The following is a 144179-nucleotide window of genomic DNA, read 5'->3' as shown; positions in this document are numbered from 1 at the left end:
TCCAGATCAGTTAACAGTAAAAACTAAGACAGAATAGCAACATGATCTTTAAGAAGCGAATACTTGAACATAATTCATAATTTCACTCCTTTTCATTTGTGCATCTGTCAAATTTAACTGAATTCCTGTGTTGAATTTTTTTACATTTAATTAAAGTTTTTTATCTTATACGTGTTTCACAACATGCTGTCATTTGTTTACAATGTAGAGGAAATTGAAACAGAAATTGTCAGAGCTACAGACAATTCACATCGTTGTGTTCTACTTGGCTAGTTGCTTTTGTCAGTCAGTCTTTAGTATTAAAAATCAGCATCTTTAAGTTTTTCTATAGTAGATCTCTATGACATGAACTAAAATCTTTTGTCGAGAGGAAATCTGCTGTGCGTGTTAACTCACTCGACCACATTTTTATTAGTTGGGAAGATGTCTCAGCAGTTTTTTGTATAATATGTCAGTTCCTATCTAGGTTTTTATGTTAAATTAGTGTTATAAGTAATCTAGGAATCAGTCGGTGTTTCATGGGTCTTTTCCTGAATATCGCGGGTTATGCTGTGTGTGTGCACGCGCAATGTTTTGTTGCATGTAATTTATAAGTGAAAATAGAAATTAACAAAAATACAAAGATAAAGCAAAAGGGATTATCCGACAGTTTGAGACTAACAACAGTACAGCCCTGCTTACAGTATGCAGAAGAACAGACACAGTCGTGAGTGAGCACCAGTAACAACAGAAGCACCAATAGCATCGGTAGCACCCGTAACACCCAGAGCACCAGTAGCACCAGCAGCACCAGTAGAAACTAAAAAAAAGAAGTTTAAATTAAATTTAATAAATTATGAGAAAAAATAAAGCCTAACTGTTAAAGTGTTTAAATGTAAATGTGAAATGATGAGCAAGTAATAGCTAAACAAAGTCTGTTTTGCTATGATAAAAAAGAAAAAATATTTGGTATACATTTATATGGTTTTAATTCACTTCGGTGTTGGCATGGTAAGGCAAAATTATCGTATAGAGTTATATAGAAACCTATAGTTATTATCTAATGCAAACACTTCTTAGTAAAAATCATCAATGTCTTATATAAATACTGTACATATTAAAAATTAGTGACAAAACAATATATTAACCTCACCTCAATAACTATAGTAACCTACAGTAATTTGAGTGTATTTAGTGGATGTGATCTGCAAGAAAATGTACCATTACATTGTACTACACTCAGTATGTACCGTGGAGAGTTCTTACCTTTGAGACAGACGTAACATAAGCATTGAATTTAACTTACATTAATTTCGCTTACTAAACACATACTTGAAGCTAAGTTTTAGTATGTATTTTACTAACCTAAATTTCAACTTTATCATAGGTTAAAATCTTATCATTTACCTGTTTTCAAATTCATTTTCACTGTAACTCATATCGAATAACCTGAACTGAGATAGGAAGCATTGTATATTTCTTTCCGACGATCTGGGACAAATTTCAGTAAATGGCATATTGGTTTCTTCTTTATTTTGCTTTATACAGTACATCAACTGCCAAATTTTAATTTCGAGAGAAGTTTTTTGTTGATATCATATGGCAGAAGAAGGAGCAAAAGATTTGTCTTCAGATAGCGAGGAAAAAAAGCATCGTGTTCCATATAGTGAGGCGGAAAAATCTTCAAAGGGGCATGTTAACTCAAAAGCACTCTTTATTAATTAATACAATGTATTTTATTGTTTGCAATCGCAAAAAGTATATACAGTAAATGATAAAAGCAACTGAAAAGAACAACAAAAAGAAAAAATGACTTAGCCTTTTGGTTACGCGTGCAGTAATAGAGTAATAGTTTGAATGTTGTGAGTTCAAATCCCCTATGAAGGTGATTTTTCGTTGTTAAAATCTTATTGCTATAACCAGACAAAAAAATGACAGACAGACGACAGGCAAACACTAAAATATATATATATATATATGTATATATATATATATATATGTATATATATATATATATATATATATATACATATATACATATGTAAATATATACATATAACTTTATATGGTAGTATAAAGTGCTACCAGCTTACCAGTAGCTACCAATTTATGGGCATTCATCCAGTATATATATAAGTACTAGGTGAATACCCTGTGTTGCACCGGTAATAAAACCAGCTTATAAACATTGCATCACTTACTTTACCTAATTAAAATTGACACTACATCACCTTTAACTGTTTATAAGCTGCTTTTGCTACGCGTGCTATTCAGCAGGCATTCACATAGTGAGGCCAGCTGATGGTCATTATATGTGAAGCAACATGTGGATGTGTGTTTAAACCGATGTAATGAATACCTTCACCATTTTTGGTTATTATGTTCAGTTTTACACATAGTCTAATGGATTAGCCTGATGCCTCCAGAACTGAAGGCTCTGAGCTCAGATCTTCTGCAAAACAGATTTTCCTTCCTAAAACTCTGCTACTAGTACTACTGAAAAAATGAATGTTGAGTTTTATAAAAAGATACTACTGAATGTCCGGTGTTGCACAAGTAATAGAATAATTACTCAATGAGTTTGAGTAACTTACCTAAAAAGCTAAATCTTTACTGACAACTTAATGAGAAAAATACCTTCATTTTGGGCCAGCTTGATAATTGTTACTCAGTGGTCAACAGTCAACAAAATGGTCAACAGTTGTAGTTATTAACCCTAATCCAGCATTTTAAACATGAGTATCCTAACCAATGTAATGACTACTTGCCCAATGAATTCATTATAATCTGTGTAGCTTATTGGTAAAGTTTGCTATCAGAGGTCCCAGGATCAAATACAGTGCTGGGCAGATTTTTATTGCTAAATTTTAACCGCTATCTTGCAGAGTTGTACAAGATCTGTAAACTTGAACAGTGTTGCACATTTTAACATATTTCTAGAGACATTTAACATTTAATAAAAGGTTGTAGCAGTTTAGCTCAATACTTCTACAACAACCAATGTTATTTAATATTAATGATCTTATCAATCTTAGCTTACTTGTACAGACGATGCTAGCAAAATAATAGAGCATATATAATAAGAGCAACAATAATATAGTTGAAATAATAAGGCTTGCTAGTATAGACTACTGTATAGCCTACTGTCTATCATACAAGGTTAATTTTAAACCAGCAGTAGCATTTAGGTTTTCTACTTCAATTCTTAGCCTACCTGCATGTCACCAATCCATAAGAGAGTTCATTGAGCATAACTGTCCATGATGGATGCAAAGCGAAAGCTGGTGAATAAGTTTCCCAACAGGTGGGTGTTTAAGAAGCTGGTCTTTTTTCGTAAACTGAAGAGAGCTCTAAAACTAAATGCTTTTGGCGGCTTAGTGAAAAGCATACAGCATATGCCGGTAAAGTGTAACTAAAATCTACTAAAAAATGCAAAATCATTTGACATCACAACACGCAGCACAGACGCGCAAAAGTGCACAAACACAATACCAAATTCAGATTTATTAATTTAGATTTTCTTAAATTTTTGAATTGACAATAGCAAAAGCTTTACGATAACACCGTAAAAGTGTTAAAAATAGCTATACATGCTTGTGCATGCATTAGTGTGGGCCTTTGTGCACCATATTTAATGATAGCGACTATTGATAGAACTATAACCAATTTTTTCACAACCTTCGAGAATGTTGCACCTTTGTAAGAAAACTATAACTAAAGCATGAGAATGTTGTTGTTACAGCGAAGTAAAAATGCTAGGTTTTTATTTTATAGCCTGTGGCCATTTAAAAGTAGTTTTATGAGCCTGTTCTTAGATTGTTCTTATATTGAATAGCTTTTGAACAAACATAAAGTAAATTTAGAGGTTTCTTTGAGCTAGTAAATAAAAGAGCAAGTGCTGATTAGGTACTTACTTGTTTACTAGGTTGAATCACAGTCAGTTACCTGACACTCTGTTAACAGGACTTAAATGGGTCTTCAACTTCAACGAGTCGTATTCGCAGACTTGATTCTCAAACTTCACAATTTAAACGCTGTATAGAGGAAAGAAGTGAAGCTTCATATTGATTACATAAGTTATTGCCTAAATAGTCTTATGAAGAAGAACATATGACAGCTCATTTTACTCTCACTTTGATACTTGTTTTCTTTCTAGTAAAACAAACAGGTAGGTCAGAACTGCTTTTGAAATATATCATATAAGCATCCTTATCGTATGTCAAAATACCTTTGCAATGAAAACTTTTTGTTTTTTTCAGTACAAGACAGTTTCAGTTTTGTACTGAGACAGAGCAGAGTTACCAAATTGGAGATTTTGCCGCAAATATTAACAAAACCACCTCAGGTTATCCAGATCCATACTCAACATCACAGGAATTTATTATCAATATTAATTTATACTCTGTTCATCCTGTTGGACTTCACCTAAAGCACACTGGCAAGCTATGTGATCATTTTCATTATCTCTTAGCTGTGGATAGAGAGGCAGTTTCATATGGCTATAAAAATTGTAGAGAAATTGATGGCAAAGAGAGAAATTTACTACTGATATTTTGTATAAGATAACTTAACCAGTCAACATGAAAATACAGCACCTCAAGGTTAAGGTGATGGATTCAACTTAAAATTTGCAGGTGTGTTATGAGCCTATGTTAGCCATATCTTACTAAAATAACAGAAGTTCTACATGTAAACTTTTCTCACTATATAGTGTATAGTGAGCAAAGTTTACATGTATGTTTGGAACTTATTATAGCTATTAAAATGATTTAAATTTAAGATGGAAAGTTTAAAAAACAATTTTTTCTAAATTATTCTCTCATCAGTCATAGTGAACTTTCTATAAAATGTAGGGTTTTGAGTTCCACAATGTTTGCGTTTGACTTTCACTAATTAATTCAAACCTTACTTCAATACCCATTCAGTGTGATTAAAAGTTGTTACAATTAATAGTTGCATCAAAAATATACAATAATGTATTTTTGCAGCATTTCAATTGCTATCCATGGGACTTGTGCATTCTACAATAGATCTTACTGCAAAATCGTCTGCTTACATTGCAAGTCATTAAATGTTTCGAGAGACTCCATAATCAAAATCTATTAAATTTATGCTTACTCTGGTAAACATTCCTTCTGGGTATAAGATAACCATTCAGTTTATTGCCATGAACCTTGGTACAGCTAATGATTGCTTGACAGCAGATGCTGCTAGAGATATAATCAGAGTAGTAGATGAACCAATAAAAGTAATCTATGTGGAGATACATCATATGTGTATCCTTTTTGTAACTCATCAATTATTATTATGAGTTCAGTCAACAATTTAACAATCGAGTTCAAACAGATGGAACAAATCAGTTTGATGGATTCTTCTTAAACTATTCAACCGGTTAGTAGCTTGTGACCAAATATTTTCTGCAAAAAAACTTTGAGTCGGGTAATACGCATTACTTTTGATGTTGTGATTAAGGTTGCCTAGTTTATTGCAAAATAAAAATATGGCACCAGACAAATTGGCTGCTTTGTTCACTCTTCGTTTCTGCTAACTTTGAGATAGAGACATCAATAATGTTGCTAAGTTTATGCTGGTCACACAAAAGAGAAAATTCCGGGTTTGCTTTAGCACATAGAAAATAGCAACTTGTTAACAGAAATTACCATTGTTATGTTGGTTATCAAAATTGTTTTAACAGCTAAAGCCCTGACAACAAAAAAGCCTTCTTCAAAAGTCACAAGGAGTACTTTGACTGCAACGACAACATTTTTAATCTACCAGAAGGTGTTAATTATTTCTTTAATTCTTCCTGATCTTGTGAAGACATCTTCCTTTAGCAAACAGTCAGCAACAACTCAATTCCCTGAATATAGTTCTGGTCAGCCATCTCCTGATACTGTTTCAACAACAGCTTCTTCACCATCTGCTATTCAAACAAGCGCATCGAAAGCATGTAAGTCCATTTTATAAATAATTATGTAGTCAAAGGTTTGTTCAAATTGTCAGAGTAAATTTTTTGCATATATTTATGTATCTCTGTATAAATTTGAAACAAATTTACACATTCTCATACCAACTATACATTCTCCGGCAACCAACGTTTTCGCTTATTTAAAAAAATTGTCTTTTTACAGCCTTCTCATAAGCTTATTTTTTAAAAGTTATGTTTCATGGTAATTTATGTTATGTTTTTCTCTTAACATAACAGAAATTAATATGTTATGTTATGTTAAGTGAAAAATGTCTGTAGTGTTTTGTGAATAAGCCGGTGAAAATTGTTTTTATTAAACAACACATTTTAATGAAAATATGTAGGCCTATGATAATTTGGTTATACTATTACGTAATTAAATTTGTGAAATGGTATATTTCAGACATGTACTTGTATGTATCATACTAAAAAGGTTAACCGATCAGCCTTTTGTAATGGTTATCAAAGTTTAGTAGCTTTCTTTAGTGAACTGTTCATAATCTCCAAATTACTGTAGAAACCTTTATTTGAACGACGTGGCATTCTATTTTTAAACCCTTCTCTTAGAATGGCACTTTATTAGATATGACATTCAAATAAAGGGTGGCGTTGTAATTTTTAAACACCTCAGAATGTTGAGAAGATAAATTTAACCCTTTCACAGGTGAATCGAATGTCGGCCATCTTTTGAATTCTTCATCGGGCATTGTGATATTAACTCTTTTAAATGCAATAAATTAGTTAACTTACCATCAATTTGTTGTAGCTTATTAAATATACATGTATATTCAAGAGGAAGCGGGTACATGTCTCGACCAGTTGACACCTATTGCTTGCAACAATAATCTTATAGCATGCGTCGCAATCCGTTGGAGCTTTAAAGTATTTTATTTCATTCTAAATTTAAAGGCATGTTTTCATTTTATAACTATATTTAACAAAGTTGCATAAAAGCTTATTGAAAACATCAAAGTTTTTGCTGTAGTTTGCAGCAAAAACTGGTTTTTCAAGTGCAATAGAACAGGAGTTACTAGCGCCGATCCATTGTAAGCTGAGTTCAGATTACCGCAATCGTGCTATCAAATGACACGCTATAAATCTGCAAATTTATAATCTATAATAGTAATAATAATAAATCAAAAGCTGCAAATATACATTCAAAGACAAGTGACATAAGAAAACCGTAGTTGCATGCAGAAACCAACATTAAAATTTTCAAGTAAAAATTGTTTGCATCATTTACTCAACTGGTTGGGTTCTGATTGTTGCTTTCGTATAGAACCATTTCATCGTCTTTTAGTTGTTCAATACTTTTCAGTGTCTGCTGACCTGAGCTCTTATGCACTGCTGAACTAGTTGATATTAGCGTCCAAACAATTTTTAGCAGAGCAAAACTTTTACATGTTACTATCTGAAAACCTTTTTCAAAAATAATGATAAACTTCTAGCCAGATGCAGGCTTAGCACAAGTCATCCAAAGCATTGTAATCGCTAAAAGGTTTTTCACATACGCCGAAGTATCAAGACCGTATTAAACAAGGAACTACTATTAGCTTGATACAGTTACTACATAATTATTTCTATGTTGTTTCAATCACAGTTTTTAATAAAAAACTTAAATAGTTGTAGTTACAAAATGGACTTCGATAAGAACAGAAACAACAAACAAATTAATTGTTATTGATGTAATTGATTCATTATTAGCACATTTTTTTCTACTGATCACTTTCTATTATGGAGTCGTAAAGATTAAAAATGTCAGATAGTGGCAGTCAAATAGAAGTGGTGTTCAATCAAAGAAAGGCAGTATATTTTTCAATCCTTGCCCTGTAAGGGCGCTCAAATAGAGGTGGTGCTCAAATACAGGTTTTACGGTAATTGTTAAAACCACACAAAAATTGGCATCTAAACCTACTTTTACCAATTCGATATGTTAAAATTTATACTTGCTTGCTTTTGTTCATGAGCAAGCAACAATTCTTAATGCACTGATGCAAGATATTGAGAAGTTTAAAATAAATATTTTGTGATGTTCTGTAATACAACCAGTTACAATTATTTTATCAAACAATTAGTTTTAATAACAAACACATACAATGTAGTTTTGTGATATTGATAATGAAAATGAAATGTCTATTCTATAATAGGTAGTAGATGGAAAGGGAAAATCTGTGGGGTACCAGTGGCAGTTGTTATTGCTGTTCTGACAGCCATTGCAGGATCGCTTACTGGAGCTGGAATTGCTTATGCTTTTCTACAGAAGAGGATTGTGGGAAGGTAAACTACATGTATTAGCTATAACAAATAGGAAGCCTAATTTAAAGAGCTATATGTTACCTACTGCTAGTTGAATTACTGACAAATCATCCGTATTCAAATGTTTACTTCACAGTAGCAATTTTAAGCCAAATAATTTTTGAGGTTAATAAACAATTATTTAGCTTAAAGTAATATTTTAAATATCAACATAAGTGGTTTGTATATTACAGTGATTAGACAATCAGTTGTTCTCTTGCTCTGCGATTTAATGATAAAATCATAACCATTTGTAAATTTAGTATTTTGCGTTGGTTCACTACATCTATATTGTGCACTAGCGAGTTGTACCAGTTTTCTATAATAGGAGATTACAAGGAGTTAAGCTAGCTGTAAATCTATAAATGATATCCAAGATAAACAATAGGCTGTAAAAATGTATACAGTGGTAGTAATATCAATATTTCTAAATGAAATTTTCAAATGTTTGCTTTTTCAGACTGTTACAATTTCTTTAAGACACCAAAGATACATTTTCTGTTAAAATTATCTGTGATCTTTTAAAAACAAATTTAACAACTCGGCAAACAACTTAACATTTGCAAGTATACAAATAGTACTTGTCATCATGCTTTGTTTACAATTCCATTAATTTTAAAATAAACATTTGGTGAACATTTGGATTAGCTTTGACAAGTATACTTTTATTTTGCTAAGTGTATGTATGTCTCTGACTACTTTGTAAGTTTATGTCAGCACATTGCTATAGATATTTATACTAGTAGCAGGCCTATAATATTGTTCTTTTAAAAGGGTAAAGAAAAGAAGGCTCTATCAGAGCTTCATAAAAAGAAAAAATGGTAGAAACATAAAAAAAGGATTGCATGAACTTTTAGTTATAAACAGAGAACAACAGACTCTAGTACATGAGAAATGACATAACTTGATTTATGGGAGCTTTGTGTGCGCAATCTAATTATTTCATAGTATCACTTATGTTTTATTGTAGAAAAAGGATAGATACTTCTTGGATGTCTGGAGCTACTCAGAGTGCTGAGATGTCTGAATCAGCACCAACATATGATTTCTTATTAACCCACCCAAGCGGTAAGATTCTGTCACACTATCAGTATATAGCTGTGTATACTTTTAACTAGCATCTATCTATTAATAGCAAGTCATGTGACAAGCACAACTTTTTTACCTATATAGACTAGGATAGTCAACATCCGTTCACACGTTGAGCTGCTAATAGTTCGTGTATCTATTGAGAATCACCGTTTGGTAATCACTGATCCCATTAAACATACATCGTTTGAAGATTCATAGCTGCTATTGTCTGTTAGTCTTTCACAAGGAATTTTGAACTGAAAAATTCTAAAGAAAGCACTCTGAATATTTAAAAGTTAATTAGAAGTTAACAACTCATTGATTGACTAAATAAACACAATAGAGCAAATTATAACTTAAGGCCAGTAGATTTAATCTCCTCTTTTGTTCACTGCTTATCTTTAGCAGAAGCGCTGAGTGCACAAGAAGGTACTGGCCAAAACTGACAACGACTGAGGAGTGAAGAAACTGGTAAAGAATTGCGAGATATACCAAGCTACAAAACACAATTAAAGGAAGGCTACCAGAAACAGGCAGTGGCTGTATGCTGAGCAAAATTAGCAAAGCATAGCGGTAGAACGGCTAGAGCCTATGCCAATGACATCAAAAGGTAATAAGTGGATATTGGTATTAAGCAGCTACTTCACTTGATGGCAAAATGCCTTGGGCCTAAGTATCTTGCCATCCTCTCAAATGCCACAACCCTGGTGGTGACAAGCGCCTTAGATAAAAGAGTTTTCTATTACATGGGCTCCCCAGAACAAATCTACACAGACAAAGGGGCACAGTTCAAGAATAAATTTACAGCTGAGCGGTACCAGCTCAGGCATATGGAATGGTAGTGCGCAACAATTGACAGCTAGGCAATTCCCTCAGGTTATTGCTGCTAGCTAAAGACCAGGAAAAACAGGACCAGTTTCTACTTCCACTGATGAGACGTATCGGGGTCCACCACACTAAGCAATGAGAGAAACATCAAACATGTTGATGGGGAGACAAAAATTAGACCTGCCTGATCGGTTTGTGTATCACCTGCTAGAGCTACTCCTGAGGCTGAAGGAGTTCACTCTACCCTCAGAGAGGCACAGATCATGAGAAGACAGGAGGACAGGAAATAATCACCCAACCACACCTCAAAAGATTTAGGTATAGCTAGTAAATCAAAGGTGGAAGAAGGGAGATAACCTCAAGTTGCAATTCATATTTCTAAAACCAAACCAAGTCATAAAGGTCTGGCCTAACTATACATATCTTGTAGAGCCACAGCGATAATAGTTCATCTAAAGCAAAGGCTGGCTAAAACCTTACCATGCGTGCCAAGAAAAGTTGAGACGATCGCCAGCCACTATAGAGCCATGCAAAGGGTCCAACAAGAAAGGGGGCCAAACAAAAAAGGAAGGAACAGAAACCTGGATAAAGACAAAAATGGAGTTGGGCTGTCAAAGATCAGACTACAAAAATTGCAGCGGCAACCTGAAAAGCCGAAGCTCTGTTAGAAAAGCTCTGACTAAATAAATAACAAACATATCAGAACTATGGGACTACCAGCATGGCCTCGGATTCCAGAAAAGTGTGCTTTGGAGATCTTTCAACTAAACCATCAGCAGGCTTGAACTATTAGAAAACCAGCTGGGTATGGATAATGAGCGTGTCTGTATCTGATGACAGCCAATCCCACACATTTTTGGTAGCGTGATTCGAAACAAAGAAAAGGTGCAAAGTTCAAAAATTAACCATGAAAAGCTCATTTGCACTTTGGAGTGCTAATGAGCAAGTACTGCACGAAGCTTTATTTATATTAGTCTACCAAGCATTTTAAAACGTTCCTCCAAACATGTCATCATGGCGTCCCAGCAAGGTAAGTCTAATGACTATTTAGAAAAAGTGTTATGCCAGCTGGTGCCCTTAGGGGCAGGAGAAAAAAATTCCTGAAGAACCTCTTAGACTCAGATGAGGAGCCTGTGACCATGCGTCATGGCACGGACAAGGCAGACTCGAACGAAGCAGAGACATTTTCCACCAAAGGAAATAAAAATTGTCTTGGCCAGGCTGCCTCCGTAAGCGACCTTGCTTTCAGTGGCAGAAAGACTTATTTTGAGCAACACTTGATCAACGCTCAGACCTTCACAACTAACTAACCAAAGTCAGCTACGATCGTGCCTGACAAGGATATAGAAAGAGCCTTTAGCCAGTCAAGTGTACACAGATCGGTGCCACTCGAGATACACAACACCTTCAACTGCCTAAAAGAGGTAGAAAAAGCTAAGTTCGCCAATACAGCTCCAGTTTTTTAGATGATGGAAGCCAATTTGCCAAAGGGGCCTGACTTCAACTCTTACTTTGGCTACTGCCAAAACTCCACTGCTCGAGTTAGCGTGTGCAACATCAGCCAAACCAAGAAAACTGTGATGATGACTGAAAAATTCATAAGCCGAGCTATCTGAGATAAAGCCAAGAAACCCTTGCAAATTAAGCCGAACACGTGTGGGCTATGTGGGTTTACCACAAATGTAAGAAAAAGTTGACAGCATCTCTAGCAGATCTTTGCCATTTTTGTATGTATTTGCCAGTGGCAGCAAGTATCAGTGGGTCAAATCATGTTGCACCGGAGGCACATTGATACAGCAAATGCGAGATGTCATCTACCATGCGGTTGAGACCAGATGGTCGATTTTCCATTGAGTGTGAGAGGCTCCAAGGACTCTCTTCAAGCCATTTATTTCAACTCTGAATACAGCTTGTTGGCTTCGAAGGTAGATGAAAATCAACCAGGTCAGGGAGAAGCAGTACGGGTTGGAAACAAGAGAAAGAAATGACCAGCTAAGTCACCAGAGCCAGGGCCGGCTCAGAAATTCAGGGTTGCCTCCCTTCTGCCCAACATTCTAGAGCAGCCAAACCACAAGTGTCCTTTAGTGGAATATTGCCGAAGCCGAGGCCGAGCCGTAGGTTAAACACACAAAAACAACAAAGGTCCACATAGTTATGGGCAAAAAAAACAAAAGTATCCATCCAAATATCTCACTAATCCAATGAGCAGCACACACAAAAACTAAACCAATCGACAGGAACACCCATCATGTCAAAATATTCCAAGTTTCAAGTCATGTCTTGTACAACTCACCTTATGGTTTCTCAAAACTTGTCTCTTAAGTCCGTATTAATTTGAGACTGTTCGATTGTTGTTTTCTAAATAGTCGCTGCTAGCCTAGCATAGCGTCCTGCTTCAACACCTCAGTTACCATCGAGGCATCGCTGAGTGCGCCTGAATTTTTCCCCAAACAGTCTAAAATTAATAGTCAAAAAAATTAAAAATCGAAGTCTAAAATTAATAGAGACTTAGAGACAAGTTTTGAGAAACCATAAGATGAGTTGTACAAGACATGACTTGAAACTTGGAATATTTTGACATGATGGGTGGTCCTGTCGATTGGTTTAGTTTTTGTGTGTGCTGCTCATTGGATTGGTAAGATATTTGGGTAGATACTTTTGTTTTTGCTCATAACTACGAGGACTTTTGCTGTTTTTGTGTGTTTACAGCCTACGGCTCGGCCTCGGCTTTGGCAATGTTCCACTAATGGACACCTGTGAGCCAACCGACTCATTCGGCAAATCAACAGCCCAGCTACTAAGCCAGTGACTCCAACCTCCTTTTCGCCCCGGCCCAAGTGATGAAAGGATTGACTGAATCGGGTCTTGAGGTCTTGAGGATAGTCACCAGTGGTAAGAGTTGGCCTAGCGCATTTCCAGCTGATCTAGAACAGGGAGCCAAAAGATGCAGATTTAGCTTTTGCTGAGCTGAAAATCCATTGCCTCTAGTACAAAGCATGACACCATCATCTTTGGGTCCAGCTGATTTCTCTTTTCGGCTGTGAGGATAAATCCTAGGGCCTCTACTAGAGAAGAGAGTGTGACGGTAGATCTTTGAGCTCAAAGCTGAGAGAAGGAAACCTCTAAAGAGATGCTAAAGGAGCAGCTGAAAAAATTGACACTACTGAGACCAAGTCAAGCCTCAGCTCAGCCGAAGACATAGCCTTCGGCAGGGCTATCAAGTCGACTATCGGTTTGGCTACGAGGTCAGCTTTTTCGATCCTGGTGTATTGCTTTGCAAAACATATAAAATGAGAACAAATGAGCAGAGAAATAAGAGAATGTATCAGTCTCCTAGCATGCATACTCTATGCTAGGAGTGTTCATGGCATACTTGATCAAACATATATAGTGTTAGTTAATTCAAGAGTAGACAGTGATTGTATAGGCTGCCAAGGTGTGTAGTTAGCTCAGTGTAGCATCGCGGTAGTCAGCAATCCTTAGTTGCTTCTTTTATTAATGTTGTGAGTCATTCTCAGTGATTCAGAGTTGCAAATTCAAGCGTGTAAAAAATGTGTATCTATGCTAAATATAATATACATTGGCTAACTTTTCCCTTGATGAAGATATCGCTTTTGCATTTCTTTTCATGGCTTGTTCTCTTTTGCAACCATAAAACTTGCAAATCAGCATTGACTATATGAAAAGATTTTTGGCCACTCGTTGTATATCAATATATGACAAACTCAACTTGTGGTTTTGTTTGTATTTTAGTTAACTCTATTTAGTTTATTTTGTTTTCTATTTTAGTTAAAGGCACTACTATTTAATGATAAGACAGAGCAGCGTTACATAGAGCTACAAACACTCGTGTAATTCTATACTGATAAAATAACTGTGAGCTAACGAGCATCATAAAGAAGATATGGCTCCTCATCATAACTTAGTTTTATTACTTCTTGTCTTTCTCACACATAGATATAATAATATCTATTATTATATTTATATTCTCACTCAACAATCAGGTATTCTAAAAGTTTCATTGTAAAGGGGTGTAATTAAAACCTTAAAGAATGCCAATACTATAAAATTACTTAAAAGTAGAACTTTTGTCTACTTTAGTGAAAAGCATTTTTACTTGAAGCAATACTATTATGAGACTATTCTTTGATCTTTCTCATATGTCTGAGATAGCATAAAAAGTTTTTTGGAGGTTCTTTGTGCTGACAAACAAAAGAGCAAGCGTTGATTATGTAAAAAGGTTGAGTGTGTAATTGGTTGAAGGCAGCTTTGTGAGTCAGTTGCATGACAATCGGTTAGCAGGAAGGGAAATTTTTAGTTAGCCATATTCGCGTCGGTAGTAATTTTGTAAAGTTTAAGTTTGTACAAATTTTAAACTATACCTAAAACAAAAAAGTAAGGCTATATACGCACTGCATCAACTATTGCCTAAATAATTATTTGAAGAAGATATGACAGCTCATCCTGCTCTCACTTTGATACTTGTTTTCCTTCTGGTAAAACAAACAGGTAAGTCAGAGCTGATTTTAAAATAACTTATAGAAGCTTCTTAATCGTATGTTAAGATACCTTTGCTATAAAACCTATTTTCATGTTTATTTCAGTACAAGACAGTCTTCAGTTTTGTGCTGAGACAGAGCAGAGTTACCAACTCAGAAAGTTTGACTCAAAGCTCTATATAACAACTCCAGGTTATCCAGATCCTTACTCAACATCAGAAAACTGTGTTATTGCTATTACCTTAGACTTCTATCAACCTGTTGGACTTTACGTAGAGCACACTGAACAGAGTTGTTATTCTCCTTATCACCTCACAACTGTTGATGGAGATGTACCTTTCTATAGCTATTTAAATTGTAAAGAAATGGATGATATAATGCAAGTTACCACTGATGTTCCTTATAATATCACAGAGCCAATCAGCATACAAATACAACTGAAACAAAGTTCAGACCGTGAATTCAACCTGACTCTTGCAGGTGGGTAATGCATACACTAGTTATGTTTTTAAGGATAGATTTTGGTAATGGGACAAGCACATCGATATGCATAAGTTTACACTAGTTTTACCAATAAGCCAAAAAACGTAAATGCAGCAAGTGGCACCACATGAAAATGTTGTGAATTTTATATCCAAATATATCTGTTTATTTAATAAATTGTTACAACAAAATGAAACCTTTTTATAAAGCTATGGTAGAGACATTAGGCCAAAGCGTCCTTATCTGTACATTGTAATACGGAACTTAGCATCTATTTTGGTTTTACAAATCAGGTTAATGTCAATTTACAACACAGAGGTAATAATTTCAATAGTTCATAATAGTATCATCAATTCAAGCTCGTTATTGTTGCAGTGTATCCCCTAGTGTCTATGACACCTACAGACACTGTGGTGTATCTCAGTAATACGCCCAGTTCTTACGTTACAAGTCATCAGATGTTTCCAAAGGCTCCATATCCAAACTCTATTGACTATAAACTTACTCTGAGAGGTGTTCCTACAGGATATCGTGTTATTCTTAGGTTTATTTACATGAACCTCGGTACAGCTGATGATTGCTTGACAGCAGATGCTGCTAGAGATATAGTCAAAGTAGTAGATGAAGTAGGAAGAGTACTATATGAGTGTGGAGATACAGCATACGTGTATCCTTCTTTTAACCCACCAATTATTACAGCGAATTCTTCTAACAGTGTAGTGATTGAGTTTAAGACAGACCGAGCTGGTCTGTTTCGAGGATTTTTTTTAAGATGCTCAACAGGTTAGTAGAATCTACTCAAATTGTTTTAAGTTAATCAGGAAAAAAATTTATTGTTTAATATTTTGGATGTATTCATAATATGATAAAGGCTAAACGCTATTTTTGCAAATTAAAACATTAATTTGTCGGTTGAAATCTGCCTAATTTTTCTAATAAATTTCTCATAGCTAATATTTAGTTTCTTTTTAATTGTTTGTATTATTGCTAACAAATCTTTTAAAGGCCTAAACACCTAAAAATTAATAAAAAAATTGCAGTTTATAGCAGTTAGCTTTCTATTGTAGGTGAAGATGACTAGTCTCTTGTTGTCTCCGGATGTTTCTGTTTGAGATAGACTTAAGTTTTAAAAAGTTCTATATTAATCTATGTTATAATAGTATATATTAAATTTAAACATGATAACTCTAATAATCTAGCTCAAGACCTTCCAAAAACAGATCTGACACTGTCAACAATTTCTTCTTTGTCTCATCAAAACCTCTTACACTTGTACCAAACCCTGTCCAGATATCTACCTTTTCAGATTCACCAACAACAACTCTTTCACCTAGACAAACTTCTGTTCATCTATTTTCTACTGTTGCAAATAAAGCAACGTCCGCCCCAGTTACCCTATCAAGCGAAACAACACCATGTAAGTTCATATAATCCAATAGTTCAAGAAACTTTATTTGTTGTTTTTATAAATTAAGTCTTAATTAAGATCATTTTTTGTACTAAAACAGCAAGAACCCATTTTGTGAAATTTCTTTGCATTCTTTCATTATTATCTGTTGCTTATTCAGTTTGATTGTAACCAGGCAAACTTGAAAGTGTTCCAATCACTTACATGCGCATTGTCTGCTTACTGAAAGTAAATATTTGATGTTAGAAGATGTTGTAGAATATGAGCTTGGGCGTACAATCTAAAATGTTAGCATACCTACAGCAGGCTAAAAGTCATCAAAAAGAAAAAAAACTTTGAATTATTGGAAATGTCTTGAAGAGGTTTTTGAAAAATATTTTTTAGATATAAAGTAATACTGACGTAACTGTAACGTAACTGAGTAATGTTTATTAATTATAAACTGCTGTGGATTTATTCTTGCAGATTGAGATATTATTCTGCAAGAACAAGTACTTGAAATTTTTAAAAAGTTTAATTGAACTTTGCTAAAAATACAATTGAAGATATTTATTACAAACTCGATCTTATTCAGTTACACAAGCATTCTATTGTTAGTAGATGTCATGGGAAACTATTTCAAGTCGTCTGTGACAGCTGCCATTGCTGCCGGAGCAGCAATGACTGGACTATTATTGGGAGTTGGAATCACTTATGCTGTTTTGAAGAGGTGGAGATATAACAGGTAATTTTAATGTTATATTAAGTAGAAATAGGGAACAGCCTGCCTCTGTCTTGCGCTTTAGCAACTCTATTTTTGAACCTCCAACAAATAATTCAATGACAAAATGTTTAATTTCAAATGGCTTATAGATTATTCATGTGTTAAAATAATTTAACAACAATGACTATTTCACTATAGCATAAAATCCATACAGAATAGGCAATCCCAAAATGCTGCTAAAGTTGGCTATCTAAAATAATTTAAAAACTCCCTAACACTATTTCTTTTTAAATATTTTATTAGTACAAATTTATTGTAATGATACTATAAAGGTTGAACTCAGTTTTTGTTTTTTTTGTTTATTTTGGAGTCTGTACATAATGGTAAGCACTCAACACACCTTTGCAGCACAAACTGTTTGCAGACAGAATTGGAAATTATTAATAATTTCCCATAATAAGACATTCAAACACTTGCTTACCTCCCTATTTTATTTTACAGTTTTTATATTTTTTTAGCAAATAATATATTGTAAAAATAATAATAGTGAGCATGTTTAGCAAGCATGTATTTCGTCTTTTATATATACTTATTATTTTAATAAAATTATATTCATAATCCTCTAGACCTTTAATACTAATACTACTGATCTTTCATCGTTTTTATAATATGTAGGTTTTTAGAGTCTCACCCAAATATGGAACAAAACAGAAACTCAAAAATTGATTATTACCAGACGGTTGGTGTTGAGAGATATTGAGAAACTAGTAAGTTAGATTTAAGATGGTGCAAGTGTTTATTGCTGAACCTTTTTAATATCACAGAGAAAGGGTGGAAACCGTTTCAATGCATGGAGCTACTCAGTGCGCTAAAATGTCTGGTACAGCACCAACCTATGAATGTTTTGTAACACGGGCAAATGGTAAGTATTCATTTACATTAACAACACAGAAGTCTGTAGATATATAAAGGTTTTTAGTGCCACACATTAACCAGTGTGACAACACAAGTGTGTTACTGACATTTTGTTGTAAAATCAAGATCTTTTCCCATATGAAGCTGTTATGACACAGTTAAGTGGTTGCTAAACTGACAACATGTACTTAATTTCATCGTAAACTACAGACAATCGTATATTCAAGTCATGTGACCAGACTTGATAAAATACTAACATCATCAAATATGATAAATATGATCTGCCGTGAACACTTTACTGCTCCACAGTAAACCGATCACTTGTTCGAGTAAAACGGTACATATATTTATATCAATAAATATATATGAATGTACACAGGTTAATGTTAATTTTATATATATATTTATATCAATAAATATATAAAATTAAGGTTAACGTGTGTACATTCAGGGAACTGCAACTGGTGAGGTTTTTTGTGCTCTGTTGGTTAATGATCAGCTGGCCTCATATATACACTTAGTTAAGGCTTAGGCTTGGCCTCTTTCTCTTGAGAATTTGATAACCATCTTTTGCCTGCCTGACATCTGTTCAGTTTCTTTGTTGCCGTCTTGGAGACTGTTCAGATCATTTTCTAATATCTGGCAGCTAGCCAGTTGTATTTCTAGCCATTTCGATTTGTCCTATGCTTGGCTTGGCTTGTTTTTAAGCTCAGTTCGTGCCAACCCAGGTCCTTCTCTGCTTGGCTTGACCAGGCTGTCCTACTGTCAGTCAGCCAGCTGACTGGTCATAAAGTATCTGCTTGGCCATGTGCCCCACCTTCCCTTACATTCTGTTCTCCCCTAAAGGTTGTGAAGGTCTTTAAATTACATGCTGAGTGGGCAATGACCTGGACCCACAGCTGGTGCTATTAAACTTTCTCTCTATTCCAAGTGCTGGAGCTACCTTTTAACCACTTCCAGGTCTGCGGAAGTTAGCTGTTATTGCCGCAGAATATCTGCCGTCGCACTTGCCATCTCAGTTCAATGCTGACTATCAGTTGCCAAGCCCTCCCCTCTCACTAGTGTCATAGTAACCGGCTGGATTGTCCACATCTAAAGATCCGAGTCAAATCGCATATATGGAGCCACATGGAGCCATATGGAGGCATATGGCTCTGATTTCAAGCTGACTGGGGTCCATGGCTTGGCTGCAACTACTTTTGGGTGAGGCTTCACGAGCTGAGTTGGTTTTGTCCAAGTCTGAACTAATTTTTTCGAAGGCTGAGTTAGTTTTTTTGAAAGCTCGGTTAGCTTTTTTTTTGGTAGAGCTTTAGACTTTTACCAAGTCTACTGATTTTTCTTCGGAGGCTCAGTTACCCTCTTCAAAGGGCTGGTCCTCCAAGGTGCTGTCAGGTTTTTCTGTGGTCACCTCTTGGCCCTTCTCTGTGGTCTAAGAAGAGTACACGGTTTCATAGAGAAACCTTGTGGGCAACTGCCCACCTCTAGTAACAGACACCTGTTGGCGTCAAAAAGCGATTCGTAGTCGAAATAAGTTTTCTAAAGATGGTTGTAGAGCTTAGTGCATTTCCTTTGTCCCAATATCACTCTGCCAGAATCAAGCAAATTTAAGACATGCCCTTTAACCATATTGATTGGAGATTTTTGTTGTCTGAACAGGGTGAGGATTGTGCCTAGTGAATACTGGAGCCTGTTTCTCTGTGCCTCATAGTTAGACTAGTTGTCTTAGATGCCGAAATATTTTCCATTTCTCTTTGCTTTTAGTGGTCTTTTCCAGAGGCTTCCATTTAGAGTGCTGGCTCCCATGGTTTCTGAGCATTTTATTTTGGAATGGGCAGCTTTACCATTTTTTTGACCAACATTTAGGTTCTTTTTTGATGAACTATTTTATGTTGTGGCATTTTCGATGCTCCATGATAGCTGGGGTACATCCGAACTCCTCTGGTGTGATAGTGTGTCAGCAAGCTTTTGTTCTAGATGGAGTACTAGTCCCACCACACTACCAACTACGTGTGGTTAGGCCAGACCTTTATATACTGGTACGGCTCAACAAATGTGGCTTCCAGCATAGGGTTGTCTCTTTTCGTCTCCTACCTATTTACTATCCAGTCCCTGTTTTCAAGGGAAAAGAGAGATAGCTTCTTTAGGTCTTCCTGCCAGATTTTTTTCTGTGCCTGGCAAAGAGTCATGTGTACCTCTTCCAGCTTTTTTAATAGCTCTACTGTGCACTCTTGTGTTGGTTGAAACTATTAAGGTGGAAGATGGCACTACTGCTAGTCTGGCCAGTGCTTCTCTTATCCAAGCATTAACATGCCATTGGGCCATCTGGTTAGACAGCTCTTTCTTGTACAGTCAACGCAGTAATGCATGGTCAGTTTGGCGTAGGAACAGTCAGCCATATAAATACAATTGAAAAGGCTTGATGGCCTTGAGCACAGCAAGAAGCTTTTTTCTTGCAATGCAATAGTCTTTTTCGGCAGGCTCTAGAGTCTTACTAAAGTTTGCAAATTCCTATTTTGCTCTGTCCTGTCTTACCCTTGGAACAGTACTGCCTCTACTCCGCATCTGCTTGCATCTATATCTAAGATATACGACTGACTCAGATTGGAGTATTTCACGACAGGTGCAGAGAAAATGCATTCCCTCAGGTCATACAAACACAGTGCTTCTCAATTATATCATGTTCACTGCTTTCATTTTTCTGTCAGCTTGTGCATGTGTTGTGCGCCAGTGGCAAAGTTTGAGATGTGCTGACGGTAGTATCCTACCATGCCACAGAAGCCTTGCATCCTCCTGAGCCCCCATGATAATTGGCCATTCTTAGACTGCCCATGTTTTCTCAAAGTCAGTAGTCATTCCTTTTGTGCTTACCTTGAGGCCCAAGTAATTGTGATTAGAAAAGTCCGCATTTGCCTAGCTTGAAATTGAGTCCTGCACTTTTTAGCTGCTCGAACATCTACTCTAGCCAGTGCAAGTGAGTGTCAAAAGTTGGTACAATATTTATGATTTCATTCAGGAAGAGTAGTAGCATTCGCCAATGAAAACCATGCGGAACTCATTCCATCATCCTGTAGAAGGTAGCTGGAGCGAGAGTAGGCCTAAACAACAGAAATTTCCACTTTCGCAAACCTGAGCAAGGTGCAAATGCTGACTTTTCTTGTATATGGGCTTCTAAAAGCACTTAAAAGTAGCAACTGCCCATATCCAGTAAACTGAAAAACTTGCTGTTTGAGAAGGCAACAAGGTTGCCATCAATCTAGTGAAAGGGCAAGTGTTTTGTTTTATGATCGCATTTAGTTGGCGGTGGTCAACCCAGAACCACTGTTTTCCATCATTTTTCTGAACCAACACTAATGGGGAACTCTAGGCACTTTTGGTGTGCTCAATAAGCCCCCTACTGAGAAGGTCGTGTGCCTGACATTCTGCCTCAGCCTCCTTCTTAAATCGAGACAGTGGGTGGGGTTGATAGGTGGGCTAAGTTGATTCTTTTAGTAGAGTGGAATGTTCCACTTAGAGGGTTTGGCCCACATCGTTTTTTTTTTCAGGTTGTGTTTGGCCTGATAGCGTCTCCGTGCCTTGGCCAATTGTTTAGCTTCTCTCAGCTCTTTGAAGTCTTTCTTCGCTGCTTGAAACAAGTCTTCTTGTTAGGTACCCTGTGTTTTCATGTCCCAAGCTGTTAAGATTAAATGAGAAAATAGTGGTTATTCATCCAGTTTTTGGTCCTGTTCTCACACGCCAGTGCTAACCGTGGTGTCGACTCAGAGTGTCAGAGGTTAGTCATTGAGGTTCAGACAATGTGGGATTAAGCTTTTTTTGGTCCAGGCCAGTTCAAGCTTGTAGCCAGCGAGGGTCTCTTAGGCAAACCTCTATCACCCGCAACTGGCAGTATTTTTGGTGATTACCCAATATTGAACAACTGTTTCCATGTCTTGTACCACCATGTCTCTCACCGCCTGTATCTTGTTCAGTAACAGCCACTTCTTTCTATCGGTATCTGTCAACAATCACTCGTCGACAAAAACCACAAGCTGCTGAAACTTCTTAGCATAATAGGGCGCTACAAAAAAGGGCATTCCTAAGATGGCTTCTTTGCTGATGTGACTTCTCACAATAACTTCCTCAGTTTTTTCATTCATGAGTTGTGGTGGCAATCACACAAATCTGTAGAACCTGAGCTGAGTATTGCAGATCATGAAACCGCGCTGTCACTTACTTTGGGCAGGTCCCATGCACCCTGAGAAAGCCTGTCGAGCAATTGGTTATTCAGCAACTTCATGGTGCACCTGGTGTCAATCAGGAAGTAGATAAATTTGCCCTCTAGCTTCCCTGTTAATAAATAAATAGTTTAATGCGGTTGATTCAGAGCCTGTGCCATGATCGGCTCAGCACCACCCTTCTCCTCAAGAAACCATAGGTTTTGGCTCAAACACCCTTGAGTCTGTTGTCGCGGAGGCAAGCCTTTGGTATGCTTGCCTGGTCTATAGAGAGGGGTGGCTGGAGACAGTTTTGCTGCTTTGAAAGCAGGCTTTCTATCGGCTGCTCTCTGCTGCCAACTGCTGTCTGATTCTCTTGTGGCTGCTGTCTGTCTCCACTCTTGGCAAGCATGCTTGGTGTGGCAACTATTGGCTTTGGCTGCTAGCTCTCCTCAGCTAGAGCGAGATCTAGGATTTTAAACTCCAATTTCTCTAGAACCTCTAGTAGTGCTGGGTGTCTATATGAGAGGATCCCTTCATCTCTCCATTTCTCCATCTTAGGTAGTTATAGCGAGAGACCTTTGTGTCACTTCCCTATTACAGGAATCTATGGCAGAAGGTCACTGCATCACTTCTCTGTTTTTGGTGGCTATAGCAGAGGATCTCTATGACACCTTTTCGTTGCTCCTAAAGACTTTTTCTAGGGTCCATACTGGCTTTGTGAGCCTAGTGTCACAACTATTTGTGCTGGCTGACCTTGACGATGGGTCGGCTGCTTTCATCACATATTCTACACATTTGCTGATTTTTTAGATGGTCAAGACAAGGAAACACACATCTATGAAAAGTTACTCAAAACAGAGGACTAGAGAATTCCATCGGTCTTGCTATGAGTCACACTCCATTTTTAACTTACAGCATGTTATCCACAAGGCATTGTAATGCCTGTATGGTAAATTGTGGAGTAACTTGATTTTACATTTCATTCATAAGAGATTTGACAGTTTTGCTGCTTTTATAATGCATGTATTTGCTTATGAATTTTAGATATTATTTAATTACATGTAATTAACCTTTATTACTAATTCATTTCACCAACAGCGCACATCTCCAATACCTAAAAACAACTGTGAATCCATGTATACACTTTTGATCGATTCAAAGAAATTTTTTGTAGTCTTCTATAGTTATTTTAGATACCACCTGTAGCCTTTTTGCGACTCTGTTTAATGCCGTTGAAGGTCAAACTATCACAAAACCTGTACAGTGAGAAGGAATCATATTTTCTTCAGTAAGGGAAAACTCCAAGCTTATTCTGATCAACTTGGCTGATGGGACAAGCTTTTTCTCTGTATTATCATTTTGTTTAATTATACTATGCTGATTATTTGTGTTAGTATTGAGTCTTTGTTAGATATTTATTATCATAAACTATGACTATAACCTTTCATTTGTGATAAAACATCTGGGACATTAGACAGAGTTTCAGATTTGCATTAGCCATGCTATCATGTTGGTAATGCGGATTGATTCAGTGGCACACAAAATTATATTAGCATATTTGTGAACATCACTGTGCTACCAGTTGAGTGAACTTCAAATAGAAACAGAATTGTCACCACTTTTAACCTCAAGTATGTGGAAAAAGATGACACAGAAAGGTTATTTAAAGTCAAAACAGTGTTATAAATAGTTACTTCATCCACAGTTACTTATAGTGCCTAAAGGAATAACGAAAATATTCAAAGATTTTATCGAAGAATTATATGTTCAAATACATCTATCCCCACAAAGATAATTGCCTAAAATAACTAATGCTTCTGAAATAAATAAAATCTTACATCTGTTGAGGTTGAATTTTTGTTTCATTGAGATACATTTCTGTAAACATATAATCAAAGGCTGTCTGGTGTCCTAATGCACCATGAACCAGCGAGTATACCTTGGGAGAAAATTTGCACATTTTAAGCTATGATGTAGTCTCAGTGAACATGTAATATGACTATAAAGCAACTCTGCGATAAATTCATCTACTGGATTGCTTAGCGTCTGGTATCCTATTGAGAGACCCACCTTAGACTTTTTTGAGCAGGGTCTACAGATATTGGACTGTTTTAGCAAAGGATCAATTGTTAATGGATACCCTTCTTAACACCACCCATGGTCCTCGGGCAACATAAACAGCTGACCTACTGATATTCTATACATGTCTCTACCTTAACCACTGAACAATGGCTATAGAGAAATGTTCTTATAACTCTGTAAAACAACATGCTCTACTGTTCTGTTCCATATTTGTGTTCTTCAGTGTAAGGCTGGTTCATATGGAGCTCTCATATATCAAGCTATATACAGCTTATCTGTGGTAGTGTTAAACCTCGACATAAGGTGTTAATCAGTTAGTGTTTTTGCGCAAAACAAATGCTGGGACAAATATTTTCATAACGATGAATTTTGTTTTGGTAAATTTGTTCCAAAGTTCAAAAACTTAGTGATACATACGGTAGAATTAAAAACATGCATTATGTAAAATTATATAAAAACTTGATGTAGAAAACTCTTTTACCAAAAGAGTTTTCTACATCAAGTTTTTATAGGTACGAAACTAAGTAAATAAACTAGCAATATTAGTTGGCTTTTGTTGTCGCATGACCTTTCCATCACAAAAGGGTAAATAGAGGAGTGAATTTGCTATAAATGAGTTTGCTGGTTTTCATGTAAAGGCCTCAATCCTGATACAGCGCTAGCATAACAGTTGCCTGTATAGACATTAAATTATTATATCTCAACGATATGTATTTGTTATCATTATCTTTAATAGCCTTTTCATTTTTCCAGTAATATTTTTTCTACGCAATGTTCTGATTATTTTCTCTCATAATTACTACCACACAGATTATGGAGATTCTTATAAAATGTGATCCGAACATGTTTAAATCCATATTTATTGTTATTGGTTGCTTTAACACCAAAAGAAGCCTTACCTTAGTTTTACTTTAACCATTATTTGCTCAGTACTCTGTTTAACATCTGTTCAACATTTAACATGTTTAGCATCCAAGATTTTAAAAGGCATAGAACACTGTTTAAAATTGGATAAGCAATGTTGAGATAAACCATATGACTAAGAACTACCTACATATGTGCCAATTTACTTGAACAATGCAGCAATGGGTTGAGAGACTTGGGAGAAAGTTCAATAGGAACAAATATTCGCTCAGTTTGTATATTGTGTTGAAAACTCAACTATTGGTATGACCTCAAGTCAAGGTTTGACAGTATGTGAAAGGTCCATTTAAGCCAACTGGTTCAGATTACCCTCAGGTTCCTGACGCATAGATGACAGCTACTAATGAGTAGTTTGAAGAATTAACATTTAGATAGAAAAAAAACATTTTGCAACGAAATGCATTCTAATGGCAACTAAGAGAACCAAAAAATTGAAAAAAAAAACAAAGTGTTAAACAAACAAGGAAATGTATGTACCATATCATGTAGCTACAATGAGTCCTCACCCTAAGAGATATAAATAGACACAAAATAAACAGAGTGCTCAAGAAGGGTCACTGGATTGTTGAGGACTACCCTCTTGCTCTTCTGGTAGACTATCTCCTACACCAGAGTCTAATTTACCTCCTGTAACCCCTAGTCTCTCAACCACTTCTTTTACAGTAGACACACTTCTAGGCAAACTAGTCACACTTCTAGACAAACTACGAACTACATTAGCATCGTTATATGAATGATGAGGACGCTTGACACTGCTTGTATCCTTGTCAGTATAGAGTGTAGAATACATTGTGGGATGTGTTTGAATGGAAATATTGCGTTTCTGTATGTCAATGCTTGTTTTCATATAATGAAAACGATACTTCTATAGAACAAACATTCAATCTATGAGGTTGTAGACCATACAAAATGATCCTGAGAAATTGGGTGCATAAATAACATTAGGAGCAAGCTTCAAGATTCCATAAACTTTTAGAGATGATAATAATAGATATGTGGACAATGAAATTTATATACATAAATCTCAATGTTTTTCCTTCGTCTGTCGTGCTATAGCAACTAAAACCTAGCAGTGAATAATCTGTATCACAGAAGATTTGATCTTGGAACCTCCCATTCGCGAGGCAATAAGCTAACCTATTAAGCAACACAGGATGCAACAGATTCATTGGGCGATATGAGCCATTATGTGCATAAAAGTATGCGTAGCGACTCTAGCGACATAAGAGCCGTGAGAGCAAGCTTTAGAGAGGTTGCGCATAACAATACATAGCTAAAGCTTGCTCTCATGGCTCTTATTAGTAAATTCAGCAGTACGGATATTAGCATACTCTGATTTGTCGATGGAAATCTTGTTATTTGCCACTGTTTGTAAGCTGTTTTAATACCCATGCAACGCTTGGCATTCACTAGTGAAGAATGAAAATTAAACTGTCTGAGAAATACTTAGGCTATAGAAACAAAAAGGTTGAGAATCACTGCCTTTTTTGTATTGTACACTCATACTAGCACTAAAATAGACATGTTTTAATGAATAATAATATATAAAAAATGAAAATGTGTCACATTAGCTCTATAAGTCACATGAACCATATGAGACACATGCATCATATGAGACACATGAACCATATGATACACATAAACCATATAAAACACATTAGCTATATGAGAAACATTTAATGTTGACTTGCAGCAAAATTCACATTACAGTTATTTGGTACCAAAAGATTCACCATGTCTTACTCTGTTGTGTTGTAGGTGCAAAATATGTGGAAATGTGATTACAAGCTCTTAAAAGCTAAAAACGAACAGTTAATCGCAGCCACACGAGACCGCCGTAGTTCGGATTCTCTTTCCAAAACGGCTCAAACGTGAAGCAGTTGTAGGAGATGGCATTGGGGTCTCCAAACTTGAAAGCTTGGAGATGGCTTCTGTTTACACTTTTAAGCAACCTCATTCATCAAAATATTTTCACAAATATACTTCACGCATTCAATAAAACCATGTCTATTGTTCTTACGCGTCTATTTTATCGTCATTGTAATGCTGTCACTTTCATCACTGGTATCCTATAACCTACTGTAAAAATTTGTTTAATTTTTTAACCTTAGCTCGAAGAAGTACATATCATTGTCTGATAAACATGACGAACCTGTTGGTCACCTGTGATAATTGAAAAATGCTGCAGAAATTAATCACAAAGTATGGGTCACATGATCAGATTACAACTAGACGATTAGACCAAGTCGAAGCAAAACTGTAAAGTAGCGAGTATCTATATTTGATACGGGGTCTTTAGTAAAACCTGAAGTGTTTATCATAAACTAGTGCTACGAGAAGCTATAAATTGAACCTTTTATTGGCCTTTCAATTCATGTGAGAACATCATGTGACAAAACAATAAACAAATGTAATGAATACGTCAGAGAAATAAACTGATTGCAATCTACGGCGGCTTTTTGTTTTTGAGCTTTTAAGAGCTTGTAATCACATTTCCACATATTCTGCACATACAACATAACAGAGTAAGACATGGTGAATCTTTGGATACCAAATAACTGTAGGGTAAATTTTGTTGCAAGCCAACCTTTAACAATTGAATTTAACAGTTAACAATAACAATCCAATACCATTAACAATATATTGAATATCGGTATTAACCAACCACTTCAGTTGATGACAGGTTGCTTTTGCCCTTCCAGAAGCCACGGTGCCGGTGGTGGCTAGCGCCCTGGATAAAAGAAGTTTCTGCTACATGGGTTTCTCAGAAGAAATCCACACAAACTATTGAGCACAGTTCAAGAATCAATTAATGACTGAGCTGATCCCAGCTCAAGCGTATGTAGTGGTGAACCGCCACAACTGACAGCTAGGCAATTCACTTAGAGCATTGCTGTTAGGTGAAGACCAGGAAAAACGGTACCTGTTTTTGCCTCAGCTGATGAAGGTGTACCAGGGTAAACCACAATCAGCAACAGGAAAAACAGCAAACATGTTGATGGTTGGACGAGAATTGTGCTTACCTGATCAGTATGTGTATCTCTTGCTAAAGCTACTCCTGAGGCTGAAGGAAGTTCATGCCACCCGCAATGAGGCACAGATGAAGATAAGACAGGAGGACAGGGAATAACGACAATAATAATATTATCATGTATGTTGTTCGTCTGTCTCGCTATAGCAATTAAAGTCTGGGAGTGAATACTCCTTATCGCAAAGGACTTGATCTCAGAACCTCCTATTCGCAAGACAATAAGCTAACCTATTAGGCTACACAAGATGCAATGGACTTACTGAGCAATATGACTCACTAATTGGCTAGAAGTACACATAGCAACTTTAGCGACATAAGAGCTGTGAAAGCAATAGGGATGTTTTAGGGACAAGTTTTACCCATGAGAACAAAACTCAATAGTTGATAGCCCTGATAGACTTGATAGCCCTTGGTAGGGCTACCAAGTCGGCTTCTAGTTTGACTATCAGGTTAGTTTCTGCAATTGAGGGGTGAGACTTGTTAATTTGCAAAGCATGTAAAAGGAGAGCAGATGAGCAAAGAAAACAGAGAGCCTGGTAGTCTCCTTGCATGCAGTTCGATGGTACGCTAGCACAATTTTACTATACTTCATGTTTATGAAATATATATATATAACTGTGCCGTTGTACTCAAATAATTCAGCTTTTGTGAAGCAGTGCAGAGATGTAGCAGTTTCCTTTAGATCTTGACATATTCATATCTCAACAATTATTCATCAGTTCATTTGAAAAGAATTATTTGAAAGGGTTGTAATGCACTTGTGGCCACATGATAAGCAGACAACCAGAGCTAATGGTACCATATTGATAGAATCTTGACTACATGAGCCATGTTGGAAAAGCTTCAAAATAATAAAAGCTTTGGCCATCTTGCTATAAACAGGACAGACCATCATTGTAAATTTTGCGTCAAACCGTCCAGTCATCGTTTAGAAATAATGTGCAGACAAACATTCTTTATGAGTTATCACCACACATGACCATCTTTAACGGAACACTTGACTGCCAGAGTATTAGTAAAAATTAAAATAATGTAGTAGATTCATGATGCTTGGAAGGTTAAAAGACCAATTAATATAGTGGGTACGTACAAACAAATGCTATATCATATTGTTTGCAACTCAACCTCACCTTTTGTCATCCTAAGTTTTGACTAAAACCATAACCGTATTTCAAGATAACCAACCAGTTATTCCTGTCAGAATATAGAAGTTAAACTTTAACTTCTATAAAGTAAACATCACTATATTGTGTCAAAGTTACTTTGCATCACAGTATTCAAAAGATTTGTCAAGTATTATTTTGGAATTCACGAGCTGTGGAACCCTGTGCTATACATAATGCCATAGCATTGATGCGGACAATGAGAGTACTGAATTAATGCAAACGTTAATGACTTTGTACCCCTTCCACAACAGCCTGTTGTTTATCTCGTTTAGGACTCACCAGTAGAACACAGAGAATGAGATACATCATCTAGCCATGAAGGCAAGTATGAAACTATAAATACTTGGATATATAGTTACATGCATACCTGGTTGACGAATTTCAATATTTAATATCCTAGCAAGAATACACCTAACTTCACTATAGCCAGTTATAGCTGCTAGATGCATACACACTCAAAGGTGTGAGAATATTATTAGCAGAAGAATAGCAAACATGCTAGGCTATTTAATACAGCCTGCTTCTATTAGGCATTTAAATTATGATAATATTGTTCAGCTGTTTGCACTTGACATTCCTTTTACTCAACTTAACAAACACAGTGCTAGTTAAAGCAAGAGTGAACTGTGATTGTATAAGCTGCCAAAATGATTAGTCAGCTCATTGTAGCTCTGCAGTAGTCAGCAAACTTTAGTTGCTTCTTTCGCTAGATCTGTGAGTCATACTCAAGTGATTCTAAGTTTTAAATTCAAGCATTTGAGAAATGTGCAGCTTTATGCATTTGCTAACTTTTTTCTTGATGAATATCACATTTCTTTTTACAGCTTATTTTCTCTTGTAAGTATAATACTTGTATGTCAGAATTGTCCATATAAAACAATTTTGGCCACTCTTTATATATCAATATAGGATAGGCTCAACATTTTGGTTCGGCTTGTATTTTATTTGGTTCTATTTTGTTTATTTTAGTTTTTATTTTAGTACAAGACACTGCGGTTTAGTGGTGAGACAGAGCAGTGTCACATCAGCTATAATAACTCATGTAATTCTATACTGATAAAAAATAACTGTGAGCTAACTAGCATCATAAAAATGACATGACTTTTCATGATAAACTAGTATTATTATTTCTTGTCTTTCTCACACAACAATCAGGTATTCTAAAAGTTTCATTGTAAAGGGATGTAACTAAAACTTTAAAGATATGCCAATATTATAAAAGTATTTTAAAGTAAAACTTTTGTTTGCTTCAATAAAAGGCAGTCTTCACATGAAGCGGTAATATTATAAGACTATTCATTGATCTCTCTCATACGTCTGAACAAACATAAAAAGTTTTTTGAAGGTTGTTTGTGGTGACAAACAAAAAAACAAGCGTTGATTATGTAAGGAGTTTGAGAGTGTAGTTGGTTGAAAGCGGCTTGGTAACAGTCAGTAGCCTGACACTCGGTTACCAAGAAGTGAGATTTTTAGTTAGTCATATTCATAAGGGTAGTAACTTTGTAAAGTTTAAAATTTTACTAATTTTAAAACCAAGCCTATTAGGAATAGGTTAGGCTCTATACGCACTGCATAAACTATTGCCTAAATAATTATTTGAAGAAGATATGACAGCTTATTTTACTTTTGCACTGCTACTTGTTCTCTTTCTGGTAAAGCAGACAGGTATGTCAGAACCGCCTTTGAAATAAATTATATAAGCTTCTTAATCAAAAAGATGCATTAGTGTGGGCCTTTATGCTCTTTTTAATGATGGTGACTAATAAAATGGCTACATTATAATAACTTTTTTAACAACAGCAACTAACGTTCGAGAATGTTGTACCTTTTTAAGCAAACATTAACTAAGGCTTAAGAATGTTGTTATTAGAGCAAAGAAAAAATTCTAGGTACAGTGCAACCTCAGTTCTCGAACACAATCCGTTCCAGAAGGTTGGTCAAAAACCGAGTTGTTTGAGATCCGAAACATGTTTTCCCATTAGAATTAATATATATAAGTTTTAATCCGTTCCAACACCCTGAATGTTTACCTTTTTAGTATTTTATACATTATTTTATGCATGAAATTGCACATTAAAATGCTGACCAACACATAAAAAGCAATGTATATCTCAGAAAATGTGAAGCAAAATGGCAGACACAAATAACATAAACATAAATGTAATCCAGTCTAATAGTACGTTCGCGTTGTCGTAATCTTCCATACGAAAAATTACGCTAACATGAATGTGTAAAAATAAAAAAAAGGACAAAGAAAAGAATTATGAATAGCATTTTTTACTCGGCTACAGAATGTTCTTTTCTCTTAAAATATCTATCCAATGACACTTCTGCCTTCTTTTTAGCACATTTCGGAAGTGGTTCATGATAGTGTCGTTAAAGTCATTGATGACTCTGGTGGCTGCAGCTTTATCGGGGTGGTGGAGTTCGACGAAATTCTGTAACTCGGCCCATTTGCTACTCATTTGTTTAATCTCGGACAATGCGACAACAGTTGGTCACGAAGAGAGCGATCTATACCCATACGCCGCTCAGCATCCCACCCTCACGTACACACTCACGCGTCGTACCGGCGTTCGAACTCCGATTTTTTTCGAACTAAGAAGCAAGAATTTCTTGAATTTTTTGTTCGAACTCCGATTTGTTCGAACTGCGAGTCGTTCGAAAACCGAGGTTCCACTGTACTTATTTTATCAGTGTATCCCGCATCTTAGTACCACTAAATGAGTGGTTTAGATGGCACCACTAATACCACTTATTAGCAGTTATTAGTAGTACCACTCATGATTTGCAGGTGTGTTATGAGCCTATATTAGCCATATCTTACTAAAACAACAGAAAATTGATTTGTAAACTTTGCTCACTATAATACATGTATGGTTGAAACTTATTATGGCTATTAAAATAATTTAAATTTAAAATGAAAGTTTTAAAAGACAATTACATCCAGATGATTTTTCTATTTTTAGTAAACTCGCTATAAATGCTAGTGCTGTGAGTTGCACCATTTTTGCCTTTGACTTTCACTAATTAAATCAAACTTTACCTCAATATCCAATCAGTGTAATTAAAAGTTGTTACAATTAGTAATAGCATGAAAAATACACTGTGTCATATTTTTGCAGTATTTCAATTGCTGTCCATGAAACTTGTGCATTTTAAAGTGAATCTTACAACTGTACTTACCTTAGTGTGTTTACCTTGTAAGTCATCAGATGTTTCGAGAAACTCCATACTCAAATTTTATTAACTGTAAACTTGCTCTGATAAATCTTCTTACTGGCTATAAAATAACCCCTCAGTTTGTCGCCATGAATCTTGGTACAGCTGATGATTGCTTGACAGCAGACATTGCTAGAGATGTAATCAGAGCGGTAGATGAAACAGGGAGAGTAATATGAGTGGGGTGATACAGCATATGAATATTTCTCTAATAACCCATAAATTATTACTATGAGTTCTGTCAACAACTTAAAAATCAAGTTCAAACGGATCGAGTAGATTATTTTGTTAGATTCTTTTTAAAATATTCAACAGGTTTAGTAGCTTGTGGCCAAATATTTTGTGCAAAAAGACTTTGAATCGGTTAATACGTATTACTTTTGATGTTGTGATTAACGTTGCTTAATTTATTTCAAAAGAAAAACATACACCAGATACACTGACTGTTTTGTTCACTCTTCATTTTTGTTAACTTTGAGACGGAGCCATTAACTGCTTCATGCTTGCCATGCTGCAAAGTTCATGCTGGTCAAACAAAAAAGCAAATTCGGTATTTTTTTAGCACATAGGTAATAGCAGCCTATTAACAGAAATTACCAAAATGCATAAAAATAAATTTACACATTCTCGCATTGGGGAAACCAACATTTTTGTTTATTTACAAAACATTATTTTTTTCACAGCTTTTGTATGAGCTTATTTTTACAGAGGGTTTTTGCAGTGTGAAAAATAGTTGTGGTGTTCTGTAAATAAGCCAGTGATAATTTGTTTATCAACCAACCAATTTTAGTAAAAATACATAGGCCTGTGCTAATTTGGTTATACTATTACGTAATTAAGACTGTGAAATTTTTTATTTAGGCATCTACTTGTATGTATCATAGTAAAAAGGTTAACCGATCAGCCTTTTGTAATGGTTATTAAAGTTTATTAAAGTTTTTAATGAACTTTTTAAATCACCCAAATAACCATAAAACCTTTATTTGAATGGCATAGCATTCTATTTAAAAAAAAAAAAAATTTGAAGTGGCGCTTTATTAGAGATGACATTCAAATAAAGGGTGGCATTGTATTTTTAAACACCTCATCAGAATGTTGAGCAGATAAATTTAACCTCTTCACCGGCGAAGCGAATGTCGCCCATCTTTTGCACTCTCATTCGCGCGTTGTGGCAATAACCCTTTGAGATACAAAAAATTTGTTAACTTGCAGTTTTAGAAGATTTTTAAATAAATGTTTACGTGGAAATGTATACATTTCTCTACCAGTTGATGTCTGTAGTTTGCAATTAAGCAACAATGATTTTATAACATGCTTTGCAATTTGTTAAAGCTTTGAAGTTTTTTATTTCATTGTAAATTTGAAAGCATGGTTTTATTTTGTAGCTATACTTAATAAGATAGCATGAAGCCCATTCCACTAGTCAATATGTTTCCTACAGTTTGCAGCAAAAACTGTTTTTCTTAAGCAAAATAGCACAGAAGCTATTAGCGGCAATCCATTGTAAGCTGAGTTCAGATTACTGCAATCATGCTATCAAAAAACGCCCTATATATCCGCAAGTTTATAAGTTTCATAATAATAATAATCAATCAAAAGTTAAAAATATATATTTAAAAACAAACCAAATTATAAAAGCAAAATAGCACAAAATAGGACAAAAGCAAACCATAATTATAACACAAGCAAAAACCAAAATTCAAATTTTTGAGTCAAAAATGTTTGCATCGTTTGCTCGACAGGTTGCATTTTTATTGTTGCTGTCATATAAAGCCATTTCATCGCCTTCTAGCTGTTCAATGCCTTCCAAAGTGTCTGCTTGACCTATGCTTTTTTGCACTGCTAAATTAGTTAATATTAGCATTGTATTAAACTTTTAAAAAATCACTAATGTTATTCTAGCCAGCAAACTATAAAATAGGTGATGGTCTTGCAAAGGGCCATGAGGGAGCAACTCTGTGAGCATTAATTTAAAATGGACTGAAGAAAAGATGACAGACTCCATTTATCAAAATTCATAAAAAATTTGTATGCAATCAACAACCTTAAACAAATATATTCTTTTTATCCGCTTTTTCGAAGAATTTATTTATGTTCATAATTGTTTGTCAGAATAATCTAAGTATTTGTTCCAATCAACTACTAGCTGTTAAAGTCATTTAAGTAATATTTTTCTGTTTTATTTGTTACTTTTTTTCAAGATAGCAATTTGTATTTAGTCACTTTTGTTGTCCAGATGTGACTTACTGTTTACTAAAAATACTGTTATTTAAATAGTGTATGTAAGATTTTATGGAAATTTTGTTAGAGTTTAGATTATTGCATTGCAAATTGATAGTTTTCCTTCAATAATTTTTATTGTTACGACTGGGAAATCTTTACAAAGTCAGCAGTCGGGAAAGCGATGTGATTGGTGACTTTGAACAAGAATGCAATGACGAGGCGTTCTGCTTATGGAAGGGAGAGGACTGTTGCAATTTGCTAGATAAGTCGCTGGTGTTTTGCTCGTGAATTTTTTTTATATTATTACTATAATAAAGTTGTTTATTCGCTAAGGAAATATCATTTTTGATTGTTATTAAAAAACTAGCACCAAGCTCAGACTACATTATAACAAATAATTAAATAACAAGTGAGTTAGTTTCTGCTTCTCCCTGTTGGGTTCAGCAGGCTGCATCATTGACAGTGTTGGGTCCAGCGCAGGTTTGTTAGAAGCAAGGGTTGTCTCCACACGACTCCTTTCTTTAGCATCCAAGCAAATTTCTTTGGCAGAGCAAAGTTTTTCCACATTATTATCCAAAAAACTTTTCCTAAAAATGATGATAAACTTTTAGCCGGACGCAGACTTAGCACAAGTCATCCAATGCATTGTAACCGCTACATGTAAGAAGTTTTTCACATACGTTGAAGTATCAAAACCACGTTAAATAAGAAACTGTTATTAGCCTGAAACAGCTACTATGTGATTATTTCTATAGTATTTCAGTCAGAATTTCTAACACAAAAAGCCTAAAGACTTGAAGTTGAAAAATGGACTTTATTTGGATCAGAAAAAACGAACACTTTAATTTTCATTGATGTAAACAAGTCGTTATTAGTACATTTTTGTGGACAATTTTTTTGTTATTATGGACTCCTCAAGTCTAATTGCCGAACCTTCTTTTGTAGTGGTGCTCAAATAGATAATGTTTTCAAATAAAGGTGGCATTCAATTACAGATTTTACGGGATTTGTAAAATGCAGACAGTTCATTCAATCTACTAATAGTATAAATTGGCATCTAAAACTACTTTTATCAATTCTATAAATCAAAATTTATTCTTGCTTGCTCTTGCTCACAAGCAAGCAACAACTCTTAATATACTGATGCAAGATATTGGAAAGTTCAAAATTCAAATATCATTCAAATAATCTTCAAAATGCTTGCAAGTTTAAAATAAATATTTTGTGGTGTTCTGTAAGTCAATCAGTTACAGCTATTTTATCAAACAACAAGTTTTAATAAGAAGACACATAGGTTTGTAATATTGTTAATAAAAGTGAAATGTCTATTCAATGGTAGTAGATAGAAAAGGAAACTCTGTGAAGTTATCAGTGGCAGGGGTCATTGTGGTTGTGACAGCTATTGCAGGACTGGTTACTGAAGCTGGAATTACATATGATTTTCTGCAGAAGAGGATTATGGGAAGGTAAACTATCAGCTATAACAAATAGGAAGCCTAATTTAAAGAGCTATATGTTACCTACTGCTAGTTGAATTACTGACAAATCATCCGTATTCAAATATTTACTCCATAGTAGCAGGTTAAAACCAAATAATTTTAAGGTTAACCATTAATTATTTAGATTTAAATCATATTTTGAAAAAAAATATAAGTAAATATATTTAATATGTTTGTTTATTATAATTATTAGGTAGTCAGTTGTTTTCGTGCGATTTGATAATAAAAATCATAACTATTTGTAAATTTAGTATTTTGTGTTAGTTTTACCTCAGCATTGTGCACTAGCATAATGTACAAATTTGCTATAATAAATTATATTGTATGATAAATGATATTCAATATTAATAATGCAATAGGCTGTAAAAGACATACAGTGGCGGTAGTAACAATGACTTTGAATTATTTTTTTGAGGGTTTACTTTTTCAGACTGTTAGTATCTCTTCAGCCACCAAAAACAAATTTTACTTAAATAATAACTGTGATACACTTTTAAAAACATTAGTAAACAGCTTAATAACCCCAAATTGTACAAATACATACATTACTGTCATCATGCTTTGTTTAAAAGTCTTATCAATTTCACATTGAGCTATGTGAACATTTGACATAGTTTTGACAAACACGCCTTCTATGCTGCTAAGCATACAAAGGTTTTCGATCAAATTGTAAGTGTATACCAATACACTACTATAGCTATTTATATTAATAGTACAATATTATATTTCCTAAAAAGGAAAAGAAGGCTTTGTCAGAGCCTCATAAAAATAAAAATAGTAGAAACTTAAAAAAGAGGATTGCATGAACTTGTAGTTATAAACAGAGAACAACATACTCTAGTACATGAGAAATGACATAACTTGTTTTATGGGAGCTTTTTGTGTGCAATCTAATTATTTCATAGTATCACTTATGTTTCATTGTAGAAAAGGGCAGATACCTCTCGGATGTCTGAAGCTACTCAGAGTGCTGAGATGTCTGAATCAACACCAACATATGAGTCCCTATTAACACACCCAAGTGGTAAGATGCTGTCACACTACCAATATATAGCTGTGTATACTTTTAACTAGTATCTATCTATTAATAATAAGTCATTTGGTTAGCATACCTTAGCTACCTATGTACACTAGGATAGTCAACATCAGTTTTCAGGTTGAACAAATAATAGTTTGTGTAGCTATTAAACCATACCTGTCACATACAAATTTTATTGTATTTTTTAGGTGAATCAGACACACTGATTCCGATTTTGTAGTCAAAATAAAGATTGATCCACTAACCTTCAGTCATGATGACTTTTTTAAAGTGTTTCAATATCCGTCTCAAAAACAACACGATCCGCACAACAAGCTCCGTCCATAAATATGTGACGTAGCCTAGCTTTTTAGGAACGGAAGTTAGGGATGTTTAGTCCGATTTAGAATAATAGAGATGATTATCTTGAAACCCATTATCTAAATTCAGCCTGTAAAATAATCTCAGTCTTTTATGAAAGGTAAACAAACTATTACATATTACGCCGAGAGAAAAATGAGCTAAAAAACGGGATTTTATCACAAGCTAGCGTTGTTATCACGCTTTTTTGTGCTCATTTTTAAATATGCATTGTTAAATAGCTTATCTACCTTTCAGAAAAGACAGATTATTTTGTAGGCTGAAATTAGATAATGGGTTTTGAGACACCCATCTCTATTATTCTAGATCAGTCTAAACATTTCTAACTTCTGTTCCTAAAAAGTTAGGTTACGTCACATATTTATGGGCAGAGCTTATTGTGCCGATTGTGTTGTTTTCGAGACCGATATTGAAACGTTGTAAAAAAGCCTTCATTACTCTGAAGGTTGGTGGACCAATCTTTATTTTGACCACAAAATTGGAATCAGCATGTCTGACTTACCTACTAAGTACAATAAAATTTTTATGTGACAGTTATGGTTTAAGAATCATTGCTTGTTAATCGCTGATTATGAGAGACAAGCATTGTTTGAGAATTCACAGTCGCTAATGCATGCTAGTCTTTTTACAAGGAATTCAAAACAAACAAACACAAATGAAGCACTCCGAATAATATAAGAGTTAATTAGAAGTTGACAACTTAATGATTGACTAAATAAACACAATAGCGTAAGTTATAACTTGAGGTCAGTAGATCTAATCTTCTGTTGTGTTCACCGTTCATCATTAGCAGAAACATAGACTGCACATTACATAATAAATCGAAGGCATGTTGATGCATGATAGCAAAGGGTTTACACATTTCATTTTATGCTTCCTTGAGCAAAGATTGCAACCAAGTTGTCAATTCATAGCTACAAAGGTAGATCTTTTGAAAAATAAACAAAAGAACATTTATTTATGTGTCAAAGTAAAATGTGTTGTCAATTTAATTCTGACATGAAATTTCAACTTCAAATCAATACTGCTAAACTCACAAAAGAGAGAGGAGATCAAGTACAGAGACTTAAACCTGCCGAGTCAAAGTCTCCTCTCCCCCTTATGATGCTTTGTCATACACGCACGCACGCGCACACGCACGCACGCGCACACGCGCACACGCGCACACGCGCACATGTGCACACGCATGCTCACACCCACCGACAATGGTTCCCTTAGCTAATGCAGGTCAGCATACAAAATTAAATCTGCTTTTTGAATGCTTACTGATATATTCACTAATTGGTATTCAATATGAGTTCTATAATGCTATTATCCAAACTTGTTTTAGATGATCAGGCTAAAAAAACACACATCTATGAAAAGTTACAGAATGCAAAACTCTAGATTAATCTAATGGGCGCGTTATCTATTAAATTTGATTTTTGATTCTTATTACTCAAAAAGGCAAAGACCACACGTACTATGCATATATACGTAGTTAATTATGGAATAGCTTCGCCATATCTACTCTAAAAAACAATTATCAACACTGTTACTTTCATATCTTTTGTATTTAAGAATGTTATAGATTACTCAATTACGCACTATAATTGTTAATGGTGGTTCAACTACACTTAATCAACCGTTATAACTAATTTATGTATATATATATATATATAATATTGTTTCCTCACCCCGGTTAACCCATATGGGTGGTAATTTCAGCTCTAACTCGGGTCTCCTACCAGAGATCTGGGAGTTTGAGCACTCGCCTCAAGATCTTAGCTGTTCCCAATAGCGCACTTTTCTGCAACTCACCTGAGTTGATTGTTGTTGGTATTTGGGCAAGCCACATTTTATGCGCCGTGTTATTGCGCCCAGTGTCCCAATGACTACTGGGATTACAGTTGTTCTTACATTCCAGCATTTTTCAATCTCTTCTCCAAGAGGGAGATATTTCTTTACCTTTTCTTTTTCTTTGCTGGCTATATTGTAGTCATTGGGTACTGCTATATATATTATAGTAGCCCTCTTGTTCTCCTTGTCCACCACCACTATATCTGGTTGGTTTGCTAGGACAAGCTTGTCAGTCCGGATGTAAAAGTCCCAGAGGATCTTAGCGCGGTCATTTTCATTGACCTTACCAGGAGCTTCCCACCAGTGTTGCGGTTTATTAAGGCTATACTCATCACATAGACTTTTATACACAACACCTGCGACATGATTATGCCGCTCAGTGTATGCGTTTCCTGCTAGCTGCTTGCATCCACTGATGATGTGTTGGATGGTCTCAGGTGCATCTTTGCACAGTCTGCATCAAGGATCATCTCTAGTGTGATAGATTTTTGTTTGGAGTTGCCTTGTTGGGAGCACTTGCTCCTGGGCTGCCATGATTAGCGACTCTGTATTGGCCATTAGGTTTCCTTTGTTCGGCCACATATATGTCTGGTGAAGATCGCCAACTTTAGATATTTGTCGGTGGTAAGCACCATGAAGAGGTTTCGTGTGCCAGTCAATTTCCTCATCATCAGGGCGTAGGTCCGTTGTAAGAGCAGCTGATTGAAATTCAGCTAAAAACTTATCTGAAGTGGCCATGGAGGCTGCATATGCTTTGATGCTTTGCTCCTTCTCTTTCAATGTCTGCTGTACACTTTTGAGTCACCTACCGCCATCTTTCCTATTGAGATACAATCTAACAGTATCAGATTTTTGGTGAAGTGCTCCATGCACGGTCAGCAGTTTACGAGTTGCTATATCTGTTTCCTTGATGGCTTCCTCAGTCCACTTTATTATGCTTGCTGGATATTTTATTACTGGCAGTGCATAGGTATTTATTGCCATGACTTGGTTCTTGGCATTGAGCTGGTTCCGTAAGACCTGCCGAAGGCGTTTCTTGTATTCAGTAATGGCTTTGTGACATACCTTGGCTACGTGGTTGATGTTGCTTTGCATAATCCCCAAGTACTTGTACCCTTCTTCTATATCTTTGATAGTACCATTTGGCATTCTTAGGACATCTGTAAGCATAAAATGGTCTTTCTTAAGAATTAGCCTTCCACTTTTCTCAATACCAAAGGTCATTCTGATGTCCTTGCTGTATACCTGAGTGAGGTGTATTAGCGAATCAATGTCCCTTTTTTTGTTAGCGTACAACTTGATGTCATCCATGTAGAAGAGGTGGTCTATCTTGGTGTCACTCTTAAACTGGTGCCCATATTGAGTCTCCTCCAGCATATTGCTTAGAGGGTTTAGGCATATGCAGAAGAGCAGCGGTGATAAGGATTCACCTTGATAGATGCCTCGCTTAATTTTTACACCCGCCAGCTTTTTGCCATTAGCCTCCAGTTCCGTCTTCCATTTGGTCATTGACATCTTGATGAATGCCACAAGAGCAAGGTGAACATTGTACATACTGAGGCACTCAAGTATCCAACCATGGAGAATTCAGTCATAGGCCTTTTTGTAGTCAATCCAGGCTATGGCAAGATTGGTTGCCTTCTCCTGCTGTCTTGACAGACCGTCCGATCCACCAGTAACTGATGTTTGGCTCCTCGGTTGTTGCGCCCAATTCCTTTCTGAGCACTGGTCATATAGTGACTCATGTGCTCTTCCAGTTTGTCTGCAACTATTCCTGAGAGCAGTTTCTAGGTGGTGAGCAAGCACGATATTGGTCGATAGTTTTTTGGGAATTGGCCCCTGCTTTAGATCTTTATCAGAAGTACAGTATATATATAAAGCAGCAAAAAAACAGCATAATGACATATATAAAAATATTTAAAAACTAATCTGTCTTTTGGGTGTAGCAAACTTTTGCCTTATGTCTAATAAGCTATAACATAATAAATGTATAACGTGAGCAGAAATGTAACAGTGTATAGTTTATTAAATTAAACTTGTACTAAGCTATAGACTTGGGAATCATTGTATGATAAATAATCTATTTTGGAAAAAACTTGCACCATGAAAAAGAAATTTAGTAAGAAATGAAGACCTGAAAAACTTCTAACCCAACTCAAATAACCAAGATACTAGGATTAGACAACTGAGAGGATACAGAACAGAAAGTTTTGTCACCAGATATAAATAGACTGCATAAAAAAATGAAACTTCTACCAAATTCAATATACGTATATTGAATTTATATATATACTTCAATATACGTAATTCAGACTCCATACAATATAAATATATATATTTATATATACAATATATATATAAATATATATATATATATATATTGTATAAGTATATACATTGTATAAGGTTTTATAAGTATACAGGTTGATTAAGCTTATAAATGAAGCTCAACATATTTGTAATAATAAACCAAGTTAGTTTAAATTTGGCGTATTTAAGTTAAAGGATGATGTATGGCACATGTAAGTTACACATATCTAGTTTTACTTAAAATACATGAAGCTTACTCTAAATACTTTTAAATTCCAAGCTTGTGCATATTAACTCGATTATATGTTATATTATATTATTATATTATATGATAACTGAACATATTTTTCAGATTTTATTTCTCAATGATAGAGTAGCAATAGATACTTGTTTTTGTTAACTGTTATTACTTTATTAGCTAATATTTTTATATAATCTCCTTTTCCAGATTCAGTATTATATAACACATTTGTTTTACATTAAATGAAGAATTTATTATAAAATTTAGAAATTTGGAAATAGTTAAATAAAAGACCATCTATTGGCTTAGAAATGTTTGCTCAAACGCTGATGAGATAAATCTCACTACAATTGAAATACATAAACTTAAATGTTGAATTTCTGTTAATCCGTGCCGCGACAAATCATTAGGACTAAAGCTTAAAAAGAGGGCCGCCAAAGAGGCGCTGAAGAAGCAGCTTGAAAAAAATCGACACTACCGGGATTGAGCCTAGCCTTGGCTTGACTAATGTCATGGCCTTTGATAAGGTTATTAGGTCGGCCATCGGGTCGGCTACCATGTCGGTCCCTGCAACCAAGGGATGAAGCTCATTGTCTCGCGAAGCATATAAAAAAGGGCAGATGAGCATACAAATCTGAGCATGTGACATTGTCCTTGCATGCAGTTCAATTGTAAGTGAACACATCGACTTGTATTATACTATATATTTGTGAAATATATATCTTTACCATTGTACTCAATTGGTTTGGTCTTTATGGAGCAGTTAAAAACCCAGCAGTTTTCTGTACACCTGTGGCAGTGGTGAAAATGGCAGATCAAAACCATGAATGCACTAAATACTTTTTTTCGTAGTTGCATGCATTACCTAGTTGATGATATTTAATCTTTTATATTAAAGCAAGAATTCAACTAATATCAAAATAGCCAGCTACTGCTGCTAAATTTATATACAACCCAAAGCATGAGAATGTTATCAGCAGAAGAAAAGCAAACATGCTAGGCGATTTAATACAGCCTGCTTCCATTAGGCACCTAAACTATGAGGCTATTGTTTAGCTGTTTGCACTTGACATTCCTTTAATTTAACATACACAGTGTTAGTTAAAGCAAGAGTGAACTGTGATTGTATAAGCTGCTAAGTGAAGGTGTTTAGTCAGCTCAGTGTAGCCCTGCAGTAGTCAGCAAATTTTAGTTGCTTATTTTTCTAATTATGTTAGTCATTCTCCGGTGATTCAGAGTTTTAAATTCAGGCATGATTAAAAGTTATATTTATGCTAACTATATTACCTACTGCTTAATTTATCTCTCAATGAAGATATCAAATTTGTATATGTTTACATTTTATTTTCTTTTAAGACATTACAGTTTAGGAATAAGACAGAGTAGTGTTACATCAACTATAATTTACATTAGCTAGCTCATGTAATTCTTCACAGATGAAAATAACTCTGAGCATCATAAAGAAGATAACTCCTCATGGCTCCTCATCATAACATAGTTTTATTATTTTTTGTCTTTCTCACACAACGATCAGGTATTCTTAAAGTTTAATAGTAAAATTAAACTAAATGGTGTAATTAAAACTTTAAAAATATGCGAAGACTTTAAAATTGTTTTAAAGCAGAACTTTAGTCTACTTCAGTAAAAGGCACTCCTGTCAATCATATAAAATTGTTTTAAAGCAGAACTTCAGTCTACTTCAGTGAAAGGCACTCCTGTCAATCATATAAAATTATTTTAAAGTAGAACTTTTGTCTATTTCAGTGAAAGGCAGTCCTCATGTGAAGCTGTTATATTATAAGACTATTCATTGATCTCTATTATATGTCTGAGCAAACATAAAAGTTTTTCGGAGTTTCTTTGTGCTGACAAACAAAAGAGCAAGTATTGATTATGTGAGGAGTTTGAGTGTGTAGTAGGGTCAAGGCAGGTGACAGTCATTAGCATGACACTTTGTTAGCAGGAAGTAAAATTTTTAATTAGCCATATTTATAAGGGTAGTAATTTTGTAAAGATTATAATTTTACTAATTTTAAAATCGTACCTATAAGAAAACAATAAGTCTTCACACGAGCTGCATGAACTATTGCCTAAATAATTATTTGAAGAAAATATGACAGCTCATTCTACTTTCTCTTTGCTGCTTGTTCTCTTTCTGGTAAAACGAACAGGTATGTCAGAACTGCCTTTGAAGTAAATTATATAAGTATATTTATCGTATGTCAAAATACCTCTGCAATAGAACTTATTTTATGTTTATTTCAGTGCAAGACAGTCTTGAGTTTTGTGCTGCGACAGAGCAGAGTTACCAGCTGGGAGAGTTTGGCTCAAAAATCCACATAACCACCCCGGGTTATCCTGCTCATTACTCAACATTAGAAGACTGTATTTATACCATTACCTTGGATTTCTACCAACCTATTGGACTTTACTTAGAGCACATCGGAGAGAAATGTTACCCTCCTAATGGCTTCACAATTGTTTTCGGAGGTTTACCTTCCGATGGCTACTTAAATTGTATGGAAACTGATGGCAGACTACAAATTACTTCTGATATTCTTTTTAAGATAACGGAACCAATCAGTATACAATTACAACTAAGACAAGGTTCAGATCATGGATTCAACCTAACTTTTGCAAGTGAGTTATGGCATGTGTTAGCTATATTTGTAAGAATGGATTTTGGCAATGGGATAAGCAGGTCAATTATATGCATAAGTTTACACTTGTTCTGGCAGCCAAAAACACAGCCAAAAACACAGCCAAAAACTAAGCAGCCAAAACCGAGCAGCCAAAAAAAACATAAATGCAGCAAATGGCACCGCATGAAAATTTTGTGTTTTCATATCAAAATTGATTTGACTGTTTACAAAATTGTTACATAAAAATAAGAGCTTTTTAAAGCTATAGTAGAGACATTAGGCAAAAAAATCATCATCTGTATCCTGTAATACATAATGTAGCCTCTATTTTGGTTTTGCAAATTATCTTAGTGTCAGTTTACAAAAGAAGGATAATTATTTCAATAGTCAATAATAGCATCAATTCAAAATCATTATTGTTGCAGTGTATCCCCTACTGTCTATGACATCTACAGACCCTGTGGTGTATCTCATTAATACTCCAAGTGCTTATATTACAAGTCATCAGATGTTTCCAGAAGATCCATATCCAAACTCTATTGACTATAAACTTACTCTGGAAGGTATTCCGTCAGGATTTGGTATTATGCTTGAGTTTATCACCATGAATCTTGGTACAGCTGATGATTGTCTGACAGCAGATGCTGCTAAAGATGTAGTCATAGTGGTAGATGAAACAGGAAGTATAATATATGAGTGTGGAGACACAGCATATGTGTATCCTTCTCGTAACCCACCAGTTATTATGGTCAATTCCATCAACAATTTAACAATCAAGTTCAAGACAGACAAAGCCGACCAGATTAAAGGATTTCTTTTGAAATATTCAACAGGTTAGTAACTCCTTGTCAAATCAAATACAGCTAAAATTTTAATTGTCTAATATTTTGGATGCATTCATAGTATGAAAAAACTAAATGCTATTTTTGCAAATTGAAAATTATTTTGTCGGTCAAGTCTGCTTACTTTTCTGAATAAATTTATATAGTTAATACTTAATTTTTTTTTAATTCTTTGTATTATTGCTAACAAAGCTTTTAAAGAGTAAACTCCTAAAAATTAATATAAAATTGCAGTTTATAGCAGTTAGCTGTCTATTGTATGTGACGATGACTCGTTTCATTGTTGTCTCCACATGTTCCAGTTTGAGATAGATTCTTAAATTCTATAAATGAACTGGAAACTAACGAACAGCAGCATGTTTTTTGCAAATTAAAACATTATTTGGTCGGTTAAATCTGCTTACTTTTCCTAATAATTTCTCATAGCTAATATTTAGTTTCTTTCTTAATTGGTTGTATTATTGCTAAAAATCTTTTAAAGAGAAAACACCTAAAAATTAATAAAAAAATTGCGGTTTATAGCAATTAGAAAGTAGCAGTTAGCTTACTATTGTTGTTGAAGATGACTAGTTTCATTGTTGTCTCTAAATGTTTCTGTTTGAGATAGACTCAAGTTTTATAAAGTTTTATATCAAATCTATATTAAAATAGTATATCCAACAAATTTAAATGTTATAACTCTATTCATCTAGTTGAAGACCTCCCACAAACAGATCTGCCACCATCAACAATTTCTTTTCTGTCATCAATACCTTTTACACTTGTACCAAACTCTGTCCAGACATCTACCGTTTCCAATTCATCAACAGCAACTCCTTCATCTAGACAAAGTTCTGCTGATCTATTTTCTTCTGTTGCAAAAAGAGCAACTTCCTCTTCGGTTACCTTATCAAGAGAAACAACACCATGTAAGTTTGAATAATTCAATAACTCAACATCTTTAAAAAACTATACTTGTTGTTCACATGAATTAAGTTTTAATTGAAATCATTTCTTGTACTAAAACAGCAAGAACCCATTTTGTGAAATTTAATTGCATTGCATCATTACTATCTGTTGCTTATTAAGTTTGGTTGTAGCTAACAAACTTGAAAGTATCTCAGTTACTTACATGCACATTGTCTGTTTACTGAAAGTACAAGTCATATTTGGTGTTAGAAGATGTTATAAAGCATGAACTTGAGTGTACAATTAGAAATGTTAGCAAATACAGCAGGCTGAAAATCACCAAAAAAAGAGTTTTGAATAATTGGAAGACTCTTGAAGCGGTTTTTGAAAAAATATTTTTTTAGATAAAAAGTAACACTGACACTGAGTCCATCAATTATAAACTACTGTTTACTTATTCTAGTAGAATGAGATATCATTCTGCTAGATTAATTACTTGGAAATGTTAAAAAAAGTTCAATGGAACTTCGGCAAAGATACAGCTGAATATATTTATTGCAAAATCAGTCTGATTTAGTAACGCAGGTATTTTATTGTTAGTAGATGTCATGGGAAGCTATTTCAAATCATCCGTGACAGCTGCCATTGCTGTTGGAGTAGCAATAACTGTACTAATATTGGGAGTTGGAATTACTTACGCTGTTTTGAAGAGGTGGAGATATAACAGGTAATTTTAATGTTATCTTGAGCAGAAATAGGAAATAGCCTGCTTCTGTGTTGCGTTTTGACAATTCTATTTTTGAAACCCAAACAAATAATTTAATGACAAAATGAATTTTAATTTAGGGTGGCTTAAAGATTATTGATGTGTTAGAATAATTTAACAACAATGACTATTTCACCCACATAGCTTGAAATCCATGTAGAATAAGCTACCGCAAAATGTTGATAAAGTTCTTTATCTATGATAATTTAAATAACTCTCAAACACTGTTTACTTTTAGATATTTTGTTAGTACAAATTTAGTGTAATGATACTATTAAAGTTTAACCAAGTTTTTGGTTTATTTGTTTAATTTGGAGTCTGTGCATAATGGCACTCAATACAACTTTGCAGTACAAATTGTTCACAGACAGCATTGAAAATTACTAATAATTTCCCATAATAAAACATTTAAACATTTGTTTATCACCCTATTTCATTTTACAGCTTTTATATACTTTTACCACATTATATATTGTAAAGATAGTAAATAGCAAGTCTGTGTAGAAAGCATGCCAAGGTATACTGGTATACTTAATATTCTATTATAATATGATTTATAATTCTCTATACCTCTGCAACTAATACTACTGATCTTTCATTTTCTTCATAAAATATCGTTTTTCATAGTCTCACCAAAAGATGGAAAAAACATAAATTCAAAATTAGATTATTACTAGCCAGTTGGTGGTGAGAGGGGATATTGAAAAACTAGTGGGTTAGATTTAAAATGATGTCTGCATTTATTGCTGAACTTTTTCAATATCACAGAGAAAGCGCTGAAACCTTCCCAATGCCCGGAGCTACCCAATGTGTTGAAATGTCTGGTATAGCACCGACCTATTAAGGTCTTGTAGCACAAACAAATGGTAAGCATTAATTTACACTAACAATACAGAAGTCTGTAGAAATATAATGGTTTCTAATACCATATATTAGCTAGTGTGACAAGCACAAGTGTGTTACTGACATGCTATAAAATCAAGATGCTTGCTCATGTGAAACTGTTATAACACAGTTAAGTGGTTAGCAATACTGACAACATGTACTTAAATTAATCTTATACTACAAACAATCTTAAATTCAAGTCATGCGACTAGATTTGATAAAATACTGACATGGTGAATATGATAACTAGCAAACACATATGTTTACTTGCGTAAATGATCTGCCGCGAAAGTCTTATCGCTCAACAATGAATCAATCATTTGTTCAAATAAAACGGTATACATGTATTTATATCAATAAATATATCCAAATAATACCGTTAATGTGTGTGTATACAGAGAATTGCATGTAAAGAGACTTTCCCGTGCCTTGCTGGTTCATAATCAGCTGGCTTCATAAAAACACTTCAGGAAAGCTTAGGCTCCTCTTCTATCTCTTGAGACAAAATAGTCACCATCTGCCGGCCCGACATCTGGTTGGCCTCTTTGTTGCCATCTCATAGGCTGCCTAGATAATTTCCTACTATCTGGCAGTTGTTTGATTGTATTTTTAACCAGCTCAGTCTTTTCGGGGGCAACTAGGATTGGTCCTACTGTTTTGAAAGCAGGCTTTCTGTCAGCTGCTCTCTGTTGCCAGCTGCTGTTTGCTACCAGCTGATGTCAAGTCGTCTGTGGCTGCAGTCCGAGACCATTCTTGGCTATCCTGCCTGGTGTGGCAGGTCTTGGCTCTAGCTGCTGTTTTTCCTCAGCTGAGGCAGGGTTCAGAGATTTCAATTTCAGCCTCTCTAGGAGCTTTAAGTTTTTATGGGAAAATATCTTTATGTCATCTCCATGTCTAAGGTGGCTATGGTGGGAGACCCTTGTGTCACTTCTCCATATCAGGGAGTTATGGCAGATAGTTGCTGCGTCATCTCCCTCTTTCAGATTTCTATAATAGAGGATCTCCATGCCACCTTCCCGTTGCTTCTAAAGACCTTCTCTGGGGTTCATACTGGCTCTGTGGCTCTGCCTGTGGCCCAGGACGTCATCTGCCGATGTTACATCTATTGGGACCCTTTGTGTAACCAGTAGTCAGCATCACTGTTGTAACTCATGGCTGTTTCCCCAGCTCCGGTCTTTCTTGTTAGGTTGTAAAGTGATCATAGCAAGGATATGCTACATACATTTGCATAAAAATATAATACAGCACAAATGTAGGACGTTTTTACATTTCTACTTTCATTGTTCGTGTTTAAAACTTGCCTTTTATATAAATATGCTTGCGCTAAACTCCTCCCCTTTTCTCTGCTCGGCTGGACGGCATCCAACTGGAGGCATACTCGCTAGAGTGTTCCATTGCGCTGGCTGACCTTGATGGTGGCTCTGCTGCTTCTATCACATATTCTACACATTTGCTGATCTTTTAGATGGTCCAGACAAAGAAACACACATCTATGAGAAGCTGCACAACCCAGAGGTCTAGAAAACTCCATCAGTCCTGCTATGTGTCGCATTCTATTCTTAACTTACAGCGTGTTATCCATGAGGCATCGTATTGCCTGCATGGTAAATTATACAATAACTTCATTTCATATTTCGTTCGTAAGATATTTCAGTTTTGTGGCTTTTATAATGCATGAATTTGTTTCTGAATTTCAAATATTAATTAATTACATGTAATTTACGATTATTGCTGATCCACTGCATCATCAGCACACATTTCTGATTTCTAAAATGAACTGTGAATCTTTGTATGCACCTTTGATTGAGTCAAAGAAATTTTTTGCAGTTATCCATAGTTAATGTATTTACTAACAGTGGAGTTTTTGCGACTCTGATGCCATTGGAGGTCTATCCATCACAAAACCTGTGCAGTTAGGAGCAATCACATTCTTTTTGATGGTGAAGAACTCAAAGTTTATTCTGATCGACTTGGCTGATGGAGCAAGCTTTTTCTCTGTATTCTCTTCTTTTTTAATCACACAGTTCTGACTATTTGTGTTAGTACTGAGTCTTTGTATGATATTTTTCATCATAAACTATGTCTATAACCCTTCACGTATGATAAAATATTTGGGACATGGGAAAGAGTTTCAGATTGGCATTAGCCATAGCGTCATGTTGGTAATGCGGAATGATTAAGCTGATTAAGAAATGATCAGCAAATTTGTGAATACCGCTGTACTATCTGTTGAGTGAACTTCGAGTAGAAACAGAATTGGCACTACTTTTAACCTTAAGTATACGGATAAAGATGACTCAGAAAGATTACCTAAAGTCAAAGCAGTGTTATAAAAGGTTACTTCATCAACAGTTACTTATGTTGCTTAGAAGTATAACCAGCACGTTCCAAGGTTGTATTTAAGAATTATATCTTCAAATACATCTACTAGCACAAAGATAATTGCTTAAAATAACTAATGCTTCTAAAATGAATAAAATCTTACATCGGTTGAGGCTACACGCAGCTGCTAACCAATTTATATGCTCCATTCTCAAAATTTTTGTTTCAACGAGCTACATATCTGTAAAGATATAACTAAAAGCTATCTGGTATCCTGATGCGCCAACCAACTAACGTAGTATACCCTGGGAAGAGTTGCGCACATTTTAGGCTATGATGTAGTCTTAGTTAACATATGACATGACTATAGAGCAACACCGTAATAAAATCAATGATGAACAAAATGAATCAAACAAAATGAATTGCTTATAGTCTGGGTATCCCAGTGAGAGACCCACCTTAGACTTTTTAGAGCAGGATCTACAGATTTTGAACTAATTTAATAATGGAACAGTTGGTGATGGATACCTTTCTTAACACCACCAATGGTTCTCGGGCAACATAAACAGCTGACCTATTGGTATTCTATGCACGTCTCTACCTTAACCACTGAACAATGGTTATAGAGCAACGTTCTTATAACTCTGTAAAACAATATGTTTAACTGTTCAACTCCATAGTGTAGTTCTTCAGTGGAAGGCTTGTCCATATAGAGCTCTCATATACCAGGCTGTATACAGCTCGTCTTTGTTAGGGTTAAACCTCGACGTTTATCACTTTGTGTATTTGTTTTGTACGTTGCAACGGTCTGCTGGGATGAATGTTGGAACGGTAATGCTGGGACAAATAGTTTCTAAAGTATGCATTTTGTTTTGGTAAATTTGTTCTGAAACTCAAAAACTTAGTGATGAATACTTCATATAATTGCATAAACATTGTAGATATGAAAACATCCATTATATTAAACTGTATAAAAACTATATGGAAAAGATTTTTCATATGTAAAAAATAGGTAAATAAACTATCAATATTAAATGGTTTTAATTGTCATGTGACCTTCACATCAGAAACAAGCGGATAAAGGTGTAAATTTGCTATTAAGGAGTTTGCTTGTGTCCATGTAGAGGCCTCGAGGCCGATACGATGCTAGCATAACTAATGCAGCAGTTGCCTGTTCAGGCATTAAATTATCCTAACTCATAGATATGTGTTTGATATTTTAAAGATATTTATGTCTTTCAATTTTTTTCCAGCCATATTATTTCTATGCATTGATGATTACTTCTCTCATAATTAGTACTACACAGCTTATGGCGACTCTTATAAAAGGTGATCCAAACATGTTTGAAACCATATTTTTGTTATTGGTTGCTTTAACATCAAGAAAACCCTTAAGCTCAATGGAACCAAATATTTGCCCAGATTTTACATTGTGTTGAAAACATGACTATTGGCTTGGCTACAAGGAGAGGTTGAATAGTATGTGAAAGTCTTTTTAAGCCAACTGGTTCGAATTACAATCAGGTTCCTGATGCATAGATGACAGCTACTACAGAGTAGTTTGAAGAAATAACATGTAGACAGAAATAAAAACATTTCACACAAAATATGCATTCTGATGACAACTGAGAGAACCAAAAGATTGAAAAAGGAGACCCAAAGTATTAAATGAACAAGGAAATATGTGCCACATCATGTAGCTGCAATGAGTCCACACCCTAATGGATAAAAATAAACACAATATAAAATGAGGACTCAAGAAGGGTCACTGAATTGTTGAGGACTATCCTCTTGCTGTTCTGGCCGACTATCTCCTTTACCGGAGTCTATTTCACCCACTATAACCCCTTGGCTCTCACCGACTTCTTTTACAGAAGACAAATTTTTAGGCGAACTCGTGACTACGTCAGCATTGTTATATGATTTATGAGAACGCTTGCCGCTGCTTGTATCCTTGTCAGTGTAGAGTGTAGAATACACCGTGGTATGTGTTGGCATAGAGCTATTGCGTGTGTGTATGTCAGCGCTTGTTGTTGTATAATGGAAGAAATACATCTGTAAAACAAACATTACCCCGATGAGGTTGTACATCATACAAAAATAAACATGAGGAATTAGTTGTACGAAATGACATCAGAAACAAGCTTCAGTTATTCCAAGAACTTTGATGATAATGTGAAAACACACTAGGCAATATTTAGCGTGATATCGCACTGCGTGGCGTCAATATGCGCTAGAACTCACTCAACGAGCTCATGCAGACCGCTAACGCTAGACATTCTCATCACAACTTTATCGCTAGCGAGATGGATGTCGATTGGCTGGTTTTCCTCTGAATGCAATTTTATGGCGAGTAATTACTTCTTATCGATGCTCACCAATGTAGAGCAGCAACATTTTGCTATTTTGTTACGATTGAAACATCATCAGAACGAATACTGAATTGTTCATAATTTTAATAAAAGCACTCCCAATGCTGTATGACATAACACAAAAATTACGAAAAATCCTAATTGGAAATCAACATTTGGAGTTAATCGTTGCGCAGGTTGACCATCTTGAGAATGGAAAATATTTAATATATTAAATATAAAAAACTACCATAAAACACACTATATATAAAAATCGTAAAATATTGCTGTTAAAAATACAAGAATTTTTTTTTGTCTTCTTGTAGGGTACAATCCGTGAAAGTGAGATAGGCATATTAACAAAAATGAAAGTTGTTTACATCGTTGCCTAGATGGCGCCATATTGACTTACCTTAATTTGTTAACCAATCCGAAGAAAATAATGTTATGGAATATTATTGGCAGTTTGTGAGCGTGCCCACTATATCATATGCTGGTGAATCGCTCCAGTGTGTTTAGGCACACGCCAGCAATATCTCCGCCCTCCTCATGACGCACGCAATAAAATCGCCTAGTGTGTTTAGACCTTTAGATAAGTTGACAATGAAATAAGGAATAAAAATTAAACAGCCTGTGAGGAGCTTAACAACAAGCTGACACAAAACTATGGCAGCAAATAGATTAGGAATCACTGCCTTTTGCATTGTGCCATCAGATTAGCATTCAAATAGACATTTTTTAACGAATAATACTAGATAAATGAAGAAAACATGCCAGGTAAACCGTATGGGTCACACAAGTTTTATGAGACACATGAACCATATGACACACGTGAACCATATGAGACACGTGAACCACATGAGACACGTGAACCACATGAGACACGTGAACCACATGAGACACGTGAACCACATGAGACACGTGAACCACATGAGACACGTGAACCGCATGAGACACGTGAACCGCATGAGACACGTGAACCGCATGAGACACGTGAACCGCATGAGACACGTGAACCGCATGAGACACGTGAACCGCATGAGACACGTGAACCGCATGAGACACGTGAACCGCATGAGACACGTGAACCGCATGAGACACGTGAACCGCATGAGACACGTGAACCGCATGAGACACGTGAACCGCATGAGACACGTGAACCGCATGAGACACGTGAACCGCATGAGACACGTGAACCGCATGAGACACGTGAACCGCATGAGACACGTGAACCGCATGAGACACGTGAACCGCATGAGACACGTGAACCGCATGAGACACGTGAACCGCATGAGACACGTGAACCGCATGAGACACGTGAACCGCATGAGACACGTGAACCGCATGAGACACGTGAACCGCATGAGACACGTGAACCGCATGAGACACGTGAACCGCATGAGACACGTGAACCGCATGAGACACGTGAACCGCATGAGACACGTGAACCGCATGAGACACGTGAACCGCATGAGACACGTGAACCGCATGAGACACGTGAACCGCATGAGACACGTGAACCGCATGAGACACGTGAACCGCATGAGACACGTGAACCGCATGAGACACGTGAACCGCATGAGACACGTGAACCGCATGAGACACGTGAACCGCATGAGACACGTGAACCGCATGAGACACGTGAACCGCATGAGACACGTGAACCGCATGAGACACGTGAACCGCATGAGACACGTGAACCGCATGAGACACGTGAACCGCATGAGACACGTGAACCGCATGAGACACGTGAACCGCATGAGACACGTGAACCGCATGAGACACGTGAACCGCATGAGACACGTGAACCGCATGAGACACGTGAACCGCATGAGACACGTGAACCGCATGAGACACGTGAACCGCATGAGACACGTGAACCGCATGAGACACGTGAACCGCATGAGACACGTGAACCGCATGAGACACGTGAACCGCATGAGACACGTGAACCGCATGAGACACGTGAACCGCATGAGACACGTGAACCACATGAGACACGTGAACCACATGAGACACGTGAACCACATGAGACACGTGAACCACATGAGACACGTGAACCACATGAGACACGTGAACCACATGAGACACGTGAACCACATGAGACACGTGAACCACATGAGACACGTGAACCACATGAGACACGTGAACCATATGAGACACGTGAACCATATGAGACACGTGAACCATATGAGACACGTGAACCATATGAGACACGTGAACCATATGAGACACGTGAACCATATGAGACACGTGAACCATATGAGACACGTGAACCACATGAGACACGTGAACCACATGAGACACGTGAACCACATGAGACACGTGAACCATATGAGACACGTGAACCATATGAGACACGTGAACCATATGAGACACGTGAACCATATGAGACACGTGAACCATATGAGACACGTGAACCATATGAGACACGTGAACCATATGAAACACGTGAACCATATGAGACACGTGAACCATATGAGACACGTGAACCATATGAGACACGTGAACCATATGAGACACGTGAACCATATGAGACACGTGAACCATATGAGACACGTGAACCATATGAGACACGTGAACCATATGAGACACGTGAACCATATGAGACACGTGAACCATATGAGACACGTGAACCATATGAGACACGTGAACCATATGAGACACGTGAACCATATGAGACACGTGAACCATATGAGACACGTGAACCATATGAGACACGTGAACCATATGAGACACGTGAACCATATGAGACACGTGAACCATATGAGACACATGAACCATATGAGACACATGAACCATATGAGACACATGAACCATACAAGTCAGAGGTGATAAACCTGCCTGCTACAAAAATCTGAATTGAACAGTTTAAACTTATGAAATCTACAATAACAAGGTAATTAGTCCGTTTGTTATTTTCTCCATACTTTGCATTTGTTTACAGATTGACCTAATTGCACAAGTATCTCACTCAAGCATTCCAGCAATCAATGTGAGTAGCATATGGGCAGATAAAACTGTAGTGTAGTCTGCATTTTCAGTGGGGTGTAACACTGTTGGACGTTTAACCACAGAGCAACCGGAAATTTTTACTGTATAAATAACTGGCCTATGCACAGGCCTTTTTATAAAAAAAACCTAAAAACATTTTTAAATCGATGAAAAAACATTGTAGCCTCATGAAAAAAGGCAGGTAAGGAATGCAAGTAAATATTAGTACAGAGTAATACTCACAACAAAACCAGTAGCGAGCAGCGCATGTAGAGCCACAATGAGAAGCATGAACACAGCCATAACCTGCAAGTACATACAGTCAGTAAAACTAACAATCTAGACTAACCTGTAACAAGTACTGACCAACACACACATGCACGCACAAAACTAAATTTAAGGTCTGATGGAATCCATCCTCAAAGATATGATATATTAATATTAGTCTCCCAACAACGTCTAAGGCCTTGAACTTCAGGCACATTCACTAAAGACATTACAACAAACAAATCAGGATTAGCTATGTAACCACTCGTCTAACTGTTTAACAGTTGTCATATACTTAGTTACAGCCAAAGCGGCTTCATGCCATTTTACTAGCAACATTACTAAAACTCTGGTGATCTTCAGCTTACACAAACCCTGTTGGCTAGGCAATATGACTATTAACGTAACAAACAAGAGCTAAGAACATATTTGACAGCCATTACACGCTAAGGGCACTAATAAATCCAATCAAAATGCAACTGTCACCTTCTACCTGCTTCAAGCATCCAATATCAAATAACCTCTTGTATTACTTTTATTCTCATTATCAATAAAAAATTGCACCAATTTCTTAAAAGAATTTTCAAAATTGTGTAAAAGATTTTTTCAAGAGGAAAACAGCATCGCATTCAATTGCTTATACATTATGTTACTGTTTTGGTCTAAAACCTTATGCGATCCTTAGCTGCCACTTTATGACAAATTATTCCTGTAGCAGTAAAGAGAAACATGCATGTAAAAATTTTTAGAGAAACAAAAAACTTTTTATCTAATGAAATATACTAGCCATGAGAACACAACTCCAGTGTAACACATTGAGTGACATTAAGAAACGTCTGCCCCAACCCACCTGTTTGCTGTCATTTTTAACAGCAGGATAGAGAGTGATGACGATGGTGGCACCCGAGAGCAGGCTGCAGACAGCTACTAGCAAGTACTGTACAGGCTGAGAAGGAATCAACCAGAGAATCTGTAAACAGAAACCATGTATGACTGCATGTGTAATCACTCGTTCAAATCCCTTAATAATTCAAGAACAGAATGGTAAAAAGATTAAGGACTACAGTAGGGGCTCCTACAATATATACCTCATGAAACCTAAACTCCAAATAATGTAAAGAATTTATGTGAAGTTTTTGCTTCGCACTAGGTAAAGAAACCCTGTATAACAAAATGTGTCAAATCGTGTGTGTTCTCGAATTTTATTTGAATGTTAATCCAACTCGCCACACTTGCGAGGCAAACAACGACGTACGTATAACGTTGTATCTATTAAATACACAACTTTCATGACATTTTAGTTCGTCGTGATGGATCATCAGATGTGTCGAAAAAACAAAGAGGTAAATATGCAATTGTTCATAAATACTTGAAGGCGATCGATTCGTGCAGGTGTTACAGCATCGGTCCACCAATCTGAACGTCACGAGTTGGAGTATAGTCGAAAGTTCTCTTTTATCCTAACCTTGACCACTGGATAGTGAGAGACGACGAACCGTTAGTAACACTCTTTGACTATAAAAAATACTTTGTTGTTTTGCTTTATTGTAGACGTATAAATTATTTGTCATTAGTTTTACTTTGCAGAATAGACTTTGGTCTTTAGAAAAAATAAGCAAACCGTTGTAAATGATCGTCGAAGATGTGCGCCCCCCATTAACTTATTGTAAAATTACCGCAATCATGGTCTATAAAACCAGTGAGATTTATCAGAAAAAGGAGAAAAGTTGTCGATGCAAACCAATAGTACTACAGTTACAGTGTAGCCTACAAATTAAAAAGGTGAAGTCAAGTTTTTCGATTTTGTATGGACAAAGGAGTGAGTTTGGAAAGATCTTGGACCAAATTAAGAAATTCATATGCACTGCACTGTTCTTAGAACATAAATTCCCCGGAACGTAAACGTTCCTGGAATGGATTATTTACATTGTAAGAGCACCTAACTGTACTGTCAATGTTTGGTGCACTATTTTCTGAGTAAATATGTTAACTGTGTATTTTTGCGCGGATCTTGGTAACTTTCGAAGCCGACTGATTATCCCACAATCAAGTAAAACCGAACATCATAAATAATTGCACAGGCTTAATATTTGTGTGGAATATAGAAGCCATTCATTCTTCGTCAGCCCGGATAATCAAGTACCTCTGCCTGTACAATAGCTCCTATCAATGTACACAACACATAATTGCAACAATCGCTTTGTTATCATATTAAACTTCGCTAAAATACACACAGCATTTTTTATTTTGGTAAATAGAAAAGACCTGATCAGTCAAAGGGTAACTGACTTGTAGAAGCTGCAATAACAATATAGCATTGTTAGCATTCACGGCTCCAATATGCGGCTAAATCAATTTAGCTCATGTAAGCTAAGAAAAGCCAATAGCACATGAGTATTAAGAAGTGCTGCCTTCTACATTGTACAATCAGATTGATACTAAACATACACATAGTATCAAATACATATTATACAGGCAAGTCATACATTGTAGATGAAGCCAACTGTAGCTACATGTAGATAGGGCTAGCCTGGCTGAAGACCGAGACAAGGAATGAGGATTGGCCAGGCCGGCATGTCAAAGGCGGCCCACAAAGAGTTAGACTTTGCAGCTATATAAAAACAGCCTGTGCCTCCATCCAAAGCACAGAAGGAGAGGAACAACAACAGGAAAGAGACATACGCATCCATGTTATTGTTTATTAATTGCCGATTGTCATGTACTTTATTCCAAGGACAAATAATTATATTGTTGCTATTGACAAACTTCAGTTTTATCTGGATATGATTAAGTGAAGGGTTTGCCTGAAATCCTTTGCAACATGTCTCGTGAATAATATGAGTTATTCAAACCATCAACTACCAACGCCTAGATTCTAGTGATAACTAACAACTCATGATGTGCAATAATTATACATACAGACGGTTCCCTACTTACGAACATTCGAGTTACGAACAACCCGTACATACGAACAGGTCTGCGCGTATGTCCGCCGCTAATACCGACGGTATTACCGACGTATTAGCGGCGGAAATAGGCACTACTCAGAAGCCCAATCCAGCATCCACCTTTCTCTGCCCAGTTCGTTGCAGCGCCTAAGTGCGTGAACGTATCTCCAGTGCGCAAAGAACTTTTTTATTTTTACTGTACGTATTGTAAAGGAATTTGCCGGCCTTTACTTTATTGGTTACCCTACTAATATAGCACTGAAGCAACTTACGAACAAATTCACCTTACGAACAATCGTTCGGAACGTAACTCGTTCGTAGGTTGGGAACCGTCTGTACTTTTACATGAAAAAACGGATTAGTACATGAAGTTAATAATAAAGTATTCCAAGAAGGCCTTACTCTAAACTACAACAGGGTTGTCTTTTACAATCGTAATAAATACAGAGTGTTGTTGTCACACTAACAACAGGAGGAGTTTAGTCAGCCATGACCTAGTAAGGTGACTACAATCCTGGATTCTCCTGATATAACTGAGATCCATTGCTTACAAATTTACTCTTCACAGCATCTACACACAAGTAGGTCATTTATAACGAGGAAACTTATTACTTTTTCACAAATGCTCAAAATGAACCATCATTCAAATAATTGTTTGCTTCAACAGGTAAGCTAACGAATGTAAGCAGGCCTTAAGGTGCAAACACACCAGGCGAGATTTAGTGCTACATCGTTCTTAGTGGCGCTAATCTGCGTTAGAACTAACTCGTCGAGCTTATGCAGAGCGATAACGCTAGACATTCTCTATCACAACTTTACTTCACTTTACTACTTTACGAGATGCATTTCGATCGGTTGGTTTTTCCCAGAATGAAATTCTACGGCTGCTAATTATTCCGCATCGATATTCAGCAACATCCAGCAACAACATTTTGCTATTTTGTTTTGATTGAAACATCAAAATAAACACTGAATTGTTCATAGATTTAAGAAGAGCGCACCCAGTCCTGTACGAAAACACTAAAAGTAGAAAAAAACCCGGTTAAAAACCAACATTTGGGAGTCAATCGTTGGGCAAGTGGACCATCTTGAGAATGGTAAATATTTATTATATTGAAAATTAAAAAACTACAATGAAGTAAACTATATATATGAAAATCGAAAAATATACTGTTAAAATACAAGAGTGGTTTATTTCTTATGTTTTTTTGCAGTGTACAATCTGTGAAAGTGAGACAGGCCTACAAACAGAAGCGGAAGTTGTTTACGTCATTGTCTAGAAGGCGCCATATTGACTAAAATTTATAACAACTCTGAAGAAACTGATAATACGGAATTTTATTGGCAGTTTGTGAGCATGCTCGCGTTATCGTTTGCTGGTGAATTGCTCATGAGTCTAGGCACACAACAGCAATATCTCCCCGTTCCTCATGACACTCGTGATAAAATCGCCTGAAGTGTTTGTAAAAGTTATGAGTTGTCAGCCTCTTTTTCTAATGAAGTTCGTATAGATATAAAATATATACAATCATTAACTAAATATTCATTTATATACCATGACTGATGGATACAAACAGCTAAACAGTTCCTCAGATTACTGCCTAAACAAACACATAGAAGGTTAATAACATACAAAATACCAAGAAATGCAGAGATGACTCACTGAACAAGGAATAAAGATGGCCAAGGAGTAGCCGTATACACAGACGATCTCTGTGAGGATGTATCCTGCTAGGCTGCCTCGCCACCTCAGAACTCCCCATATGATCAATGGTATGACCAGCCAGTAACCAAATATAACAGTGGCTGCGAGAGATACTACAACAAAGAGTCATTGCAAGCAAGTCATAGAAGGATAACTAGCAAAGCGAAGGTTCAAAACCCACTTATGGTTTTAAATTTACTAGATTTCATAATTATTAATCAAGTACAACCACGATAAATAAAAAATAACTATGATTACCATAATATATAATTTTACGTTATATATATATATATATATATACTATAATACCAGCCGCGATGCTAGCTTAATGACGTTACGCGTAATGGCGTTACACGTAATGACGTTACGTGGCAAGCTGGCCAATAGTACTTTCGCGAGCAATGCATAAGTATATGCCCTATTAATCTATGGTATGGCAAAAACAGCATAGTGTTTTGGGTTAGCTTGCAGACCTGGAAGTTCCGAGTTCAAATTCAGTGCAAAGTGGATTTTTCGTTGGGAAAACTTTGTCAGTATAGCCAAACAGACGAACGACAAACAAGCTCTGAGATTTATATATAGATAAATAATATGCATTTATGCATCAATATACATTAATATTCATATATCCTAAAAGATTAATTAACAATATGAGGAGAATGCAATGTAATAATTATTAAAATTACAAAAACATATTAAATTAATAGTTGTTAGCTTAATGTAATTCGCTAGATGGGCTGAAACAAAATATACACCTTTACTACTATAAAATATTTTATAACGTAGCAATCAGAAAAAAGACTTACATGTTAATAACTTTCCAATATTATTTGTGGTGCTGCCTCTATTTTGCAAGCCATCTAGTTATTTAAAAAAACTTTGATCAAATGCGAAGTACGAGGAGAGAGAGCAAGGTAAATCCAAAAGAATGAAAATATTCACCTACCTAAGCCAAAGTCGTATTTCCATATAAAATTCTGTCCAGAAGTTGCAAAGAAATCAGCCATATTTCCAGTGATAGCTATAGAGAAGGTGAGAGTTGCGCATACCCAAAATGGCCCTGTAAACATGCGCAATCATTAACAATGTGAGTATGTTGACAGAGCCAGCAATTGAACATAGATATTAGTTTCTATGACCAAACGGTATTCTGTAATAGTCCTCGAGGACTGTGATAAAGTGGGTGCACACTCTATCATAGAGTTGTACTGTGTTTTGTGTAACCACGCTTGATAACTATAAGTAAGAATATGTACCACGGTATTCATGATAATCCCTTTCTGTCTATCACTGCCTTCTATTCCATCTGCATGTTGTTCACTCACTACTCTGGACCCCAGGGTAGGATCATAAGATGCTCGGCTTTCAATACTTTCTCAATCAAGGTGGTATTTGCTATTTGATTTGTTTTTGGCAATCATTAGTTTGATCTATCGCTATAGATTTTTTACATATTCAATATTTGATGACTGTGTAGGCCATCTGAAAACTACCATGTTACATGTTAATGCACCCTTTACACGGCTTGCTAGCAAATTTTTAGCCAACAAATTTGACTCATCCTTAAACAAGTCTCTGACAGACTTCAAAAGCTTGTCTTTATCATTTTGAGTATTTATATTTTTCACGAATGTATACTCTGTCTTCGAGACAAGCTGAAAAACATCATCTTAGATCTACACTGATCATCACTGTAGGCAACCCATACTGTGTCTAGTGCGTCTCCCCAACACACTGTAATATTCTAGCGACAGTTTGAAGGCCAAAGTCAGACTCCCAGTTCTGTTCTGTTGTTCTGTTTAGGACATTCTAAACAATGCTTGTGTGGACATTATCAAGCATTGGTTTCCTCCATAGATTACTACTTCTGTGAATTATTTAATCTGTTTTAACTCAGCGGGTGAACTGATTGGCTAGGTGGGTCTTTGAGTCTCCGCCTCCTTTACACTAGTCCAGATTGCTCTGCCTAATCTGAATGCGGTCATGTGATGTGGTAGCCAGTAGTCCGTGTGACCGGTTGTGATATTGTAAAGTGCAAACACAGTAGGCGATATTTGGTGCGATATTGCACTGCGCGGCGATAACCTGTGCTAGAACTCAATCAGCGAGCTCATGCAGAGCGATAATGCTAGACATTCTCTATCACAACTTTATCGCACGCGAGATGCATTTCGATTGGTTGGTTTTTCCCAGAATGCAATTCTATGGCTGCTAATTTTTTAGTACCAATGTTCACCAATGTATAGCAACAACATTTCACTATTTTGTTACGATTGAAACATCATCAAAATGAACGCTGAATTGTTCATAGATTTAATGAAAGCACACCCAGTCCTGTACGATACAACACACAAAAATTACAAAGAAATCCAGTTAAAAATTAACATTTGGAGTAAATCGTTGCGCAGGTTGACCATGGTAAATATTTATTATATTAAAAATAAAAAACTACTATAAAGTAAACTAAATATGAAAATCGTAAAATAGTACTGTTAAAAATACAATAGTATTTTTCTTATGTCTTTTTGTAGTGAACAATCTGTGAAAGTGAGATAAGCCTGACAACAAAAGCGGAAGTTGTTTACGTCGTTGTCTAAAAGATGCCATATTGACTTAAATTTATTAACAGCTACAAAGAAACTGATGATACGGAAGGTTATTGGCAGTTTTGAGCGTGCCCGCATTATCGTTTGCTGGTGAATAACTCAAGTGTGTTTAGACACACGCCAGCGATATCTCCGCCCTCTTCATGACCACGCGATAAAATCATCTACTGTGTTTGAACCTTTAATGTTCCACTTGTACCGATTTTTGGTCGACCAAACAGCCTGTCATCAAATGGTTTAATAGCCTTGACCTCGCTGATAGAGGTGTACGATCACAGTTCATTCAACCTCCAGAAGGCTTTCAGAAAAATTAACATGAAAAAAATCTTAAAGGTACATAAACTTGTGTACAGGCTTTTAAGAAATCAACTCAAAAATTTCACCACGAAGAGTTATGTTGTGGTGAAGTTTGTTGTGACGAATACCTTTTGTTATTCATAATTTTCTTAATTGCACCCTGCATACCTTGTCTTATAGTTTGTGTTATTCATGACCCACCACCTCAGGTGCCCATGTGATTCCGAAGCTGTTGAGCACATCCAACATTTGACTGAAACACTGTATTTCTCTTCTCTAACATATAGTTCATAAGGAGTCATTACTCCTTCGAAAAACAAATTGAGATCCAAACAATCAGAGATGATTGTAGGTAGCCAAATTGGATAAGTACTGGTTGATTATGAGTCAAAACCAGAGCTGCTTAAACAAATAACGAGCATATGAGGAATACAGTTTGAATATTTGAAAAAACTATTTGCTGTTTGAATATTCTGGTTGCTTATATACATGTTTATGCTTTCTAGCGCCAACAATTATGGTTTTTTATAGCTTTTTGAATCAGACCATTTCCATTCGTTAAAGATTCCTCATGAGGTCTAGATTTTGAAGAATGAATGCCATAAAAACCTAGATAAAGAATCAAATTTTAATGGTTTCGTGCCCATCTGTGAATCAACACACGGTACAAAAACCCAATCTATGATGCGTTGAAATGGTGTGAATCAGGTGAAACCTGTCTTAAATAGACTGGCACAAAGTGAAGCAACTTTTTATTATAGTTATGTTAATCCCATTTTTGATGTGAGAATTTCTATAAAAAATGTCTGGAGTACATAACCTGCACACTGACTTACCATAAAGGTCAGGTTTTGGCCTGATAACATACTCCAAATAGTTGCGTTTTGGGTTGGGTACCATAGAGCCCAGTAGCCTGCGACCTACGTCCCCTGTATCGACATCAAAGAACTGCTGATAGTAGGCCAAGCTGAATATGGAAGGAGCAGGCTTGTTAGAGGCTCCCTGATCCTGCAACAGCCGCATACAAAGAACTAGATAACTTCTTCTCGAGGCAGAATGGAAAGTGGCAATGAAATGCAAATGCGTAGTCAGTGAGTTTAACATGACATCATTAAAGATCTCTAAATAAATTTAACAAACTGGTGTCCAGCATGTATGTTAAGATTGAGCAAGGTGTGCTAGAGTCATTTGTTCTGTTGTTGCCCTACTGGCCGTCTGTGGTTTGAATTCGAGTCTGAGGTCACCGCACTTCCTGAGAGTTAGGTGTGCTGCACTGATTGCCTGACGCCTGCCGGCCAATCACGATGGGTTTGGGTAACAAGCAACTTGGGTGGTATTTTTTTTGATGGGAAACAGTTGAACTTAGCAAGCCAAACAAACAGATAGCATACAAGTTACTGATACACGGAATCAAATCTAAATGGGATTATCAGAGAACAGGTTAGCTTCTCTTTTATACATTATTATTGTTTTGCTGTTTGTTCATTAATATTACGCTACTGCTAATTAGTAATTTGATATATAATTTCAAGTTTATTATGCCATATTATATCTTGTACTATCCTGTATTTTTAACCTTACAGGTTTCACGGTTTTATAAAATAAAGAACAAAATCAGTGAAATCAATCCTCACACGTAATCCCACTAACAGAAGTTTTTGAGTTTGACGAAAACTCTACAATGTAGCATTAACTTCAAATGAAAAACTGTGCTGTAAATAAATGAGAAACATTTTTAAAATGCCACATTTAGCGCTCTTCACTAAAATGTATAAATCATCACAAAAGTTACAACATAAACCAATATTTCGTAGCTGAAGTCACCAAAGGATGCATATGACAGCCATAGTGTTAAACCTCAGCTGGGGTCAGCAAAGCAGGCATATGACAGCCATAGTGTTAAACCTCAGCTGGGGTCAGCAAAGAAGGCATATGGCAGTCATACTGGTATATAATCATACTGTTATTTGTTCCAACATATACTTAATGCATGTCACTATCAATAATACAGGACTGACATCGTGCAAAGCACAATGTCTTTTGTCATAATAAATAATTGTCTATACGAAAGCAACAAGGTTTCATCATTGTCTTTTGCTGCAGCAAAAGACAAAAACTAAAAAGGAAAGCGAATACAAATACATGAAAATCAGCTAGTATTTGTAGATCTATAGCAAATTTGGGTCTAGAGCAGAATAATGAACGCTGTTTGGGTCAAGTGACTGCATACAAAAGAGACTCCCAATAGCTAACAACCATAACATAGTTAACCGATAATAGTATGAACTGAATAATAAAAAATCAAAAGTAGGTAAAAAAGTCAAAACTTGATAAGTATTGCTGTGACAGCAATGTTTAGGCCTAATTGGTATACAAGTAGTTTAAATTAAAGTGGAAGGTCTATTCATGATGATGAATGTACATCCATGCATCTACAGTTACCTTGTAACTAACTGATACATATATATTGGTGTTAGTGGGCTAACGATGATTATAATGAAACCAGAGCAAATACTTAGTAATTTGAATGCAAGAATAAAATAAAAAAAGCTAGGATACCTGATGAGTTGGCTCATCCTGTTCCTCCGTAGCATCAGGTGGAAAATCAGAGAATTCAACCGTGTGCTCCTGAGGAGGGGCAGATGGTTTCCCTTTACTGGTGTCTTCATAGGGTAAGTCTGCATCGAGAGGACAATTACCACTTTACTGGAGAAAAATATTATGTTAGAATTGCTGAGAAGTGTTATGACAGGTATATAACCACCAATGCTACTTGAAATCTGCAGTGAGAAGATATAATAATACATTGCAGGGCTAAAGCAGTGTGAGGGACCTGCATCAGGGTTGGAAAAACCCACTGTTTATATGAAAAACCCGAAAAAATCAGGTTTATTTGGTTTAAACCAGTTTTTATGGTTTTTATAATTTTACCAAGGTTTTTGCAATTTTAAGTCTAATTAACATCACTTACTATAGCTGCATGATAGAGTATTGAACATACGTACATATGTGGAATCATCTGTTAAAGACGGTACTGTGGGAGTTATTATGGGAAAAGAGAAAACATGGAAATTTTGTAATGAGTCTTTAATCAAACATGATTGATGAAATACAGAGCAGAAATCTTATCACATAAAGTGAATATTTTACATACTGTTCTATGTATAAGTAGAAACTTTAATCCCAGTGATTAGTCGTGTGGTAGTGAAGAGCAGAGCATAATGCAGATGCATTGCTAGTGTTTGGAGCAGTAGCAGATGACTCAACTTCTATCACCTGAATATTAGCATCACTGTCTAAATTGATGTTTTCAGATTGACATTTTGCTACGTGAGCTTTAAGCCTATCTGGGTGACCTTGCGTTACGACAGCACACCTATTACATCTTGCCTTGAAACCTTTGCCTTTTGCAGTTCGAGTGAAAAACTGCCCAACAGGATCCTGTTTGCGACGCATGTTAGAATTTTGAGGCACAACTTAAACTTTTCAAAACCCAAAAACCATAATAAACTGAATTCTAACAATCCAACTACTTTGGCTTGTGCCCAATAAATGAAATATTAGTTTGCAAACTTAAAGCTTTTGTCCAAAAGAATTTTGTTGTTTTAATTTCTAATTATAAGTAATCCTTTCTCACTGGCTAGACTTGAGAAAGTATTCATTCATTATTAGAGACGATGATTGAATTAGTATATTTCACATGGTTTTTATATTTCATCATTAATGAGATCATTATATCACTTGATAAAAGCAATCGAAAATGAAATTCACTAATTCATTGTGGTGCTAGGATTTCATGTAGTTTCAACTTGAGCTCTGCCATCAATTTACTGCTGTGTCCTAAAGGAACATCCAAAGCTGATAATTACATGTACATATAATTGCATTTCTACCGCACATGAACCTCTAGGAGCTTGAAATATTATGTTTTTTACAAAAAATAATGAAAAAACCATAAAAACTGGTTTTTTCGATTGGTTTAAACCCTGACCTGCGTACAAAGAACTCCAAAAATATTAACTCCCGAGCAAGAGAAGGATATGACAGCTTTATAGCTAGCATATGTTTACATAACAAAAATAATATGACAGATCTGAGACGAAATAGATTAACCAATCTGCAGTAGTGTTGGGAGTCTGGGACGATATCAAAAATTTGTCTCGGTACGATATGATGGCGTATTCAACCGATATATCGAAATATCGTATATATTATTCGGAGTTGTCTTGCCTGTCAGAAAAAGCTGCCATGGAAGAACAACTCCTTAATGAATCCATGTATCATGTATAATTCTTTGAAGAATCGGGTATCAAATCGAGTAGAATAGCTTTCGTTTTTTCGTGACGTCATTCTATCGTTGTCTGTCATCTTTATGGACAACTTTTATCGTTAAAACACGAATCTTGACACAATCAATACTCATAGAAGATCTATTCTTCAGACCTGAACTCTTGTACATAGTATCAATCAATTTATTTTTGTATAAGTTATCCTGCATTACTTATTTGAAGTCATCCTCTCATGTAAATTATCTTTCCATTTTTACACAAATAATCTCAAACTAAACATGAATTGTTCACTACTATCTTGCACTTAGGATACTTTTACAGTTTCCATTTTATTTGATAATATGCCTGCAAATAGAGGCTTTTCGTTATTTTGTTGTCAGCAAAATTAAATATTACTAACTAACTAACATACTCTTAATCAAGAGAATGACGATCGTTTTCTACAAAGATGGTGGCTTTTTCGTGGACGAGCGCATGTGCAAACAGGGTGATGACGTCAAAAAAAAACGATGTATATCTATTATCGTCGATATCGTCAAATATCGACGATATCCGATATGGGCAGAAAGCACTCGGTACCAGAAAGTGGTATCGACGCTATACCGAAATATCGTAATATCGTCCCAGCACTAATCTGCAGTAATATAATACAATGAAGAAAAGCCTCGGTGATATTACTATCAAACAAAAGTTAAGGCATAATTTACATGCTGGACAAGCACTTGGAGTGTTTTTGCGGAACTGTCGAAAAAGAATCTTAGACAGATAGGACAACAATAATATGACAGGTTTGTATTGATAGCACTACAGATTAGCTCAAGAGCCAGGGAATTGGGTTACCAAATAGATTATATTGTTTACTACGAAAAGTGCTGATGTGAACAGATAGGTTTTATTAGATGCCTTGCGAAAGGCCTACAAAAAGAACCATGTAGTTCGACTCGCACTGTTTGGCTCAAACAATTTAAAAATAGGCAAAAACATAAAATATACATAGAAAAATCATGAAAAGTACCCTGTAAAGATGAGGCTTAAAAAACTCGCAATTAACCAGTTTTGTAAAACTGTCATTTTACCTAGCGTTTTAACAGCAATCATGTTTTATCGATTTCAATTTTGAAACATCCTGGCAGTCAGATCACCTCAAACATCATCAATGATTTTAAATAATAGAAAAATACCAATACTTTTTAATAAAATCTTTTTTAAATAAAAATACTTTTTTAATAAAAAATTATTGTCGACCTATTGACAAATATACACCAATATTACCTTGAAAGTCTAAATTCTCCATTGGGGGTTATAAGCGGTTGGTCTACAAACAGAAATAACAAAAACCACGTAGAGATGAACTGCATTGCAGCAAAATTCAGCACTACCACTTTCTGGCCTCAGTTCTTTGGAATTACTGCAACAATGATCTAGATTTCAAGTAAGAACCTAAGCTATTTTAGTTTGCAGGTAAAAAAATCATTATTGAAACCATCTAAAAACATAGAAACCAATCAATGTAAATTCCTTCATAAAGTTACAAGAAGAGAGCCAACACCAGCAATGTTACATCCAATCTGTCTGTGAGACCTGATTTAAGCTAACATACTGTATATTGTCCAATACATTGACTTATATATATATACTACACCAAGTCATTATCAATTATATCATATATACAAATGAAAGAATTAAGAGAATCAATCAGCCAGTCTTGCGATGCTCAAACATTAAAATATCAAATTAAAAAAAATAACAGATCAAAGCGGCTGATCATGATGGTATCATATGACAACATATTATCTGGTCAAAAGATCAGTAAAACCCGTGGCTTTAACGATGATCAAAAAATGTCACCTTATTTGCATTTCCTAGCAGTAAAAAAAGCTTTAGGTAACTTCATCTGTGACTACAGTTAAAAATATAACAAAGAGGAAAAATCAAATGCTTAAAGGTTCTATCATAGTTGAGGTAGTTTTTAAAATGCAGTGATACGGAAGGTTGCATCTTTATTTGAACATAATATTATAAAATAATTTATGCAGCATGTATTTAACGAGTCAGTAGCCAATTTGCTCTTGGCTATCAATAGTGAAAAATTACAGGCTGTTTCAAGTAGACTAGATGGTGACACTAGAGCAACTATAGATGAAATTTCAATTGGAGAGGGCAGACCTAATTGAAGGTAGTTTAGTAAACATGCACTTGAGATTAAGGCATGCCCTGCGCGCCAGTTTTGTATTAATTGCTCTGATTTTAAATTTTATGTAGGGCTTTTAGAGTATAGGAACGCTTCCTATGCATCAACAGCCCCTAATATTGATTCGACAGAAAGCCCTTTTCACAAAGGGTAATTTTTGCAACACATATCACTGTTATTATTAATATAATTTTAATAATTTTAAAGTCAATGACTAAGTTGTTCAGAACTATAAACACTATCAAGCACATAATGTCTAAATAGTTGCAAAAGATCATGATGAAATCTAAGAGTATCTCAGCGTAATTGCACTGGCAGAGATCTTATCAGTTTTGATCCTGCAGCAAAACAATTCAAAATTTGTCTCTTATGAACTAACAACGACAAAAAATGCAAAATAAATGCATGTGCAGTCGCTATCAGCTAGATCCATAACATGCTCGTTGAGCATCTTCCATCGTACCATTAAAACAGAAAGTTATTGAATACAAAGTTATTGATAAACAGAAAGTTGTTGAAATTCGCCTGATACGCCTGTAACTAAATAGAAAAACTTACAAATGAAACATTTCAATTTCTTAAAAACGAACCTTATATTTTAACTAAAATAGCTCACCCAACGGCAATATGCTTACATATATGTTGATAGTTACTGATTAACGCGGTGATTCTAGCTTAGCTTTCCCATTTTTATAAGCATAAAATGTTTACGCTGTCCAAGTCAGTGTATCCGTAGTGTAGAATCTAAGCCAATCAACATTAGAAGGGGGAGTTCATTTGGCGAATCGTAAATGCAATGTCATTTAAAAAATCTGGCTATCTTCTGCGGGCTATTGCTGCTACAAGATGGCTGCCCCCATGAAGAGCATTTTCAAATCAAGTAGATCAATGTTTAGCAGGAGAATGTGTACCGCTAGTGAAGCTGTTACAGAGTCTAGCGGCAAGCCACCAAAGGAATCTATTAAAACGAAAATAGGTAAACTGAAATCGTAAATGCTGCGCAGGCTTTTAGTGATTGGCCTGTTACTTCTGTGCGAGTTTTGGTAAGAGGTTGTCACAACATACGAACGCTAGTTTTTGTAATAAGTTTGTACGAATTACAATAATTTTGACTAATATTAGTTATTAGGTTTTTTTTAATTTAAAAAACATGGGTTGGGTTGTTCAAAAGGCATAAGATGCGCTCTACCAAGCAAATAAGCGCCATGGGAGCAAAATGTAAAAGGCAAAAGCTCCAATAAGTTAGATGTTACCGCGATAAAAAGACAAACCTGTAAAGTTGATTTGTATATGATAGTTTGAATATGGCTTTTGTGCGTAAAACACATGGTCGATAACATATCCGAGTGCAAGTGTAGCTTCTCCTGATCAGGAAACGATTATTTGAGTGATTGCGGTCTCTTCAAGTCGTGAAGATTAAAAACAAACCATGTCACGTCATGTAATCTTTCTATGTTGTGTTTATTCTAATTTTATTCTTATACCTGTTAGTTTGAGCTCAATGCAATTGACATAAACGCCGGATTGTTTGTAAATTACTAGTCAAAACTTCTAGTTTTGTCACAAATTTTGTAACCAGCCTTGTTCAATGATGTAGGCCTATGTTTAACAAACTAATGTATCCTAGCTTGCTGTTGACTCAGCTGTTACGTATTTACACTATCAAAATAAGGCTGTTGTTTTAAGAACTCCCGATTGCCTAGATTACGTAGTCTAAGCTCAATTAGGGCCTACTCAATTATGACTTGAGTTTTCCATATAACTAACACTTTGTAAGATATGTAATATAGAGCTTGTAGACTAACTCCTATTCAAAAACAGACCTATTTCTATTGATAGGCAATTAACAGTTATCACCATTGGTTAAACCCTACTTTTCTACTTAAACTCCGAAGCCAGGGTAGAGGTCAAGACAAAACATCACCTTCAATGAGACTCTAACTCATGACATTCAGTTTGGTAGACTGACACTTTAATACCTCTGCTGCTAAACCACCTTTTTCTTATTGAATAATTGTGCAGCTACTTCTTATCTGCGCATTGTTGACACATGACGATTTCTGATGGCACACTAGACACCCAGAGAGTAGTAGTAGGGCCTATATATAATAGAGATACCTGTATACATTGGTTTTCGTTCCTAAGCAAAGTAAAAGAGGAAATAATATTTTACGGCCAACGGCAAGATTCTCGTTATTCAGATCGAACTTGAGAGCTTGCACGGACTTGGTGCTTTATGTCATAGGGAATTTTTTTCCATAATATGATCAAAAAACTTTTTATAAATCATTTAAATTTTAAGTAGAATTATAGCTCTACATTTATAATATTGATATCTAATATACTGTATTAATATACAGTGCACTTTCGGGATACGATTTTGATGGTGAACAAATCGTATGTAGGGGTATAAAAACCATAGTCATTGTATATTGCAAACATCCCTTGGTAAAAATCATCAAAATCTTATATAACTGCTGTACATATTAAAAATTAGTAACAAAATAGAATGTTAACTTTAAGCTTGGTTCCCATATACCCCACAAGCACTGGCAACAACACCGCAGGGCTATCAGCGGTGAAATGTGAACCTACGCACGGAGTATCGCTGTTAGTTGCCGGCGGTCAACACAAGAGTTCAGCGCTGTTCTGCTTTCGCAAAGAGCCACATGCAAAATCTTCCCGAAATGCATTGTACTGGTGAAGGTCAGCATTTGTGAAACGGCATAGTGAGCGAAGATTTTTTATGCAATTTTTAGCGATGTAGCTTTATGTGAACAGAAGCCGCCTAGCGTCGCAAGTGGTTTGCTGCAAAAGATTACCGCCGGACTCTCGCCGCCGATATCGGAACCAGGCTTTAGTAACTATAGTTTCTTACAGTAACTTTATTGTATTTAGTAGTTATGATCTGCAGTACAATGTAGCATTATAATGTACCAGAACGTACCATAGGTTACGTACTGGTACAATATAATAGACTTGCCTTACCTTTAAATAGACATGCGTACCTTACCATTATAATAGACTTACCATTACACTTACCTTTAAATAGACGTGAGTATAACATAAACTTTGAATTCATCTCAAATAAGTTTAGCTTACCAAACACGCACACTTAAACTTAAGTTTTAATATATATTTTTCATCTATTTTACTGAATTTCAACTTTTGATCACTAAAATTTTATCGTTTTCTGTCTTCGCTTTTACCATAATTTCTAGGGGACTTTTTTAAAATCTTTTTTAACCTAATTCGGCAAGAAAGCCCAAAACGAAGATGTCTTCAAAATTAAATGATTTTTTGTTAGCCACTTAAGGGAAGTTGTCTGACCACTGTTTGAAGGACTCGCAACTCCAACTTCGGTACTGGTTATTAAGGAAACCTTACCGTTTTACAAGCGATAATTGCTGTTCCTGAGTGAAATCGGTCGCTGTGTCTTTTTCAGGCGTTTTGAAATTACTTTCGGCAAACAGCATTTTAGTGTCTTTGTTATTTTGACGTACGTAATAAGCATATCGGCTGCCAAATTTGAACTCGGGCAGAAATTTGATTGAATTCTTATGGTGAAATAAGATTCGTATGGTGAGGAGGAAAAATCATCATGTTGCACTCATTAGGTGAAAAAATTGTTTATCAGGGTGATCGTATCCTGAGGGTGCACTGTATACGTATTTTCTTAGCAAAATATTTCTCCCAATTCGTGCGAAATCTGTCCCAGCTAACTTTCAGTTGTTTTTGCGCCATACCTTAAGTCAAGCTGTGAAATTTCAAATATTAGTGAATACGTTGATTATGTATGAAAATTCCACGACAAATCTGCTGTTATTATTTGAAAACATTTAATGAATCCACCCTAAAACGGCTCCAAATAACTATAATCATATTCTAGCAGTAGTTGGTACACCACAATTTGGTTGAAGCTTTCTGGTTGCTAGCTAGAGTCGACTTAAGTTTTGTCAGCCTAATTTTTTTTGCAATTTTTTTAAAAGTACTAAATTTAGTTTCAATATTCTGTAACGATTATTCCAGTTATTAACAGTTTAAACTTCAGTTACAAAATAATTTTCTATTTTTTAATTGAAAATCTTCTAAAAGGAAGTTTTAAGTAATCCTTCATGAGATTGTTGTCAAATTTATACGAATGACTATTACAGAGCAATAACTAAATTGAAATCATATTGTTTCTCAGACCTATTGTTCAGTTAAAGATTTGTAACAATGCATCTGTTTTTTATCAGTCCATGAATAGAAGTTGAAAGCGATTTTTGTGGTACTTACAGTTAATAAACGCTTCTTACTGTATTAATTTTAAACATCGTTTGATAAATAGAATATTATTATTCAAGTAATTATTGAACATTAATCCACCGGAGTAGACACGTTTCCCAATTTGTGCCCATGCATTCCTACACATTCAACCAAATTACAGGAAGATTGATGCTTGGTTATGCCATCTGTGTAAGACTCGCACAAAATGGTGTTAACAGAATGATTCATATGATAATACTTTAATAATCAGTACCTTCAAGTTGGTCTATTGCTAGTAAATGCTACAGTGTGGTTGTATTACTTCAAGCCTTTATCACCAACGCTTAATTATATCTTTCTCACTAAACTCCAGCTAGTGTCAGAAAGGTCTGATGCCTTCTCGGGATTTAGCTCCAACCCATCTGTTCACAAATGAGCCACTCGAGAACACTAGACCACGGCTGTGCTGCACTTTTCTATTCAATCCAAACCTAATAATTGTTTTTCCATGATTTTTAAACAAAATAGTCAATGAATAAATTTGGATGACAACGGAAGAGTTAAGATTTTCGGTAATTTTATATCAATGGGAGTGGTTGGTTATAATCATATCAACTTTAGTTTAAAATTAATGCAACTGATATTGGCTTGTGGTTTTTCACAATTTCTCACTTCAATTTAGAACGCTACTACCACTGTCAATAATCTACTTATGACATTTGAGTGTACAATAAAAAGAAATTGATACAACTATATTTAAGACACATGTTTTACTTCCGTGGAACTCGGCTACTTAGAAATCACTGACTCATATATGTTACAAAACTGTAATGTGTTAAAATTCGTTAGATGCTAGAAAATTCTTCGAACCCGAACTCAAATGTTTGTTAGTTTTTACATCATATATTAATAAATTTGTATATAAAGATAAATCAGTTGCATTAGTTTTTCAAGTTTCAAGGCCTCTTGCAAAAATAGTCTCGTACTGCGCTCATCAATTCAAATAATAAAATAAAGATGTTACCAGTTGCCAAATGTTTAGTCGCGGTCTGGTTGTTTGTGACTTAGATTGTATATTACTTCATTGGCAATTATTTCATTTCAAATAGAAATTTTTGTTAGATGAAAGGCTTTTTAGAACAATAAGCGAAGGAAAGTATCATTACCTGTTTGTCCACCAGGCTCTTACTTCAAACGGATGTACGCGGACTATAAGTTCTCTGCAACGGAAACAGTCAACCTGTTCAAAGAGAAACCTATTCGAATGTCGTTTTACACAACAGTAGCAGCCGTCACAGGATATTTCTTTGCTCACAACCCCTCCATGCAGGACTATGAAGCGCATTTAGCGACAATGACTTGCGATTTAGCTGAAGTTAGTAGCACCCTTCGAAATGAAGAAAAGTCAGCGCAGATTCAAACACTGATCAACTATAGCAGTCATGGGAGGCTGAGACGCTTTACCTTAGGTGTTTGTTGTTTCATCTGGGTTAGTGATTATCCTAAGTACGTAGACTTGTACGAAGCACATTGTAAGGAAGTTCAAATGACTTGGAGAGAATTTCCAAACTATATCGTTGACATTGGCTTTCTCAATCGATGGCTTTGGTCTGAGCAATATATTACTGACTTTGATATTAACCCCAAGGAATGGCCTTCCGAGGAATCCCAAGCAGTCGCGTCATGATGATTATTATGCAGACATCATCGTATTTTTACTGTTTATCTGGGAGTTCCCTACTGATCTTGTCTGATATTTGTAAGGTATTCTGTAAAGCTCACCTAATATTGTTCAAGGGAGGTTTGCTTCGCTTCTAGTGAAACAATATATAGTGCAGATTGAATACATTCAATGCCTTTTCATTGTGTCTCTATGAGTGTTTTCATACCTATGGTTGCGGACATGACTGATTGATAGTAACTTACCAGAAGTTAAATTATAAGAGCTGGATAGCTGTTCCCTAGTAAATGCAACAGTGATTAAGGGTTTTATTTGGCTGTAGGTCAAAGGTTGATGGACAGCATTTTTAATCAGCATTCATGCTTCACAACATGGATTATGGATGATGCATGGAGCTTATTACTACAAATACTTGTCTACCCCTTGTAAATTAGGTATTATGTAGGATCCATACTGCAGCTATAGTTTTTAACACCACTGAGAGTCCACCCAACAAGTATTCAAATAAGGTGCACATTCCTAATGTCGGCGGCAATAAACCAGTCTACATGAATTTTACAAAGTTCATTGATTTGCTAAAACAGTATATTTGATAGCATTCTATGTACAGATTATTCGAAAGCTGTATAAAATCAAAAATAAATGCACAATATGGTGTCTAAACAAATATATGCAAATAGAACATTTGTGGCAAAGTGGCCCCCGTGTCTGAAAAGTACATGTGCGCATGAAAAGTAGCAGGAGTGGTCATAGAAACAATATAATGAAAGATATAGCAGGCACAACATTAGCTACTGTAGTTATATCAGTAAAATTGATTGCTAACAATATTACTGTAAATTAAAATAGAACAATACTATATATGTAAATACAACATATTCAGATTGAAGCAACTAGCTAAAAAGAGATCTGTAGTTGAATTTTTTGTAAAAGACACCCCTTTGTCAAGGCCGTGTAATTAAACAAATCTAATAGAATGTGAGCTAAAGGGTGCAGCGAGTACCTAAACAGGATGTGACTAGAACACATTGTGTAGTGTATAATTTACCCCCATTCACTAACATATGAATTGACAGACCAATCATGGGAGAGATTGGCAAAATCACATACAAGTGCATAATGGACATGTGAAACTTCATTCACACCCTTGCTAACACGTGACTGTCTCATCAATTATCGATACTAAATAAATAAGTCCTAACCGACCCATAGCTATCTTCTTACTGTCATCCAGTTCAATCACGCGATTGGTAAGAAAGATATTTCTAATTACATAATAATGAAATAAAGTATTCTCCAATCACGCGCTATGAGTAGATTTCATTCTTATCACAATGCATGTGTTTCGCCATTTTCTTTGCCATCTTCCTCCTCAATGGCTACCTTGCGGTACATTGGATTACGATAGGTGGAGGTGGCTGGCTTGTACAAAGGGTTCTCAGTCTAAAACATTTGTGACATCACAGCTGGTATGTCACAATATGACTTACTTCAAGTCATCATGCTACATGTAAGATCGGAAAGACTCAAATTTGGGGGCAGGTTGAAGCAGCAGATAAGACCTTGTGTTGCTTCTTAATTTAAGATGTCGAACTTCAGCTGATAAAGTTGGAAGGTGTAATGCTTACAATCCATAAAAAATCTTAAACAAAATGGAGGAATAAATATTTTTACTAGGCTTGTTTAAACAGAATATATGTTTAATCCTAGTCAAACCTTTTAGTAATGGCTTCATTCTGATTGGCTAACAGTCAACTATGAGCATTGTAATTGGTTCCTAGTGAGGTATCGTTCATATATTTTTATCATAAGCATGTTTCTGAGAACTTATTTCCAAGTTAAATTCTTGATTAAAGGGGATGTATCATCTGAAATGAGGTAAATTATCAGCCAAATTACACAAACAAACTTTCTTTGTTTGTTATTCTCTCAACTTATAAAAAATTCTTCTGTCAGAACATGGAAAATCTTATCTTACCAAGCACACCTACACATAAAGTTGGTATCTTGTGTTGTCTTCAAAAAATTTCTCCTGGTGTTTTGGCAGCCATTCAGTGCAAACTTGTTAAAGTCTCTGTGCACAAAATGTCAATGACACTGGGCCATTATTTAATGATACTATTATGATATTAGTTTAGTTACATAATTGGACAGCAGATGCTAACTTTTGCTGCCCACTGTCATTTTATCGATGTGGAAAAGTGACTGATTCATACAATTGATTCAGACATAAATTCTTGAAAGGCATTTTGCCATGCACAGACTTTGCAGCGATGAGGTGTCAATTTTATTTGCATTTGTTTGGGGCAATGTCACAGTTCTACCATAGTTGGGTAAAAAACAATGACAATGTCAATTTGGGCTGTCGATTCAACCTCAGGATCCTAAATAAGGTTCGAAGATTCTATATTCCCAAAAATAGCTTTATGCAAGTGATTTCTGAGCAGATTTGTACGTACCGATTTGAGTCGTGCCTGTTGAGCCTCCTTCTCAAACTTCCTCAGCTCTTCTCTGTCATGGAGAGTGACAACCCACTTCCATATGATGAGTGCGAGAATGCCGAGCAACAAGACACCAACACACACGCCTATAATCACCTCTAGCCAGTAGTCCTTCTGGCACACTAAAATCGAGAAAGTGAGATATTATTGAAGATATCATATTATAGTAGGTTGTAGAGACAATGATACATCGATGTCTTCAAGACTGCTATCTATGCCAGCTAGCTCTATTTGGCATTTCGTGATTTTGTTTGATATTTTATCATTATTTTTCATACAATTTCTATGAGAATTAAAAAAATACTTAAACTATTCCATGATCTAACTAATTGAGCTATTTTGGTAAAATTCTGATGAAAAATTGTTCTCGCAGAGCACAATCGGTTATATGCATGAAAGACAACACACAACGTGCCAAATGTTGGGTAAATGCGCTGTTTCAGCAGAACCTGTACCGATTAGCACACTATCCACAATGACTGAGAGAGTTCTATATATTTAATTTATGGCAGGTGATTTTTTAATAATAAAAATTGTTCCAAATAGTGAAAATTTGCAGCATAGATGTTCACATACAATATCTTTACTAGTACAGACAAAAAACTAATACATCTTTAATGTTATATTCGGAAATATCTTTTAATACATTTTGTGAGAAGCACAGAAACATCCGTCCGTATAATAGCTTAGATGTACATGTAGTCAACACATAATGACGGGCTTGCTTACTGATGACTCCGAGGTACGACATCATGTTAGAAATTGTGAAATTTGTCAAAAATATGCTTGAAGAAGCTAAATAGGAATACAAAATATATTTCATAGCTCCTTCGCCGGAAAAATGACCTAAGTGTCTTGTTATCAGTTCTGTGGGAAACAAAGTCGGCGTCGTTTTCAGTAGAAGTTTATCAAGTTGTCGCTTAGTAACAATAAACAAAGGATATGAATGTTATTAAGTCCTAAATACTGTCACCAAGAAATTCATCTATGAATTACGATATGAAACAAATATATGAGGGGCATTGCTTTATGTTACAAGCTAAAGAAATAAGAAAACTATATTTCTCTTATTCTCTAAACTTATATTTAAAAATGGACGATGGAAAAACCTGTCAGCATGTGTTCAAAATGAAAAATAAAACTTTATTTGATCCAGCGGTGGTCAGTGATCTTTTGATAGATCAGTAATATAATAATTCAGATGATGGTGGTGACAAACTCTAAAGGGCAACTGCTAAAAGAATAGAGAAATGTCAAAAAAGTAAACATAAATATATGTACTAGAAATTCCCTTTTCATACAGCCCACGACCAAAGTGATAATGGAAAAAGGAAAGGGTACTGCTGGTTGTTGAAAAAGTAGTTACAACAGGTCAGAATTCTACAAAAGTAGAATTCTGACCTGTAGAATTCTGACCTGTAGAATTCTGACCTGAACATTCTTTAGTAGATGTTGTAGGCGAAGCCTACAACATCTACTAAAGAATTCTCTGAATCAGATGAGTTGTTGTTACTATTTTGAGTAGCGTGTTTTTGAACATTAGCATTTGATGTTGATGGTTGCTGTGAGAACCACAGGTGTCCTTTAGCGGGGATATTGCCGAAGCCGAGACCAGGCCATAGTCTACACACAAAAAACCAACAAAGGTCCACGTAGTTATGAGCAAAAACAAAAGTATCCACCCAAATATCTCACCAATCCGATGAGCAGCACACGCAAAAACTAAACCGATCGACTGAGCCACCCATCATGTCAAAATATTTCAAGTTTCAAGTCATGTCTTGCACAACTCACCTTATGGTTTGTCAAAACCTGTCCCAAAGTCCCTATTAATTTGAGACTGTCCGTCCAACATTTGTTTTAGAAATGGTCGCCGCTAGCCTAGTCTAATGTCCTGATTCAACATTTTAGTAACTATCGGGGCATTGCTGAGTGCTCCCGATCTTTTTGAGTCTTTTTTAAGCATGCAAGAACCAATCAAAATCGGGTTAACACTATTGTAAACAAAACTTTAGAAGGACTCAAAAGGATCGGGAGCACTCAGCAATGCCCCGATACTTACTAAGCTGTTGAATCAGGACGCTAGGCTAGCGGCGACCATTTCTAAAACCGATATTGGACAGTCTCAAATTAATAGGGACTTTGGGACAGGTTTTGACAAACCATAAGGTGAGTTGTGCAAGACATGACTTGAAACTTGGAATATTTTGACATGATGGGTGGCTCAGTCGATTGGTTTAGTTTTTGCGTGTGCTGCTCATCGGATTGGTGAGATATTTGGGTGGATACTTTTGTTTTTGCTCATAACTACGTGAACCTTTGTTGTTTTTTTGTGTGTGTAGACTACGGCCCGGTCTCGGCTTCGGCAACATCCCCGCTAAAGGACACCCGTGGTGAGAACCTTCTATTTCTCCCCCTCTGTAATAATTGGGAGACACGTGGACGGCCACTGTGACGACGTGGTGTTCTGGGAGGTTGTATGTCCATGGTAGTTTTCAAGTTGTTTTGAAATGAAATTCAAAAGGTCAATTATGCAAAACAAAAGGTTGTATAAAAATCAAACCTAATCTACTACTATCTCAAACTTATGTTTTACAACAATAAAATAAATATTAATTCAAGCTGTAGACCTAACCTACTGTACGTAATTTAACTAACAACAGCAATAATGAAATATGTTTATTATATCTCTGAAATGCAATATTAAAAGTAAAACGGCAAGCTGCCGTGTAATATACAGTTTGAAAGTTGGTTGTGTTGTGAATGTAGAATGGTTTTGACAGCGATATGTAACAGAAAGCAAGAATTAGCATTCACGCGCCTGGAAGTTTTCTGCAAACTGGAGTGAAATAAAGAAATATTCTTGTCACAAAGGGGCATTGTAGTTTGGCCCTAGCTTGTAGATAAGATGTAAAGAAATCTGGTTAATGTTCTAGATAATTTAAATAACCTTCGGTAATTGGACAAAAAACATAGGCTGATAAACTGTGCACCACATTTTCATACCTGTAAATCGGTCTACGCCTCAAACAGTCTACGTTAATTACAGAAACCTTTGGCAATTAATCAATGCTATAGACTGGTGAAATGTCCACGTTTTTCTCGTGAAATGCTGGCGACTTAATATTTCTACTCTCTGTCGCACGGCTTTATCGGCGTTTCATATGCCGGTCTTAATTTTGATTAAAATAGGCTTGTAAAGTTTTTTATTTCGATTTAAGGCCTAATTAATCTGTCTATTTATGTATTATCCGATCAAATGGGTTAGTTTTAAGATGGTGCGGTAACCTTTCAAAGACTTGGTAACATATTTAAATAGGTTTATATGTGTTTTGTATCATTATTATACTTAAATGACTCAAAACAAAAATGGCTAAATTTTTGGACGACATTTCGGTACAAGGATTTGGTCACGCCGTTAACGGATAATTTTTCGGGAGTTGTGTGCACATATGCATTTATCATGAATCTCCCAGACAATCGCTATGCTCGTGTTTGGTCGTGGGATTATCTATTGCAATGTATTCTATGATAGCCTAACTTTTGTTTACATGCTTGTGCAGACACAGAGGCTACGTAAAAAGAAAATGTTAAAATTTAATATATTTGCTAAAAGTTTATACTTATTAAAAAAAAGTGAAAAGTTGAGTAATAGAGAATGTGAAGAAATGCGGTACAGTGTACATAGCCTATACATGTGCAACGGATGCTTAAAGGGGGTTTGTTTAAAGAAGAGATTGCTTAACGACAAGGTCTTTAGAATGTAACCCTATCGTTAACCCTTTGGCTGGGGAAACGACCAAAATGTTGTTTACCGGTTGCGTGGGGAAACGACATTTATGTCCTTTTCGGTAGACGTTTATAAAGCTGTCGCCTAGTAACGTTAAACAAATGATATGAACAGTAGTAAGTTTTAAATATCAACAAGATATCGGTCAATGATTTACAATATGAAACGATTATCTGAGAGGCGTTGCTTTGTGCTAAAAGCTAAACAAATTGCGCCTCCTTGGAAAAAAATAAAAGTTAGAAAAACCAGTCAACATCGGCTCGACTTTCAAAACGGTAAAATAAAAGATTATTTGATCCTGCGATTGTTAGTGATTTTTTGTCTGATCAGAATAAAAATAATTCAAATGATAGAAGTGATGTAAACTTTTTGGACTTTTAATATACTTAGAATATACAGAAAAAATGATCGTTATGGTAGCTCGCATGGCTACGTTATAGCGTTTGACTACCGAAAAAAATGCTTCCAAGCATTTCATACAGGGACAATTGCACAGGGTTGTATTTTTTAAGTAGTAGATATATAAATGAATGTTTATGTACAAAAATTTTTGTTCATAGAAATAAATTTAAGATTTGAGCTATGCATGTTCATAAAATATCGATTTTATTGAATTTTCGAAAATAAATTACACGAGTTTCGGTTGTTTTTGGGGGGCTTATACCCGGTCAAAGGGTGAAAGGTTGACTTGCAACAAAATTCAAACTACAGTTATTTGGAATCAAAAGATTCACCATGTATTACTCTGCTGTGTTGTAGGTGCAAAATATGTGGAAATGTGATTAAAAGCTCCTAAAAGCTCAAAAACGAACAGTTAATCGCCGCCATCACGAATCCGCCATAAATCGGAATCAGTTTATTTTTCCAACGTATTCAATCCATTTGGTTACTGTTTTGTCACGTATGTTCTCACCTGAATTGAAAGGCCAATAAAAGGCTCAATATAAAACTTCTCATAGCAATAGTTTATGACGAACACTTCGGGATTTACCGAAGAGCCATTACCAAATATAGATGCCCGCTAGTTTACAGTTTTGTTTCGGTTTGGTCTAATCGTCTAGTCCTAATCTGATCGTGTGACCCATACTTCCTGCCAAACCAGCGCGAATAATTTTTGCAGCATTTTTCTACTATCACAAGTGACCAACAGGCTCGTCATGTTTATCAGAAGATGATATGCACTACTTCGAGCTAAGGCTAAAAAATTAAACAAATTTTTACGGTAGGTTTTGAGATATCAGTGCTCCAAATGACAGCATTACAATGATGATGAAATAGACGCGCAAGAACAGTAGACATGGTTTTATTGAATGCGTGAAGTATATTTGTGAAAATATTTCGAAGAATGAGGTTGCGTTAAAGTGTAAACAGAAGCCATCTTGTTCAATTATGTCCCATTTGAGCCGTTTTGGAAAGAGATTCTAATCTACGGCAGTTGCTGAATGGCAGCGATTAACTTTTCGTTGTTGAACTTTTAAAAGCTTGTAATCACATTTCCACATATTTTGCACCTCCAACACAGCAGAGTAAGATATGGTAAATCTTTTGATAACAAATAACTGTAATGTGAATTTTGTTGCAAGTCAACCTTTAAGTGAGGGCTACCTGTATTCCAATGTTTTAGATCATTTCTGCAAAGATCCAGGACTATGTTTTTCTTGGAAAGTGGGTTAGTGTTCCAGCAATAATCGTCATAATCATTTCATATTTTAGTTCATTTCTAAGCAAACTGAAACTGCATGCAATCGTCAGACAAGTTCGACTTGGTCAAGAGCGTTGCAGTTAGTAGAGTCAACGAACCTGGTTGGTTGAGAATAGAGACAGTCCAGAGGGAAGTAGTGTGATCGAACTCATATCTATAGTGCTGCAAACATCCTTCTTCGTTCTCATAAGAACAGCTTCCTTCAGCTATAATCAGTTGCGACATCAACCATCAATAATGTGTATAATGCAATGCATTAGTACATATGACCACGCCCAATGTCAAATGATATTGCAGGTGTGCTGGCCAGTTGCCAGGGCCCTGAACAACGTTTTTTCCTTAGAGAGTTCCTCACTGTAGTTGTGCTTTGATCACTGGTTCAAAAAGATACAAACATTCACAATCATCTGTACAATGACCCTCAGCATATGATTTTAATTCGTTCCAGTGTTGGCATCGTAAAGTGAGCATTACATATAGAAGGGTATAGAAACACATAGTACTTATCTAATGAAAACACCCCCTGGTAAAAACATCAAAAAGTTTTATATATACTGTACATATTAAAATTTAGTAGCAAAATAGTATGTTATCCTTAGTAACCATTGTTACCTACAATAACTTTAGTGTATTTACTGGTTATGATCTGCAGTAAAATGTAGCATTACTATGTGCAGTACGTACCGTAGGAAGTTCTTGACTTCGAGACAAACGTGTAGCATATATTTGAATTTAACTTAAATGAATTTATCATAGTAAACATGCACTTAAAGCTAAGTTTTAGTATGCATATTACTAAACTAAACATTGTCATAATTTAAAATTTTATCACCTACCCGTTTCCAGTTTCATTTTTACTATAACTTAAAACGAATAACACTAAACTGAGAGAGAGCATCAATAAGAGTTCGAGGATTTTGGCATGTAGAATATCAGCACCTTTGTTATTCCAAAGTACTCAGCAAACCGACCGCCATATTTTAATTTTGAGAAAATTTTTGTTGATATCGTATGGTGAATAGAATGTTGTATGGCGGGGACAAAAAACCATTTTGTTCCACATCCTATAAGAGGGACATCGTAGCCCGGAGGTGCACTGTATGAGGGTTTGAAGCATTGCTAGTAGAACTGATATTGGAAAACTGTTTTTGAGGAACTATTAGGCATGTAGTTATCCGTTTTTTATTTTAGCATACGTGCATAAAAATACATTAGAATTTACATTGTCTAATTAATTGTCCCAATTAGGATCATGTTTGTGGTTTTCTTTAATATTTAGTTAGTTTTATCTAGTTTAGCATATATTTAGTCCACTCTACAACGTTTTCATGATGGCTGGGATTAACTGTTCGTTTTTTAGCTTTTAAGAGCTTGTAATCACATTTCCACATATTTTGCACCTACAACACAACAGAGTAAGACATGGTGAATCTTTTGATATGAAATAACTGTAAAGTGCATTTTGTTGTGAGTCAATTTTTAACACAAAGAGCTTAGAACGATTATGGTATCGTTGAACTAAATAAATCAGTGAAGATCAATGCCAAAAGGATCCGGTTAGCTATATTATGTACATAATGTTTAGCAATTAACATAAATGAGTCCATCGCTAACACATGCATGTCTACCACACAGCTAAAGTTATGGGCCAGACCTGGGATTTATTTTAGACTGTGGTAGGACAAAAGCTAGTGATGTCTGTATGAGGGGATTGTTGGTAATTATCATCTCTCTAAGATGATGGCATAGTGTTAGATCGTAGAGATGATAATCATAGATTAATGCAGAGGTAACCAGCCTGCTAAGCTGAGGCAATCTCCATATTTTCATATATCTCCATATTTGCAAATTGCTTTATAGAAGCTATTATTCTTTGAAGAAATACTTTCCGGTAAATTTATGTACAAAGATAGATGAAATGTGAGCAAAATTTAATAGATTCATAGACTTGACATGTTTAAGGTTTTATAGCGTCGTCGACCGGAAGTTTTAATGACGCTGTCCTAGGTTATTCATACATAAGGGTTTGATAGTAATAAAGTTTTATGACGCGATTTCAAAGTAAAATTATATTTTACTCAATCTGAATATTATTAGCGCCAGCTGAATTCTTCAAATGTTAATGACCATTCAAATATTGATTTGGACAAGCAATTACAATCAAATTGAAGCAATATAATAGTAGTTGTCTGCTCTTTTCCTTATGAATAGAGTGAAACAGAAGACAAATCCTAATTGAATGTCTCCTAACTAGAAATGTAGTAATTGTTGTTCAATATATGCAAGTGCTAATAATTCCTTAAGAAATACAGAAATCTTTGCTCTTCAATTTTTTTATATTAAAAAAGAGCCGATGACTCATAATTTCATATTTGGCAATGGTTTGTTAAACTTCTGTGTGCCCTTGTCTGAACCGATTGGCACAGATTGCCTGTCACGAAATATTGAAGGGTTGCTATCATATTTGTTGTGTTAAAACTTGACCAGGTGGAAATGATAGCGCTATGTGCCTAAATACTAATATGTTATAATCTTTATCTTTACCCAATATACATACATCTATGACTATAAATATCTTTAAAATTAAATTATCAATTACCAAATATTACTTTTACAAAAATAAAAGTTTTTTATACTAAGCCACTAACAAATAAGAACTATTTTTTATTATTCATGTGAATCTAAGGCTACAAAACAAGGAATTGTATTACTTACTCTCCAGCTCTGGCACAAGGACTATGTTGTAGCCAGCACAGGCACTGTTGCCGGTACAGACAGACGCTGACTCCAATGGGTTCACCTTACACACCACACATTCCTTGAAGCTCACGCAAGCACGGCTGCATTCCTATAATAAAAGATGTTCAGTGGATAAAAAGTATGCAGCACATTTTATACATTTGAAGCATCTTGAAATTGTTCATTGTCTCCTCTTTGCTAGAGGAAAAATGACTTCCATAACATAATCATGTTCATCAAATTAATTCATAGAGTTATGCCGAGAGAGTGACGCTGGTTTGTTCATTTTTTAAACAAAGTATGTTCACCTTTTTTCGCATTGAAAATAGATATTTAAAGCATAGAATCGGTTGCAAAGATATATACAAATGCATATACATGGAGTTGCTTTCCCACACACTAATGTGAGAACAGCTGAAGGTTACAGCATAACAAATTCATAGTCGCCAAAACTCGATAATTGGTTGTGAAGCTTTGCTACAAGCTAAAAAATATTTTGCAATCATACAAATGCCACGCATAGTTATGTCCAGAGCTTGAGCTAACAATTTGTGTATCTTAAAGCTAAAGGTATACAAGTTGTTAGCTATATGAATATTTTAAAAATATAATCGGTTGGACAAATACACACACATATCAAATTGTTTTTCCATGTAAAAACAATACAGTAAGCAGCAAATTAGGCATCGCTTTGGTGTAAACAGAAGGCCATGTCTTTGAATACTGCCTCGTCATAGACTACCAATTCTACCCTTAGGAAAACTGTATGCAGCTCTTTTATCACCTTAAACAAGGTGAACATAAAAATACTAACAGTGTCAGGCTACTGGGCATACAAATCTTTATTATCTCAAAAACTAGACCATCAATCAGTACTCTACTTCATTTCAGAAAGAGAGGTAGCAACAGAACATCCTAGTTTAAAGGATTCATATATTGAGTATTTTCAGGTTAATAATATCTCATTTGCTTTTGTCTGATTCGGCCACATGAACAGTTAGTGAATTTAGTTGAATTTTTATACTGGTTTTAGGTAACTTTTAGAAGAACAATTGTTGTGCTGATGTTACATTTTCTTCGTTCAACATGAGATTGACCTTAGTGCCCGGCAGCAGCCTCTTGCTGAACAGCAATCTGAATGTCAGGAGAAAAGTAACGACAACATATACATATCCCTTCTGGCTGATTTCACCTACGCTCTTTCTCTTATAACAACAAATATAGTCATTTTATATAGTTTATTTTTTAACTCGGGGAAAATTTATAACGTAGTTTACTATAGTTGGTAAGCATGGTTCACACTATATCGCCGTATGTTGGCGCTGTCCTTTCGGCGTTCATCGTCAACTATGTGCACCAGAGTTCGATAGCATCGACGAAGTAAAGATACATCAGGAAAGTTTGCAGCTGTGAAACTCTCCCGATATTTTGTAGAGCTTCGACAACAGCCTGTAGAATGTAACCATTTTGGCAATAGTAATTCGCAGACACGCATAGTATGAATTACTTATTTCCGTTTATGATATTTACTGCAGATCTAGTATTTGCTTCGAGCACGCGGACATAAAAAGGTTTCTTTGTAAAAAATAAAATAGAAAAATGAGAACGCTATTTCACAGAGTATTAGATAATGTGAACGCGGGTAAGTTTGTGATAGTGTGAACACTGTTATCACAGACGATCACAAAAGTATTGTGTTGTTAAACCCGCCAAGCGGCGATATAGTGTGAACCAGCATTTAGCATAAGTAAAGAAAAACTTATACTGAATGAATAATCTTGGCCAAAAACTTTATAGAAGGAGGCATGAAAGGAAATATCACTATGAGTATAACTAGAGAGTTTAAATGTTCATGAACCTCAAAAGTCACACAATGTATAGATAATGCACTTAGTGGTACCACATGATAGTCTGTGATCAGTTTGTGAAGTGTTAACAATGAGATGTGGCTGGTCATACGATTGATAGGAGGGTGCATGAAACTCAGGTTAGAGCGAGAATTGGCACCCTCAACAACAAATTTCTACTCAGTAACTGTGTATGATACTTATGGCTTTGATGATAAAGCTTTCTAAACATGGTTGGTGGTCGGCAAGCACTACTTTAAATGCACATTTCAACTGTGTAAAACTTACATGAAATATTTAATAAACGAAAATAGCCCAAAACCCTTAAAGGTTGACCTGCAACAAAATTCACATTACAGTTATTTGATATCAAAAGATTCACCATGTCTTACTCTGTTGTGTTTTAGGTGCAAAATATGCGGAAAGGTGATTACAAGCTCTTAAAAGCTCAAAAACGAACAGAAAATCGCAGCCACACGAGACCGCCGTAGTTTGGATTATCTTTCCAAAATGGCTCAAATGTGACGAGTTGTGAGAGATGGTTTCTGTTTACACTTTCATGCAGCCTTATTCGTCAAAATATTTTCACAAATATACTTCACACATTCGATAAAACCATGTCTATTGTTTTTACGCGCCTGTTTTATCGTCATCGTAATGCTGTCACTTTTAGCAGTGATATCATATAACTTACCGTAAAATTTCGTTTAATTTTTTAGCCTTAGTTTGAAGGAGTACATATCATTGTCTGATAATCGTGACGAGCCTGTTGGTCACTTGTGATAATCGAAAAGTGCTGCAAAAACTATTTGCGAAGTATTGGGCCACATGATCAGATTACGACTTGCCGATTAGACCAAACCGAAACAAAACTGTAAAGTAGCGAGCATCTATTTTTGATACGGGGTCTTCGGTAAAACCTGAAGTGTTTGTCATAAACTAGTGCTACGATAGGTTTTATATTGAGCTTTTTATTGGCCTTTCAATTCACATGAGAACATCACGTGACAAGACAATAACCAAATTTCATGGCTACGTCATCGAAATAAACAGATTCCAATCTACGGCGGCTTTTCCTTTATGAGCTTTTAAGAGCTTTTAATCACATTTCCACATATTTGGCACTCACAACACAACAGAGTAAGACATGGTGAATCTTTTGATATCAAATGGCTGTAATGTGAATTTTGTTGCAAGTCAACCTTTAAACTTCAAGGGACGGCCTATTAACGTACCGATATATAAATATGAAGCTAATAGAAAATAATATAACAAAGATATTCCATACTGGTTTAAGAATGGAGCATGTGAGTCCACTATAACAAGCATCTGAGCATGAACATTTTCCGCAGAGACAATCCCCTTTGTCGTTGCAGATTTCCTGTAACAGATGCAATACGTAATTTCATTAGAGTCAAACATGCTACCTACATAAAGTCTAACAGGCTATTCACATAGAATCAAATATGCTACTTTCATAGAATCAAACAGGCTACTTTCATAGAATCAATCAGGCTACTTTCATAGACTCAAACAGGCTACTTTCATAGAATCAAACAGGCTACTTTCATAGAATCAAACAGGCTACTTTCATAGAATCGAACAGGCTACTTTCATAGAATCAAACAGGCTACTTTCATAGAATCAAACAGGCTACTTTCATAGAATCAAACAGGCTGCTTACATAGAATCAAACAGGCTACTTTCATAGAATCAAACAGGCTACTCACATAGAATCAAACAGGCTACTTTCTTAGAATCAAACAGGCTACTTTCATAGAATCAAACAGGCTACTTACATAGAATCAAACAGGCTACTTTCATAGAATCAAACAGGCTACTTTCATAGAATCAAACAGGCTACTCACATAGAGTCAAACAGGCTACTTTCATAGAATCAAACAGGTTACTTTCATAGGATCAAACAGGCTACGTTCATAGAATCAAACAGGCTACTCACATAGAATCAAACAGGCTACTTTCATAGAGTGAAACAGGCTACTTTCATAGAGTCAAATACTGTAGGCTACTTACACAGTGTATCTCAAACTGACATACTCACTTCACATGAAACCAGTGAACCTGCTCATTTTGGATCTAAAATTAATGGCTTATTATATACAATAGAATTAGATTTTTACTCAGTTTACCAAAGAAAACATCGGGGACAGTATATTTAGCTATCTCTCCGCCCCTACCCAATGTAGTGACCAAGTTGGGTGTGTGACACGGGACAACCCTGTTTTACCTCACCTTAGTGATAGTTCCTGTTGCGTGAAACATTGAAAATTTCACTATTGGCTAGCGTTTACATATGTATAATTTTTTAATATTGAAAGGTTGAGTTATATATGCTACTGATGAAAATTTATGCAACTTGTCAAAACCCATAGTCTCTGAAAACAATCAGACAGGCGCAGCCTTATTCTACTAACCAATTATGACAACTGCAGATTTTAATCAACGGTAGCGACCTCAACGTTTAAATCTTTCACTACTGTAAGCCGATGAATAGGCTAATCAATAGGGTTGCACTTTTCTTTTCATTACGAAGCCTACACATCAGCTAGACTCATCAAATTTTGTCTCCAATGAAACAACCTTGTTGTCAATCACGTGCAACCAATTGAAAAGCTTTTTGATAAGCAATTCCATTTCTACTTATTTTTCAAAACGGGAATACCAGATCGCTATCGTCATAGCAATAAGAAATTCACTGCGTTGATTCAATGCAAAGGAAGCGTCAGAGGTTTTGCGAGAGTGGGATGCACTGAAGATTTTGCACTTATTTTGTAGAGAATTTTGTTATGAATAAGATGCAATTTGCAATAAAACAATATCTGCATTGATTCTCAAGATATTTCATAAGTACTATGGAGATATCAAATTTTCGAAAATACGTTTGAATTAATTTGGTCAGAATAGCGAATTTGGTGCAGTAGCAAAAGAGTTGAGAACCGATTTAGAAGAGCTATAGTTATAGCTATAGCTATACCTTACTGATAGTTAATACTATCAATAAGGTTATACAACCTGAAGTAAAATAGCAATTAAAAAAACTGATGTTTATAGTTGCTTTTTACTTTAAATTCTAATATGCAAAGAACTAGCCAATGATAATTCATAAACTAAAGATTTGGTTTTAGAAATAAAAAGACATTAACACCCAGAATAACGTGTTTCACATGCTGGTAGTTTTTACCCCAGTGCCATTGTTGGACCGACAGGCTGAGTCTGAGACGGGACAGGAACAGTCCTGGCCAAGGAAGCCTGAGAAACACTGGCAATAGCTGGTTGAACTGTATTCATCGCACACACACTCACCATTGCCTGTAAAAGCCATACATGTATGTTGAAGGGGCTGGTGTCACTCTGTCGTGCTAGGCAAGAAGTAGAACTAGTCATCATATCTCAATTTCCATATGCAAAGTGTGTGCATGTTCAAAGCTATACCATAACAGCGATATCTCTAAATAGACTGGAATTATATTTATTTGAAAAAAATCCAAAAATTTACTGATTTTGGATCATAGGTTAAGGTAATGTGTTAAGCTTGGTTCCCATATACGTCTCAAGCCCGGCGACAGCACCACAGGCTATCAGCGGTTAAATGTGAACTTACGCGCAGAGTACCGCTGGTAGTTGCCGGGGGCATGAGTTCAGCGCTGTTCAACTATCGCAAAGAGCCGCAATCAAAGCCTTCCCGAAATGCACTGTAAAGGTGAAGGTCAGCATTTTCGAAACGCCTGGCAAGCGAATATTTTTATGCGATAATTTGTGATGCAGCTTTATGTGAAGCCGCCGAGCCTAGCGTCGCAAGTGTTTTGCTGCGCAAGATTACCGCAGGGGTCTCGCAGCCGATATGGGAACCAGGCTTTAGCATCGCATAGCACGTTACTGAGGACTCAGTAACTAATTTACTAAGGACAGCTCGCCTCGGCATAATCTTGTGAGATTTGTATGGACTGTTTAACAACTTATCTAGTCAAAGTTAGTATAACAAAATAGAAGCCTCAAAAGCGACGTTTCACAAGCTGTAATGCGATGTTTCACAAGCTGTAATGCGGCTAAATGATTGCTTTGTGACTTCATCAGTTGGAAGTAGAACATCATATCAAATTATATATATATATATACATGTATATATAAATCTCAAAGTCTGTTGTTCGGTGTGTCCCGCTTTAGCTATTAAAATTTTATAAGAAATATTCCTTGGAACCTTGCATCCACCAGACGATATGCTAAACTATTGAGCTATACGAGATTTATGAATTCCTTCGGCGACATATGTTGCCATGTGGGTGAAAATATGCTACCGCTCTCTGTTATGGCGCAATGAAATTTTATGCTTGTTCTTATTAGTAAGCTTACTCAATTTAGCCTTTGGCAATGTGCCAGGCTAATGGCAAGTGGCAGGCAACTACATCACCTCTCACTGTTTGGAATAAGTTAAAATAAAACTTTTCAATCAGTTTGAGAACGTCTTAGTACAGTAACTCACAGCACGGCTTCACCATTTCCTAATCATCAACACATCTGTGAAGCCAAACAACCAAATTTGTATTGTGAGCTTGTAGTACAAATTTAGTGTAAAATCAACTTTTTTTCACTTTTGATGTTTTATCACCAGAAACAGAAATTCTCAGAGTATCAAAATGTAGTTTAGATGTTTACAAGAGACTTTTTAACTAATTAAAAAACCATTGAACTTGGAAATAGTGGCGCATTTTGTTTAAATTGAGCATCGTTGTTTAAAGCACATAAATTACATAATTTTTGTTATCATATTTTTACATTTCTTTTCAATATATCAATACAGAGTCAATACATCAATACAGAGTCAATACATCAATACAGAGTCAATACATCAATACAGAGTCAATACATCAATATTTCAATACATCAATACAGAGTCAATACATCAATACAGAGTCAATACATCAATACAGAGTCAATACATCAATACAGAGTCAATACATCAATACAGAGTCAATACATCAATACAGAGTCAATACATCAATACAGAGTCAATACATCAATACAGAGTCAATACATCAATACAGAGTCAATACATCAATACAGAGTCAATACATCAATACAGAGTCAATACATCAATACAGAGTCAATACATCAATACAGAGTCAATACATCAATACAGAGTCAATACATCAATATTTCAATACATCAGAGTCTTGGCTTTCGAATGAGCCATTGTTTGACATGATGAGACAGACGTTGGTTGGTGTTTATAGGATTTCCCAAGAGCTCTACCGCAGAAATGTTCAATGGTATAGACTCGAAAATTGTGACGTCACAATTTGTATATATGTATTGGGACGTCGAAAATTGTGACGTCACAATTTTCATATGCGGTGTTGTGTGCTCTTACCGCTTATTTTATTGTTTACCGCTTATATTCATCAACTAAGATAATGACGCTAGTTTCAGGCGAAGGTAGGACAACTCCAGAGAACCAATGTCGATAACAAAGGAATTAATGTCATTAGTTCTCTTGTACAGATTATTTCTACGATAAATAACTCAGATTCCAAGCACCATACTATGTTTTCCCGATGATATTATGCACTAGCCCTCTCATTTTATTGTGATGTTGAGGGTCGCGACTGAGACTAATTAATTTCAAGCATTGCGTGGTCTCGCGAAAGTGCGATTGAAATTTAGTCCAAGGGCCACGCAACCCGCAGGTCATAATTTAATCGATGTGATTTCATTACCTTTAGCAAAGACAGTATATTTATTGAAGCATAATTAATTAACCCAGAACATGTGTTTGTATTGGTCTGGCGTTAGCACGATCCCCAGGCATTGTTGATTATCTAGAATCCTAGTTTATTATTAGCGCTCTCTGAGTTTAACAGCACCGATTGTCACAAAAAAGTGCAGCCTCAATGACAGTGAAAGGGATCGACTACCTAAGGCTAAATAATAATTGTGACATCACATTGTGGGAACCGCAACCAAGTGTTTTTTTATTGCAGGACATACTTTTGACATCCTGTTTTTCATAGTTCTATTATTCTTTGTGTGTTGAATATAGGCTCATTCAAAAGCCAAGACTCTGATGTATTGAACTATATAATAAAAAATTATGTAATTTATGTGCTTCAGCAGTAGAGCAACAGCCACATATAGCCACTATCCATGAGCAAAACTTCATTTAACTACGTATAATGCGAAGTTGCAATATATCGGGCAAATATTGCAACTCTACAAACCGATCTTGCACTTGGTATGTGACACTGCAAGACCTTTCTTGGCACAATTTATGATGCCTCAATCTGTGAGCTGATTATCGTCAAAGCAATAACCGTTATAATCAAGCAAACATTGAATCAAGGTCAATAGCAACGATATATAATTCAGCTTCGTGTGTTTGCAAATAGTCAACCATAAATAGCTATTTAGAAATTTCAAAGATCGACCTTCTTCTATGAACAACATTTTCTTGATAGAAGCAATCATTCAAAGTGTAGTGATCCAACTACATCCATACAATTTATGTGTTTCTTTCTTAGCCAATGGCAGTCCACGGCTATATTTTTATCGATTTTCCAATTTATCGATCGCTTTGTTAATCCAATTTGTGTCAAGGACAGTGGTCATAGAACAACACTTATAAAGCTCTGTTAAATGCAAGGTTAGAGCTATTATTAGACCTGAACAAATGAATCCGTTTTTCCAGAGACATGACTTGGTGTTACATTCGCAGTACTCTCCAGAGTACCTGTCACACGATGGCTCTAGCTCTCCTGGCAAACAATCACATTGACACTTGCCGCAGGTGTTACACTCTCCATGCAAGGAGCAATCAGTTCTAGTGAGTGGACTATAACACAAAGGTAAAGTTGGATGGAGAACCATCATCAGCAACAAGTTATCTGCTCAAACTGGTCATCCCAGCTTGAGCAGATAACTCCCAGTAAATAGGACCGTATATAAATCATGAATAACAACTCTATACAAAATGCACATTGTTTGATTCCCCAAATGACTGAAACACTCTGAATGGGCTTCAGGAGATGGTACATTACTGGAGGTTTGCCAACTGGCTGCAATTAAATTTTGGAGTTGTCAACACATCAAACAAAGTCTGTTTATTTCAAAAGAAAACCAGTTACTCGATTCTGATTACGAACAAAAGGTGAAATTCAGGCATCAACAAAACTATATCATATCCTAAAAAGCAAAGCATTTGTCTTTATCGCCTAGACTAGTCACTTCTGGTTCATCTGGCCAGGCAACAACCAGATGCTGGCCTGCACCAGGAGCATTGTAAAATGTTTTTTCACATTACATGACCACTGGCAGTTTGCTATCTGACAAGCCATAGAGAGTTTAATTAACTACAGTTGATGTTGCCTACTTTTAAGCTAGCTGTACGTAAATATTAACTATTTACAGTAAGTTAGGCAACAGACAACCTGTTTCATATTCCAAAACTAATGGCCTAGTAATTACGAAAGGACAAGCATTCCATTCTTTGTTTGGTCAAAAGTGAATCCAATAGAAAAAGCAACAACACCCTCTCCTCCTATTGGCTAGCACTTACTTGAGGCAGGCATCCGCTGAACTCTGATCAGAGCTACTACACTGACAGCTTTCACCGCTGAAGCCCTCATCACAAGAGCATATCCCACACTGGTAGGTGCCATACCCAGAGCACCGCTCAGAGTGCAGCACCTGTAAGGAAGATTAGATTATAGTTCAATAACCTAATAATCTCATTTATAATAACTGTGAGATAAAATAGGAGATAAAATCAGAATTCTTAACACACTATATTACAAATTACCAATTGGATCAACATAAAACAACTGCTGCCAGTTTTAGAAACAGCACTATGGCATCACTAGCTTCAATAATTGGTATTTAAATTTCTAAATTTGGTTTTCTAAATAAACAAAACATATAATATAATAAAATAAATATAATATATATAAATAATAAATAAATAAATAAATAAACATATGCAGCATGATTCTAGACTTGTTGCTAATATCAGCTTTTATCATAACTTAGCATGCAGGAATAAATACCTTGACGTATGAGAACCCATAAATATTGTTTGGAGTTATCCGCTTTGATAGGATAATTCTCAAGGAGTTTTAATGATTTGAGGTAACAGATTTATTATAAACTTGGTAATTTCATTAATAATGAATTGTGAGCTGTAAATTGCTGAATTCTAATGAAAAATGTACTGTTATTTTTTAATTAAAAAGTCTTCATTAGCTGTAGATATGTGCAGAGTTGTAAACTGTCCTGGACACGCAAACAGTGTTGTCACCAAAGAACTAGGAAGATTTTATGAATTAAAATATTGGCTCAACCAACAGGTCAATGCTAGAGAAAGCATCTACCTATTATAAAAGCATTGCTGTTGGGTGGTTTTTGTGTCGTGTATCAGTTTTGAAGTCCTAACAAAATTAAAATACATTGAAAACTGCTTCCATAGTGCATGTCTTCGCAAATCTCAATAGGACAGCTAAATCAAACCTGAAAAGAATTGTGTAGAATCTTTTATGATTCTCCGACAATCGGCTTGCTTGAAATTAATCCTCCGATAGATGAAAATAAAAGAAACAGCATCACTAGCAAACTATTGGTAGTCAATGTGTAGATGTGTCAAGAATAAATTTAAATTTTTCAATTTTAATGTTACTTTTGTTTACAATAATAATACATAAAAAGGTATTGCTTTACCTTGTCCCCACAGTCACATTCACAACTGAGTTCCAACTCAACAGTGACGCGCTCGCTGAGGTCCAAGGGCTTGATGCCGAATGTATACGTGGCACTCTTTGAACAGCTCTCCAGTATCACCTCTGCCTCAAAATGGACATACTGTCCGATACCTGACTCACATGTATCGCTCTCCTCCATCTTCCCATCAGCGCTGCTGCAGTTCGTTCTCATGACCAACTTGACATTGTCAGGGAGGCCAGTGGACCCAAGTGTCACAGTCTTTATGAGGCTCTCATACTGGTCCCTCACCAATGACACGATATTGCTAGAGTCATTGGCTAGGCGTCCAACTACAGAATCTGCAGGGAAATTTTGATAGGCTAAATAGTTGATTATACAATGTATATGTTATATGTATTTAGATATATATAGATATATATAGATATTATTTATACAGTAGAGCGATTTTTGTATCAAATAACTACAAAAAATTAGAAAACAACTTGATAGACGTAAATAAATTTTCATTTAATGTAGAGAAAGTTTAAAACCAAAAAACAGAAGATTTATAACAGAATAATTTTTAAATATAAAAAACCTCAAAAAAGTTCCTGACTGCGAATCGGCAGCAATAAACAACTGAACAGGATAGCTCATGAAATTACTTCAGCTTTAGCACAGCAACTAGACTCTAGGGAATTTTGTTCACATAATTTACAATCTTCTTTGGCTGTTTGGAAACCAGAATAACATAACGTCTTCAAATGAGTCTCTCCCACGAAGAATTGCTTTCAGGAATGCAAATATAATGTTTCAAACATTTTAATATAACTCATAAACAATAGCAGGCCTTCATCTAGATTCTAGAGTATAGTTAAGATAGTAAATTGAAAAGCTAAAAGTGTAAAAAAATTGACTTTATTACATAATGTCTGTATTATTGCTTTTGCAAAATGGTGTAGTGGCGATATTTTACTTGGTTAACTCTACACTATCTAGCCAGAACAACTAAGATAAGGAGCAGGTTAACTATGACAAACAAAATTTTATATCATTCCATGCAGTTATCAAAGCAAAACCAGTGTAACTTTTGACCTTTAAAAATCTTTGCTAGTGGAAAGCAATTGAATTTTCACAAATGATTTTTCATACATGCAAATGGTCATTGCTAACACAAACATCTTTGATTAGTAAAATACTTGTATAATTCTGAATTTGAGTTACAGTGCGGCAGCTGAAGTGCGGCAGCTAAAGTGCATTTGTAGCCTTTGCACCAGAAAAGATAAAAACATGACTAAGATACAGCGAATTTGTAAACAGATCAAATAACAACTAAAATAAACAATGCTATAAATATTTACTTGTCATTGTTTGGGTCGTGTATACCCCGAGACTTCAATCATACTGTAATGGAATAATTTAAAGAGCTGACTGTAATCCAGTCAGCACATGTTCACTTACTTGGTATATGTTGAGAAATTAGCCTGTAGTCCGACTCATAATCCGCTACAGCGAAGATAATACTCGTGCTTGTTTCACTGGCTATGCTCGCTATTTGACTGATAGATGGGTAGTCCTGTGTCGTAGACTTGGAGTACTCATTTCTCTCCAAGTGACAATGCCCGTCATTTGGCTCAAGAACTCCAGCAATCTACACATGACCAGTTGAAAGACACTTTTTACAACGCTCGTTCACTTCGCTTAGCGGAATGTCCTTCGTATGAGCCGAGTCTAAGCTTGCATTTCAAATAAATTGGTGATAATGCAATGATTTTACCAAGTTCTTAAAATATATATTAAAATTATATTAATATTTTTAAGTTTTTATTTTATTTTTAGTTTGCTTGCACATAATGGGAAACATCCCAGAAATGATAGTCTGCCAAATCAAGTCTAAATATATCTATATAATATATAAATAATATATAATATATATGCATAGTAGTACATTAAAATAATATATATCAAAGACATAATATTTCAATAAACTAGAAGAGAATGAATATAGAAAAAAGTTCATTTGCAAAAAAATTCAAGATGGCACAAGTCTTAAGGGGTTGTCACACAGCAACAGAAACAATTATTTTGACTTCAGAAGTCTCAGTTGAATGAAGCAGCTTAAGTTGCTGAAACAAATAAGCTTTAAACCGAGCGGTTTCAGTCATGCTTGATTTTGTTCCGCTAGGGGTAATGGTAACTATGTTTGATTGGACAATGGGTAACGGTAACTCGTGTTTGATTGGACAATGGGTAAAGGTAACTCGTGTTTGATTGGACAATGAATTTTCTACTTCATTGCCTCAGCGTCGCATGTTCTACTGTCATCCATGATCAAGCTTATGAATTGGGTAAAAAATAAGACATGATTGGAATTGCGTGATATTAACACAGGAAATAGTTGGAATGACGTTAATTTTCTAAATTCGGTTCAGAATAGTGAGAGCTGAAAGATTTGTGCACGTCGGAAGTTTCGTTTTCATTGCCATGTGGTCGCGCCTGTGGTGCGCACAAGTTAAATAAAATGAAAGGTTAACAGTATACATTCGCAAACCTCAAGTCAATATAGAACATCACAATCAAAGTTATATTAGAAGATAAATTTTAAAAGAAGATATTAATGCATAGGATATGGAACAGAGCTGTAGGATAGAAGCCTTCACTTAACCAACAACATTACAAAACGCATGAGTTGAAATCTAGTGCAGAATCGAAAAAAAAAACGTTAAACGAGGTGATTTCTGAAACTTCCCTAAATTTTTTTCAGTTTTACTTTGTAATTTCTTTTAAGGCTAACATTATTGTCTACGGTAAATAAAAATTACACTGCGCTTTTGTGTTTAACAATTTATCCTGATAAAAAAATTATCGAAACTTCTGGTTTTATCAAGAAAAAGTTCATAAAATAATATTGTAAATCAACAATAATCATACATAAGAATGCACAGTGAATTGTTGATACATATCTTTATAGAAGATATTTATTAGAGCCTAAAGAGAGAAAAAGAACAATTGGAACTGAAAATTAATGTCGAACAGTTTTACACCTTTAAGACCCTGACCTTCACATTAAAAACAAAAAAATTAGGATACCTGCCAAAGCAAAGCACAAGTAACTTGTCTACATTCAATAGACAGGTAGTCTACAAGTAAACAAGCTTGGAATACTATACGCTAGTGACACTGCCTTATATTTTAACCTAATTAAAAAATTCATCATAACATGTCAGCATTGGTGTCTAAAAGTCTGGTCTCTTTTAAACCTTCTTTGCTATAAAACTAATCACAGCCTTACAGTTACCGAATTATGCACAATATAGGTTACTCACTCTACCATCTGCTGCAATGTGACTCTGCGCATCAGTGGAAAAAAGAATTATCTTTCTCGAGTCCTCCCTCCAACCAATCTTTTTCTACAACAGAGATGAGTTAACACATAGGTGAGGACACAGCCAGTAGAACCAACCTTCAATAGAACCATATAACTTAAAGCCTGGTTCCCATATACGTCGCGAAGCACCGGCGACAGCCCCGCAAGCTATTAGCGTGGAATGGGAACCTACGCGCCGGGTATCGCTGTAGACAGCCGGTAGTTGCCGGCGGCAATGCAATAGTTTAGCGCTATTCAAATTTCGCAAAAGGACGCAGGCAAAACCTTCCCGAAATGCACTGTACAGGTGAAGGTCACCATTATAGAAATGGCATAGCGAGCAAACATTTTATTTGATTACGCGATTATGTTTAGCGATACAGCTTTATATGTGAACAGATACCGCCGAGCCTATCGTCACAAGCGTTTTGCTGCGCAAGTTACCGCAGAAGTCTCGCAATCGATATGGGAACCAGGCTTTAGGCAGGAAAATTCCAACTTCTTGGCCAGACTCTGTATGAAAAAAATTGGTAAGACTACACATTTAGCTTTAGCAAATTTTATTCCGACTATCCACTGCTCAACATCAATTTAAAAATGTCTTAGATCTCAAACTAATTTGAGAAAAAAAATTTGAGGTACTTTGCTTCAGATGGTAAAAAAAATTTAGAACACCCCACCATAACCAGAAAACCAAAATCTTTAAATTTGGTTTTCTGAATAAACATATGCAGCATGATTCTAGACTTGTTGCAAACACCCAGCTTTTATCATAACGTAGCATGCAGGAATAAATACCTTGACGTATGAGAACTCATGGAACATGTTTGGAGTTATCCGCTTTGAGAGGATAATTCTCGAAGAGTTCTAATGATTTGAGATAATAGATTTATTATACAATTTGTAAGTTTTTCAATAATGAATTAAACCTTATGACCCAGTTCAGCTTTCAACTAATATTCTCGTTTCTTACCTTTAGTATGCTATGGTTGTGGTTTACAAAATACTGACCACATTTTCATAATTTATTAGTGTGTAGTTTATTCTGTTACTTGTTCACTTGTCAGTCCCGTCCCCGTGACAGATCATCATGAGAAATCAGTATATATTGAGAAATATCTGATGAAGTAGAAAGGCCCCTAAGTGATGAAATGGTAGCACTCTTGTTTTTGAATCTACCGCCTTGATTTTTATTCTTGTGTGGGGCAATCTTTTTTCCTATCGCTCTTAGCGTGACTTCGGATGGACTGACAGCTCTTATTATATCAAAGACTAGAGATGAGTCCAAATCCAGTTTACAGCGGATTTTCATTCTTAAAACCTTACCCCAATAGCTTGACAGACGAAAGTACAGATGGACAAACATTGATATTTATATATAGGTTAGAATAGAACACTCAAGCTATTTCTACACTTTTATATTTTCCACAAAAAGTCTGAGATACTGAGGATTGGGTACAAGTTGTTACGGGTATAGAAATACATTTCCTAACCCAGACTTTTCTAGTTATCATGAATTCATAGGAAATTCAGTGCACTTTATTTACTTCTGACTCTCTCAATATATATGTAGTTAATGGTGTAAAAATGTTCAATTCATAGCTTGAACTTACCGTACTTTTCAGACTATAAACCGCACCACTATATAAACCGCATCTGCGTTATTTTCCAAAAACGATAAGAAAACAATATATAAGCCGCACCTTTGTATAGGCCGCAGAACTCAGGACGGTGATTTTTAACGCGACAGCAACTTTGCTGTTTAAAACGGAACAGTGCCTAACGGCACTGTTCCGTATTAACCGACACTTTTTAACCTAATCCCCAACAGAACAGTACCGTTAGGCATTGTTTTGTATTTTTTTTCACCGCTAGAGGCGCACTAACCAGAGATTCTGGTTAATGCGCCCTAGCGATGAAAGAAAAAGCCACAGAATAGCCACACCCTTATATAAGCCGCATGACTGAAACCGTCAGAAAAAAGTAGTGGCTAATAGTCCGAAAAGTACGGCATTCACACTAGAATTTAATGGAAAAAATTGAGTCAGTATTTCAACCCCCTTCCAAAAACCTTCTAGGATGAATGATAGTCGAAAACAAATGTTGAACTCAACACTTGTTTTTTTGCAATATTTTCATCATCCTGTGCCATTAGTTAACCATTTGATGATGCACGCTACTCTAAAATGAAAACCCAAGCTATTCTATTTGTAGCTTAGACATTTCAGCACATGTGAGATACACGCAACTCACGCAGAGCATTGCAAGATTAGTACATTATGCATCAGCATGCAACAATTTCCTGTTGAGTGAGTCTGGTCAGCAACAAACAGTTGGTAAACCAACATAAAAGCTGTCAGAAAAAAGATCCAAAATGACTGCGCATTCCAACATCCAGACAGCTCCGTCTCCAATGTACCAACTAGCGTTGTTGTATGAGAGACAGCGGAGACTTACTGTGCAGGCCATTGCCTGTATGAGAGCGTCAAATCCACCTTCTGGTCCATCTTGATTAGCAGATATTTCGGTTTCTCGAACTTGGTCCCCAAATATGGAAGTGTTGTTGGTAAGAGATAGTTGGTGAATGTACCCATATGGTGGTGCGCAAATGCCAGATGGTATACACGGGTTCTGCAGTAAAGCAGGTCTGGTGCTGATGAATGGCATCAGCGGTTTTTCATTAAATGCACCAAAACCTAGCCTCACATCTTTGGAAATATCTGTCAGTTCTTTAGCTACAGGAAATGTGAAAACAATACACTATATTCATGAAAGCATTTTGTTGGCAATGTATAAATTATTCCAAGGCATTTACCGTTGTCCGTTTAAGATCATATGCAGGAGTCATCTTTTTAACCCTTTCACTGCTAACCATGTACAAATTCGGCTATCCGCCTAGTGCCAGCCATTTTACCGAATATTGCCGATATTGCTTCATGATATGTATGCAATATTTTTTCCATTTCAAACTCTATCTAGAACATTTTTGTGACATATTTTGTTTTGCCAATATTTTAACTAACACTGCTATGCCAGAAATTCAATGTACAGACGGTTCCCAACCTACGAACGCGTTACGTTCCGAACGATTGTTCGTAAGGTGAATTTGTTCGTAAGTTGCTTCAGTGCTATATTTTGTATTATAATTTATGTTTAAGGCCTATATAAGTATATTGAAGGTTTATATAAGTATGTTTAAGGCTTGTATAATTAACCTGTATTGGTTTGTACTGAAAAAAATATTTAATAAAATGGAAATAATACTTTGGTGGACGCCGGGCCATGACACTGCATTTCTTATTTATTGTCATTTCTATTATAATGTTGTTTTAATCGTTATGCTATCACTTATCGTTGTTGTCTTATTTTTTGTATGTGTTGTCCTTTTATCATATCGTTGTTTCACTCGTTATGCTATTGTTATATCTGATATACCGTAATAACACCATCACTTATCGTCACTTAGATTGTTGTCATACCAACGGCTAGCGGTCCTATTTATTCACCTTGTTAGCCGGTGTTCTTACCGTTTGCCGGAGCGGTTGATATTATTGTATATAAATGAGTGCGCTCATTTAGTTGAGCAGAACAGATAGCCGTACGCTCTTTGGCTAGTGAAATTTCCTTCGCTAATTAAAAGCTGAATGAAATTACATGCACTCTCTTATCTTTATTTATTAGTAGAGATCTTGCCAAGTAAAGGCCGGCAAATCTCTTTACAATACGTATGTAAAGTTCAAACAAAGTTCAAACAAATAATTCGAAAGTTAATCGAGTTACGAACAACGTACATGCATTCGTATGTACCGTTGTTCGTAACTCGAATGTTCATAAGTAGGGAACCGTCTGTATCTATACTTTGTGCGATGATAAAGCTATGTCAGGTGATCGCTACGATGCTAAGACGATCCTCCACAATATTCCCTTACTCTTAAAAAACTATTACTTTCACCACTATCAGAGTCACTGCTGCTACTTTAATTGTCTGTATAATCACGAAAATCTAAATCTGAATTAGCTATAACGTCATCGACATAAGTAATTACCTGTTTTCTGGCTCGCGCGATACCTCAGCAAAACTTACATAAAATTGTTCGTCTTTAGGTTAGTAGTTCTCAAACAAAAGTTTAAAATTGCTTCGTTATTTTAGGCTAATTTTATAGAGATATTTTCGGACAACATTGTTAATATTATAAAAGTCCTAAAGACCGTGGGTTATGTTGTAAAGGAATAATAAAATGAAGTTACTACACAATTGCTGGGAAATTCGCAAAAATGTGTCTGTGGCACTCGACCCTAGAAAACACATAAATGTGTCTCTGGCAGCGAAAGGGTTAATTATAACTGTGAATGTAAGAGAAGACAACTCATATATTTGTCAACATTGCAACCAATTTGTCAACATAGCAACCACCAACATGATGAAGTGGACCCTAGCATTGTGATTACTACATGGGTGGCAAAATTTTCAGCAATTTATAATCGATCAGGCAATTTTTTTTCCAAAACTTGGCATACGAAAAATGTATTTAATGGAGAGATTGCGCTAAAGCACACAAGTGCCAGAAACAGTACAACACAATGACCTTTAGAGTCACCTCTGAAAGATGGTGTGACACAAAGTTTTCCCAATTTTATAAGGTAATAAACTTTTCGTGCTCGGATTTATGCCCCAAACAATTATAAATTTTCCTCACTGGGCTGCACTCTCTCCAATGTAATGAGGAAATGTTGATGCCGGCATGTTTTAGTCACCATGTAAGCAATACTTCACTTATGAGTATACAGCAAAAACTTTGAATGTGTCTATATTTTAGTGCTGGTAAAAAATGGAAATTTTTTATACTTAGAGTCATACCTAAACATACGAATGCCCAAACACCCAGTGCCCCAAGATACAAGAAAATCGAGATAGGAGCAGCATTTTGAGCAAGTTGCTTTTTTGAGATACGAGCATACGAGCTGGTTCTCGGTGGCCAAGTATGCGATAGGCCACATTCATGAGCAGCATCGCTCGATCTTTCTCCGCAAATCAGGTTCAAAAAAGTTTTTAAAAAGTTGACTAAGAGTTATAGTGAACGCAAAATGTGCCAAACCGAATACAGATTTATCATAAAAAATTAGGACGACAAAATTAAAAAAAGTTTCGTAAAATATTAAAACTTAAGTGTGAGTTTAGTAAGCTAAATTTATTTAAGTTAAATTCAAAGTTTGTGTTACATAGCATCACAAAGGTTTATCTGTTTAGTTTAGAGAGCTTGAGGAGTGAAAGAGATTGGCAGAAAGCAAGAGCTTTTTGATAAATACGAGGAGAAAATAACGTAGAGAGTTGAGAATACAATTTTAATATCAGAAAAAAGTTCAAGTGATTACACGCAAGTCTTCACTGTTATAGATCTTGACTGAATCAAGAGACCAGAAACCTTAAAAAATAATTAATGATAACCATGAAGCTACGTCTCCGGTAAGCAGCACGCGGTAGGAGAGATAACTTCAGTCAGATAGCCAACTGTATATAAGCAACGAGCTGTAATTAATCAAAACAAGATTACTCAATGCATGACTTATCAGGCACGCTGCCACTGTCGCTGCCTCCTATCCAGATGACACTTGTTAGTTAAACAATGATGTGAATACAATGTGTCTGTTACTCAAACAATTACAGGCTTATCATCTGCTCTTCCTAATGTAAACTTTGTAGGAGCCTGATGAGTGAAAGGTGGGATTGAATTCCCCGCCTCCACATCCTCCTCACACATCTAAATTTGCTGACAACCCTAAACTCGTAGACACTCTTGTAAGCTTGTGACAGCGTCATCTAATGATTATGTATTGTTTTATTTATGCAATGATACATGGAGATGTAATTGCCACTATGTTTCCCTGATGCAATTAATCCGCAAGATAGAAACGGAAGAAACCTAGAAGTGAAGCAAAGTTTTTTACTGGCAAAATGTTATAGAATGTTTCATGCTTGCAAAAGATAGACACAGCAGTTCCATTTTAAACACTTTCCTCATTTTAGTAGCTCCTGTTTCGAAGCGTGCTGTTAAGCGAGACAGGAGTGCGCTGCGATGACCTTCTGACCTCTGGCGTAGAATTCCTTATATTTTTTACCAAAGCGCCTGCATTAATTTGACGCATGCGAATGTTCATTGAACGACTTACTACACGATAACTCAATGTCCATACAATTCCATATCCGCTTCATACGCACAAAGAAAACAGTGTATAGCTTCACAATTCTACGTAAACGGTATGTCGCTTTTGGGTTCAGCACACTTCAGGGTTCCCTATGCTTTTAGGTTCCTTAAGCAAACTATTGATGGGTACATGTGATAAAACGTCCAAAAAATATTTTAAAATGGGATATGTGATAACCATTTATTGAATCCTTTGTTTTCTCAATGATTAGAGACCCGAAAAACGAGTATAGGAAAAAACTAGCACATTCCACTGATTACAAAACAATCATTTGGCTATTGATGCCTAAAAGCACTGAAAACACTTGTAATGACCTTGGGGTCAGTGTTTTAATGACGCATTGCTAAGCATGTGTTTATTCTCATACGCTTATCCACTGTCCCTCTAAAAACCTAACATGTTAGTGTGTTAGTTGTATGTGGTTAGAATCTAGATGCCTTAAGCGTACCCGACCAATAAGGACTTATAAGAAATCCGAAAACGACCAAAACAAGCAGTTTGACTGTTCGCCAATCATAAGACATAAAAAAATTATTACAATTTTACCGTTTACCTACAGTAGGAGCTTCTACAATGTAAATAATCCGTTCCAAGAACGTTGTAGGGAATAAAAATTACGTTATCGGGAATTTACGTTCGACGAACAGTAAAATACATGTTAATTTCTAACCTTCCAAACTCACCCCGTTGGCCAAACAAAAAGGAAAAACTATATTTAAATTTTTGGTTTGTAGGCTATAGGCCTATCGTAATTGTTGTGTTAGTGGTCTGCATCGAAAGTTTTCCTTCTTTTAATGATCAATCCCACTGATTTTATCGGCGATCATTGCGGTAATTTTACAAGTTGATAAGGATTGCAAATTTTCGACGTTCCTTTACACCGATTAGTTTTTTTCAACACAGCAATGTCTATTTTGTAAAGGAAAATTAATAAGAAATATTTTATCAGTCTACAATAAAGCAAAACAAAAATATATTATTACTATAAAACGAACAGTGTCTACCTAGAAATTCCACTGTCATACAGCCCATGACCAAACTATTAAAAAGTAGTTCTCAGCAGGAATTGACAGAGTATAGTGTAAATGAGACTTGTTTGAGATGATATAAAATAAATTTGAGGGAGCACGACTCTAAAAAAGTGCAACTAACAATTTATTTTGGAGGTAAGGTTGGGTTGAAACCAGGTATACGAGTAATTGGTTAATTGTTGATATTGCAATATCTATTATAAGTATAGAGTATCTGTTAAAGGTCGCGCAGTCTAGAAATATTCGAAATCGCTTGTGTTTGGTCATGGGATCAGTGCATTTTACTTCTAGACCAAAGTGATAATGGAAAAAAGAAAGGGTACTGATGGTTGAGAAATGCAATATTAGCAGTCAAATGGCACTGCAGTGCAATAGGATAACAGGATAACTGCAATGGTAGTTGTAATGTACTGGGTGCGGGTGTTATTATATACAACAAATAGCAATAATGAAAGGAAAAGATTATATGTTTATATCTCTCCCCCTGCAACAGGAGAAATGCAATATTGGCCAATACTAGAAGTAAAACGCACTGATATTATTAGAATAACCAATATTATTGATATAGTAATAATATAAAACCAATGCACAATTTTGTTTACATTTACAAACATCATAGCTAGCAATATCAAGAAGTTGTGATATTTATATAGATTTTTAGAAAATCTGTACTACGTAGTCATTGTTCTGTAGTCATCCAAACTTATAATTAAATATTGTACTAACCTCATGAGGATCGTTAAAAAAAATCATCGTCATTTCCTTTACTTACACTGCGTTGGACATCAGTTAGAATACCAAAGTACTCAGATTTCAGTTCTCCTACGTTAATTTACAGAAACCTTCGGCAATTCGACAATGCTATAGACTGGTGAAATGTGCACGTTATTTTTCCGTGAAATGCGCACGACTTAATCGTTCTATTCTCTGTTGCTCGGCGTTTCAATTTCCGGTCTTAACTTTTATTAAACCAAGCTTGTCAAGCGTCTTGTGAAGAATTTCAGCCAAATTAATTTGTCTATTTGTGTATAACCCGTTCAGATGGGTAAGTTTTAAGAGAATATCGACAATTTACAAAGACTTGGTAACATATTTAAATAGGCTTATATGTGTTTTGTATCGTTATTATACTTTAACGACATTACAAACCGATGGTTAAATTTGTTGATGAGATTTCGAGACAAGGGTTCGTCTCATTTTTGATGAATAATTTTCATAAGTTGTGTGCACATGCATTTATCATAAAAACTCACAAACTTCGCTCCGCTCGTTTGGTCGTGGGACTATAAACGAACAGTGTCTACCTGTTCATGGTCTACTTGTTTCCAGGGGTCAAGGTTACGATAAAAGATAACTTTCAGCGATACTCCCAATCCGGACATTCAGATCGGTAAACCAACACTGTAGCACCTGTACCAATCTATCGCCTTCAAGTATTAACGAACAAACGCAAAGCTAACTATTCTCTGTTTTGTCGACACATCTGACAATCTATCACAACAGATTATAATGTCATAAAAGGTCTATAGGCTATATAATATATAGCGCTATGCGTACGTCATTTTTTCACAAGGGCAGCAAGATAAATTACCATTCGAACCAAATTTGAGAACTTCGTTTTCGCCCCGACTTGACATGTTACTTTTTATGGAATTTTTACATCGTACGAAGCAAAAACTTCACATAAATTATTTACGTTATTCGAAATGTGTGTTACAGGAGCGTTTACTGTATGTTGTAAAGTATTATTCAATGAAAAATGTTTATGTAATTTTTATTATTATAGTTTGTGTCTCTGACAGCAACAGATTGATGAGTTAGCCAATGAGCGAAGCATAAACCATGAATATAAAAGTGACCTATATAGGTGACCTATAAAAGTGACCTATGAAGGTGCCCTATAAAAGTGACCTATATAGGTGACCTACCTAAAAGTTCGCCAAGGTCAATGATCTTGCTCTTATCATCCAGCATTGAGTAAGACATGTCCATAATATAGTAGAGATCCACAGGGTAGTCTTCTGCGATACGGAATGTTATTGGTATCTTTACCGACCTGCCTGCAAGGAAAAACATCAGTGAGAATATCATATATCTATTATTAGGTCCATATACAAACTCAAAAGGAATGTTTACTATAATAAGAGCAGTGTCCGTGTATCCAAGGCAATGGTTGGCTGTTGAAAAAAATTGTATCATGAGGAATTCGAACTTGAGACAATTCAGCTTGGTAGACCAACACTTGAACACCTGCACTAATCGTTCCCCTTCCACTACATCGGAATAATTGTGTAGGATGTTATGACGCCTGACGATCTCTCACAGAAGTCTAGACTAAAATGGTACTAGCGTACTATAAAACTATATTAGTTCTCTCGCAGTTTGTGACAGATGGTCAGGTGTAATAACTATACGTCCTAATATTCCAAAATACAGTAGATGCCCCTACAATGTAAATAATTCATTCAGGAAGGGGTTACGTTATAGGGATTTTACGTTATAATAACAGTAAAATACATGTAAATTGCCTAGTTCATCAAAAAAAAGTAGATTTAACATTTTAATTTGTGGGCTATACCATAACTGCAGTGTTATCGGTTTGTATCAACAACTTTTCTCCTTTTTCCCGTCAATCTCACTGGTTTTACAGACTATGATTGCTGTAATTTTACAATAGGTTAATGGGGAGCGCGCATCTTCGAAGTTTATTTACAACGATTTGCTTATTTTTTAACAGCAAAGTCTATTCTGCAAAATAAATCTAATAACAAATATTTTATATGTCTACAATAAGCGAAACAACAAAATATTTTTACAATAAAAAAGCAGTACTAACAGTTCGTCATGTATCTGTACCCGAGGGTCAAGGTTAAAATAAAAGAGAATTTTTAGCGATACTCCAACTCGTGACATATAGATCGGTAAATCGACGCTGTAACACCTGGACCATCCAATTGCCTTTGTATTTACAAAAAAATGCGCAGCTATCCTATTCTCTTTTTTGTCAACACATCTGACAATCTATCGCAATGAGCTAGAATGTCATGGACGCTGTATATATAATAGAAATAATGCTATACGCAGATCATTTTTTCTCTCCAGAGTGCGGCAAGATAGATTAACGTTTAAATCGAATTTGAAAACTCGCCCTGACTTGAAACTATCTTATATGGAATTTTTTACGTAGCACGAAGATAAAATTTCACATAAATTCTTTACGCTATGTGGAATTAATGTTATAGGAGAGCCTACTGTACTGGTAGGCAGTCCATTGATGTAGGTGCTATAGTATCGGTCCATCAAACAAAATATTGCGAGTTGTGAATCCTAGATGACACAATCTTTTTGCTCAACTTCAAACTGAGGCTTCCGAACACAGCTTCTATTAATTATGGTAACAAAGTCCGCCCATGGCAGCAGGCAGGAGAGCGAGTGACTCATCGAGTGACTCATCGTGGCAGCTGAATGTTTGTATTCAGCCTTCAATATATAGTCTGATAAAGTTAAACAAGCACTCAAACATGGTAAATTCTAGAGCTGATTCACTCATGTGGCTTAGTGAGGGGACAAAATGGTGAGTAATCGTCTCCTCATGTTTGGTGTGTTAACATTGAGGATATCTTGATATAATCTGATTTTCCATCATCCCCTATCCTTCATTTTTTTGTGACGTAATATTATCGTTGTCGCCCATCTTTATAGACAATTTGATCATTAAAAACATGAAGCTTTTGCAATGTTTGAAAACGATGCTTTTGTTTGCAATTTTTTTAATATAGTATCAAAACGACGCCAAAAAGTACTATTAAATAAAACAAAAAACGGTCGTTTTCTACAAATATGGCGGCTTTTTCATGAATGAGCGTATGTGCAAAAGGCTTGATGATGCCAAAATAAACGATGGATTGGATGAAATTAGATTTATACTATTGGTCGATCTTTTGCATGAAAGCAATAATGTTAAGGTTCACTCAGAATGCAGCTAGCCTTCCATTGGCTGATCAGGGAGTCGGATGAAATAGCCAGCAAAATTTGGGTAAGATGTGATCGACCAGTTCAAACTAATTTGTTTCATTGTGAGCTATGTTTGAGATTTGTCCTCACATGAATTAGATCAAAGACTTCCACTAAACTGTACTGGCCAGCCGTAAGCTGTTGCCAAAAACAACACTGGATATCAATATCACTGAATCATAGCGGTGCTCCACCGCAGTGATTTTTATCTCAGAACAAAGCTCATTTCACTATGCTAGTTGTTTATGATATTTGCTAGCTTTGTCAATCAAATTCTATATGAGTAGAGGATCAGCCCAGCGCTGCTTGGAGGCCAGTGTAACTAGAGTTGAGGTTTCTAAATACCTGCCCCTCACCTGGTGTTAATTTTAATTGGAGGTTCTGCGGGCTTATCTGAATTGCAGGAAGACCCAAGGACAAATTAGCATTTCTAACGGATGCATTCTACAATACAATTCAGCTATAAGCAACAACATGGAGAATAATTCTCAGCACAAACGTCCACGGAAATGCAGAGTACATGCAGAACAGGCAAACAGAGCATTTGAACAGATTTAGACAAATTTTCACGGTATTTATCAGGCTTGACCTGAAGATTTGGAGTTGTCTTCTTGCTCATAGGAGATTTTAACCAACGTGTTAGCTGACTCTGGTGCAAACCTAAATTTATTTTCAATTTTATTTGGCATCATGTGTACCCTGTCATTGTAATGCCGTACAACAGTGGGAAACCAAACGAGCCCTTAATTATGATTTAGGGTCAAACATGATATAGGGTCTACAACTTCGAATAATCTCTGACCTTCAAACGGCCTTGAAAACAATTCATCGTTTTCAGCCAATGTTTTAAATACCAAATTGTTTGCGAATTGATATTCTGGTGACACTTTTGGTCCTATGAATTGACCATCTAGGCATTTGCTGCGGTGGATAACTTACATAGATACTGTTGGTAAATAAAATGCCTTCACCAAAGAGTGTGTGTGAAAACACAGTTTTATGGCTATCGGGTGAACTATAAAAAATTTTTGTATTAATATTAAAGAAATCAAATAGGTTCGCTACTATTAATGCTGTGCTCTGATAGGCTGTCACAAAAGATTTCGAAGGTTCATATCAACACTACTAATTCACATTATAAAGCAGTCTCTCTTTTATCTACATCTCTCCATCTGTCGATCTATCTGTCGATCTATCTGTCGATCTATCTGTCAATCTATCTGTCTATCTATCTGTCTATCTATCTGTCTGTCTATATATCTGTCAATCTATCTGTCTGTCTATCTATCTGTCAATCTAACTGTCTATCTATCTGTCTATATATCTATCTGTCTATCTATTTGTCAATCTATCTGTCAATCTATCTGTCTGTATATCTATATATCTGCTGCTGATGACTAGTGATGTAAACGTTTCAGGGCTATAAAATATTTCCAGTGCGCTGTGTTACAAGCACGGTCAACATCAGAGGAAGGTTAGCTAAGCATTTATAGCAGCTGGTGCGGTAGTTATGGATAAATGATATTACTTATTTAGAACACAACCTTTCTACTGATATATATTGCTCACAAATGTGTTAGCAGCATGATGTCGCAACAGCAAACTTGGTGTCACTGCTAGCCACAGCGCTGGTATTTTATCGCTTGTGTCATGACCTAGACGGCTGTGTCATATATTACACAATCACATTCCGACAAATTACTACCATAAAAGTGATCACACCTGTTTATATGAAGTCCGTGAGGTAGGGTTTATAATTGCAAGGACATCACAACCTCTGGAGTAGTGCGCCTCTCTTGTGTCACACCTCTCAACCAATGCGTATGCCTGTAAAATGTGATATATGTATATATGCCTGTAAATGTGGATAGTTGACTCCAGAGCTTTCAGAGCTCGCAGCTTTCAACCAGTTTCCAGTCGGCACACGGCCAAGTTGTCAGAAGGAGATGAACAAAGCTTTCACACTGGTTCCACCGTATCCATTTACACTGACAAGCTTAACAAGTTGTAGGCCTATAACAGGCTTCTGCATTCAGATTAGTGTCATTTTAAAATTTAAAATATGTAGGTTTTAGCTTCTTGATAATGAAATTTTTTCTAGTCACTAAACTTAGAATAGCGTTTTGGGGATTAAAAAAATTTGACCGGCATATCAAAATGATTAGTTAGCGAGAACTGAATCTGAACTGACGAGCTGCCGGGTGTTTTGAATTACATAAATTGCATCCAGCAAATTGAATGTGATCATTCGCAGCTATTAAGTGCGAGGCTTTAATTTCCAGAAAAACAAGCTATGAGCGTTGCCTAAATAATTAATCATTTTAACACAGTTCGGAAAATAAAACTAAATCTACTCGCTACTTATCTGGCTACACACAGATTTGATATTTCAGCCACTCAGAGCTATGATTTTCCAGATTCTTAGTGAAGCTAATGATTGTCTAGCATCTTAATATTGACCCTAAATAACCTCTCCAAAATGGTCATATTTCTTCTCAAAAAGTCAGCTCAGTTTAAATAAGCTCGTCGTCAACTGCTGCGAAGAATGTATAGCTATATGTAAATATGTTTTAGAAAACCTGAACTGGCAGTCCTACGCAGTCTGTACTAGCAGATGCAATAGAATGGACAAGGATTGAAAAGACAAATTTATATCCCACAAAGAGTAATGGTTATATAAATAAAACTCAAAAAGTAGTCTTCTACACAACAATGTTATAGCAATGTTTTTATGTTCCCAAAAGAAAAGTTTAAAGCCTCAGATCCAGCTGTACATAGCCTAGGGTTGGTAGTGTACCAAATTGTTAAGATTCACATGATTCCAGTAACAACCTGCCATAGCCAGCATAAACACTACTCATTTACTATACGGTCAAACCTCGGCTTACGATCATCTGGAATATTTCAACGAGTGACCTAAAATTCAAGCAACTGATTAACCTAACATATGACCAAAACGAAAAATTACATTTTCGTAAGTAACATAAAAACTAAGACCTGTTTTAGGTGATAATTCCTTAATAAATTTAGTTTTCACATCTATTTAGTTTTGTATTTCAAGTTTTTTGCATAGTTTTATATAATTCAGTCATTTTGATGCAATATGTAATTATGCAGAATAGTTATTAGTTTTTGGAATCAATTAAACAAAACCATGTGTATTATGATATGAATATTTGTTTCAACATACAATGGTCTTGACATACAAAACGAATGTCAGAACAAACCAATTTCGTATGTTGAGGTTAGACTGTATGTTGTGATACGATCCTTAAATTACTATGTGATAATGATTCTTGTATTTATAATAACCAGCCTTTAGGGTTCAGTTATCAGTTTTGCATTCTTGTGAGAACTATAACATTCATGATGTCCAAATGTAGAGTTGTCTTCCCTACCTCACAATATATTTTACCATTTACTTCATTTATAATGAAGTCAATTGAAGCCAATGAATGTCAATCTGAGATCTTCATGTAATATATAGCTTAGCTTTTCGCACTTGATTTGTGAGTATAGTAAAATTTGAACATAACGTCATTTTATACCAAATTTTCTTCATAGCCTACAATATACGCAATTGTGTTAAATAGTTGGAGAAGAAATGTGTATTTTTCAGACTTGTAGCCACAGGGAACCTTCAGTAGCTACATGGTTTCTTATTAGTGTCAGAACAGATGAACTTGCTTATGAGTGTCAGAACAGATGAACCTGCTTATGAGTGTCAGAACAGATAAACCTGCTTATGAGTGTCAGAACAGATCAACTACTAGTGCCTGATCCAAGTGGAAAAAGAAAAATGTTGGTTTACAAGACAGGTTTGCCGACAATCATACATTAGTTTTCAATTGCAATCACAAGATCTATTTTCCTGTAGCCGAAATAAATATTGAAAATAATGATAATGTATCAATGCGGCTGAAAGAAAACCATTATGTATCAGACTGCAATATAAAACTTTTGCGAAAAAACAACTCTTCGATACTGACAGGTCTGGCTTATAAATTGATAATGGGCTGAGCCACTAAGATTTTGTAAATTAGTGTAATGCTAATGGTTGGCAGCGGCAAAAGGTTCTTGTAGTGATTGAAAAATCTAACTCATCCGTCTCATTTACTAGTGCCACACACCTACAGAAGGAAAAAATCACAATGACTGTCTTTTACCAGTGTAAAAACATACAGCAGGCAAAAATTAAATGAATAAAAATTCAGTAATCTTTAATACTTAACAGTTGACCGTTTGCGAATTTTGTGCTTTGCTGGAGAAAAACATTCATGAACAATCAATAAAAATGAGAAACAAAGAGAATAAGAAATGCTTTCTTATACTCTGGCGGAGTGAGAATCACTCATGAGTACCAATATGATATCAGTGGTAGCAGTTCGCTGTTTTCCTCCTGCTACGTTTTGTGAAATGTGAAAGTGCAGAGTGGTTGTGACATCCTTCATCTTGTCTCTTAAATGCCTTCAACCCTCAAAATCGTCTTTTGGACCCCAAAAAGAATAAAACGCTTACAATTAATGAAAATAAAGCCTTTACTGGAAATTAGTCTCTCAGTTTTTATTTCTCAGATTTTCACTTATAGCGGGGAGCGCTGGTAGTCATGCATCTGATGATGATGTCTGAAAAGTGACGGATTCCTGTAATTTTACTTAGAATGTGCCTTATTATTGAATGGCAGGTCCAATAGGCTTCAGAGTGTATTTAAACCATAACTGCCACGAACAACTTTTATCGTATTTACTAGGTAAATCAGACATGCTGATTCCGATTTTGTAATCAAAATAAAGATTAGGCCACTAACCTTCAGAGTAATAAAGGATTTTTTATAGCGTTTTAATATCGGTCTCGAAAACAACACGATCGGCATAACAAGCTCCGCCCATAAATACTTGACGTAACCTAGCTTTTTAGGAACAGAAGTTACGTAGAGATGTTTAGACCGATTTAGAATAATAGAGATGGGTGTTTTAAAATCTATTAATATCTGAATCCAGCTTTAAAAATAATATCAGTCTTTTCTGAAAGGTAGATAAGCTATTTAGCATTGCATATTTAAAAAGCGCGATAACAACGCTAGCTCGTGATAAAACCGCGCTTTTTGAGCTCATTTTTCTCGGCGTCCAGCCCATTTAAACGTCATGTAACAAGCTGCGAGCAATTTTAAATAGTTTATATCCCTTTCATAAAAAACTGAAACTATTTTACAGGCTGGATTTAGATAATAATGGGTTTTAAGACACCCATCTCTATTATTTTAAATCGGACTAAACTTTCCTAACTTCCGTTTCTGAAAAAGCTAGGTTTCGTCACATATTTATGGGCGGAGCTTGTAATGCCGATTGTGTTGTTTTCGAAACGGATATTGAAACGCTTTAAAAAAGCCTAAATGACTTTGAAGGTTAGTGGACTAATCTTTATTTTGAGTACAAAATCGGAATCAGCGTGTCTGATTTACCTAGAAAATACAATAAAAGTTGTTCGTGACAGTTATGGTTTAAGGTTAGTCACTGTTTATCACATCATATGAAACAGATGGTGCTTGACAGAGCCAAGTAAGTGTTCTCATCTCTTCATAACAAAGATCTTTAATACGAAAATAACTTAAACGCTTAAAAACTCAACAGCAGATTAGAAACTGACAAATACAGTGTCTCATTTCATTGCTTACCAAAATATTCAGATTTTAGTGTAACAGCCTTCCTGCAACTACTAGTGTATGGCAATTGCAGCATAACCCAGTGGAAGCAACAACACTAACTCTGTAATCAATAGTATATAGTGCAGTTAGTAAACCGAAGGTATTCACAATACTGCCACATTTTATGTGTTTCATTCCTATTTATGATATTGATCCAATTTTTGCTGAATGCGGCTTAGGTCATATATCATAAGGAATCATGATGTAGACCAGCATGTTATATAAAGGGAAGACTCGGTTGGTAGGAAAAGAAGTAGCGCTGAATTGCAGAATTATTTGCTTTGCTAATTACATCTGCTCATAGTTAAATTACTATTTGCACATAGACAATTTGTTCTAAACAAGGTTGCAATTTTAGGGAGGATATTAACACCGTTGGTGAGACTCTAGCATAGCACTTCCTTATACCTTTTCATCGCTGAACCCCCTTTGACCGAAAAGGGAAATCTCATAACCCTTGTTTTGACAGAAACAAAAAGGCTCATAACAACAAAAAATGGACATATTCAAAATATATGAAAACAGTATGCTATTAGAAGGTCATTCTGAGAAGATTCTAATGTTTTCACACAGCAGCAAGTTATAAAAAAAACAACCTAGTTTAGGATTTTTGACTTTTTGCAGCTTCCATCCCGGTTTTTATCGGGATTAAAATGTGGTTCCTTGAGGGTAAGTGGAATTCGCAGGTCATTTTCAGGATTGATGACGCTAAAAAATTCACTTTTGACGAATAGACGAGATGAAAATTAATTCCTGCAACTGCGAACAACAGCACTCCTAGTTGGTATGCACTGCTTTAGGAACCAACGAGGCCTACACTGAATCTGGACAGTTTTAGTGCAACAGTTGTATTAAAAACGATCAGTTTAGGGAGACTACTGTACCAAAATCGCCAGATTCAGAGAGACTACTGTACAAAAAGTCGCCAGATTCAGAAAGACTACTGTACCAAAAGTGGGCAGTTTTAGGAAGCCTACTGCAACAAAAGTGGGCAGTTTTAGGGATACTACTGTACCAAAGTGGGCAGTTTTAGGGAGACTGTTGTACCAAAAGGGGCAGTTTTAGGGAAACAACTGTACCAAAAGTAGGCAGTTTGAGGGAGACTACTATACCAAAAGTGGTCAGTTTTAGGGGACTACTGTAACAAGAAATAAAACAGTGAATGTATACAAGAACAGCCATTGATGAAAATGTGAGGTGTGTTGGAGGTATACTAGCTATCAGATCTCTGACTCAGCTACTAATTAGGATGCTCTGACAATGTAGAAATGGTTATTAAATGCTAGTAAGGCTGCATGAATGCCAAAGAGCTAGACTCACCACAGACATCAGTTATGCTTTAGATATGATATGACAAGACATGCTTTAGCTGTTTGCTAGAGTAGGGTCAGTTGTTTTGTTGTCTCGTTCAGAGAGCAGAACTTTTTGATGATGCAGAAGACGCTTGAATGTATCTATCATAGCCTTACTTCAGCTCAAACTGCAAATGACTGTCATTTTCCTTTTCACACATGGAATATATACTTGGTTAGCCCTGTCTAGGGTGAATTACATGGATCAAGTACACTAATAGAGTATGTTCACTAGACAATGATGCAGATTTTGCCAAAATGTTTGTAAAAGTGAATATAGAATTTTGTTTATCATATTCAATCTATAAAACATGCAAAAACAGGCTACTTTTCATTGTGATAAAATATTCTTTTATCAGGAAAATAGCAATCTATGAAGGCATGCCAAATCGATGGCATAAATTGCATACTTGCACATTTATTTGTGTAATATTTTAGGTTATTAAAACAGTTTTTTATTTTATAACTGGAACTATATTCCTACGCACTCACAAATAGCCTGTCATATTTATTGTTTTGTGATGCTAGATCTACTTTTGCACACAACTTGATTGATCTTTTAGGCCTGACTCTCTTCCAAAATGGACAGAATCGACACTTTAAATAGTATCGATTCACATGCATCGTTCAAATTGGTGTCGATCTTTGCTGATGCTATGCCAGCCTATTACAGTAGCCCAGTATTACTAACCCTGTCACGACACAACCTTTTTGTCGATCAAATTTCATGAACTTATGTGTTCATAAGTCGATGTCTTAGGGCACTCTGGGGTCAATTATCAGAGGGTACGCAGGGTGAACATGCATGCTGAAACTCTGTTTAGGTTTCACCGTGTTTACTAGATCCAACCTTGATTCTACTTTGACCGACAAAGTTCCTAGCTGAGGGTTACACTCCATCATCCTCAGTTTTATCAATTCTTAAAAAATGGTTGTAATGACTTCCTTAGGCTATTATGTTAGGCAACTCTCAAACATGCAAAAATCCACTAGTCACCAACACATTAGCTCATGGGTGCACAAAGCTTTCTTGACAATATCGAAATGCAGAGAAGCCATAGACGGCATGCACTATGCCGCTGAAGCTGACATCAGCTCAAAATATTGACAGGTGCAGCCCTCTAGTGCTTCGATAGTCTTAAATAAAGTTCGTTCTGCTAATTGTACTTAACAAGCTATAAAACTTTCAAGCACTAAGTGGAAGATATGCACCTTTCTCATCGGATCACAGCCTATAAAAATTCAATACTTGAAACTAATGCTATTTCCAGGGTTCTGAAAGGTTTCTGATGACATAACCTTTATTACGTGTCTTCATTAGAATTTCCTACATGAGAACTTTTGAAATAAACATTTGTCCATATGTGGCTCTTTGCTCAATTTGATGAAAGAAATGTGGCAGCTGACAGTAGCGAATGATCTCATTCATTGGGCTAGAGAATAGAGATACTGTAATACCAGCTATTGTGAATAGCCTACAAGCCATAGGCTTGAAAAAATGTGAGCCATTCTCTCTAGGCTTTGTCAATGCTACACTGAAGGACCACAGAACGGGTTGAAAGAATTTAATCAAATAAATGCTACACTGACTGACAAAGACATGTTTGTGAGTTTGCTTGTCAATGAGAAAATTGATTTTAGGCATAAGTGGGCATACACACTAGAGAATATCAAGTTACAATGAGTCAGGGTAGAATCTCAGATAAAATCTGAAACGGAAGGAGAAATATCAAGTGAATTTGGAAAGTGATGCAACTCAAAAATTAAGGTGAGGCATTGGTGCCAAACACTAGTCTGTATGGTGTCAGCATGACAGCCTATTACAGTTGGCCTGTGGTTTAGCTGATTTTTCTGTTTAACAGATATGCGTATATATACTGTAAAACCTCTATTTGAACTCCACGACGCTCATTCTACAACCCTTTCTCTATAGTGGCGCTTTATTAAAGGTGACATTCAAATAGAGGGTAGAGTTGTATTTTTTAAATAGCTCGTCTAAATTTTGGGAAGATAAATTTAACCCTTTCATAGGCGAAGCAAATGTCGCCTAGCCTATATTTTTCACTCTCCTTTGGGCAGAGCAATATTAACCTTTTGCATGTAAGAAATCTGGTAGTTTAACCCCGCATTGTGGTAGATCTCTATATGTGCCATGTTGCCACCAGGTTACACCCCTGGCGGTGACACCTATAATAGTAGTGAAAATGGTACTGGTATAGATTAGAACTTGATCGCCAACCCATTTTGTGCTGTGATTGGCCAGCAGATTGTCACTGGAATTTATTAAAGTAAAAATCAAATACAGGAAAGAAGTAGTTTTATCACTACTATTTATAATAAAACTGAATCATCATAAAATAATATAACACGATCTAGTAGTATGTAAATACCGTTTTAAAAATAAAATTAATAAAAGCAAATGTTAAAAAATATACTATTTATATCGAGAAGTCACATAACAAAGAGTGATTCCAGAATAGAAGGTTGCATTAGTGTTTGTAAGTTTCAAGGCACTTTCAAGAGAGTTCATTCAAATATTTGCCCAATATGGTGCTGTGAAACCTTCAGAATTCGCCTCTAGTGCCCTACGGCCTTTAGGCTTTCGCTAGGCAGTCTAAAATCTCCACCCACCAAACTTATTCCAAAAGGCTCCAGCTTCAGGCCTATCTCATCACAATGATAAGAAGAGTCTTATATAACCACAGTTATACCCACAACATGCTTCCTTGAAAACTCAGCATGTCGAATACAGGTTTAAATCCTGGTGATTTCCATAATAAATAAAAGGCAAGGCATATTGAGAGCAACTGGTGGACTTAGTTGGAGGTCCAAGGGAGTCTAGACACTAAAGAGTGTTTTTATCAAATGTCATGCCATTATGAGTGCCTCAATCGCTAATGTAAAGTAACTTCTATACTACTAACAACATGATGTTGCCATGGAAACCGCATAATCATTAGCGTTGCGTTGTGCATGGATAATAAGGGAGTTCATTTGGGACAAAGCTTCCAACAGGAAATAGTGAAGTAGTTCACTTCAGCAAACAATGGTTTCAACAAGTTGGAGCGACTCATTAAGAGTGGCAGCTGTTCACTTGAGATGCTTTTGGATTATTTATTTGTAGAGGGTGTGTGATTGGGTACATGCGATCGGATTCCAATTACATCTCACTGCCAGATTTACAAAAAGTGCAGTGGTTTTGGCATTAATACCGATAACTGAGTCAGTTAGCAAGCAATGACAGTAGCTAAACGATGCATGATAAGGCGTCTGTAAAGGCTGGTTCACACTATATCGCCATATCTCGGTGTTGATGTCACAATACTTGGGTGATTGTCGATGATAACGATGTTCACACTATCACAAACCCATCCGTGTTTGCATCAGTGGATACTCCGTGACGTAGAGTTCTCATTTTTTCTTTAAGTTTTCAGGAAGAAACATCTTTGTTTTCGCATGACTGAAATCAAATACTAGTCCAGCAGCAATGGTCATAAATGGAAATAAATAAATCACGCTATCAGCGACCGCGAGCTACTATCGCGGAAATTGTTCACATTTGAAAGGCGGTCGTTGATGCTCGGCGAAATATTGAGAAAGTTTGACAGCTGCAAACTTTTCCGACGGTTTACTGTCCACATAATCGACGATGAACGCCGCGAAAAAAACGCGGACCTACGGCGATATAGTGTGAACTAGGCTTAAAGCCTAATCTCGCGCAGTAAAACACTTGCGTCGCTCGGCGGCTTATGTTAACATAAACCTGTGTCGCCGATTATCACATAAAATGACCACTCGCCATGCTGTTACGAAAGCGCTGACCTTCACCTGTACAGTGCATTTTTGGAGGGTTTTGCCTGCAGCTCTTTGAGAAAGTTGAACAGCATGAACTCTTACGTTAACCGCTGGCAACCATCAGCCCTACTCAGCGCATAGGTTCCCAATTCACCGCATATAGCCCTGTGATTCTGGCACCGCTACTTGCGGCGTATATGGAAACCAGGCTTAAAAGCAGTAGTCTGCAGTCTATAAATACTAGCACCCTAGCAGCCCAGTGTACTGTGTTTTATCGTCACGTGTGACGATAAAACACAGAGAATAACTATCTGCGCAATTACTGTACAATACCGGAAGACAGTCAATTCGCATAAGTGCTAAAATGTCGGTCTACCAATCTAAATTTTATGAGTTCAAAACTCATGCGATGTAATCTTTTTCCCAAACTTCAACTATGACTTCTGACGGACAGTTACGGCTCTTATTATAAAAAGTGTTAATTTTTCTGACTTTCATAACCAAACATTTGCTTTATAGCAAACGTGCCCGGGATACACATACAAGTTGTTGCACATTTGTGATATATCAATCCCACATACCACAGGAAAGTGATATACATGTAGAAAATGACCCAAAGCTGATAGAAAACTAAACAAATGCTTATCACGGACCCTATGTTACAAAACAACATTTTTCTGTTATTTTGTCTACATATATACCTCACAAGTATGCGGGTAGGAATCCAAAAGCAATTTTATTTTTTAGGAAATTAAAAAAACTTCTGTGAACTTGTCCATGGATATTATTATCAACATTACAAAATGTTCTGCGCTGGCAGCTCTATCTCTCAGTAAGAACTATCCTTTGTGTTCTTACAGTTCTGGGCAACTCATCTCATATGAGACAGTTAAATTACTCATGGCTATAATCAACCCTTTTGCAAATCAGTTAACCTTTGTTTTGCCCCTTTCGGTGCTCTGCAAGCTCCTATAACGCGCTCTGCAAGCTCATATAACGTGGAGTCATCCCAGCTGTAAGATGACTATCTAACTGCCATTAGTAAGTGTCATTGCCCCTGATTAAATGCCTCGCTACATAGGCGCATAGTTTAGGGCACCGATAATGGACAAGGGGAATCATATCCCGTTTATGATACAAATACTCCCGGGCAGTTATATTTTGACGATCAAGGTTATGGTTTGTGGAATTCTGACAACCCTTATCCGCTTTGAGTTAGTCGCAAATGGAGTATCATATAGCCGAGCTCATTGATTCTTGTATCATTTAGGATACAAAAAACTATACTAGATGATAGAGGAATTAGACACATGAGTAATGCAAAAATGTTCTAAACAAATAGACTAAGTATAAAGGTGAAACATCAGTGTCAGATTTCAGTCAATGAAGTGCCAGAGCCTACAACAGTCAACCCTCGTTAAACCAACCAATATGGGTAGTGAATGGTCTGGTTCAACCGATTGTCCAGTTTCACCTGATATGCATATATATTTCTCAAAGTATGTGTGTGGATGTGTGTGTCGCTCCGGCTATAGCGCACGCTGATTATTTTACCAATGCGGCCACGCGTTACGATGCCCTTGTTAAGAAATATTTTTTGTAAGGTTCAATGACTTTATCTGGAGTCAAGGCCAATTCTTCTCACATGGACAATTATACTGTCTGCATGGGAAGAGCCTCGACATTATCTCTCCGTTCGGTCAGACAGAGACAGTTTGATATCTCATTTTTAAATTTGTACCGGTATCGATACATTTGTACCAGTAATTTTAAAAATAGCAACAAAGGTTAGACGACTCCTGTAACAGCAAATCATTAGGAGAAATGTTTATTCGCACAATGCGTTGAAAACATTACGATTTACTGAATATTTATAATCTTCTCTTAAAATAATGCAACGGTTTAACATATTTGTAAACCATATGAAAGTATATTTCACCATCATTAAAGTCGAATAGCGCACAAACGATATCATCTACCATCACTAAGCTATTTGAACTGACCCATTGTCATGTTTAAATGTAGAGCGAGAAAACGCCTATATCAGTCATAAGTGACACTGCAGGCTGTTAATGATATGCTAGCAGCAACTTTCTAGAAGATGCTGGGTGTTGCAAATTTTACCAGCACTCCTCATTAAACTAAAACAAGTTGGTTAAAAAATAGAGTACCAGTATATACCGTACAGGATGAAAATATCCGATGGATATAAAAATTCGCGATTTCGCGAGCAGTCAACTCCGCGAATTATTAAAGTCCGTGAATAATTAGTTCTATTTTTTATCACAAGGGAGAATAACTACTGCATCAAATTGAAAACTAGTCGCTAGGCTAGTTTTTAATATAACTACTAAACATAGGTGAGTTCCAAAACATTTTTAAAATCATTGCCTAGGCTTTGAGCTAACACCATTGCCAATGCATCACGTTTATTTACAAAATTATTCAAGGTTGTCACAAGATAGGCAGAATGGCGCCATAGCAAAAATAGCCACTAGGCAGAAGTACTAAACGTAGCCGAGTTCCAAAACTTCTTTAAAATCATTGCCGGGGTTCCGAGTTTTATTGCCATTGCAGCAAACTTTACAAAATTATTCAAGGTTTTTACAAGTAGTTCGGCATGGCTTCATCATCGCAAAACAGCTCTCCTAGTCTTTATACATTGAAATCAACTCCATCAATCTCGAATACCGAAGTTGAGGACGATCATGATTCTGATCTGGACATTATGGTATGTATTTGATGTGCTGTGCAGATACGTTTTTCCATTATTAACTGCATTAGTTAATTCTTTTGTTTAAAAACTGATCGCTTTCATTAAATACTTCAGCTATTGTTTTTGTACTTCCTTGACACTTGTTAAGATTTTTTTCTTTTTTGTGTTTACTGCAGATTGAGAATAAAACAACCTACTCCGATTACGAAAACTAGAGACAAGTAGTAATATTCATCAAGGCAGGAATATTGGCAGAGAAGCAACCAGTCAACCTAGACCCCTTCATTGACAACAACTCTTTGATATCGCTGCAGCAAACATGATTAAATTATATATTTTATTTCATGTATAGCTATATTATAATTTATTACAAACTTGAGTGTACAAATAAAATTTTACAAACGATGAATGGAGTAAATATAAACAGTTTAGTCTATATTGCGGTTGTCTAGAGCAAAAAAATTAAACTGATACTCTTGATAAGTGAATACTAGCGTGTAATGGCGCTCTCTGACTAGTTATTTTGGTAATAGCAGCTCTACATCGCTGTTACTGTCTTGGGTAGATGTTAAAGACGATTCTCTTGCTACTACATGGCTGGTAAGGAAGTTATCATCAGAACTCTCTTCGTAGCTTACTATTGCAAAGTTCTGCCGGCTGGCCAAAGATTTGTGCTCGTAAAGGCGTTTTTGCTCTTTTTTTTTAAATCAGATATATTCTCCTCGTAAGTAGCTGCGGTCACTTCTATCTGAATTTCCAGATTTCCCTGAATGATTCGTGATCTTCTAAAAATGACATACACCACCCTTGCAATCATTGTTCTTCCGTGTATGATGAAAAATCTCTCTCTCACACTAAAACAAATAATGAATTGGTAGGGATGGAAAACATGAATATTGCGTTTTACCGAAGAACCAAAGTAAGATTCAACTAATTTAGTAAATGTGAAAAACTCATTACTTACCACAAATTGTTGGTTCATCAAAGGCCTCCAAATCTGTGAATATTCGTGAAAACTTCTGAACGCAACAAAGAATTTATAGCTTAGTACGATCCACCCATAGTTGTAAGCTAAATAGAAAACGGAACGCGCAATGCGCGCAGCCGCGCATGCGTAATGTTAACTCTATTGCTAGACATAATAGAGTTAACTTTTCCTAGAGAGTGGCAGTTTTCAGCCGCGAATAAATTCGTCCGCGAATATGCATGAAAAGACAATTTTCGCGAAATATAACTCCGCGAATAAATTCATCTTGTACGGTAGTCAAAGCTGACACATTTGGTACCACAATTTACTTATTTCCTACTCGCAGTAAGCCTGAAATCTCTTTCATTTTTAATTAGATAGTCCACAGGTGGGTGTTCAAGAGGCTAGTTCTCAAGAACCAGATGGAGTTTTGAAACCAAATATTTTAACAATCTGGTAAAAGGCACGGAGCAGATGTGTGTGAAGATTGGATCAAATCGGTCAAAAAAAATGGAAACGTATAACATTTATGTGAACTAACGGCCGCACACACACGATGACATAGCAGAATTTAATAATTCCTAATATATTTTACCTTTTGTAAAAAAAAGATTATGATTCATGCATGATTAAAATTGGTTCTTGTCGCTAACCACATTACTTATTTACATCGGTGTTAGCGGACAGGGTCTGACATCAGGACCACCTGGTTATAAGTAGCTCTGGGTGATTGACTGATTGTTGAAAGGGTATAGCAATGAGCAAATTCACAAGCCTTGACCATCAGATGCTAGCTTTGACCATCAGATGCTAGCTTTGATCATCAGATGCTAGCTTTGACCATCAGATGCTAGCTTTGACCATCAGATGCTAGCGTATTCACATGTATAAGTGGTTGTGATTGGCCAGTAGATAATCACAGAGTAGGGTTTAAAAGTACGCCAGAAGCGTGCCAAAAAAGTGGTTCGCTTTATAAGACAGACTTGGTCACTCAGAAAAAATATTAAATAACTCATAATGAAACAATACTTAAACAAAATCAATAACAATAATTCCAAAAAAGCTGCAAATTATAATAAAAATATCCTAGTAAGAACTCATGTGCATAAAAGTCACTGATTGGGATATAGAGAGCAGGTTGAAGCGAACTCGTTGCTTGGCAGACACTAGCGCTATAACCTTTCAGCAGCCTCCAATATGCTTAGGACTTCTATATGTTTTATAATTAATATTGAAATAATTATCACACTTGATGGCGATAGAGTTACTTGTTTCATATCTTATGGCAATATTATAATGCAAGGGTGTCGCACCACAATATCTTTAAAAATGCTAGGAAAAAGGCGAAATGTTGGAGTATAGTGAAAAAAACAGTTTAAATCTAACATTCTAAACATGGCTCATTGTTATGATAAAAAGCATGCTATTGCATTGTGAGCTGATAGTTAATGATACAGACTTAATTATAAGTCTGATTAGTTTGCAATAAAATCATATGGGTATCACTAGCTATTCTGTAATTATCAAATTCATGTTGTTTCTACGAGACAAAAATTGCCATTTCTAGAATATAATCTGTGAACTTTATCGATGTGTTTTACATAGCTACCAAAGTCAGTGAAGTAATACGGTAAAACCACCATTATTAACTTCACAAAATACATGATTCTAAGACAACATAAAATGTGTTCCTACTTTAGTGCTTTATAGAATCAACTGTCTAAAAGTTTTGGATAAAAACTACGAATGTTTCAGTGCAAATTATAAGACAAAGTATTTTAACTTCAAATTATTGTATGATGATAGCAGCGTCTGTAGAGCAGCGGGTAAAGTCCAGTACACATGTAACCTTAGACTAACATGGGCTATATTTACAAACAGAAAGGCACTGAAGCCACTGATATATTGAATTGCTGGTAAATTCTAAACATTTTGTAGTTGAACGGCTCGCATGCGATGGGAAGCAGAGTCTGTACCCTAAATGTTTATAAAAATACCAGATGCTGTCATGTAAATATTTATATCAAATAATTATCCAACAGGGAAACACAAGGCTACTGTTTCGATGATGTCACTTAGTATGATATAGACACAATAATTTGCATGACTCCTTAGTCTAACAAGCAACTAAAGGAAATAGTCTGTGATGCTATATGGGCATGCGGGCAAGGATATAGTATGAAGTATTTGTTTTCAGTGCTGAGGCAAAACTACGGACAAAATCTAAGAGATAATTGCTGCATTTCCTTGGGTTGGAAGTACTCATTCTTACTGACATATAGTAAGTTTTCATACGGCGACATCATAGCGAAACCTGGATGCACCATGGCAGAAGCGTTACGCTGCGCCGACAAGGAGACCATGTTTCCATATGACCCTATAGTAGAGTGATGGTTGTGTGACGCCTATGTCAGGGCATAGGTCTGTATATGCAGCAACAGGAAAGCAAGAATGATGATGCGCATGTACAAGTTCGAAGCTGTTGGTCACTAAGACTGCTGCCATGGCACAAAGATGACGCATGGCAGGGTTGTTTTGCTTCTAAACAGCAACACTGTAACGGGACATGATGAGTGTTTCCTTGAGGGCATTCCGTTGTGGAGTGTGTCACTGTGCCATTACTGCACGGAAACTTAGTAAATGATGCTTGTAAATAGGAGCAACAGAAGTAATAATATTGTTCCGAAAAGGAAGTGGTGAAGCTTACCTAATGACCTATATATGATTGCATATAGGCCTTCTTAACCTAGTAACCAGTATTGAAGTTGAAGGCCTGCAGCCAGAGCATTGGTCGAACTGCTACAGGAAGATGAGTCAGGGTGACGCAATGACATTAAGCTTGATGATTAGTTTAAAAACGTTTTTTTTTAATTTTGCTTCATAACAATTAATTTTATTTTTAAATAGATTTCTTATGTAAGAAAGGCTTGAACAGCAAACAGCTGAAATGCGACACTGAGATGTTTCTGACAATCCTAACTGTGTTGTATTCACAAATCATTGTATTGATTTACTCGATTATACTTCTCCGGCATTATTCAGAATAAAAACATTCTGATTATGATTTGAAAATAGTTTCTTACTTTTCAAATGTGCTTATTTACTAAATGGATATTTATTGTAGTTTTATATTTTTTATCAAGTAGCTTATACCCATTTTAATTATTACTAAATGCTGGTGCACACTATACAGGGGTATGTCAGCAGCAGGCCAAATCCCACAGTCGGTGATCATCTGTGATACCGATGTTCACGCTATCACAAACCTATCCGTGTTTACACCAATAAAAAAATCTGAAGCCATGATAGAGAATGGAAAAAAGATTACAACGTACAAGATTCTAACTCATAACATCAAGACTACCAGCTCAGCATGCTACTACCTGCACTAATCCATCGCCATACAATGTATTAGAATAGTTGTACATGTAGCTATTACACCTGGTGATATCTTACGCTACACTAGACAGCCCAGAGTACTAGTCATAAAACCATGTGGAATAGTTGGTGGTGAATGCCATTGATTAACCATTAATCTTTGCTAATATATTTTTAACAAAAAAATGAACTAAAAGTCAGCGGCATGATTTTGTCAGATTAGACATGCATTAACTAGTAATTTGGCCTATATTACTAGCTGTGACACACGACTAGCGGTGATTTCATATTTTTAATGAGTTTTGTTTTGGAGGAAGCATTTCCTTAATGACTCATTGAATGACTATAAGATGAATATAGTGCAGATTCCTATCCAATCACCATCGCATACTCTCTAGCACCCAACTCTCTAGAAGGTTAGTCTAGAAGTTCTACTAAACAATAAACATTATTGTTTGCTACAGCAATATGGTAATTGAGTGAATCGTGTCTGTCCATCACGCCTCATCACCTGACAGTTGGCCTAGTAATGGATGGAAGATTGAAGATGATAGATTCTATCTGCCTTTCTGCACTAATTGATAATACCACGAATGAGTGATAGGTTATATTGTTGTTTGGTGTAGGCATACAGATGGGAGCAGCCTACCTTCTGACTGCACCAGGTGCATTGCGGGCCTTGTAAGAGACATTCTGTGCAATTGGCTGCAGGTGAGCATGGTGAGGAATGGCTGTCTTGAGCTAAAGGATAGATTGGAACAATTAATTTAGATGTCATATAAAGCTACCATTCTTTCCTCTACTACATTTTGATTAAACACCATTACCAAGCGCAAATAATTACCCAACTGAATGCAACAAACTCAGTTGCAATTACAACAAAGCCCAATCAGAGCAAAACAGCATCAGTAGAACACTGAGTGTAGTAGCTTTCTTATCAACGATAACAATAATTGTCATATGTATGATTCAATCGCCAGATAACAGTTGCGTGGTAACGAAAATAAAGCCTTCAAGAAAGCAGAGCTATGTAAAATAAGTAGCAGGTGGAAGAGAATGAAGTCTGTTTTTACCATATATATTAAATCTATTAAGTTCGTCCACGTTAGCCACGTTAAATACGAGAGACAATAATTATATGTTTATCACTTACCTATAGTGTAGAATGTGTATGCCATAAACCATAGCAAGTAGAATCTATGAACAATTGAAAACATGATAGCCACTAAAGGTAATCACGTTGCTTGAGTCCTCCAACCTTTTATATCCGTCTTAGTGAGGCGGCCTGACATAAGCTACCGAGTGCTATCGGTGAATTCTATTGTCAAGATACAATAATTATTTTTGTTCATGAGCGATTTAACATACTACAGCTGACTAACAATGTATAACTCTAATGAAAACCACTAGTACTGTTAATTTGAACGTCTTTAGTAGGAAGAATTCGCAGAGACTAACTAGGAGCTAAAACTTACGAAGCACGCGATATTGCTACAATTGCTCCACAAAAATATTGACGATACCGCGATAGTGCGTTTCCTACTAGAGGAAATATTGGTGTAAACTTATTTGTACTACATTTTGGCATGTACGTACATGTAGACTTGGCTGTTTGTAGTGTAGAGGTGAAAGGAAAAGTCAATTTTGTCACGTCAATTGTTGCATTTTTTAAAATTAATATTAGTATTAAATTACTTGCCTTTGTTCAACCCGATACATTAAATTAAAATATGGATTTTGCACAAAACTTTAGCAGGCTTGTCAAAACTTAGTTTAAAAAACATAATCAAGCTTAATTTTAATTTAACATTGTAGGAAAATATATTTATGTTGTAGCACATTTGGTAAACGTTTAAACAAAGTTAATCTGGTTAAAACAATGTACTTTTTAAAAATAAACTACTCTAGGTAATTGTGTAGTATGTATAATGCTAAATAAATGCTAAATTAAATGTAGCATATTATTTTGTAAATCAAAAATATTTTAAAAACCAATCAAAACTCATTGAAACCGTGGTTCTGGTTACAACTAATTTCTCACCGTTAAAAACTTCTTTCTGTAGTAATTTAGCTCTGTCTTTTGATACGGTGCCAGTATCAGGACGCGGTTAGAAATATTCATCACTGGAAAAGGCCTTTTACAGTATGAATAGGAATGGAGTGCTGCTGTTGATACAGAGGCAGTGAAAAGAACTGAGAGGGGTAAAAAGGCTTTTCACCCTAGACCTTTCATTTTTCATTATTAAACTTTGAGAACAAACTTTCTTGAAACAGTGTGTGATAAAAAAAATTTTTTTAATATGGTGCGACTTTTTTGAGTATTCGAGTAGGCCTACATATTGTCAAGCAGTATACATGTATTTTTATAGGTGCTTTATAGTCAATCATCATGGAACGCGCTTATTATTTAGCTTAGTTCTTCACTAAAAACCCAAATAAACAAGTAGTACCGAATTAAGATAAAATCAATTTAATAAATTAAAATTGAAATTGGTTTTTTCATGAACAAAAAAGCCCAGTCCAAGCTCATCTCCAAACTATTAGCATTCATTATAGCCCTAGAGTCAATATCTAAATACGAGTGATTAAGAAGCAACTCAATGCCCCCCTTTACTGTAAGGCAGCTCCAAAAATAAGACTGAGGGTGTTTCTAGATTTCCTCCACCTATGAGGGACACCAGTAATGCACTCATTAGTGGCTCAAAATCTAACCTTGCACCCTTTACAATTGTCGGAGAGTTCTGAGAGGCCTTCGCTTTCATTGTAGAACAAGACAATATGGGATAATTAAGCCATAAAGAGCTCCTTGGTAATTGATCAGAGTTTGTGCGTCGGTGTACCATTGAAAGGAATGACTTTAAAACTTTTAACATGCTAGACAACGATAACCAAACTTCTGTCTTACAACAAAAGTGTTAGGTGTGCTCTAAAATGTATAATTAAATTTGCTTGTTAGTATTTGATGTATATACCCTACAGGATGAAAATATTCGTTGGTAATAAAAATTCACGATTTTGCGAACAGTCAATTCCTCGAATTATTAAACTCCGTGAATAATTAGTGCTATTTTTAATCATAAGAAAGAATAACTACTGCATCAAATTGAAAACTAGCCGCTAGGCATAAATACTAAACGTAGTTGAGTTCCAAAACATTTTTAAAAACATTGCCTGGGCTTTGAGCTAACACCATTGCCAATGCATCACATTTCTTTACAAAATTATTCAAGGTTGTCACAAGATATGCAGAATGGCGTCATTGCAAAAATAGCCGCCAGGCAGATGTACTAAACATAGCCGAGTTCCAACACTTATTTAAAATCATCGCTGGGGCTTTGAGTTTTATTGCTATTGCATCGAACTTCTTTACAAAATTATTCAAGGTTTTCACAAGTTATTCGGCATGGCTTCGTCATCGCAAAAAATCTTTCCTAGTTTTTTTACATTGAAATCAACTCCATCAATCTCTAATTCCGTAGTTGAGGGCGATAATGATTCTGATCTGGACATTATGGTATGCATTTTATTTGCAGTGCAGATACGTTTTTCCATAATTAACTGCATTAGTTAAATTTTTTGTTTAAAAACTGATCGCTTGTATTAAATACTTCAGCTATTGTTTTTGTACTTCCTTAACACTTATTAATATTTTTTCGTTATTTTGTTGACTGCAGATTGAGAATGAAACAGCCTACTCCGATTACGACAACTAGAGACAAGTAGTAATATTCATCAAGGCAGGAATATTGGCAGAGAAGCAACCAGTCAACCTAGACCCCTTCATCGACAACAACTCCTTGATATCGCTGCAGCAAACATGATTATATTATATATTTTATTTCTTGTATAGATATATTATAATTTATTACAAACTTGAGTATACAAATAAAATATTTCAAATGAAAATAAAATTTTACAAACGATGAATGGAGTAAATCTAAACAGTTTAGTCTATATGGCGGTTGTCTAGCAATAAAATCAAACTGGTACTCTTGATAAGTGAATACCACCATGTAATGGTGCTCTCTGACTAGTTATTTTGGTAATAGCAGCTCTGTCGCTGTCACTGTCTTGGGTAGATGTTAAAGGCAATTCTCTCGCTACTACATGACTGGTAAGAAAGTTATCATCAGAACTCTCCTCGTGGCTTACTATTGCAAAGTTCTGCGGGTTGGCCAACAATTTTTGCTCGTGAAGGCATTTTTGTTCCTTTTTTAAAACAGATATGTTCTCCTCATTAGCAGCTGCGGTCACTTCTATCTCAATTTCAAGACCTCCCTGAATGATTGGTGATCTTCCAAGAATGACCTCTACCACCCTTGCAGTCATTGTGCTTCCTGCATGATGAAAAATTTCTCTCTCACACTAAAACAAATAATAAAGCGGTAGAGATGGAAAAAATAAATATTGCGTTTTACCGAAAAACCAGAGTAAAATTCAACTAATTTAGAAAATGGTTTTCAAAAAACTCATTACTTACCACAAATTGTTGGTTCATCAAAGGCCTCCAAATCGATGAATATTCGTGAAAACCTCTGAACGCAGCAAAAAATTTATAGCTTAGCATGATCGACTCGTAGTTGCAAGCTGTGGTGTAAATCGCGTTTCGGTGTATGCGCACACCGAAACACGCAGTGTGCGCATGCGTAGGGTTACCTCTATTGCTATCCGCAATAGAATTAACTCTTCATAGAGAGTGACAGTGTTCAGCCGCGAATAAATTAATCCGCGAATATGCATGAAAAAGCAATTTTCGCGAAATATAACTCCGCGAATAATTTCATCCTGTAGGGCAGTGATTCCCAACTGGTGGTCCATGGACCCCTAGGGGTCCACAGGAGGTTTTGAGGGGGTCCACAGGCTGGTGCCAGTATTGGTTTGTCTAGCTAGATATTTACAGCTATTTCTGTCATAGTGGTTGGATCAATGATATAAAACCCTAAAAGGATAGGCGACATCTATCATATGGGTGGGGTTTAATGATCGAAGTCTGTTGGGATTGTGCTAGCCTGGGTTTTGGGGCTAATGCAATTCCCGTGGGGTGGTCGTGCTGTCTTGTTAGGTTTTTGGGTTTAGACTTTTATCACCTACATGTATGTGCGTCAATTGCTGGATAGTACCTGATTTCTGGTTAGTAGTACAAAACAACAACCTGTAACCAGCAAACACGTAATTTTCTCTTTCCCTCTTAAATTTCAGTGATATACTAAGATCCATGGAAAATAAAACATTTCAACTTACTTATTTTTACCAATTTTCTTATTTTCTTCAGGGGTCTTGATATATGCTTAAATTTAAATATAATTTACCCGAAATCACCCGAACAACGGCCTTTTCCCTAATTTTTAGTTAATATTTTTTCACCTATAATATAAAATGGAAGTCTTTTGTCGTTGTCACATTGTTTGACCTGGCCAATAAGATGGGACAGCGGCAAAGCTGTGCAGTGTAGTTTTCATACTCAAAATTTAAATGTAAAACCAAATTTGGGTAATTTCATGATGGTGACTATTAATATCATGAATGCCTGTTAATGGCAGCTGACTGATCATAATTGTGACAATATTTGGCAGCTATATTTATTTGGCAACAAAATGAAACCAACAGATCGGTAAAATAACCAAAGATGTTTATGAAGATAAAACCATTGAAGAATTTTGGCCTTCCATGATTCATTCATAACCACAGACAGTCAAACACGCCCTTCGAACTCTGCTCCCATTTGTGTCTACATTCTTAGGCGAGTCCGCTTTCTCCTCCATGGTTGTTCTCAAATCGAAACAATGAAACCTATTAGGACTTGAAGACAACATGCGATGCGCTGCGTCAACTATTTCCCCAAAGATTGGGAATTTGGTGAAAATCAAGAAGTACAATCCATCCCACTAACAAACTGACTACTGAAAATTAACAGTCAAAACAATTTAGTATAGCATTGCTTTAAATAAGTAAATAAATGGAAACATGTCAAATCTATTGACTCTTATATTATTCTAATTTATAATGTACTTCAATTTACAATGCATTGTTATAAACACCATATATTACGATGTTTATAAAGGGGTCCATGACTTTTAGATAAAGAGCTCAGGGGGTCCAAGGCTCCAAGGTAGTTGGGAACCACTGCTGTAGGGTAATAATGTAGCGCCAAAATAAAATAGAGAAGATAACTCCAACTTTCTAGATATGCGTAGCACTAAATACGTTTGTTGCGTATCTTATCCCATGCGCAATAAACCATTTGACATTTTGTCACTCTTGGCATATGCTAAAGTAAGTCTAATGTTTTTATGTACATGTATGTTTTGCAAACTTTGGCGTATAAAATGCAATATCATGCCTTTCTCATACATATCAGGATATTGCAACAAAGATATACTAACATTCTATGTACATTCTACAACCTATACTACACAAAGATTTATACAGTCTTGCAGTTTTATGAAATTGCCAATGCATGACATTAGAACATATTTAATTAAAGGCATTTGCTTTTTGTACACACCTTATGTAAAATCTCTTACGTAAAACCTTGGTCCATCATTATTAGTTCAATTGACTGTTAAATAGCTTGTGTATATCAGGTGGGTTTCATTCGATATGTTCAATTGCTGTGCGCAGTTTTATATTGGTTGGAATATTGCTTTGATTGAAATATAATGTGGTGTAATGAACTGTTGATGTCGTTTCACCATAATCTATTGTGTTTTATCGGTCATCATACTTTTTACCCTCAAATGTGGTAGTAGGGTAGGCATCAGCTAATCTGTCAATATGACATGACACCTCGCGATGCTTGTCAGGTAGCCATTTACTCCCTTATTAGTTTGGTAGTGAAGCGTGAGATTGAACAATATATATTTAGTTTTGAGGTTGTTGTGTCATAAGTTTAAAAAAAAACTTAGTGTTTGTGTGGGGTATTGTGCAAGTTTTGATCGTGTTTGAGAACTAGTTTGTAGCTAACCAAGCTTTATTATGACCACCCAGGTAGAGAACAGAAAACAAAGCGATTATTATTGTAACATGTGAAGAGTCACTAACATATGATTGGCTAACAAAAGCACACATGATACTACCAAACAGCTGTAACACAAGTCCGTCAAAACTGATCGGTAATTCAGTGAGAAGACAACTCCGAAATGCTACAACACCAACTGTGAACTATAAAGTTACAAACAAGTCTTATAACAAGTTTACTGTCAGATTTACTCTTAGAAACTTAATATTTTAAAAAATAAACATAAATAATAATCCAAAAAAATTGGTAAAAATCAAAAGTATATGTGTAATTATAAATTATAAATATGTCAATAGGAAACTCATCCAAGAAAGTCAGGTTTTTCACATTTATCTGAGAAATTTGGTCACTCTAACAAAAAAGTATTATGTTATTTACAAAAAAAATATTTGAAAAAACTGCTGACAACAAATAATTCCTAAAATATCATGGACTATAAAATTTTCAATAAGTTTTATAGATGTCATCGTCATCAACAGTTTTAGTTGTAAAATCGTGAGCAAATCTCTTTGATCTTACTAATCTCTATAGCTAAATCCCAATCTGCATAGAGGGTGTGATGAAAAAATCTGACCGACTCATAAAAAGAAGCCTTTATTTTTTAAACCTCCATTCTTCGTGCCTCTATTATTACCTCAGCATCTTCACACTGTACTACAATTTCAAATACAATTCACCCTCAATATATGATTTTGATGTGTTTTAGGGTCGGCATCACACGGTGAACAATTTGTATGTAAGGGCATAAAAACCATTGTAATTATATAATGCAAACATCTTTTCATAAAAATCGCCAAAATTTTATAACTAGAAATTCCCCTGTCATACAGCCCACGACCAATGTGATATTTGAAAAAAGAAAGGGCACTGATAGTTGAGAAATGCAATATTAGCAGTCAAATGGCACTGCAGTGCAATAGGATAACTGCAATGTTAGCTGCAAAGGTAGCTGTAATGTACTGGGTGTTATTATGTACAACAAACAGCAATAATGAAAGGAAAAGATTATATGTTTACATGTATATCTTCCCCCTGCAATAGGAGAAATGCAATATTAGAAGTAAAATGCACTGATATTATTAGAATAACCAATATTATTAATATAGTAATACGGTAATAATAGAAAACCAATGCACAATCTTGTTTGCATTTCAAAACGTCATAGCAACCAATATCAAGAAGTTGTGATATTCATGTAGATTTATAGAAAATCTATTTAACAAAACTATTTAGAAAAAATAATAACAGTAACATGTTGCCAACATCGGTTGCTATATACTTCGATCTTGTAAATTTGAATGACTATTCTTATAATTAAATCTTATAAAGTTGAATAATTATTCTTATAATTAAACATCGTAATAATCTTATAAGAATCGTTAAAAAAATATCATCGTCATTTCCTTTACTTTTATTGCTTTGGACAGTATCTGTCAAAGCTTGTGGGCGTTAGAAAGACGTATCGTATCGAGAGCACATAGCAGCCGCTAAAAGACCATTTATTAGATGCAAGCTAACTGGATTTTTGAAAAGATGGAAACCTAATATTGTGTGAATGACAAATGCAAATGCTGAGCATTTGTAAACAATATCAGCTACAGTGATGTGAACAAAAATCCAAAAATAGTTTTGTTTCTTCAGTTATTTTGTGTTATCTACTATACAAACAGCAATCGCTGTCTGTCTGGGTGTGTATGTGTCGGCCTTATAGAGTACCGTACTGTTCAGACTATTAGCCGCTACCAGGTATCTAGGGGGCATTAACGAGAATCTCCGGTTAGTGCGCCTCTATACATAATCTATTCATCGTTTGCCATTTTTACACAAAAATGACGTAATAATTACAACTCTATGGCTTTCTTTTAGCTTCATGACACGCGATGTTTTTTTGTCGTCGACGTATTAGGGCTGATTTGTTTTTGGCAAAGCGATATCGACAATAGACTCTCGCGATATTAGAATTTGGCGTTTAAATTCTATTAACTCTATGAAACACGATGCCATTTTTGTAAACCTCCATTTCCGGCTTTTCTTAAGTTTCAATTGCTAAATCGCAGTTAAAGTCACTACTTTTCACACGGACAATTGTATTATCTCGAATAGGCATAGCATCTAGATTCTATCACCTTCGATCAGACAAAGACACTACAATATTTTATTTTTTCATTACATATCGTCGTACCAGTATCGTAGTATTCAAAGTTTTGATGGATAGCTGTTGGTGGAACAGTAACTTTTTTATACAAACTTCTATGCAAGAATTGTTATTATTAAATCAACATATTCACAAATTTAATTTTGTTTTCTCAGTTCGTATTAATTGTATCATTACCGAATCATCTCATATTGTAATCGTAGCAAAACCGACTTAATTTAGCTATTACTTGCTAATTATTTTTAATTTACCTCTAATCCCATTTACAATTGTTTTATTTTTTTAATTTATTAGACTGGCAGAAAACATTTTTCTCATGATATGAAGTTTGAAAGTTGTAGTTGTTTGAAAAAGTTTGATAAACTTTACAGTTGTTTTTATTTTCTCTCTTAATTTATTTCAACTACACAAAACACTTCTTTCATGATATGTAGTTTGAAAGTTAGATTGGCAAATGTTGTTATATGTTAAATACAAATCAATTTTCTGTCCAAAGACTTTTTTTACTACCCGGGGAGCACAGCTAGGCTAGGGGCAGTGGCGTCATTCGGAGATGCGCTGGAGACCTTTTTCGCGTCGAGTGCAGCGAGAGTCTTCAGGCGTGGCTTTCTGGATGAATGAGTTGGCGAGTGCGAGGCGATTGATTGCAAAGCGATTGAGTGCTAGGCAATTGATTGCGGGGTGATTGATTGCCAGTGCGAGGTGATTGGTTGCGAGACGATTGGTTGCGGGTGCGAGGCGATTGATTGCGAGGCGAATGGGAGGTAAGTGCAAGGCAAGTGCGAGGCGATTAATCGCGAAGCTATTGATTGCGAGGCGATTGATGCGAGGCGATTGATTGCGAGGTGATTGATTGCGAGGCGATTGATTGCGAGGCGATTGATTGCGAGGCGATTGATTGCGAGGCGATTGATTGCGAGGCGATTGATTGCGAGGCGATTGATTGCGAGGCGATTGATTGCGAGGCGATTGATTGCGAGGCGATTGATTGCGAGGCGTTGACCATTTAACTACAAGTCATTAAGGATTTTGAACAAAATCGACAAGGTTTCTTTGATTATTTAGAACAGCGATATATCTTATCTCCTAGCCGAGTTCTGTTTAATCCCAGCGCTCACCCGTATTTTGAAAGGAAGCCGGTTAGTTAACATGACTGAAACTTCTACCCTAATTTCTTTAGCCACCACTAATTTTCTATTCACTTATTTTTTTGGTTGTTTCTACAATATTTTTGTCAGCTACACACAGGAAGCTGCAAAAAATGAAAAAGAAAGAAGCCTAAAAGAGCAAGACTAACAACTTGCTCAATCTTTTCGTTTTATTGCTGGAACATTTATTATATATTATCTTTCTTTTGTTCCAATGCAAAAGAAAGATAAAAATATTGTATTAAGCGGTTGTATTAAGGATGTTTTTATTTCATGAACAAGATAACATAGTTTATGTATTTACTCAACTGAGCAGTTTACTTCAGTACCTGTGTGGAATAGGATATGCTATACTCTAGACAGTTGTGCACCCAAATTATCTGGCGTCAGTTAAAAGGTGACTGCATATGATTATAAGTACAAAAAATATTCACCATCAAGGCAGTGAATTGTCAGAGGCATATAGATGTACCTTTGATATGTCGAATGCAATTACCTGGTATATCAATTGATTGATCAATATGATTGTAGTATGACCTGTTCCATAAAGCTAGGCTACAATATTCCACAGGTGGATAACCGTTTAGTTTTTCTGTTGCGAGTTAGTTGGCTTGAAGTTTTTTGTGTATAAGCTTATATACAGTTTAGCAATAATATTTTTGTTTATACCTAACTATAACATTATTTTATGGTCATTTAAAATTTGGTGTGTAGCTTGCTGCTCATTCCTCTGTGATGAAAATTACCTTGAACCTTTATAAACTATTTTTTGACTGCTTGTCATACATACCATTTACATTTTGTTATCCAGCTTGGACGCTATGTCAACCTCTGCATTTGAAAAAAATATTTTCATCATAGGACATATTTATTTATTTTCTAAATGCCCTCTAGCTTTCAAAAGAATTGGTTTAAAAGTGTAAATTGTAGCTAGTTTTTCTGATTGCCAAGCAATGATTTAAAGAACAAAGGATAAGTTGCAAACTTCTTCAAATATTCTTAACAAGAGACACGCTCAACTTGCAGGATTCGTGAAGTTGCACAATACTAAGTACTGTCTAGTTATCGATTTTATTAAAGGAAAAGAAATTTTCAGAATTAGCGCAGATAAAGTCATTAGCTAAAGTCCGGCTTAAGACTTCTGACAGACTAATGCGATTGAGAGGGATCTTAGATTAATAAATAGTGTTCATAGTGAATTTTTGAAAGAGAGAGCAAGAGCATGAGCAAATCAGAAAGAGAAAAGCTTGCTTATAGCCCTAAACTAAACATTTGTAAAACAGATTGTTCTGAACAAGATGAAAGTGTCACAAGAAGCGAAGCATAAAATTGTTTTATGTTGATTACTGTCATAAATGCTGATTACAGCAACCAGCTATACTTAGTGAAATATTTTTGTGGCTAATTTAACTGGCAGAACTCAAAGCATAACATAAACTGACATAGTATTATCATTTTATGCGTGAATTGTTTATTCTTATTTATCTGTACAGCTTTATTATATTAATTGTTTATATATTAATTTTCAAATAGCAAACACTTGCCCACATAAGACAGAGTCATATTAGATCAATGAAACTGTGCTAACTTATTTTAATCTGCAAAATAGTTTATTCTCATATAATAAAACAGAATAATAAAGCTATAAAAGAGTTCTTAGATGACATTTAGAAAATACTGATAAAGTGCAATTATACAAATAAAAATTTTGATTAGAAATCAGCTCTTAGTTTTTGCTTGTTATCGCACAAAGTTAACATCTTATGACACAAATGTACCAAATTTCCTGTTCTATTTTAGTATTTCTAAGTTTTCCTCTCTTTAGCTGTGGGTCATGACCCTGCCTTGCTTCTTCCTGCTTAAAATTTTTAGTAGGTCATCAACTACAAGATCAAAAATTTGCTACAACATATGGAGTTGGATCAAGCATCTCCTTGATGTTTATGCACTCTCAGTATAAGCAGAAGAAATCTAAGACAATGACTTGGTTTTTGAATAACACACTCTGTAATATTCTGTAGAAATATTAAATTATATTATAATATAATATATTATATTAAACTGCAAAATTAAACTGTATTACCATCATTACGATTTTAAAAATTTGGACAGTATTGACGTAAGTTTGCTATGATTTCATGTAAATTTTAAACTTTGCTAGAATATAGCATTTAACAAAAGTTTTAAAACTTTTTATTTTATGCAAAACAACGAGTTCAAGGTTTCAGTTGCTATATATTCAACAAACATCTCTTTACAGTCTGTTACCATTCCAACAGATCAACAGACCTACAAACGAACACTTAAATTTATATATATATTGTGAAAACAAGCCTGACTAAATTCCCAGACACTATTTATCGCTTTCCTTTTAGTAAACACAAATTAAAATTATTTAAGGCAATACTGTAGCTAGCTATTTGCTCTAGCGGCTCCTATTGTCTTTTGTCACCATCACTATGCCTCGTCATAAGAAACAAGCGTTTATCATAGTTTTAATTAATAATCTGCAAAAAGGCAGCTAGTTATGCTGATGCTGACTCACCATACAAAAGGGTTCGTCAAGGTAGAAGTGCCTGATCTATGTCAGAACTGCTTGTTAAGTAGGTGTACTATACAATGAGAGTAGCATAACGGTGACTTACAGGATACCAATAAAAAGCTTCTTTCATGCATGTAAGTAGCACATAAAATGCTGTGTAAACTGCACAAGTGGGATTTGCCCACTCTTGCCACAATATCTAAACGGAGAACAGCAACCCTCACATTCCCTATTTAAAAACATGTTGAAAATCAGCTGTGTGTCATACTAAACTTTCACACAACTCGGTATAACAATTTTTTCTACTGATTAAATTATATGATTCTAATGACCCATGCAATTCTGGTAGTCAATAGAAAAACCTTGCTCTGTGAAGTGATGTGTGATCCGACACGTGTTAGAGAAAGCTTATCATTCTGCTTTGGTGATTTTAAGATCTCGAGCTAACAGACCTATTATAATTATGCTCCTAGTAGTTCTTATTTAATCTAATAAACGCCTAATACATATAGCTAAAAACAAGGCTTGCAGGTTTACACCGTATAATAGTAGTCTAGACTGGTTTGCTAATGCTGTTTTTATTCATTTCTATTACAACTGCCAGAGCCGCACGTCTTTTCATTTGAACTTGTTTTAGGGAACTTTTTGTTATCTTAATTTTGCCAGATCTGTCGAAAACTGCTGAGAATTTCTCAATGATGAAAAGTAAACTACGTGAAATGCTAATTTTACTTTCATAATACTGTCTGTATATAAACATAGTCATCTTCAACAATGTTGGCCACCAAGATGTGAGTATTAGGAGTATTATTAGTGAGTAATACAAATAGGTAGTTATTTCTGAAAAGTGGTACTAATATTAATTCCTTTGTTATAGTACTAATACCTCATGCAATCAAGCATATTGGCTAACAAAAACCTGTTTAAAAAGTGTTTATGTCATAAAAGGTATATCAGCTTTATTTATGCAATTAATCATTTACATGTACTCAAAAAAGCAGATTATAGTTCTATTTTTAAATGAGCTCAATTGTGCTAGTTGAATGGCGACATTGTATCCCATAAAAGCATATGATTTAATAGAAACAGAGACCAAATGCGGATAATGAGAATTCAAAGGAGCAGAGTTGATGGTGTTGCATATAATGATAGTAGTTTAGAACTTAGCCAAGCCAGAATAAAACAAATGAATGAAGGAAAGAAAGAACTTCATCACACTTGAGCAAGAAAACGAAAGTGAGCAAGAAGATATGCAGTGAAAAGAAAATACGACCACAAAGCCCAACGAACCATTAACAGACAT

At 35.7% G+C, this 144179-nt stretch overlaps 3 protein-coding genes across 4 annotated transcripts; 1 reads left to right on the top strand and 2 right to left on the bottom strand.

Annotated features, from left to right (window-relative positions):
* Nucleotides 1-52100: 52100 nt before the first annotated feature.
* LOC137387386 (protein YIPF1-like) lies at nucleotides 52101-70985 on the bottom strand. Of its 2 annotated transcripts, none has more exons than XM_068073797.1 (9): nucleotides 70907-70985; nucleotides 69353-69395; nucleotides 66351-66469; nucleotides 64628-64799; nucleotides 61835-61948; nucleotides 60847-61001; nucleotides 57086-57205; nucleotides 56212-56274; nucleotides 52101-52678 (listed from the first exon to the last, which is right to left on the bottom strand). In XM_068073797.1, exons 2-9 carry the CDS (start codon nucleotides 69372-69374, stop codon nucleotides 52379-52381), a joined length of 1065 nt encoding a protein of 354 aa, XP_067929898.1. In that variant the 5' UTR covers nucleotides 69375-69395; nucleotides 70907-70985; the 3' UTR covers nucleotides 52101-52378. The 2 variants fall into 2 exon arrangements, with proteins under 2 accessions (XP_067929898.1, XP_067929899.1); XM_068073798.1 differs by having other exon boundaries at nucleotides 70862-70959.
* Nucleotides 70986-71111: 126 nt separating this feature from the next.
* LOC137387733 (mitochondrial import inner membrane translocase subunit Tim29-like) lies at nucleotides 71112-76365 on the top strand. The gene is made up of 2 exons (XM_068074233.1): nucleotides 71112-71247; nucleotides 75701-76365. Exons 1-2 carry the CDS (start codon nucleotides 71118-71120, stop codon nucleotides 76204-76206), a joined length of 636 nt encoding a protein of 211 aa, XP_067930334.1. The 5' UTR covers nucleotides 71112-71117; the 3' UTR covers nucleotides 76207-76365.
* Nucleotides 76366-76767: 402 nt separating this feature from the next.
* LOC137386912 (integrin beta-6-like) lies at nucleotides 76768-131482 on the bottom strand. The gene is made up of 17 exons (XM_068073135.1): nucleotides 131167-131482; nucleotides 130663-130754; nucleotides 113824-113928; nucleotides 112458-112545; nucleotides 110016-110147; nucleotides 103310-103587; nucleotides 100812-100895; nucleotides 98947-99136; nucleotides 97504-97844; nucleotides 96350-96480; nucleotides 95457-95626; nucleotides 91982-92109; nucleotides 90068-90160; nucleotides 86909-87041; nucleotides 84292-84399; nucleotides 78660-78823; nucleotides 76768-77643 (listed from the first exon to the last, which is right to left on the bottom strand). Exons 1-17 carry the CDS (start codon nucleotides 131228-131230, stop codon nucleotides 77530-77532), a joined length of 2415 nt encoding a protein of 804 aa, XP_067929236.1. The 5' UTR covers nucleotides 131231-131482; the 3' UTR covers nucleotides 76768-77529.
* Between the last annotated feature and the right edge of the window lie 12697 nt (nucleotides 131483-144179).

This window comes from Watersipora subatra, chromosome 2, assembly GCF_963576615.1.
Source record: "Watersipora subatra chromosome 2, tzWatSuba1.1, whole genome shotgun sequence".
In the NCBI taxonomy this organism is placed as follows: domain Eukaryota; kingdom Metazoa; phylum Bryozoa; class Gymnolaemata; order Cheilostomatida; family Watersiporidae; genus Watersipora; species Watersipora subatra.
The sequence above is the reverse complement of the archived record's forward strand: the minus strand, read 5'-3'. Positions and strand labels throughout refer to the sequence as shown.

Excerpts from the sequence above, each read along its gene's own strand:
- LOC137387386 (XM_068073797.1), bottom strand. The coding sequence starts at position 69,374 with ATGGAGAATTTAGACTTTCAAG. Across the intron at positions 64,800-66,350 it reads AGGATGAGCCAACTCATCAG|GATCAGGGAGCCTCTAACAA; the intron begins GTATCCTAGCTT and ends CGGCTGTTGCAG. Across the intron at positions 57,206-60,846 it reads CCATCTTTATTCCTTGTTCA|ATTCTCTGGTTGATTCCTTC; the intron begins GTGAGTCATCTC and ends TTCTGTTTACAG.
- LOC137387733 (XM_068074233.1), top strand. The coding sequence starts at position 71,118 with ATGGCTGCCCCCATGAAGAGCATTTTCAAATCAAGTAGATCAATGTTT. Across the intron at positions 71,248-75,700 it reads ATCTATTAAAACGAAAATAG|GCTCTTACTTCAAACGGATG; the intron begins GTAAACTGAAAT and ends TTTGTCCACCAG.
- LOC137386912 (XM_068073135.1), bottom strand. The coding sequence starts at position 131,230 with ATGTTTTCAATTGTTCATAGATTCTACTTGCTATGGTTTATGGCATAC. Across the intron at positions 96,481-97,503 it reads AATGTGACTGTGGGGACAAG|GTGCTGCACTCTGAGCGGTG; the intron begins GTAAAGCAATAC and ends TCTTCCTTACAG. Across the intron at positions 92,110-95,456 it reads AAACGGATTCATTTGTTCAG|GCAATGGTGAGTGTGTGTGC; the intron begins GTCTAATAATAG and ends TGGCTTTTACAG.